Consider the following 144,179-nt stretch of genomic DNA (forward strand, 5'->3'; position numbering starts at 1 on the left):
GAATGAAATTCCTGAAGAGCTGACAAAACAAGAAAATAAGGTTTAAGGGTCAGAGAAAAGGTCTTGAAAATCTAACCACAATAGGCTGGGCACGGTGGCTCAAGCCTGTAATCCCAGCACTTTGGGAGGCCGAGGTGGGTGGATCACGAGGTCAGGAGTTCAAGACCAGCCTGGCCAAGATGGTGAAACCCTGTTTCTACTAAAAACACAAAAAATTAGCCAGGCGTGGTGGCACACACCTGTAATCCCAGCTACTCCGGAGGCTGAGGCAGAGAATTGCTTAAACCTGGAGGGGCGGAGGTTGCAGTGAGCCGAGATCGCGCCACTATACTCCAGCCAGGGCGACAGAGCAAGACTCAATTGCGGAAAAAAAAAAATTCTAACCACAAGGATGATAAAGAGATGTTAGTTGTCTGAGTCACTTCATATCTAGCTAATGAAAGTGGTTGAAAACTTCACAAGGAACAGGAAATAAAACCGTATTAAAAGGACGTCCCACAGTCTAATAAAACTCAACACATCTAAAAGCCAAACTCACCTTGGTTTCCATTATCTTCCCAAATAATCAATCCTCCTTTGTATACCTACCTCAAATGGTTGCATCAGTACCAAATCTTTTCCTTGACTCTCCAAACCCCCAAAATCCTGTCTCCTTAAATATCTCAATTTCATCTATTCTGCCCTCTGCTGCATCAGTACATACACTCACCAAGCTTGCCTCAATTACTTCAAGTCTGTTTCCAATTTCAGCTCCTCAAATCAAGTAAGCACTCCACACTTCCAGTGATATATGCCTAGACTGAAGTCCAAACTCCTTAGTGTTCATGATTTAGTTCCTGCTGTCTCTTCAATGATGTCACTCTCTTGTTCCCTTTTTATTGCCAGCGTATCAAATTATTTGTAGTTTCCTAGAAACACGCCCTCTGAATTTGCTATGTCCTTCATGTTCTGGTAGACATATCCTCTCCTTTCTACTCGGCCAACATCTGGACATCCTCTGGGAGATATCTTCACTCCCACAGCTAATTACTCAATCTCAGAAACTTTTTTTTTTTTTTTTTTTTTGAGACAGAGTCTCGCTCTGTCACCCAGGCTGGAGTGCAGTGGCCGGATCTCAGCTCACTGCAAGCTCCGCCTCCCGGGTTCACGCCATTCTCCTGCCTCAGCCTCCCAAGTAGCTGGGACTACAGGCGCCCGCCACCTCGCCCGGCTAGTTTTTTGTATTTTTAGTAGAGACGGGGTTTCACCATGTTAGCCAGGATGGTCTCCATCTCCTGACCTTGTGATCCGCCCGTCTCGGCCTCCCAAAGTGCTGGGATTACAGGCTTGAGCCACCGCGCCCGGCCCAATCTCAGAAACTTCTTCCACAAAAACAAAAATTTTTTTTTTTTTTGAGACGGAGTCTAGCTCTGTCGCCCAGGCTGGAGTGCAGTGGCCAGATCTCAGCTCACTGCAAGCTCCGCCTCCCGGGTTTACGCCATTCTCCTGGCTCAGCCTCCCGAGTAGCTGGGACTACAGGCGCCTGCCACCTCGCCCGGCTAGTTTTTTGTATTTTTTAGTAGAGACAGGGTTTCACCGTGTTAACCAGGATGGTCTCGATCTGCTGCCCTTGTGATCCGCCTGTCTCGGCCTCCCAAAGTGCTAGGATTACAGGCTTGAGCCACCGCGCCCGGCCGTAAAAACAAAAATTTTAAGATAAAAAAGAACCTTGTTCTGGGATGGGCGTGGTTGCTCACGCCTGTAATCCCAGCACTTTGGGAGACTGAGGTAGGAGAATAACTTGAAGCCAGGAGGGGGAGGTTGCACCACTGCACTCCAGCTTGAGCAACAAGAGTGAAACTCCATCTTAAAAAAAAAAAACAAAACAAAAAAACCCCTTATTCTGAATGATCTAGTTAATAATAAAAAAATAACTGGGGTAAAATGTGAGTGGCATATTTCAGAAAATACAAGTGCAATTTCAGTTTACACGTGGCATGAAAACTCATTATGAGTAAACAACAAATGGGTGAAAAATTGTAATTTATTGAAACTCAACTCAAAAAATATAAGATGCTGTAGTGTACAATATATTACACAAAGCACCCTCAGGTGCACATTCAAGTCAAGTAAGAACTCCATATCCCTTTCCCTAACCCTCCCACCCTGGGACCTTAGTATTTGTTCCATATACAATCATGCACACTTAATTTGAAAAAGGAAGCCCCAGTATATTTTGATGTATTAATTAGCACCAAACAAGAGTACAGTTCCTTTTTTTTTTTTTAATAAACAAAAAAACCCAATCATTAAACCAACTGGAGAGCTAATGGATTCAGCCAATACTGCTGACATAGATATTATACATTCATGTAAATACACAGCCTATTCTACCTAAACAACGGTGTGGCTGCTTCTCAGCCTTTGTTCGAGTTGGCAAATGTCCCCATGTTGCAGTGTTGGAGCCAGTCTGTTACAAAAACAAAACTGCTACTTATGAACTTCCTACACAAAGCTCATCTGTCTTTTTTGTTGGAAATAAGTCTAAAATTGGTGTGGAAAACTTAGATCTTTCAAGAACCACCACTGGGCGAAGATAATGAAGCTGTTTTAAGGCAAGCTCTCCACAGTCTGTTAATGCTTTGTCCAATACGACCCTCAGGTTTTCCAAGGAAGGAACTGTTGTTGTTTCAGCTACTATTAAAGGTGGGATTGCAGTCAGGTTCTCATGAATTGTAGAGTCACTGGAAGAATGAGGTATGTCAACTTCAGGTTCATTGTCATTCACCATATTATTTGCCACAACGTTCCCTGTTAAATCATTACTGGGCTGTGAAGAATTACTTAATGTTAAGTGCTCTGAAGGCTCCCAATCATCAAAATCATCTTCTTTCTCTTCACTTTCCTGAATAAATTTCAGAAACGAAGATTCAAATCCCATAGGTTTGTAGGTCTTCAAATCAAATGACCGGGGCTGTGAATGTTTTCTAAAATTCTCTTTTGGGACGTGGGTTGGATTTTTTACAGTGTTTTCTTGCCCTGAACCATGCTGCCTAGTTTCTGATTCTTTGATCCTTGGTAAAGGCAGCTGGAAACTTGTGAAATAAGTCCCACTTTCAGTCCCATTGGGATTAGGTATGGAATTTTCTATTTTACAAGGAGGAGGAGGCTGAACTATATTACACTGTTCCAGGGAAGTGGTTTCTGAACTATGGTTACATTTCAAAGTTCCCCTGTAAAGCAGAGTATCTGCATCAAATACTGAGCTGCTTTCTATGCACCCTTTCTGACCTCCATCCCTTTCACTTGAATGACAGGAATCAGTGTTCTGGATGGGTGCACTACTGTCACCCGGGGAATGGCTGTGTTCTGTGTGCTCTGATTCACAGCTTCTATTTTCTTCTTTCTTTATACAGGTATCTGCTTCAGAAGGGGGTTCCTCCTTAATTTTGGTACCATACTTAACGCAAACAACAAGGTTCTCCATCTGTTGCTCTAAATAGGCACTACTCATCTGATGAGTGCGTTTGTAATGCCTCACAATGCTGCTCTCCAACTTCACCACAGATAAGCATCCTTGAACCATGCAGGGGTACTGTGTGTGCTCAGAGTGCTCCACACACATATGGAGGGCCTCAGCTCTGGTTTTAAAACTTATTGGGGCTTTCTTTTCTTTGATTAAGCCACATTTTTTAGCTTTAGCATTAAATGATCTCCTGGTGGTCTGATATTCATGCCCCTGAGTGTCAGCTGTTTGACATACCTTTTCACTCCTTAGTAGTCTCTCATTTGCTACTTTCTGGCTTCTAAACAAATCATCATAATAATCTTTATGTCGGTAATATACATGTTGTGAGTAATTACTGCGATGGGTGAAAATCTGGCCACAGCCATTAAGATCACAATGAATTTCATAATCTGAATGTATTTCCCCTTCAATATTATGCTGTTCCATCAAGTGGTGCTTCAACTTGTTGAATGTATAAAAAACAGCAGGGCACTGAGGCTGGTTACAAGAAAACCTTGCTGCAGATTCAGCTTCGGAAAGTACTTTAGGCTCTTCAGTATGGTCTAGGTTATGAGAGTCACTACAGTGCTTAGCTAGAGCTTTGGAACACAGGAAGCGTTTATTACATTCCTTATATTTGCAAGCAAATATCTTCTTACATTTGACAAGTTCCCTTTTGGTTCTTGCTTTGTCTTTCTCTAAACACAACTGTTCTTTGTTGTACTGATGTACAGTTCTGTAATGGCGAATTAAGCCTTTTAGATTGGTGAATGAGGAGTTGCAAGTTTTATGGATACAATGGAATGGTTTGTGGTATTTATTCAAAATATAACACAGATTTCCTTTAGCAACAGTTCGCCTGCTACCTCTGCCCTCTCTTCCTTCTTGTTCTTCTCTATGGCTGCCTATTGGTGATGAAATGTCAGATGTTTTACTTTCTGTTTCTTCACAAGATGATTCCAAATCTGTTTCAGAACTGCATTCATCCTTCTTAGGATGACAGTGTGGTTTCTCAGAGTTACTGTTGGGATCACCTCCAAGTTCTGCAGAACAATCACCTTTCAACCTATCTACTGAACATGGGCCTTCATGATCACACTTTTCATTATCTAATAGTTTGTGAGTTGCTCTGTCACTGCCAATTTGATGTTTATTTTTATAATGAATCCTAAGGTGTGTTTTTCTTGTAAATGACCTTTGGCAAATATGACATTGAAATGGGGAATACCGATGTTGGAACATGGTTAACTGAAGGACTTTTTCTTTTGAATAATTATGCTTTTTAAGATAATGCATTAACAGAGCCTCTCTGGTCACAAATTCATATTTGCATCCTTGAAGCTCACAGAAAAACGGCTTAGCCGCCAACTGTGCAAGGTACTGACTTGGCATATTTTCATCTTGATTCTGAAAATTAAGGTCTGAGATAGATGAAACTGACTGAAGAGACTTAGCACCACTGGATGGGTACGCCTGCAATGACCCTGAGAAAGAGCCATGTGTTATTGAGTTTTTCAAGCTTAAATGTTTCAAGCGTAACAGAAGTTCCAACATGGTATCCTCTGTACAGGGCCTTTTAGAAGCACAAATGGAGGATTCTGAGGAGTAACCTTGATGTTCTCGTTTACATTTAATGTGAATATTGTGATCTAGACCTTCATCTGGGGAGTCACTGTTTGTATCTGAGCTGGGTTTAGGTTCTGCATCCAACTTTTCCGTTGTCTGATTATGTTCATTACCCAAAGAGGGAAACAGATCTTTCGTCTTTATCTTTTTGGGCTTGAAATGGTATGGATGAACCTTCCGTAAATGTTTCTGCATTCCTCTTGCATTTTTGTATGTGGAACCACAGCCATCAAAACCACAGGTAAACTTAGTCCCGTCAAAACAAACTGCCATACTGGAACATTTTTCTTTTAAACTGGAGGGCCCAAAGACTTTCTCATTAGATAACAATATATCCTGCATGGTTTCAGAGTGATCTAGTGTGTCAATTAACTCTTCATTCATTGAAGCTGAAGAGCTATGACTTAACTGATCACTAGAATTACTGTCACTGTTTTCTTTCAGGTTTTCTGCAGTTTCTGTATCTATTTGAGAATTAGCTGATTCTGCACAGAAAAGATCTTCAGGTAAATGTGGTTTATCAGTTTGGTTAAGTAGATGGGGCTGATTAACACAATCTTGCTTTTCACCTGTTGCAGACTCCTCAAGTTTCACTGATTTCTTTATGTCACCATTTGAATTTTCAACATTATGCATTGAGAGGTGATTCTGGTATTCAATTTTGGAGTAATAGAACTTTTTACAGCCAAGAAAGTTGCATGTGTAAGATGCATCCCTAAAGTGTTGTGCTTCATGGTGGTAAAGCTGTCCCAAGTCACTGAAAACAATATTACAGCCATTTAATTCACATTTATAACGCAGATCATCATGCTTTTGTTTATGGTTAAGTAGTTCATTTACTGATCCAAACCTAGCATAGCAATCTATAGATACACACATATAAGGTTGAGGCCCACAATGCACTTGTTCATGCTCCCGAAGGTGAAAAGCAGACATAAAATGTCGTCGACAGTAAGTACACTTCTCTCTTCTATTTTTCATATCCAAGTAGTGCTTGGCATTTTCATCATTATTTTGGTGTTCAGCTTTAAGATGCACACTTAAGTATTTAAATTGCTTAAACACACGGGAACAGTCTGTACCAGGACATGGATACAAATCTCTGTCTTGCAGGTGGCAATCTTCTAATTTGCTGAATGTGACATATTCATGAGACTCTCCTTTGGCTTGTTCATTCAATGAATGGTTTTGCTCTGGGATTGCAGAGGGGCTCTTGGGACAAATACCCTTTTGAGAGCCTTTCAACAGTAATTTCTTTTTAGAGCGGTCCCTTCTGCTTGGTGGCATTTTAACATGCTCCATCACATGAGGAACAAACATTTCTTTTCTCTTAAATTTTTTAATACAAACTGGACAGGTGTAAATTCCATCTTCCATATGCATCTTAGAATGATGAAGAATTCTAGCCTCTATACATTCCCGCTTACATAACAAACAGAAAAACTTATACTGAAGCCACCTCTGATATCTTTCAGAAGAGCCAATGGGTTTTTTGTCTCTTTTCTCCTTATGCTGATCTGTCAAATCTCTTCTTCTATATTGTTTATCTTCTTTACCCTCATCATAGTCACTGAGAAATGACTCTAAAACATCTGTGTCATTAATGGACATTTCATAGCCACTTAAATCATCATCAGAATCTGAGGCTTCTTGTCCTAAAAGTTGGTGGCAGTGTCGTTTTAAAGTTTTCCAGTCCCAAAACTCAGGATCAAAAGGCCAGTGGGCTTTTAAAGCTAGTAAGAGCTCACATCGAAGAGAATTTGGAACCGGTGCATTTTCTTCATCAAATTTTTGATCTGGTTGCAAATACAGTTCTTCTAACATATTAAATCCATCCAAACTGGGTTCAATTAAGAATTCTGTAAGCTGACAGGCTCGTCTAACTTCTAAATCTTCTGGTAAAAGACAGGCAATTGTTTTACAAACTGATGCCTTCATTTCCTCATCTTCACTTGATCTGAGTTGAAGAGCTCTGACACACAGTAAAATTGACACCCCAAGACCAGCATCTTGTGCCTGTAAGTAAAACAGGATAAAAAAAAATTTTTTTTTTGCATACAGAAAGAGTATATAACGTTCCATGATACGGAATTTTAGGTTGTAAAAACTTTTAGAGTTCCTAAATTTTATCTTAAATCTTTCTTCATGAAAGACATTTAGATATTTCTTGTCTCAACATGCAAAGAACTGAATTAGATGCTACAACTATGAACAATGTACATTTACTAGGCACTGTGTATTAAAGCAGTTCCTTACTTTCAAGGAATTTATCTGTACCCCGAATGCATAAACAATAAATGCATGTGAATCCAAAGAAATTCAGGATTAAGTAAGGTCACTGGAGGATTCAAAATAGAATGATGTTGAGTAGAGGGGCAGTGTTTAAAAAGGCAGCAACAGGAAACACCAGGTATAGATGTGAATCTAAGATTAAATTCAATTTAAGAAATTCTCTGTGGCCGGGCGCGGTGGCTCATGCCTATAACCCCAGCACTTTGGGAGGCCGAGGCAGGCATTATCACCTGAGTTCAGGAGTTCAAGACCAGCCTGACCAACATGGAGAAACCCCGTCTCTGCAAAAAGTACAAAATTAGCCAGGTGTGGTGGTGCATGCCTGTAATCCCAGCGACTCGGGAGGCTGAAGTTCAAAGAATCCGGGAGGTGGAGGTTGCAATGCACTGAGATCACGCCATTGCACTCCAGCCTGGGCAACAAGAGCAAAACTCTGTCTCCAAAAAAAAAAAAAAAAAAGCCGGCACAGTGGCTCAAGCCTGTAATCCCAGCACTTTGGGAGGCCGAGACGGGCGGATCACGAGGTCAGGAGATCAAGACTATCCTGGCTAACACGGTGAAACCCCGTCTCTACTAAAAAATACAAAAAACTAGCCGGGCGAGGTGGCGGCCGCCTGTAGTCCCAGGTACTGGGGAGGCTGAGGCAGGAGAACGGCGTAAACCCAGGAGGTGCAGCTTGCAGTGAGCTGAGATCCGGCCACTGCACTCCAGCCTGGGCAACAGAGCGAGACTCAGTCTCAAAAAAAAAAAAAAAAAAATTCTCTGTATCATGAACACTTGGATTTTTCAAAACTTCAAAGATAAAATAAATGATCCTCTCCATTTCCTCCTGAAAGAATTTAGTAATTTATAGTCACCATCACAGGTGTACTGAATCTCAGCTTTCCAGGGAGAAAAAAGAAATCAGAAAATCTTGCTATGGCAGCAGGTTCTCAGAAACTAGTTTAAAATTAGGACGACCTGGTCATATGTGATAAAAGCTTGGTACATACAAGATAACTCTTTTTATCTGAGAGGCTGAAATGTGAAAATGACATGAAAAAAGAAAAGCAAGATATGTCTGAGTGGCTTAAAACGCACTGCTAAGAGCAGAGACTTTAGAATCAGACTTTGACTGCCTTTGAACCCCAGCTTCACAACAAGTGACAGGTTCTCAACCTCTAAACTTCAGTTTCCTTATTGGTAAAATGATAACAGTAATGGTAATACCAGATTTTCCTCCTTCTAAGGTTATAAAGATGAAATAGTAACGCTAGCACATTGTAACTGTTCAACAGAATACGATGTAAAATAACGGAGTAAATTCCACTGTTTAAATCAGTCAACAATTTGCCAGGCATTTAATTCCGTGTTGGGCATCATTCATTCTAAATGCTGGGAACACAAAGAAATCACTGTCATTGATTTACAGAACCCCTACTACAACCTAGGCACTTATTTGAAATAAACTTTTTTGCACATATCCTCATTTTATAGACAAAAAATCCCCAACACTCAGAAGGTTAAGTTGCCCAGTGTCATCAACTAGTGAGCAGACGAGCAAGGACTTAAAAGCATTTAGGCCAGGCATGGTGGTTCACACCTGTAATCCCAGCACTTTGGGAGACCGAGCTAGGCACATCACTTGAGGCATGGAGTTTTAAGACCACCATGGCCAACATGGCAAAACCCCATCTCTAATAAAAATACAAAAAAATTAGCCACGCATGGTGATGCAGGCCCAAAGTTCCAGCTACTCGGGAGGCTGAGACATTGAGAATCCCTTGAGCCTGGGAAGCGGAGGTTGCAGTGAACCAAGATCATGCCACTGCATGCCGGCCTGGGCAATAGAGTGAGACTTCGTCTCCAAAAAAAACAAAAAAATAAAATAATAAAATAAATAAAATAAAAATTTGGCCTGAAGAGTAGAAGAGATGTGGACTGGTAGGTGGAAAGGGAGTGAGTGAGTGTAGAAGCCCTTGCAAACCGAGACTCCAGCATTTTTTCCTTTAAAACTAGTCAAGTGTAATAGTGAGAAGGGGAGAAAGAGTAGAACAGAGTTCAGTCTGTAACTGACTGTGAACAATCAATTGAGATAACTCTCTACCTTTCAGACGAGCTGAGACTAGCTTTTTTGAAAGAGAGGCATTACTTAGCCTGTATCAGCTAGGATCTGGTTCTGTTATGAATGGCAGACATCCCACAACAGTAGTGGCCGAAAGAATATAGAAGTTTCTCCCTCTCATTTGGAATGTAGTCCAAGTAAAGAGGCCATGTTGCTTCAGTGGTTCCACAGGACTAGACCATGGGTCTCTTATTAGGATGCTGTGATATAAGTTTATCATTTGTTAAGTAAAAGCAGAGAGGACTTGGGGAAAGTCAGCCAAATTTTAAAATAATTCAGTTTCTCCACAAGTTATTAACTCCTTTTGGAAGACTGTGAGGTGGACAGCAAAGAATGGCCATTCTTTCTTCAACAGCCTAATCTGGTTGGGATGGTAACATTTGAAAAATCACTAACAACACTTTTCAAAGAAAAGTAACCAGAAATACCATTATATATTCTGAACAGATAGGCCAAAGAGTTACTAAAAGGAGTAGTGAATAAATTTGAATCAAGATATGGAATGTGGAGCTGAATTTTGAAGAAATTGGTGGGTCTTAAACTAGGAAGGTGAGGGATCAAGAGTGACTTGGCATATTGATGAAAGCGCACATAGGATGTAGCCAAGTCATTTAACCTTTGCTTCTTTTTTTTTTTTTTTTTGAGACAGAGTCTCACTCTGTCGCCCAGGCTGCAGTGCAATGGTGTGATCTCGGCTCATTGCAACCTCTGCCTCCCAGGTTCAAGCGGACAGGTGTGGCAGCTTACACCTATAATCCCAGCACTTTGGAAGGCTGAGGTGGGAGAATTGCTTGAGGCCAGGAGTTGAGAATCAGTCTGGGCAACAAAGCAAGACCCTATATCTACTGCCCCTGCTCCCCACCAAAAAAGAAAAAAACTACACGCCTATAGTCTCAGCTACTCTGGAGGCTGAGACGGGAGAACTGCTTAAGTCAAGGAGTTTGAGGTTGTATGAGCTATGATCACACCACTGCACTACGCCTGGGTGACAGAGTGAGACCTGTCTTAACCAAAAACTGAAAACTAAAGTCAGAGATGGAGGATGTCAGGTTTCAAGCACCAACTTGTTGCACCCTTGCTGCTTGAAAATAGACGCAAAGACTGAGTGTAGCTTTCTAGGACCTGAGAACAGACCCTGACTGGCAGCCAGCCAGAAAACAGAAACCTTAGTCCTACAATCACAGGAACTGAAATCCGTCAATGATAAGAACAAGCTTTGAAGTGGATTTTCCACAGAGCTTCTGATAAGAACTTAGCCTAGCCAACTACATTTTAGCCAATGTGATAGTCTTAGAAGAGAATCCTGCCACATTGTGCTGGATTTCTGATTTATAAAACTGAACTAATAAAAATGGACATTGTTTTAATATTCATTTTTGTGATATGTTATTCAACAATAGAAAATTAGTACCTTTATTAAAGATTTAAACAAAACAAAATGTTCTAATGGCCAATTATGAAGTAATTGTTTAAACGGGCAAGTTCTATAGTTACCTTGAAATGTTCTTTTTTTTTTTTTTTAAAGACCAAGTCTCACTCTGTCGCCTAGGCTAGAGTGCAGTGGTGCAATCTTAGCTCACCACAATCTCCGCCTTCCCGGTTCAAGCGATTCTCCTGCCTCAGCCTCCAAAGTAGCTGGGATTACAGGCGCCCGCCACCATGCCCGGCTAATTTCTGTATTTTTAGTAGAGACAGGGTTTCACCAGGTTGGCCAGGCTGTTCTCGAACTCCTGAGCTCAAGTGATCCACCTGCCTCGGCCTCCCAAAGTGCTGGGATTACAGGCTTGAGTCACTGTGCCTGGCCTCTTAAAATGTTCTTAATGTGACAGGAGACACAACTTCATTCACAGTAATTAGAAATAATGATCACCTAACTTGTTTGGCCATCAATTTGTTTCTGATTAATTATAGGAAGTCAATCTGGAGAAGCAGTCAGATGTGGTCAATTCCATTAATCTTATTAAAACCCATTATTTCTTATCTTCCTTTATCTAAAGGGAATTTCCTGAGACATTATCTTCTCACTCATTTCTTTCCTCCAGCTACAGTTAGCAGAGAAGGCATAAAGTACTCACTTCAGTTTGTATAACTCTAATGAGGCAAAATAAATGCTGCTGCGTTTTAGCTATGACACCAAACTGACGACAGCGCTCCAAAAAAGTATCTAAAGAAGGGTCAATTCTTCTTTGCAGTTTACTCCAAAAGAGAGTCAGTTCCCTATAAAAAAAGAAGATCATGGTAAAACATTTAAAGTAACTGGTATTTGCTACCCTGCCCCCGGCAACCCAATTTTTTGATCTGTAGAAAGCTGACAGTAGAGAAAACAAAAACTAGATTAAAAACTATCTATATTCACCACTGCTTTCTCCCAAACTGGTAAAAATGTTAAGAATCCTCCATAATGATTCCCTGACTTCTCTTGTGTTTGGGGGGAAAAATAAAAACAAAACACTACTTCCTTTACGGTGACATTTTAAAAAAACTTATTTAGATCCCATGTTGTTCTAAAAGGTTTTATCCTTCACACTGATAATTATTATACTGATTGAATTAAGCCCTGTCCTAATGGGCAGAGATAATCAGACATCACTAAACTAACAACGAAATATATATACAGCAAATGGATACTCTAATTGTACACTTCTATACAGTGATCTTAAGGGCCCTTTCCAGATCTGAAATATCAGGATGCTACTTAGAGCCTGTAGTTTGGAATGTTTAAATACTTCCAGTGAAATAAGTAAAATGGCACTTTTTGGAAATGGCTAAAAATACAGGAATCTCACAAAGATTTATCATGGCAACAAAAGGAAAGCTTGAAAATAATAAATTAAACAAAAACATTTAATGAATAAAACACTCAAGCAAAAAAGCATTAGAAACTCAAAAATGCCAAGGATAGAAATGCTAATGAGAATGTAAAATGTGAATGCAAGGAAAGCTAATAGTGAAACTAAAAAGAATGTTATCACTTCTAATAGCAAAACTAAAAGAGGCTAGGCATGGCAGGTGGCTCACACCTGTAATCCTAACATTTTGGGAGGTGAAGGGGGACAGATCACTTGAGGTAAGGAGTTCGAAACCGGGCTGGCCAACATGGTGAAACCTCCTCTCTACTAAAAATATAAAACTTAGCTGAGCGTGGTGGTGGATGCCTGTAATCCCAGCTACTTGGGAGGCTGAGAACAGGAGAATCGCTCAAACCCAGGAGGTGGAGGTTGCAGTGAGCCAAGATAGCGCCAATGCACTCCAGCCTAGGCGACAGAGCAAGACTCCATCTCAAAAGAAAAAACAAAAAAAAACAAAAAAAAACACACCTAAACTAAAAAGAATGCTATCACTTAAAAAATGTGGCTCTTTTAAGTAAATCAATGGATACCAATTAAATAATTTTCATTTAAAAATCTGTATTATTTTCATAAGCCAATTTAAAAACACTGATATCCTATATTGCTATGAACACAGACTGTCTCCCAGAAAGTTGGCTACAAATCCAAAGCTTAAGAAATGGAAACATGGCCGGGCGCGGTGGCTCAAGCCTGTAATCCCAGCACTTTGGGAGGCCGAGACGGGCGGATCACGAGGTCAGGAGATCGAGACCATCCTGGCTAACACGGTGAAACCCCGTCTCTACTAAAATACAAAAAAAATTAGCCGGGCGAGGTGGCGGGCGCCTGTACTCTCAGCTACTCGGGAGGCTGAGGCAGGAGAATGGCGTGAACCCGGGAGGCGGGGCTTGCAGTGAGCTGAGATCCGGCCACTGCACTCCAGCCTGGGCAACAGAGCTAGACTCCGTCTCAAAAAAAAAAAAAAAAAAAAAAAAAAGAAATGGAAACATGTGGCCGGGCGCGGTGGCTCAAGCCTGTAATCCCAGCACTTTGGGAGGCCGAGACGGGTGGATCACGAGGTCAGGAGATCGAGACCATCCTGGATAACACGGTGAAACCCCGTCTCTACTAAGAAATACAAAAAACTAGCCGGGCGAGGTGGCGGGCGCCTGTAGTCCCAGCTACTCGGGAGGCTGAGGCCGGAGAATGGCGTGAACCCGGGAGGCGGAGCTTGCAGTGAGCTGAGATCCGGCCACTGCACTCCAGCCTGGGCTACAGAGCGAGACTCCGTCTCAAAAAAAAAAAAGGAAACATGTAATTTAAAGTAAATATATTTAACATAATTTATTTTCTTATATTTCTAAAGAGGTAACTGGGGCTCTTGTAAGGTGAGGTGTTTTTTTTTTTTTTTTTTCAGACGGAGCTTTGCTCTCATTGCCCAGGCTGGAGTGCAATGGCAGATCTTGGCTCACCGCAACTTCTGCCTCCCAGGTTTAAGCAATTCTCCTGCCTCAGCCTCCCAAGTAGCTGGGATTACAGGCATGTGCCACCACGCCCGGATAATTTTGTGTTTTTAGTAGAGATGGGGTTTCTCCATGTTGGTCAAGCTGGTCTCAAACTCCCAACCTCAGGTGATCCACCTGCCTCTGCCTCCCAAAGTTCTGGGATTACAGGCATAAGCCACTGTGCCCAGCATAAGATGAAATTGTTAAGTAGTTATAAAACTTGCTTCAAAGATTGAAATGAATATATGGTGTCTCAAAAGATAAATGATTGGTCGAGGTGGAGGCTGCAGTGAGCCGAGATTGCGCCACTATGCTCCAGCCCGGATGACACAGCAAGACTCCATCTCAAAAAAAAAAAGAAAAAAAAAAAGGACAAATTAATGAAGCTTAATAGGATGGCAAATTTGAGCTATAACAAATACAATTAATTTAAAATGCCTTTAAATATTTGCCTTTCTGGGGCTGGGCGCAGATGCTCACGCCTGTAATCCCAGCACTTTGGGAGGCCGAAGCGGGCGGATCATGAGGTCAGGAGATCGAGACCATCCTGGCTAATATGGTAAAATCCCATCTCTACTAAAAATACAAAAAAATTAGCCAGGTGTGCTGGTGGGAGACTCTGTCTCCCAAAAAAAAAAAAAAAAAAAAAATTGCCTTTATTTGGCTAGTGCCACTTTCCTAACCACAAGAAGTGAAAATTGAGATAGGCCAGCTGTGAAAATAGCCACCAGCCAGGCAAGCTGGGATAACTGTTCATTTTAAACACACAATTACTTTATTCAGATTTAAGCATGTTAAGTAATAAAAACTTTTGTAATCTGTCATATGTATGTGAAATCTGTCCTATTTGAACAAAACAAAAATTATCAAAGTCAGTAAATCCTGATTATAAAGATATACACGAGTAAACGATGTCAACTATCTAAAATTTACTAAAGGGCTGGGCATAGTGGCTCATGCCTATAACCTCAGCAGAGGATTATTTGAGGCTAGGAGTTCAAGACCAGCCTGGGCAACACAGTAAGACCCTAAAACCAACCAAACAAAAAAAGCCTAGCCAGTGGTGCGATCTCGGCTCACTGCAACCTCCACCTCCCTGGTTCAAGCAATTCTCCTTCCTCAGCCTCCTGAGTAGCTGGGGACTACAGGCACATGCCACTATGCCTGGCTAATTTATGTAATTTTAGTAAAGATGGGGTTTCACCATGCTGTCCAGGCTGGTCTCGAACTCCTGACCTCAAGAGATCCACCCACTTCAGCTTCCCAGAGTACTGGGATTACAGGCTCAAATAATTTTTGCACCCCAGATGGAGTCTTGCTCTGTCACCCAGGCTGGAGTGCAGTGGTGCGATCTCAACTTACTGCAACCTCTGCCACCCAGGTTCAAGCGATTTTCCTGCCTCAGCCTCCCTAGTAGCTGGGATTACAGGTGCCTGCCAGCATGACCGGCTAATTTTTGTATTTTTAGTAGAGAAGGGGTTTCAGCACCTTGGTCAGGTTGGTCTTGAATTCCAGAACTCATGATCCACCAGCGCCGGCCTCCCAAAATGCTGGGATTACACGCGTAAACCACCATGCCCGGCCACTCAAATAACTTTTAAAAGAGTAAGTCAGAATGTCCAGGGCTTGGTATTCCAAATTAAATATTTCAGGCTCCAAGTATGTAACTCCAAATAAGCATGATCAAAAACGGGCATTTATGGTGTATTTTGTAAAAATATTTGCATAGTTATAAATCGATATAAAATGATTACCCATCTAAATATATAAACATGCCTGAAACCATGACAGCCAGTATATTACTCATGAGGATGCAAGATGTCACTTCAATCATCCATTCAAATCTGTACACTGGAACAATGAAACCAACATCCAATAGTAACCGACAGCCTGATAGATCAAACATGCACTAGGATAAGTTCTTCTTCAATTACTACAATAATGTGACTTTTCAAAAAAAGCCAACCATTGAAAATCATGGAAAATGATTCCATTGTATGTATGCTTCCAATGTTGAGACGATCTACTGTGCCCACGATTTTGCCCATTACCTAGCTCATTTCAACAAGTTATATATAAATTTATAAAAATTGGAAAAGAAATTTAGCTCTGTTAACAGCAAGAAACACATTTTGGTAGGAATTTAGCTACTAAGCAAGAACTTTAAATTACTCTGTGTTTTGGCCAGCGTGGTGGCTCAGCTGAGGTCAGGAGATCGAGACCAGCCTGGCCCACATGGTAAAACCCCGTCTCTACTAAAAATACAAAAAATTAGCCGGGTGTGGTGGCTGGCACCTGTAATCCCAGCTACTCGGGAAGCTGAGGCAGAGAATCGCTTAAACCTGGGAGGCGGAGGCTGCAGTGAGCTGAGATTGCACCACTGCACTGAAGCCTGGGTGACAAGAGCGAGACTCTGTCTCAAAAATAAATACATACATACATACATATATGCATACAAACATTACTCTGTGTTTCTACATAGCAAGAAGCCCATGAAGTCCAGTTAACATGTTACACTGAGATTCAGAATTTAGGTATTTTAGGAATGAAGTAAATAAAACTGTGGAATCAAGGGATGATCATCCCCTAAAAAAGGCTATTACAGAAAAAAAGTTTTTAAGCTAATACAATAGTAATTGACCCCCATGACCTCTTTTCTCTCCCACAAAATTCTGTTAAATAAAACACATATGCTAGTTTTCGCCAGTTACTGAGGACACAACTGTGAATTAAACAACATATTGGTTGGTATATCAGTCTAGTTGGGGCAGAACAGACATGTAACTACATCTGAAGAAACACAAATGTGTAACACAAAATTTAAGCTCAGACACATTACAGAAAGCAAAGGCCAGTCTATCAAATACTCAATGAAGGCTTACGGTGGAGGTTCAAAGTTCAACTTTATGACTTTAAAATGGCTGCAGTAATTACACCTCTCTCTATATAATACATCACCTCACTCAAAATGGTCACCTTTTTCAAATGCATGGCTATTCCAATTATATTACCACTGAGAGGCATCTACAGGGAGCTTACTCCTTTAGTACTTCTTTTTTTTTTTTTGAGACGGAGTCTTCCTCCGTCGCCCAGGCTAGAGTGCAGTGGCACGATCTCGGCTTACTGGAAGCTCCGCCTCCCGGGTTCACGCCATTCTCCTGCCTCAGCCTCCCGAGTGCTGGGACTACAGGCACCCGCCACCACGCCCAGCTAATTTTTTGTATTTTTAGTAGAGACGGGTTTCACCGTATTAGCTAGGATGGTCTCGATCTCCTGACCTCATGATCCGCCCGCCTCGGCCTCCCAAAGTGCTGGGATTACAGGCGTGAGCCACCGAGCCTGGCCTCTTCTAGTACTTCTTTAATTTTCTCCAACAGTCAAAAATCTTTTGGGGTCAATATTAATAAGTAAGTTAAACAATAACTGCTGCAAAGTTTAAAACATTTTTACTTTTTACTGTGGTTTGTAAATGTCTCTGAGGGAAATTTCTAAAAGAATAAAAAATGTTCTGAGTGACAGTTACATAGGTTTTTGTTTTTGTTTTGTTTTGTTTTTTGAGACAGGGTCTCATTGTGTCACCCAGACTGGAGTGCAGTGTTGTGATCTCGGCTCACCATAACCTCCACCTCCCAGGCTCAAGCAATTGTCCTGCCTCAGCCTCCTGAGTAGCTGGGATTATAGGTGTGCACCAGTACCATCTGGCTTTGTTTTTTTTTGAAACAGAGTCTTGCTCTGTCGCCCAGGCTGGAGTACAGTGGCATGATCTTGGCTCACTGCAACCTCTGCCTCCCGAGTTCCAGCAATTCTCTTGCCTCAGCCTCCAGGGTAGCTGGGATTACAGGCGCACGCCACCATGCCCGGCTCATTTTTGTATTTTAAGTAGAGATGGATTTTCACCATGTTGGCCAGGCTGGTCTCAAACTCCTGACCTCAAATGATCCACCCACCTTAGCCTCCCAAATTGCTGGGATTACAGGCGTGAGCTACTGCACCTGGCCGATAGCTACATAGTTTACATTTCAAATATTATCTTCATGGTAACTACACTCAAGAATGATACTCCCAAGAAATAAATTCTAGCATATGTGTTTAAAAATAAGCATGACTACTTTTATTACTTTGTATTTCAACTTTATTGCCACATTTAAAAAATACTGATATCTCTCTTATCCAAAATGCCACTTAAAAGTTTTTTTTTAAACAAATACTCCTTATGTCCCACTACCTCAAGCATAACAAAATAATCTATCTCATTTGAACAGAATTCCTGTGATTAATTTTCCTTAGTAAAATTCAAAGTTTTTTGTGGTTTTTTTGAGACGGAGTTGCTCTTGTCTCCTGAGCTGGCATGACCTCAGCTTACTGCAACCTCCACCTCCCAGGTTCAAGCGATTCTGGTGCCTCAGTCTCCTGAGTAGCTGGAATTACAGACGCCTGCCACCCATGCATGGCTAATTTTTGTATTTTTAGTAGAGATGGGGTTTCACCATGTTGGTCAGGCTGGTCTTGAACTCCTGACCTCAGGTGACCCACCGACCTCGGCCTCCCAAAGTGCTGAGATTACAGGTGTGAGCCATGCCTGGCCAAAATTCAACGTTTTATGTTATTCTAATATTCTAACTCCAGCATCCCACTACCAAAAAAAAAAGCTTTCAAAAACAATGGAAGGGTTAAAAAAAAAAAAAGATGTGGCTAGGCGCGGTGGCTCATGCCTATAACCCTAGCACTTTGGTAGGCTGAGGCGGGTAGATATCATGAGGTCAGGAGTTCGAGACCAGCCTGACCAACATGGTGAAACCCAGTCTCTACCAAAAATACAAAAATTAGCTGGGCATGGCGGCCTGCACCTGTAATCCCAGCTACTCGGGAGGCGGAGGTTGCAGTGAGCTGAGATCACACCACTGCACTCCAGCCTGGGTGACAGAGCAAGACTCGGTCTCAAAAACAAAAACAAAAACAAAAACAAGCTGTGATTTCTCCTTGAATTGCTTGAAAGAAGCTTAATTTTAACAAAGTGTGAAATGACTAAGATTTTCTTTCCTTTACTCATTATAGCTCCTGAGGAGGCCACAAAGGGAAATCTCTATTAATCCCTTCCTGCTATAGAAGAACAGCATTAATCCTAGAGCCACTAACAGCTCTGGAAGAGTGAATGGTGGGCAACTAAAGAAGGGGAGAAAAATTTTAAACACAATCTGTAACACATTCCATATACGATTTAATTTATTATTTGTACTGAAAACCTAGCTATAATGGTAGGTACTTTTTTCATCATAAAGAAATTATATTTAAGTCCCCATCTCACTATCTCCTTTCTCACAGGAGGTATAACTCTGGCATAGTGGATTTGGTGGCAAAAAACTACAATTTGAATTTTGGCCTATGCCAAGAAAACACGTATACAGAAGAAAAGCACTAGATTAGAAGTTTAAGACCTGGGCTTGAATCTCAGCTCTACCACTTTAGCTTTGAGACCATGGACAATTACAAGTTTTCTCTGGTCCCTATGATCCCCCAACTGCCTCACCTGTGCAATGATTATTTATGAGGACTGGGTGAGATTACAGCACACAAATTTCTACATAAAATAATAAACAAAAAGAAATATAGTAACATACAACAGTATTAACCATAAAACTATTAAAATAGACAGACGATCCAGAGGGAGATCAATGAGGGCTGAAGTACACAAAAGGCTTTACTAGGTTTTCCTATAAACAAAATGCTCATTTCCAATTTTAAGCCATCCTTAGGTTCTGAAATAGAGTTCCTCTAATCAAGATAATGCAAATCCAACCCATTCTTAGAATTAAATCTCAAATATTACTTCCTCCCTGACACCTTTAATACTCTGGTATACAGTGAGCACCTCTCTCTGATCTCCTATAGCATTATCCATACCACTAATCTGATACTTACTGACAGAGAGTCTTACATTTTAGAGGTTTCCTGTGTATCAGGTTTGTCCCTTTGGCCTAAATAGATTCAATACAGTTAGAATGAAAGAACCATGGATACACTTACTGTTTCCTTTTTAGCAACTAAGTATTCTGTAGGCAAACAAGATATAAATTGAATTAAAACCAAAATAATGCAATTCAACTATATAGTTCCAAAGTTGCAAAAGAGATTACTATTCAAATGAATTTCTTTTTTAGTGCTAGTTTGACCTAGAAACCTAGATAATTTGATCCTTTTCATCTGTGGGTTCCCAAATGAGAATGGGAAGGACTACCCAGAAGATACTAAAAAAATGAAAAGAAAAACAATCTAACACAGGTTTGTTTCATATTGACAAAATTTTATCTTCAAGATAGAAGACATATATTGGAGTTAACAGACAACCCTTTATGGGATAATCAAGAGGAATATTTTACCCTTTCTTGACTAGATTAAACCAATGATATTTTTAATTAAATGATTTTGTGTGGAAGCAAGAAGCTATTCACAGTTCATGCTAGGTTTTAAATTAGAAACAAATTAACATTTTACATAAACCCTAAATGCTATATACTATGTGCTAACAAATAAAGAGTGTAAAACTAAATATACTTACCAAGAACAATATACACTTGCAGTTTGGAGCTGCTGGGTAAGGTAAGTCGTACAAAGAACAAATGCTGTGTTATCCTGCCCCTCAGATTCCAGATTACAAATGATGTCTAGTACTTCCTTGCAGTCGACCTTTGCAATCTATCAAAAATGAGATGACTAAGTCAAAAAGAAAATGGTGACTTTTCAGTAAACTTTGTTATATAATGTGAAACTTCTTGATGAGGCAAAAATTAGGGACATAATTTTCTCCTGCTAATGAATGAGTCTTCTGGCATGAATATTTCACATAAGAAAACATTAAAGAAGGGAACAGACACTATAAGGAAGTTCTACTACAGTCTCAATATAGAAAGAAACATTTTTGCATTTTAAAAAAATTACTTATGAACACTGCTACCATATAGATGATTCAAATTATATATAATAATCTCAGATTATTTTTACCTGAAGTATTATTATCTTTTTTTTCTTTCCTGTTCCTGTCTTCCCCTAGTATCTATGACCACAGCTGGGTCACTCTGGTTACAGATAGTAAAACATATGGCTTATCCTCACTGTCAGTGGGGCTAAAGGAGGCCAGTTCAGGAACTGTTTTAAATACAAACGCTACATTAACATCATTTTTTCATAGAAGGAAAATTTCTAGTGTATTAATGGGTTTTTCAGACCATCAAAACCCTTTTTAGAAATACATCTTTTCATTTACACGACTTAAATCATAAAAAAAACAAACAAAAACCCTCTAGACAAATCAGTCAAATTTTTCTGGGGCTCCTTTCCTACACTGAAAAAGAGTATAAAACAAGTGAACTAGACTTTAAAAGACCCTTTCTCATTCTTTTTTTTTTGCATCAGAGCAAATGAGGTAAACAGCTCAACTCCTCCAGAGTGCTATGTAGTTACAAGGGGGTGGTTCTAAGGCTCTAATTTTAGTCATATCTTCAGGTAGGTGCAGAAAGGCTTTTTTTAAAGCTCAGCTCAAATGTTATTTTCTTACAGAATCGTTTCCTAACTTCTGAGGTCATGTTATTTGGATCGCTGGCAAACACTCAAATTTCTCCTTTGTAGCACTTATTTCTAGAACTTTTTTTATTTTTTCAAATAAATTTTACTGTATTATCTCGTTTTTTGTCATACGTCAACATGACAAATCTGTAAGACTGGCAAGGCAGGCAATATTTCTATTTCACAAATAAAAAATGAGTCAAAAGTTCATTTTTAAATTGAAAATGTTTAAATTGGGATATTTATTCTGCCTTGGGCCAACATTTAACCTACTCATACTGGCCTTTACCTTTTATTATTTTGTGTGTGTGTGTGTGTGTTTTTTTTAAGACAGTGTCTTACTCTGTTGCTTAGGCTGCAGTGCAGTTAGGGTAATCATGGCTCATTGAAGTCTCCACTCTCCTGGGCTCAAGATATCCTCTTGCCTCAGTTTCTCAAGTAGCTGTGACCACAAGTGTGTACCACCCCACCCAGCTTTTTTTTTTTTTTTTAGAGATGAGCTCTCACTATGCTGCCCAGGCTGGTCTCAAACTCCTGGCCTCAAGTGATCCCTCCTACCTCAGCCTTTCAAAGTGTTGGGATTACAGGTGTGAGCCAACGCCCTGGCCCTATTATTTTACTTTTTTATGTACTTTCACTTTGGCTCTCCAGCTAGACTATAAACTCGAGGACAAGAGCACAGCTCTATAAATAATATCCCAAATCCCCTGTAAACAAAACCCTGTAAGAAGAAAAATAGCCATATCAAAATGTATGTGCCTAGCAAAGCAGTGCCATTTGCTAAATACCTGCACTGTGCGAAGTACTGGAGATGCAAGCCAATCTAATTTTTGCCCTAATGGATATCACAGTCTAGTCAGGGTTATTAGTAAGGAAGCAGTTACTAAGAATTAAATAGCTACAATGAGAGAGTATACAGTATTTTAAAAATACCTTTGGTAAGAAGACTCTAACCCAAATTTGGGAACCAAAAAAGACTTTCCGGGTAAAGTGGCACCTAAGATGAGTGGGAATGAGTAGGAATAAGCCATGGGAAAGGGAGAGTGAACTGCAAAAGATACTCCAGAACAAGAAGAAAAACACATGCAGTGGCCTAAATAAGAGTGAGCATGGCATTGAAGAAACAGAAATAAAATATTTCAGTATTGTTGTGGGTAACCCAGCAATACTGTGGGAGCATCAAGTCTTGAGAGTTGCTAGGAGTAGAAGCACTTCTGTTTTACTTTCTTTTTTTTTCTTCTTCTTCTTTTTTGAGATGGAGTCTTGCTCTGTTGCCCAGGCTGGACTGCAGTGGCGTGATCTCGGCTCACTGCAACCTCTGCCTCCCAGGTTCAAGTGATTCTCCTGTCTCAGCCTCCTGAGTAGCTGGGATTACGACACCATGCCCGGCTAATTGTTTAATATTTTTAGTAGAGACAGAGTTTCAACATGTTAGCCAGGATGGTCTCGATCTCCTGACCTCATGATCCACCCGCCTCGGCCTCCCAAAGTGCTGGGATAATAGGCGTGAGCCACCGCGCCTGGCCAGTACTTCTGTTTTTCTATTATCATTATCTCTGTGCCTTCTAAGTTACCACAGGGATTGTTGGTAAACATGCTCCTGCACTGGCCTAAACAAGCAAAGCTTAACTTTCTCTACCAATGTCTCAGATTAAACTTAACTTTAACTTTCTCCAATTATGCATTTTCAGCAAATATTAACATTCTTTTTTTTTTTTAACATTCTTTTAATTAGCTCTTAATATTGCTGTTTACCTGGCATTTTAAAATACACCAGTATGCTTGATAATGAAATTTCTGATCAAGAGCTTCATAACTCCGAAGCTTGGTATCTCACACACACATTTTCATTATCTATTAACTTGACTGTTTTGCTTCCATCAAGGTTTCTATTGTGAAGGTGGAACTAGTATACAGTGGGGGCTTTGTATAAGCTTCCAATTCAAGAGCTCATTTGTCTTGTGCCCACTTATCTGAGGTAATAACAGAAATAAATATCACTCTAGACTTATTTTCCACTTTCATTTAACTAAATGAGACATCTGATCATTTTTACAAATGAGAAAAACTGAAGCCAGAGTTTTTTTTCCATATCTGTTATCTGTTCCTCCTTATAGACTCTAAATTCCTTGAAAGCAGGTACTAGATCTTATTTTATACTTTTATCCCCCTTGGCACCTGTTTTAGGATATTCACACAACAAGCACTCAGTTAACATCCTTTGACTTGAAGAGAATCTCAGTATTATGCCCCAAATACCTGTACCTTCTTGAATATAGAGGAAAAAAGATACGATAAATAAAAGTAAATAAATAACTGAAAAAATTCATGTAAATTAAAATGAGATAACACCTCACTAACAAAATATCATTATACTACTTGTCCTCAATCTTTTGCAATAAATAGCTAAGACCACACTAAAAAACAAATATATGCAAGAAAATACTTCACAGCTAAGGTAAATTAAAATGAAGGTCATCCACAAGCTTCTGAGAGTTTCAATGAGTATCTAGGTAACATCTTATACTTAGATACTAGAACAATTTTTTGTTCTTAAATATAATTTCTAGTCCTGGGGCTAACAATTCTATAGCTGGTAAAACAAACCAAACATGTGTTTCAAATAATCAAGTATGCTTACTATCTATTTTACCACTAAAATATAAGTTCCTTAAGGGCAGAAGTCTGTTTCTTTCCCCACTTATCTTCAGTGCCTACAATAGTGCCAGGCCCATGAATGAACATGAATAACTACTTGTCAGAATGAAAGATAACTATAAGATAAATAACATGAAGAATAAATGGGACAGAAGACTGAAGACAGGAAGAATAACATTGACTGAAGTAAGCCACAAAGATTCCAAGGAAAATAATTATTGGGGAGATAGCAGGGTCTAGATGGACAGGGGAGAGTGTAGCCCAAAAATAAAAAGCCAGAATGAGCAAACTAATTAATGTGAGAGTAACTGTGGCATGTGAGGAGGGAAAAGGTTATCTGATGTAACGGCAATGAGTGATGTCACGCAGAAGGCTAAACAAGTTGAGAGACTTAGGATAGAGCTAAATCACACACTGGGGGATAGACAGACTGAATAAGGCCATGTCACAGAGTTGTACAGTTTTGCATGGCACAAAACTAACCAGCCAAGGGAGTTACTGGGAGCTGAAATTCAGTCCACTTGTCAAGCCCTAATGAGGCTTTTGCCCTCAGAAGACGGAAGACCTTTGAAAGGCAACCATATGAAGGTGGTGTTAGAGGGTGAGGGTACTTTTGGCTGATTTCCACAAAATTATCATGCAGGCCAATGGTAACAGAATACTAAAGGACCCGAAACTTACTCACGGGTTTTTATGGGGAAAACCAATTTTTGTTGTTGTTTTCACTTGTATATATATCCAAAAGAAATCACTGGAAATCGTAGTTTGATTAATTACTGTTTACTAGATTTCTGCTAATTACAAAAATATTTACAATAGAAAACCCAGAGCACAGAATAAAAATCATCTTCAATCTTACAACTCAATGATAACCAGTATTAACAATGTGAATTTTTTTCCAGTATTATGTCTACATACATGTTACACAGCATGGGTTTAATATGTGACTACTGCAAATATGTACACATTTTAAAGAAAGGGGATACTATGCTGGTTATATGTTACTTCTTTTACCTTATGCTATGTTGTGACTTAAGTAGGAGTTGGGTATTTTTCTCTTTCTTTCTTTCTATTTTTGAGATGGAGTCTTGCTCTGTTGCCCAGGCTGGAGTGCAGTGGTGCAATCTCGGTGCAACCTCCGCCTCCCGAGATCATGCAATTCTCCTGCTTCAGCCTTTTGAGTAGCTTAGACTACACGCATACGCTGCCATGCCCAGCTAATTTTTTGTATTTTAGTATAGACAGGGTTTCACCGTGTTGCCCAGACTGGTCTTGAACTCCTGACCTCAGGCAATCTGCCCGCCTCGACTTTCCAAAGTGCTAGGATTACAGGCGTGAGCCACTGCACCCGGCCCGTTTGTTTTTTTACTATAAGAGACAGGGCTAGAGTGTAGTGGAGTCTGTGGCCCAGGCTAGAGTGTAGTGGTGCGATCGCAGCTCACTGCAGCCTCGAACTCCTAGGTACCAGTGATCCTCTCTCCTGCCTCAGCCTCCAAGGTAGCTGGGACTACAGTTGCACACCATCATGCCCAGTTTATTATTTTTTTGTAGAGATGGAGTTTCATATCGTTGCCGAGGCTGGTCTTGAACTCCTGGCCTCAAATGTTCCCCCAACCTAAGCCTCCCAAAGAGCTAGGATTACAGGCATGCGTCACTAGACCCCAGCCTTAAATAAGAGTTTGTACAGATGTATTCAACAGTCCAGAAAAACAGGAGTGGGTGAGGAGAATATAGAGGCAAAGAGATCAGTAAGAACAAAGTGGCATGAGTGGACATTCTGGCATTTTGTCTCTTTTTGGAGAGAGTCTCACTCTGTCATCCAGGTTGGAGTGCACTGGCACGATCTCAGCTCACTGCAACCTCTGCCTCCTAGGTTCATGCAATTCTCCTGTCTCAGCCTCCTGAGTAGCTGGGATTACAGGTGTGTGTCACCACACCTGGCTAATTTTTGTATTTTTAGTAGAGACAGGATTTCATCATGTTGTCCAGGCTGGACTCAAACTCCTGACCTCAAGTGATCTGCCTGCCTCCGCCTTCCAAAGTACTGGGACTACAGGCATGAGCCACTGTGCCTGGCCTGGTCTGTGGTTTTCTTTCTTACAATGTCTTTGTTTGGTTTTAATATCAAAGTAATACTGGCTTCATAGCATAAGTCGGGAAGTGTTCCCTCTTTTTCTGTTTTTTGGAATACTTTGTGAAGGACGGGTATTAATTCTTCTGTAAATGTTCTGTTCAGTGAGACCCTGTGGATGTGGGAAATTTTCAAATTACCCTCTTGTTTTTTTTTTTTTTTTTTTTTTTGAGACGGAGTCTCGCTCTGCCGCCCAGGCTGGAGTGCAGTGGCCGGATCTCAGCTCACTGCAAGCTCCGCCTCCCGGGTTCACGCCATTCTCCTGCCTCAGCCTCCCGAGTAGTTGGGACTACAGGCGCCCGCCACCGCGCCCGGCTAGTTTTTTGTATTTTTTAGTAGAGACGGGGTTTCACCGTGTTAGCCAGGATGGTCTCGATCTCCTGACCTCGTGATCCGCCCGTCTCGGCCTCCCAAAGTGCTGGGATTACAGGCTTGAGCCACCGCGCCCGGCCTCAAATTACCCTCTTTACTAGTCATAGGTATACTCGGATTTTCTATTTATCTGTCAGTCAGCTTCTGTGTGTGTGTGTGTGTTTTTTTTTTTTTTTTCTTGAGACAGAGTTTCGATTTTGTTGCCCAGGCTGGAGTGCAACGGCACAATCTCGGCTCACTGCAACCTCTGCCTCCCAGGTTCAAGTGATTCTCCTGCCTCGGCCTCTCGAGTAGCTGGGACTACAGGTCCGCGCCACCGTGCCCGGCTGATTTGTTTTTTGTATTTTTAGTAGAGACGGGGTTTTACCACATTAGCTAGGCTGGTCTCAAACTCCTGGCCTCAGGTGATCCATCCGCCTTGGCCTCCCAAAGTGCTAGGATTATAGGCTTTGAGTCTCTGCACCCGGCCTCAGTGGGTTTTATCTTTCTAGAAATTTGTCCATTTCATCCGGTAATGTCATTTGTTGGCAAACAGTTGTTCAGAGTATTCCTTTATAATCCTTTTTATTTCTGTAAGGTTGATGGTAGTGTCTCCTTTTTTATTCCTGATTTGAGTATTCTTTTTGTTTTTGTTCAGTCTAACTGAAAGTATATCAATTTTGTCAATCTTTTCAAAGAACTAACTTTATTACTTTTCTTTATTGATTTTATATTCTCTATTTCATTTATTTATACTCTAATCTTTATTATTTCCTTCCTTCTGCTTGCTTTCAGTTTAATTTGCTCTTCTTTTTCTAGTTTCTTAAGGTGAATGGTTAGGTTACTGGCTTAAGACATTTCTTTTTTAAAATCAACATTTTACAAATATAAATTTCCCTCCATAAATATTGGTATGTTGTGTTTCATCATTCATCTCAAAGTATTTTCTGGGCTGGGCGTGGTGGCTCATGCCTGTAGTCCCAATACTTTGGGAGGCTAAACTGGGAGGACCACGTGAGCCCAGGAGTTCAAGGCTGCAGTGACCTATGATTGTGCCACTGCACTCCAGTCTGGGGGACAGTGAGACCCTGTCTCAAAAACCACAAAACAAAATACAACAAAAAGTCATTTTCTAATTTATCTTGTTTTTGGTTTTGGTTTTTTCTTTTCTTTAATTAATTGCTTATTTGGGAAGGTAGAGTTAAATTTCACTTATTTGCGAATTTCCCAAATTTCCTTCTGCTATTCGTTTCTTTTTTTTTTTTTTTTTTTTGAGACGGAGTCTCGTTCTGTCACCCAGGCTGGAGTGCAGTGGCCGGATCTCAGCTCACTGCAAGCTCCGCCTCCCGGGTTCACGCCATTCTCCTGCCTCAGCCTCCCGAGTAGCTGGGACTACAGGCGCCTGCCACCTCGCCCGGCTAAGTTTTTGTATTTTTAGTAGAGACGGGGTTTCACTGTGTTACCCAGGATGGTCTCGATCTCCTGACCTCGTGATCCGCCCGTCTCGGCCTCCCAAAGTGCTGGGATTACAGGCTTGAGCCACCGCGCCCGGCCTGCTATTCATTTCTAATTTTATTTTACTGTAGTTAGAGAATATACTTTATATATTTCAATCCTTTAAAATTTATTTAGATTTGTTTTATGGGCTAACACATGGTCTATCCTAGAGAATAGACCATGTGCATTTGAGAAGAATGTATATTTAGCTGCTGTTGGGTAGTCTATAGATGTCTGCTCAGTCCACTTGGTTTATAGTGTTGTTTAAGTGTTCCATTTCGGCCGGGCGCGGTGGCTCACGCCTGTAATCCCAGCACTTTGGGAGGCCGAGATGGGCGGATCACGAGGTCAGGAGATCGAGACCATCCTGACTAACACGGTGAAACCCCGTCTCTACTAAAAATACAAAACTTAGCCGGGCGCCTGTAGTCCCAGCTACATGGGAGGCTGAGGTAGGAGAACGGCGTGAACCCGGGAGGCGGAGCTTGCAGTGAGCTGAGATCCGGCCACTGCACCCCAGCCTGGGCAACTGAGCGAGACTCCGTCTCAAAAAAAAAAAAAAAGTGTTCCATTTCTTTGTTGCCTAGTTGTTCTACCCATTATTCAGAGTGGGTATTAAATTCTCCAACTCTCATATTTGAATTGTCCATTTATTTGCCTCTTTGCCGCTATTTCATGCATTTTGGGCTCTATAATTTCTCAGACTGGACAAGTTTGCTGATTCTTTCTTCTGCTAATTCAAATTTGATGCTGACCTTCTCTAGTGAATTAACTTGAGTTGCTGCACTTTTTGACTTCAGAATTTCATTTTGAGAAATGGAATTTCTCAATTTTATTTTGAGACGGGGCTCACTCTTGCCCAGGTGGGAGTGCAGAATGGAGTGATCACACCTCACTGCAGCCTTGACCTCCCAGGCTCAAGTGATCCTCCCACCTCAGTCTCATGAGTAGCTGGGACTACAGGTGCACACTACCACATCCAGCTAATTTGAAAAAATTTTTTTGTAGAGATAGGGTCTCTACATGTTGCACACGTAGATGTTGCTCAGGCTGGTCTCAAGAGTTTCTCCTACCTTGGCCTCCCAAAGTGCTGGGATTACAGGCGTGAGGCACCTCACCTGGCCTCCTTTAATTCTTTAGGCCAGGTGAGGTGCCTCCTTTAGTTCTTTGAATATACAGTTGGTCCTCGCTATTTGCAGACTCGGTATTTGTGTATTAGCCTACTTGCTAAAATTTATTTGTAAAACCCCCAAATCAATAATCAGAGCACCTTTGTGGTCATTTTACAAGCCTGCACAGTGTGGCAAAAAATTTGAGTCACCTGACAGGCATATTACCAACTGAGGTCAAAGGTCATATTCTTATGAGATTTATCTCTTTTTCTTGAGTAAAACTTCCTCAGATTGCTGTAAAGCCTTTAATTTTTCAGAATTCTAAAAAAGTTAATCTTATTTACTCTCTGGTTTCAAATGGTGATAACTTAGAACTCTTAATTTCCAGCTCAGACCTCTCCTCTAAGTCTCACATTGTGTGAACACTGTCTGTTGTTTCTCTCCCTTTTGTCTTGTTCATTCTTGTATCCCCATTGCCTAGCAGACACCTCCAATGAATGTATACTGAATAAATGGAAGGCATTTCTGCATTATTTCTTATAATTACATGCGAATCTAAAATTACCTCAAAATAAAATGTCTAATTTTACTTAAAAAAGAAAAAGGATCACCTTGGCCACTGTAGAAAATAAATCAGGAAAAGGCAAGATTAGATACAGTTAGAAAGGTTTCAAAATAATCAGGCAATTAAACAACAGTAATAACAAACATAAGAGGCAGCTAACTGGCGTAACACACGGTGGGTAGAGGCAGCATACTTATGTTCCTAAGTTATTTTCCTGCTTAGGCTATCAATGTAAACTAGTATTCCGGCCAGTGCCATTAATATTTTATCATTTAACTTTCTCTAGAATAGTGGTTTTCAATGCAGTATTTCCCCAATTAGTCCTGAGGTATACTGAAAACAATTTGTTCCTAGCAACAGATTTTAAAAATCAAAGTTGATAAATGTTTTATTTTTTCAAAAAGGAATCAAAATAGATTTAAGCTTATTCATATAATACTTTATTCACTTGCATCCTTGAGTAGAAGAAAGGTGGAAGTTACAGTTAGCAAACTTACATTTCAAGTAACCCTAGATATCTTTGGGAACATCATCTGTTAGGTTCAAAGACATTATCTGGGGAAAAAAGAATACTGACCAGTTTTAAAAACATGAGACTCCTTTTAAACTGCAGTAATGCTACACACCAGTACTATGATGCCTCATCGACCTTGCATATTTCTTAAAGAAATAAATGGTCACCAACGCTTCCATTTAAACCCTATCACAGTGTGTATCTGAAAGAAGGCTGAAATGTCCTGCCGAATTCTTGACAATGATATGTCCGATAGACTCTTCATAATGACCCCTCCAGTGCAATCATACACCAACCAAAATACCCACACATAACCCATGAAAGTAAGACCAGAAGTGAGATCCACACGCATACAAAGTTCTGGGAAGATGTCTCTTCAAACCTATGAAAAAGAACTGTGCTTTAGGAGATAAAATATCTAAACAAGCAAATCTAAAATATCTAAACAAGCAAATCCTCAATTTCTTTACACAGCCTTTCTGTCATTAGTGTAATGAGTGTGTATCTCATTCCTTGCATGATCACAAGGATAAAGTAAAAGTATTAAGACTTTCAAAATAATCAGGCAATTAAACACCAGTGGTCTAACAGGCAGTCAATTAGCATAAAAGAAGGTGGTGGAGGTGGCATATTTTAAATTTCAAATTTAATTAAACCTTTTGTAATTATTCCTTGTTCAGAATTCACCTTAATCTTGATTCTTACTTAAACTACATCTGGAATTTCTATACTCCTGTTTACTTTTTCTTCTACTCCCAAACTGAATTCCCACTGGGTCCTGTTTAAATGTTACCTGCTCTATCATTTATACCTAGTGACTGTGTCAATTCCCAACAGTGTTAGGCTGGTGAGCAAATTGGATCCTGTTTATCTTTTCCTTTCCCCATCAGGAAAAGAAACAACCATCTGCTATTGTGTCTATCAACCATGTCAGACACCGAAGATGTAGTTTATTCAGGGATTAAGAATGAAACAGACCCCTGCCTTAACTGTGACAAGAACTCTGCCGACAGATTTCTTGAGCTCTTTAAAATAGAAGTGCTTCGTGTTTAAAATGTTATCTTTTCTATATGGAAAACCAAATCTTTGCAAAGATTTCTCCTTTCAGTAATGAAAAAATATAGGAAACATCCACTTGGGACACCAGGCCACTGCCAAGTCTATAACATTCATTAAAATCCTTTCATATGTAAAGTTAATAGCAATGTCACCTCATTCAATTCAACATAAATAAAGTATCACAACCTAAAACTCCAGGATTCCATGGAATTCTTCTGCCTTCCAGACCTACCAGATCTCTGAAAGGACTCACTCTTTGCCCATTGGGTTCTGAATTTTGGCTTTCAGATGACCCAGTCAATTAATCTTAATTGTATGTGTCTGGCTAAATCTTCCCCAGCAGTGGTTTCCTATTACATATACCTACTATTGGGATACCCACAGGTGCCAACATACAATATACTTTTATTCCCAGCTGTTGCTCAAGTTAACTCTTCTCCTGAACTCAGGTGAAGTAGATGGCAAATACGTAACTCTGCTACCTTAGAACATATGCTGAATTTAAACTCCAATTAATCAACATCTAGTGAGTTACTAGTAATTTTCCAAAGCAGACTAAAGATTATTTTTAATTCTGTTGACACTTGCAAAAGAAAAGTATCACTAGAATAAGAGACTGAATAGTGGCTGGGCGTGGTGGCTCATGCCTTGTAATCCCAGCACTTTGGGAGGCCAAGGCAGGCAGACAACATGAGGTCAGGAGTTCGAAACCAGTTGGTCACCAGTAGAAACGGTGAAACCCCATTTCTACTAAAAATACAAAAAATTAGCCAGGCGTGGTGGTGCGTGCCCGTAATCCCAGCTACTCAGGAGGCTGAGGCAGGAGAATCGCTTGAACCCGGGAGGTGGAGGCTGCAGTGAGCTGGTATTGCACCATTGCACTCCAGCTTGGGCAACAAGAGTGAAACTTCATCTCAAAAAAAAAGAAAAAAAAAAAAAGAGAGAGAGAGACTGACTAGTTACGATGATACTAGAGTTCCTTTAAAATAATTTTCAGATAACTTCATGTGTACTAAATGTTTTTGCATTGGTATATTTAACAAATTAATCCAGATCATGATAAAAATGTTTTAAATCACACCTATATGTATAAATATGAACAGAATGATATATCACCAAGATGTTCCCAATCAGACTATGGTTTATCAGTGTCTAACACATGGAAATAGGTGGTGGAGTGGAAAGAAGGCTGACCAAGGAGCCAGGTGACCTGCATTCCAGCTGGGCTTGGCCTCTCTAATAAGCTTAATGCAGGAAGGGCCTTGGAAATATTATCAGCTTGGCTTCAGTTTCATCACTTATAGAACACGGAGGGTTAGACCAACTGATATATTTTTTTTCTTTTTCCTTTTTTTTTTTTTGAGACGGAGTCTTGCTCTGTCACCCAGGCTGGAGTGCAGTGGCCGGATCTCAGCTCACTGCAAGCTCCGCCTCCTGGGTTTACGCCATTCTCCTGCCTCAGCCTCCCGAGTAGCTGGGACTACAGGCGGCCGCCACCTCGCCCGGCTAGTTTTTTGTATTTTTTAGTAGAGACGGGGTTTCACCGTGTTAGCCAGGATGGTCTCGATCTCCTGACCTTGTGATCCGCCCGTCTCGACCTCCTAGAGTGCTGGGATTACAGGCGTGAGAGACCAACTGATATTAAACCACTGAAATAGACTGAAAAATTTAATTCTTGTAGAGCAGAGGTTAGCAAACATTTTTTGTACAAGGGGAGACAGAAAATATTTTCAGCTTTTCTGGCCAGAGAGTCTGTTACAACTACTCACCTCCGCCACTGTAGCACAAAAGCAGCCACAGACAAGAAATGAGTAAGTGTGACTTCGTGCCAGTAAAACCTTATTTATAAAAACAGGTAGTTGGGTGGGTGCCAACCCCTTGTTGTGAACCGTATCAAATTATATTTCCAATGACACAGTTCCCTGCAAACTCAACACAATCACGAAAACTCCCGTTTCCATACATTGTTATTAATAAACCAGAAAAGATCATGTATAAAACAAAGCTGATCATCTTCCCAGACTCTCCCTTGTCCCTCCACCCATTCTTTCTTCTAATTAGCAGCAGAACACCACTATTCTTCCAGTCTCCCAAGCTAGAAGCCTTATGAGCCTCTTGAAAGTATCTCTGTACATCCTCCTCTGTTTCTGCCCTGTCAGCAAGTCCTGTCCTTTCTCCTCTTGCTGGCTACAATCTCGTCTTGAACATAATATATACTATTTCTGTCTAGTCTTCCTAAAACACTTCAGTCATGTCACTTCCTAATTTCAAAGCCTTCTTAATTTTTACTGCATCAAATGTAACCACTAATGCAATGGAGTTTCCAAGCCCTTCTTTTCCAACCCCAACAGGTCTTATTTCTCACAAGACTTCAATAACCACTCTCTGCTCTAGGCAGGGTATTTATTCTGTAGTGGATCCCTGCAAAGTACTCATTAGTACCTGTGCCTTTACTACCACTCAGTCATCTCCAAACCATTCTTTCCACCCATCCAAAACCCACCATTACTTAAAGCTCCAACTCAAGGATCAATTTTTCTATAAACACAGAATTCTCTATCTTTACACTTCTACCGAATTTAGGGCAGTATCATAGAGCTTAGTACTTATCTTCCTGTAACTATTTTTGGCAAACAAACTGGGCCATACACAATTTGCTGTATTTGCCAATGCCTAATACGACATTAGAAACAAAACGGGTTTTAATTAAACAAAGGCTAAGAGAGTAAAGTTATTATTATAGGATGAGGAATCAAACCCAAAATGTAGTATTTTCTCAGTCTGATTAACTTTCCCAAACATAAAATACTGCAGCTGCTATTAGAGGTAAGGAATCTATCTCCTTACACTACCTGATACTACAAATAAATAAATTAGCATACAGGTTTATAGTTGGTCCCTTATGATCGCTTTTTTTTTTTTTTCTTTTTTAAGACGGAGTCTCGCCCTGTCACCCCAGCTGGAGTGCAAATGGCGTGATCTTGGCTCACTGCAACCTCTGCCTCCCGGGTTCAAGTGATTCTCTTGCCTCAGCCTCCCGAGTAGATGGGATTACAGGTGCACGCCACCACACCTGACTAATTTTTTGTATCTTTAGTAGAGACGGGGTTTCACCATGTTAGCCAGGCTGGTCTTGAACTCCTGACCTCATAATCCGCCTGCCTCGGCCTCCCAAAGTGCTGGGATTATAGGTGTGAGGCACTGTGCCCAACCCATATGACTGCTTTTAAAAATGTAAATGAAGTCATAGGAGGCTAACTATCTCTGTGTATACTACATTGTTTCTCTGTGCAAATTCAGGTTTCACCTCTGCTCAATCTCAACTTCAACTGCTCCTCCCTAGTTCTGCACCCCAGGCTTAAAGAATTCTTCTACTAGAGTCTATATTTGTACAGTGTAGAAAATATGCCAGGAACTGTGTTAAGTGTTTTAGGTATTATCACATTTAAACTATCCAGACATTTTGCGAGACGGCTACTACTGTTTTGCCTACTTTACAGATAACGAAAATAAATCTACCTGGCCAAGGCTGTATGGCTAGTAAATGACAATGTCAAGATTCAAGCCTACATATTTTGATTGTTGCTCTCACTTCTCTTGATGTCTTGTGAAAAACATACTCTACCTATGCTTCTCAGTAAATTCAATCCAGTAATGAGCCACGCACAAGCCTCAGAACTTCAAAGTTCCCTCCCATCTTTTCTGAAGTTTTCCCTCTGAGTAAACAAAAGAAATAAAAACTTGCCTGTGCAACAAGTCTACTTTAAAACCAGAATCCAGGAAGAACCAGAAGGTTGGCAGTGCCAGTGAGTTGGATCATGTATATGAGATGTGTGAGTGTCAGATTAATATGTATAAAAGCAAAGCAGGGGCAGATCACCTTGGATTTAAACCCTGGGCCCACCACTTACTGGACATCTTACTACTATGGGCCAGTAATATCATCTTTCAGAGCCTCAGTTAATTTCTATAAAATTCATAGTTTTTTTGTTTGTTTGTTTTTGAGATAAGGTCTTATTCTATCATCCAGGCTGGAGTGCAGTGGTGCAATTTCAGCTCACTGCAACCTGCACCTCCAGAGCTCAAGCAATCCTCCCACGTCAGCCTCCCAAGTAGCTAGGACTACAGGCACATGCCACCACACCCAGCTAATTTCTGCTTTTTTTTTTTTTTTTTTTTTGGTAGAGATGGGGTTTCACCATGTTGCCCAGGCTGGTCTTGAACTCTTGGCATCACGCAATCCTCCCTCCTCAGCATCCCAAAGTGCTGGGATTACAGGCATGAACCACCATGCCTGGCCTAAATTAATAGATTTTTATAAGGATTAGATACTAACACATTTAAGGCACACAGCACAGTGCTTGGAATAGACAAGTGAGCAATAAATGTTTTCTGCAGTTATATTTAAGGTTCAAGTGGAAAGTCTGAAAAGACAGGCAATGCAAAGCATTTTATCCTTTGATTTCTTTATCACCAGAAAGTCTAACAAATTAGAACATTTGTTAATGAGGCCCTAGGTCATAGCTTCAATCCCCATTTGAGGAAACTACATGTTATCCACTTCATAGCCACCAACTGGCTGTTTCATCTCAGCATCCCGTATCTGTGCTCCTGTCTAGGGTCATTCCCTAAAACAAAGATGACTAGCATTCTGTCTCTTTCTATATTTTCCCTGCCTAGACAATCCTCTCAGATTCACGCTACTACTAAATCTCAAAGTCCAGGTCACAGTGCTTCCAAATGGAATGTTGCTAACCCAATATCCATCCCAGAATAAAGTCTGTGAGCACTTGAAAAAATAAGTTAGTTGACAGAAATGCAAAGACTACTAGGAGCCAGGACAGAATCAGGAATTTCTGGAGTCAGTATTTTGGCCACTGGGAAGTACCTTAGATATAAGTACATCTTAAATCTCAACAAGGGGCCGGGCGTGGTGGCTTATGCCTATAATCCCAGCACTTCAGGAGGCTGAGGCGGGCAGATCGCTTGAGGTCAGGAGTTGGAGACCAGCCTGGGCAATGTGGCAAAACCCTGTCTCTACTAAAAATACAAAAATTAGCTAGGTGTAGTGGCACATGTCTGTAATCCCAGCTACTCAGGTGGTTGAGGCAGGAGAATTGCATGAACTCGGGAGGTGGAGGCTGCAGTGAGCCGAGATCACACCACTGCACTCCAGTCTGGGCGACGGAGACTGTGTTCAAAAAAAATTTTTCAACAAAAAAATCTGATAAAAGATTCTCACAGTGGGGAGATATGAGCTGGGCCACAGCGGGGGGTCTTAGCCATTTGAAATAACTACTGACCCAAGCACTGATCCAGGATGCAATCAACCCATACAGAAATCTGAATCACAACACTATATTTGGTTTCATCTTGGTTCACATTTTTATAAATATACAGATAGCATAAGTATATTTCAAAATAAAATAAAGCTGAGAGAAATATAAAATCATAATTTTAAAATTCAAAAAGACCTCCAAGCAAAGTTTAAAAACTTACAAAGCATGAGTGGAATGTTCCAGCTTTGACATTCTGGTCATAACTCAGGTAATAAAGCTAGAAATCTTGGCCGGGCGCGGTGGCTCAAGACTGTAATCCCAGCACTTTGGGAGGCCGAGACGGGCGGATCACGAGGTCAGGAGATCGAGACCATCCTGGCTAACATGGTGAAACCCCGTCTCTACTAAAAAATACAAAAAAAAACTAGCCGGGCGAGGTGGCGGGCGCCTGTAGTCCCAGCTACTCGGGAGGCTGAGGCAGGAGAATGGCGTAAACCCGGGAGGCGGAGCTTGCAGTGAGCTGAGATCCGGCCACTGCACTCCAGCCTGGGAGACAGAGCGAAACTCCGCCTCAAAAAAAAAAAAAAAAGAAATCCTAGTAACAAAAGATCAAGGGATGAGGCTATACTTTTCATTAATTCATTCAGTAAGTAATGAGTGCCTACATGGCTAAGCATTCTTCTAGAATATAGGGATATACCAGTAAACAACCTATGTTCCTGTCCTTACGGAATTTACAATCTAGTGGGAGGAAATACTGAATAATCAAATATAATGCCTAGTAGAAACAGTAATGTGTACTACAAAGAAAATACAAATAGGTAGAAAGACAGTGATGGGGTCATTTTAAATGGGTTAGTATATAATAATGACAGCAGATACTTAGGGCAGAGTGGGGGATAGGGTAATATTTTAGATGAGACAGCGAGGAAGGCCTCTCTGATATGGTAATATTGAACAGACAAGAGAATATTTAGAGCAGACACGAGGTAAGGGAGTAAGTCATTCCAATTATCTTGTGGAAGGGAATTCTGGTCAGAGGGAAAAGCAAGCACAAAGCTCGAAGACAGGAACATGCTTGGCTTGGCTTCTTCAAACAACAGCAAAGACAAGGTGGCTGGGGAGCAGTGGGCACTAAGATAACAAGATAAGGTCAGAAAACGTTACAAAAGTAGCCAGGGGCCATGGCACATAGAATAAAGAATTCTGAATTTATTTTGAGGAAGATGGAAAGCTATTAGATAATTTTGTGCAGAGGAGTGGCATGGTATGACAAGTTTTAGAGAGATTATTCTGGCTATTTTCAAGATAAAATGTAGAGGCCAACAGTAAAACCAAGTATGCCAGTCCAGAGGCTTCTGCATTCATCTTTGAACCCCAATGCCTAACACAGCATTTGGCATATAAACCCTAAGGTAAATACCAACAAGAATAATATTCCTTATCCTATGTCTTTAATATTACTGGTAGTACACCAAACTCAGGTTTGAATCCCAGCTTAACCACTTTAGCTTTGTAACCTTGAAGCATACAACCTAATGTGAGCCTGACTTTCCTCATCAATAATATGGAGCTACCTCAGAGCTACTGTGCTGATTAAATGTAGCAAAATATATAAAGCATTTAGCTAGGTGCCAAACACATAGTGAGGACTTAAAAAAACCCTCATAAAAGCAAAGTCCACATATCAGGAATATCAAGAGCTTAGTTATGGACATGTTAAATTTGAGATATTAGCTCTATAAGTAGAGATGGTAATTAGGCAATTGGATATGGGTCTGGAGTTTGGAGGAGGGAATAGGGCCGGAGAGAAAACTTTTGGGATTCAGACCATACATGGTATTTAAAGCCAAAGATGAAGGAAATAAGCCTAGTTAAGTGTAAAAAGAGAAGACCCAGTGACAGAGTCGTTGGGTACTGAAACATGTACTCATTAGACAGCAAAGTAGAACTGAGAAGGAGTAATCAATGAGGTAGCCAGAAAACTGAAAGTCATCATTAGATTTAGTGATATGGTATACTGCCGGGGCAAAGGTCATATTAGAATGTCTTGAAAGAAGAATAGGCCAGGCGCCGTGGCTCGCGCCCGTAATGCCAGCACTTGGGAAGCCGAGGCGGGCCAGATCACGAGGTCAGGAGATTGAGACCATTCTGGCTAACACGGTGAAACCCCGTCTCTACTAAAAATATAAAAAAAATTAGCCGGGCATGGTGGCGGGGGCCTGTAGTCCCAGCTACTCGGGAGCCTGAAGCAGGAGAATGACATGAACCCAGGAGGCGGAGCTTGCAGTGAGCTGAGATTGTGCCACTGCACTCCAGCCTGGGTGACAGAGCAAGACTCCGTCTCAAAAAAAAGAAGAAAGAAAGAAGAAGAAAAATGTTCGATAGTAAATTAAGACAATTTGTTAGGAAGTTATGCTTAAAAAGCCAGAAGGAAATGGGGCAGTAGCTAAAAGTAGAAACAGGATTTAAAGCAGCGTTATTTTTATTTTATTTTATTTTTTTGAAGACAGAGTCGCGCTCTGTTCTTCTGTTGCCCAGGCTGGAGTGCAGTGGCGACATCTCAGCTCACTGCAGTCTCTGCCTCCTGGGCTCAAGCAATTCTTGTGCCTCGGCCTCCCAAAGTGCTGCCTCGGCCTCCCAAAGTGCTGGGATTACAGGCATGAGCCACCACCTCTGGATCTACGAAGGGCTCTTTTTTAAGGACAGAATAAATAATAGCATAAATGCCAATGGGGTGGTTATAACAGAGATGGGGAAATCGATGATGTAATAGAGAAAAGGAGAACTGCTGTAGCATTATCCTTAAGGGAGACAACATCAATTGAAATACAGAAGTGAAGGAGGCTGGCCTTAGCTAGGAGAACAGATATAATTTATCTCTAGTAACAGAAGAGAAGATTCATCTATAGCATTCACAGATGCTGGTAGATGAAAAGATGTTTCAGAGACAGAGCTTATGAAAATTCTCTTATTTATCTTCTCAGCGCTTCGTTTTTTTCAGAGAAATAGGGACTTAAGTTCAGCAACAGAGAGTGAAACAGGGCAGAAAGTGTTATAGTATAGTTTTGAAGAGTAAGAAAAAACTATGCAACTATCTAAGAGTGGGAGAATGAATGGGATAAAGAAATACAGGCTGGGCACAGTGGCTCACACATAATCCCAGCACTTTGGGAGGCTGAGATGGGCAGATTGTTTGACCCTGGGGGTTCGAGACCAGCCTGGGCAACATGGCAAGACCCTGTCTCTCAAAAAAAAAAAAAAAAAATTAGCCAGGCATGGTGGCATGTTTCTGTGGTCCTAGCTACTCCAGGGGCTGAGGTGGGAAGATCACCTGAGCCCAGGATTTTGAGGCTGCAGTGAGCAGTGTTTGTGCCACCACACTCTAGCCTGGAGTAAAATTAGCTGGCAGATTTTTCTCCACGTAAGTTTGGCCCCATGAGTGCAGGTAAACACATAAAGAGTAGGTGAAGATTTAGGGATAATCAGGATACTGGTAGTCAAACAAGTACAATTAAGAGAGAGACCAGTGGCCAGGAGTAGTGGCTCACGCCTGTAATTCCAGGACTTTGGGAGGCTGAGGCAGGTGGATCATGAGGTCAGGAGCTCGAGACCAGCCTGGCCAAGATGGTGAAACCCCGTCTCTACAAAAATACGAAAAAATTAGCCAGGCGAGGTGGTGGGCGACTGTAATCCCAGCTATTCAGGAGGTTGAGGCAGGAGAATTGCTTGAACTCAGGAGCTGAGATCGCACCACTACACTCCAGCTTGGGCAACAGAGCAAGACTCTGTCAAAAAAAAAAAAAAAAAAAAAGAGAGACCGACCAGCAGAGGACCTGAGAGTACACGGTAAGGGAGTGATAACGATGATCTGACAATGACAAAGCAGAGCTAAGTAGGGAAGTGAATACATCGGGGGATAAGGGAGAATGAAAAGGGGACAAGATCAACAGATCTTGATTGATCCTGGTAGAGTCTGTATATTAAAGGGAGTAAGGTAGAAAGATAGATAATGGTATTTGGAGAGTAAGATACCACAAGAAAAAGTTTCAGAAATTACTACAGCATAAAACCAGATCCTTGGGACTCCTACATCTAATAAAAAATTTCAGTTCAGAGTAAGAATCCATGTCAGAATTGAATGGCAGATAAGAAGATTAAAAGTAGATGATGAAATAAAGTTTAAAAATCTCTAGTTTTTTTCTGTATGTCAAAAACCATTAGAAAAGTCTAACTCCAAATTTAAGAAAAACAATAATTCAGGTATTTTTTTTTTTTTAAAGGATGCAATCTGATAGATAAAATAGCTGTTTTATGTTTTTTGGGTTTTTTTTTTTTTTTTTTTTTTTGAGACGGAGTCTCGCTCTTGTCACCCAGGTTGGAGTGCAGTGGCACGATCTCGATGCACTGCAACCTCCGCCTCCTGGGTTCAAGCGATTTTCCTGCCTCAGCCTCCCAAGTGGCTGGGATTACAGGTGCCCACCACCATGCCTGGCTAATTTTTGAACTTTTAGTAGTACAAGCTGCAGCAGGTGGATCAGCTGAAGTCAGGAGTTCAAGACCAGCTTGGCCAACATGGCGAAACCCTGTCTCTACTAAAAAGTACAAAAATTAGCCAGGCATGGTGGCGCGTGCCTGTAGTCTGAGCTACTTGGGAGGCTGTGGCACAAGAATCACTTGAACCCGGGAGGCAGAGGTTGCAGTGAGCCGAAACTGCACCACTGCACTCCTGCCTGGGTGATAGAATGAGACCTTGTCTCAAAAAAAAAAAAAAAAAAGACTCAACCCTTATTTTCCATGGTATCCAGTTTGGCCACTTAATTGTCCAGGTTGTAGTCATGGACTCTAGAGTCCTATACTTTTCTGCTTACAAAATTAAATGTATAAAGCAACTTAAGCTAAAATTAAGTGCCATTTTCTTTAGTTTATACTTTGATGCCACAATTAAACAACTTCTGCATTCCCCAAACGTGGAGACATCATTACTTTAAAAAGAAAAAACAACTTTCACATTTAAAGATTTCACAGCAAATCATCATCCAAACAAGTAAACATCCCTTTGTATATTCTTATCTACTTTTCAAATCTACTCTAAAATACTACATTCTATCTGTTGAGCAGTTAAATATACGATTAAAATCGTACATTTTGGTAGCCTGAAAAAAATGAATCTTGGTTTTCATTCTAAAGGGAAAAAATAAACTATGCAATATATATATATATATATAAATCTATTAAATTAATACCAAGTTTGAATGATGACAATTATTTACTCACCTCCTTAATAGCATCTTCATTAGGCAGCATAGAACATAAACATGTGATATACGCTTGCTGAAAAGATGACACATTTGAAATTTCTTTAGATTCTGCACATAGTTTTGATAAAGCAGTAGCCTGGGGGATGCAGTTAGATTTCAACAAATGTTTTATTCGCATTTGCAGAAAGGAAGGTCCTTCTTGTGCAATCAATTTATTGACTAGAAAAAATGAAAAATAAAACAGTTTGACAACATACCACATAACATGTCAGATTTGTTAAGATGAACATTTCAGATCTTTTTATTTGATTTTTAGTTAATAAAAATTTAGTTTATATAAATGGGAAGTTTATTCTGGTCTCAATATTCATCTAACAGAGATGAGAGGAAAATTAAGAAATAGTGAAATGAACTATAAGCATAAATGCAAGAAATGAAGCAAGTAACCTATGTAATATTAACAACTATCAACTGAATGCTTATGAGACATCAAGTTTTAAGCTGCATATTTTTATATACCTTTCATTTATTCTTCACACCACCACCAAGGCAAGTATTATTATCCCCAGTCTAAGGTTAGGAAAATTAACATTCACAGAAGTTAGGTAACTTGCCAAGGATTCCAAAGCCAGTGGTGCTCTTTCCTCTAAACCAGGCATTTCTCAAAGTGTGTTCCACCGACCAAAAGACCTGAGAGATAGTCCTAGAAAAAAAAAGGATTCCTTGGTCAAATCTCTGAACAGTCCTGCAATAAAGAAAACTGTTCACTTTTATTTAAAAACCCAATGTTTCCCAAACTGATTTGACCAGAGAACCCTTTTATACATATTAGTAACCTGTAAAACATGTGTTCCTGGTTCAGTACACACTTTGGAAAATGCTACTCTGAAAGCTTCAGAAGTACTGAAGCTCAGTACTTCTGTACTTCCATACTTCTGAGCCATACTGAATATTAGGCACTTGGCATTGACTGAACAGTGCTCTGGATGAGCCCTCAATTTTCGAATAGTAAATATCCAACAAGAATGTGACATCACTACATAATATTACTTAAAGAATAGAGGTGAGAATATTGCATGTCAAGTCAAGTGGTGAGTAAACAAACTGCTTTAGGTGGTTAATCTAACACAGTATCTCTCAGACTTGAAAGTGCCTTCTGGGTCACCTGGGGAGCTTATTAAAATGCAGATTCTGATTTACTAGGTCTGGGACCTGAAATTTTGCTTTTCTAACAAGCTCCCAGATGGGTGTGTGTGTGTGTGTGTGTGTGTGTGTGTGTGTGTGTGTGTGTGTGTGTGTGTGTGTGTCTGTCTAGAGTAGCAATGGTTTATACTAAGGATAAATGACTGGCCCAATTTTAACTACATATCAGAATCAATCGTAAAATTATCCTTTAAAAAAAATAAAGAAAAAATATAGATATAATCACAGATTTCAAAAGGACACAAAAAGCTATACAGTTAAAGTTTTTCTCCCTCCTACCCTGACCCCAGTGCTCTGGTTTCCCACCCCGAGAAACAACAAGTTTCCAATTTCTTGTTTTTCCTTCCAGAAATATTCTGAGTATGGAAAACATTTTCTTTTGCCACTTAATATATAATACAGGTTACTCTATCATCTGTACAGTTAGAGCTACCTTCTTATTTTTAACAACTGAATAGCATTCAGTGGTATGGATGTACTATATTTAACCAATCCCCTACTGATACACTTGCAGGCTGTTTCCAATCTCTGTCAATCATCAATAATGCTGCGACTTACAACCCTATATATAGGTCATCTGAAACATGTGAATAAATCTACAGAACAAATTCCTAGATGCGGAATTGCTAAAGGCTCTGTTCACTTGTAATACTGACTCATACTGCCAAATTGGTCTCCAAAAATTGAACCAATTTATATTCCCATCAGCAATATGTAAGTGCCCATTTCCTAAGGCACTTCAAAAAGTTCTGGATTCCAGAGCTCCAACTCTGGAGATTATGATTTAGCAAGTGGAGTCTGGACCTTGGGATGTATGTTTTTTGGTTTTAAATCCCACAGATAGGGCCGGGCGCGGTGGCTCAAGCCTGTAATCCCAGCACTTTGGGAGGCCGAGACGGGCGGATCACGAGGTCAGGAGATCGAGACCATCCTGGATAACACGGTGAAACCCCGTCTCTACTATAAATACAAAAAACTAGCCGGACGAGGTGGCGGGCGCCTGTAGTCCCAGCTACTTGGGAGGCTGAGGCAGGAGAATGGCGTAAACCCGGGAGGCGGAGCTTGCAGTGAGCTGAGACCCGGCCACTGCACTCCAGCCTGGGTGACAGAGCAAGACTCCGTCTCAAAAAAAAAAAAAAAAAATCCCACAGATACTCTAATACGTAGCCAAGGTCAAAAAGCATGGAGGGAAAACAGGTCACAATCACTTGGACTTTCCATTTTCGTCCAACAGTTACTAAATTCCACAAGATGAACTCACAATCATACCCTTCACTCACATAGCTCCTTATTCCTTACTTCTATTTTCAGCAATGATATTCTCTCAATTATACAACAATAAAATTTTGGCATTATCCTTCCTTGATACTTCCTTTCCTCAAGGAAATCAACTTAGTTATTATGTCCTAGCAATTCTTTTCTAATCATCTCCAATCTAATTCATGCCTATTATTTCCTGTCATGTCTCCCCTATATCCTATTCTGCCTAACATCAGATTCTGCTCTATTTATCTGCCATATGAGGTTGTAAGCAATTCTGCAAATCCCACAGGAAGCAACGTACCTGATAACAGGCGTATTACCTATACAACCTATCACCTTACAAATTCCCACAGCATTTTACTTCTTTCCCCACATTTAGTTTTCTCTAAGAACAGTGATAAGGGATTATAGTGTACAAAGGTTAACATTTCAGGCTTTATAATCACTGATCTGAGGTTGAAACCTGATTCTGACACATAGCTGTGAGACCCTTGGACAAATTAACTGAACTCTCTGAGACTCAAGTTTCTTCATCTGTAAAAAGGTTAGTTATATCCATCTCACATGGATGAACAAATTAAAGAAATACTAAAGATGCAGATAAGACTCACCACAAGGCCAGACATAGAGTAAATGTTCAATAGTACTTACTATTGTCTCTGATATCTCCTTTATTACACTGTCAGCAATTTGTGAACAAATACCATGTCTCGTTAGCCTTTGTATTCCCTACAGCTTAGTGCACAAGGCCTTGTATATTACAGATGTTTAATTAAACCATGCACTTAGCAACCGAAGGGTCATCACTCTCCAATCAAAAATGTTTTAACGTCATCTCACCTGGGCTCAAATTCTGCCTCCACAATTTTAACTACGTGGTCTTGGGTATGTGTAATCTCTTACCTGTTTCATGGATTAAATGAGATATGAAAGCACAAATACAGTGCCCAACACAGAGCAGGCACTCTGAAAACTATACTATTATTTTCCATGCAGTAAGCTATTTTATTCAATAATTATAACTATAGTTAAACTGCTGCTAAATCAATTTTAACATATAGCTCAATCTTGTATTTTACAAATCACTTGAAGATATCAATCTTTAAATTTCTTTATTGAAAGGAAATCTACCATATGCTTCAATATTTAAAACAATGTCTCCCAATCATAATCTTTTCTCTATCTCATTTCTTCAAACATTTCTATAAAAAAATTTGTTTTAGTTTTTATACCCTCCCTTCCATCCAAATTTAACAATTGAACTGGTTTGCCATATTTCTTTGCCTTCTCTTTTTCAGAACCATTTAAAAGAAAGGTGCAGACATCATGACACTTCATCTTATACTATATACTTCATTATGTAAAAAGAGTAACACTTAAGATCCAGTTGAAAAACAGTTCTGCCAGGCACGGTGGTGCACACCTGTAATCACAGCACTTTGGGAGGCTGAGGCAGATGGATCATCTGCGGTCAGGAGTTCGAGACCAGCCTGACCAACATGGTGAAAACTCATCTCTACTAAAGACAAAAAATTAGCCGGGTGTGGTGGCACATGCCTGTAATCCCAGCTACTTGGGAGGCTGAGGCAGGAGAATCACTTGAACCCAGGAGGTGGAGGTTGCAGTGAGCCAGGATCACGCCATTGTACTCTAGCCTGGGCAACAAGAGCAAAACTCGTCTTTAGGAAAAAAAAAAAAAAAAAAAAGAGGCCGGGTGCGGTGGCTCACGCCTGCCAATTCCAGCACTTTGGGAAGCTGAGGCCAGATCACCTGAGGTCAGGAGTTCAAGATCAGCCTGACCAACATGGAGAAACCCCGTCTCTACTAAAAATACAAAATTAGCTGGGCATGGTGGCACATGCCTGTAATCCCAGCTATTCAGGAGGCTAAGGCAGGAGAATTGCTTAAACCCCGAGGCGGAGGTTGCGGTGAGCTGAGATCGCGCCATTGCACTCCAGCCTAGGTAACAAAAACGAAACTCCATCTCAAAAAAAAAAAGAAAAACAGCTCTTCCATGGCGTCTTTACTAATCATGTCACATGAATGTCAGGTAAAAGTATCAACAATTGGCACTTATTACAGAAGACAATCAGTGATATGAACATCACTGCTTTTTGGTATCAAATATGTTAAATATCTGGCCTGCAGGGGCAGCAGAGATAGAAAGAAAGCTTTTTAATCTTTTGACCCAAAATTAGATTAAGGGTCAACTGTGAAAGGAGGCAGGCTACATGTTACCTCCCACTTATACTGTGGTCCTCAACATAATTCCTTAGATATGGAGGTTATCATGTACCTATTCAGCGTCTTAAAGATAGTGGGTGCTTAATTAATATTTACTGAATAGACAAGATACCAAGAATGTTAGGTAAGCAATGCTTCTCCCCATTTACTGATGTTTTTTCTATGTTAAAAATGATTAATTACTGTTAACTCCAGAGGTGGGGTGACATAGTTGATTAGTATTATCAGGGGAAAATACACTAAGGATGTTTAACTCAACCCCACCCTTTTTCCCTCTTGGGCTTGGGCCTGCCTGCACAAAACATGCAATCTCCTCCGCCCCAGTCAAAGACTTATCTGGATAGGAATCTGCCCAATTCTGGGATGTTTCTGAAATTACCTGGCTCTAACAGCTTTTGTCAATAACAAAGGTGTTATTTTAGCCTCCATCTATCTACATTTATAAAGGGATGCCGTTTATTGAGGACCTCAACGGAAAACAATAAATACCAATCTTTTTCTACTTAACAGCTCTTTTCCTTATTCTTTTTTTTTCTTGTCAGTGCAACTGGTAAGCACTAGAATGATCAGAGGAAACGGAGCAAGAAAAAATGTAAGTGCCTTTATGCCCATCTTCTCACTATACAGAGAGGTCCAAACACCATGTATATGGTAGGTGCTCAAGCTGGGTGAATGGATAAGCTAACTAGGATATTTTAAAGGATCAACAATCAAATGGCTACTTCTAAGACCTAAAGATATCTCAAAATGTGTAATAATTATTCTAAAATCTGTTTTTATAGCAAAAAATGTACTTAACAGAGTGTAATCCTTTGAACTTTCCACTAACTTGACGGAAATGAAGTTACAATTGTTGGCTATATCAAACAAAATATTTTGCGTACCTAAAATGCAAGTATCAATTCAAATCCATAATTTTTCTGGTCTTCAACTGACAATTTTGCAAATAAAAAATTTCATTCTGGCCGGGTATGGTGGTTCATGCCTGTAATCCCAGCACTTTGGGAGGCTAAGGCAGAAGAATCTCTTGAGCTTAGGAGTTCAAGACCAGCCTAGGCAACATAGTAAGACCCCCATATCCACAAAAAATAGAAAAAGTAACTGTGCACAGTGGCGCATGCCTTAGTCCCAGTTACTTGTGAGGCAGAGGCAGGAGGATCGCTCGAGCCTGAAAGGCAGAGACTGCAGTGAGCCATAATTGTGCCACTCCAGCCTGGGTGGCAGAGTGAAACCTTGTCTCAAATTAAAACAAAACAAAAACAACAAAACTTCATTCTTTGCATCTCCAAAACAATGAATTCCAATTATTTCCTATATATAGAAGAAAAAAGAAATTTTTTTCACGGCCCTCGGTTATTGCAGCCAATAAAAAAGACATAAGCAGGCCGGGCACGGTGGCTTGTGCCTATAATCCCAGCACTTTGGGAGGCCAAGGCAGGTGGATCACAATGTCAGGAGTTCGAGACCAACCTGACCAACATGGTGAAGCCCCATCTCTACTAAAAACACAAAACTTAGCCAGGCACGGTGGCGCGCGCCTGTAATCCCAGCTACTCAGGAGGCTGAGGCAGGAGAATCGCTTGAACCCAGGAGGTGGAGGTTGCAGTGAGCCGAAATCCTGCCACTGCACTCCAGCCTGGGCGACAGAGCAAAACTCTGTTTCAAAAAAAAAAAAAACAAGAAAAGTCTAAGCAAAGCTCTACCACACACCAAAGATTACAGCAGATTATTCATTTCTATCTCAGGAACTTTGTATGAACATTGTTACTCAACGCAAAATTTAAAAATGAGTGCAAAAACGATCTAACAATGCAAGAATCCTTACTTAAGCAAAACATTAAATGCTAATGGTTAATTTTTACTGCTCAAAGCAGAAAGACTAGATATATACACAAGTGAAATTCCCAAAATTTTAACCCATAATCAATTCCAACTTTCTCAGAACTAAATCCTTATCCAATATAGTCTTAAGCCTTACCTTCCTCTGTTTCCACTGGCTGTTGAGACAGAATTTTAAGAAGAACTGGGTTTTTCCACACCCCTTCCTTGGTAACATGAACCAATATTTGTAGGTTATTATTCCCAAATTCCAATAATGCATCATGTGACTCCTAGAACAAGAACAGCATACCCAGAAAATAAGTTAACAATATAAAAATTAGTTTTGCCTTTTCAACATATCTGATACACCTAAGAACTGAAAGAATCTATACTTTGGATTTCCTAAAAATAAGTAACCAAAAACAAAAAGACTATCCTTAAAGCCTTGTGAAATTCTGTTGCAGCTTTTTTTTTTTTTTTTTTTTTTAAAGACAGAATCATACTCTGTCACCCAGGCTGGAGTGCACTGGTGTGATCTTGGCTCACTGCAACCTCCACCCCCTGGGTTCAAGTAATTATCCTACCTCAGCCTCCCGAGTAGCTGGAATTACAGGCGTCTGCCACCACGCCCAGCTAATTTTTGTATTTTTAGTAGAGACAGGGTTTCACCATCTTGGCCAGACTGGTCTTGAACTCCTGACCTCGTGATCCACCCGCCTCGGCCTCCCAAAGTGCTGGGATTACAGGCGTGAGCCACCGCGTCCGGCCTCTGTTGCTGTTTTTTTTAAAAAAAAAAAAAAAAACTAGGATGGGGCCAGGCACAGTGGCTCATGCCTGTGATCCTAGCACTTTGGGAGGCCGAGGTGGGTGGATCACCTGAGGTCAGGAGTTCAAGACCAGTGTGGCCAACATGACAAAACTCTGTCTCTACTAAAAATACAAAAAATTAGCCAGGCGTGGTGGCGCCAGCCTATAGTTCCAGCTATTCGGGAGGCTGAGGCAGGAGAATCACTTGAGCCTGCGAGGCGGAGGTTGCAGTGAGCCATGATTGTGCCACTGCACTCCAGTCTGGGTGACAGAACAAGACTCCGTCTCAAAAATAAACAAATAAATAACTAGGATGTTTTCACTAAGTAAAAGAGTGCCTTTAAAATGTTTTCCTGAATTCCTCCCTGGTAAAATTAGCACAACAATTCAAGATAGGTCCTTGCATTACTGTTGGATATTTGGAGTTTTTGTTTTTTTGTTTGTTTGTTTCCTTTGAAGATAGAATTTCGCTCTTTTTGCCCAAGATGGAGTGCAATAGCGTGATTTCAGCTCACTGCAACCTCTGCCTCCCAGGTTTAAGCGATTCTCCTACCTAAACCTCCCAAGTACCTGAGATTACAGGCACCTGCCACCACACCTGGCTAATTTTTGTATTTTCAGTAGAGACGAGGTTTCGCCACGTTGGCCTAGGCTGGTCTTGAACTCCTGACCTCAGGTGATCCACCTGCCTCAGACTCCCAAAGTGTTGGGAATAAAGGCATGAGCCACTGTGTCCGTTGATTTAATTATTTTAAAGCCACCAGTGCTGCTTTCTTTTAAAGAATTCTGCAGTATTCACACAAGCTGCCTATTCCTCTAACAGGAATTACAGGACTATTAGTGACACAAATCGTTAAATAATTGCTTAAATTCGTCTAAAAACTTGCTATTTAAATGATAGGTGACTCTAAAATCTAAGTTATTAGCTCAGCAAACAAACAAAATGTATTTACCAATAGTTTGTTCATTAAAGTTCAAGTGTGAGGGAAAAGGAGTCAGAAAATTAATTCAGTATAAATGATGACGTATATGTCTCACTGTCCTCTATTACTACTGAGGATTATTGATTATGATGAGCTTGTTCCCATGTTCTAAAATTCTTGTTTCCCTTATTTTAAACTGCTGAAATTCTCTAGCAACGTAAGCTTCCATTTATGTCAACATTTCTTTGGAAACTATAAGCCAAAAATGTTCACAGGCCTAAGAATATAGTTTAGTATTCACTCAAGTGAAAACTACAAGATATAAAGTCTCCCCCATCTGCATTTGCTGCCTTGTCCATTTATAATATAAAATAGGAAAAATTAAGGGTTTTTTATCTTTTGGATTTCAACAGGGATCATGTCTTAACATTTATGTGTACCCCCACTACATTTATTTACTGAACACATGTTAAAAAATATATCCTACACATCTGATAAACCTGAAAAAGCTTACACACTTTTAAGCTGAAAAATGGAAAAAGAGGCAACTATTTTATTCAAGCAAGCTATCTAAGAAAAGAATAAAGCAATGTGAGAGATTTCTCTCTAAAAAGGATAGAGGATGAGTATCCCTAATCCAAAAATCTGAAATCCAAAATTTTCCCCAAATCCAAAACTTTCTAAGCATCAACACGATGCTCAAAAGAAATGCTCACTGGAGCATTTTGGATTTTCAGATTAGGGATGCTGAACTACTAAGTATAATGCAAATATTCCAAAATCCAAAATACTCCCAAGCATTTGAGATATGGGATACTGGAACAGTATTAATATAGTAGTAATAGTCCTAATTAGGATTTGCCCTTCTAGAATGCCATATGCCAGAACAAAACAACTGGCAGGCTTCAGAACACAGAGTGACAAAAATCAAAGTGCTACGCATGAAAGATGATTTTAGCAGCTGTACAGATATGTGAGCTATTAGGACTGCATTACAGGGATTTAAATAGGCCAAGAACATGACGAAGAATCCTCTTCTCACTAAAGAGAACATTATATCATTTCATTTTGGGTTATGCATTCCAGAGGAAAGAAATGTTCAGATAATGAAGTGTGTCTGTTAATATGCATGTCTTTATTTGTGCCTACATGAAACAGGTCTAAGCTGCTACAACAGGTCTAAGCTGTGTCCTCGAGGAAGTGGTTAACAAAGTAAGCTCAGGGTTTGAAATCTGTGTGTAACTTTGGCCAAGCTAATTAACCTCTCTTCACCTGTCTCCCCATTTGTAAATGGAGATTCAAATAATCCTCACACTATAAGGTTTGTAATTTGATTAGAAGATATAAAACAAGTAACATGTAGTATAAAGCAGTGATTGGTACATAATTAGTGATCAATAAATGAATGACAGAATGCATTTATTTTTAGAGATGAGTCCTATTATTTTAGAGATGAGCCCTGTCACCCAGGCTGGAGTGCAGTGATGTGATCGTATCTCACTGCAGCCTCCGACTTCTGGGCTCAAGAGATTCTCTTGCCTCAGCCTCCTGAGTGGCTGGGACTATAGTCCATAGACCATGCCCGGTCTATTATTTATTATGCTTTTTTTTTTTTTTTTTTTTTTGAGATGGAGTCTCACTTTGTTGCTCAGGCTGGAGTGCACCGGCACGATCTTGGCTCACTGCAACCTCTGCCTCCTGGGTTCAAGTGATTCTCCTGCCTCAGCCTCCCAAGTAGCTGGGATTACAGGCGCCCACCACCATGCCTGGCTAATATTTGTATTTTCTAGTAGAGACAGGGTTTCAGCATGTTGGCCAGACTGGTTGCAAACTCCTGACCTCAAGTGATCCGCCTGCCTTGGCCTCACAAAGTGTTGGGATTACAGCCGTGAGCCACCACACCCAGCCGGGTACAATTCTTAAGGTGTTAGGAAGAAAAAGGTGAACCTTAGATGTAAAGAAATAGTGTTTTGTACATTGAAGGTTACCAATAAGTATGCTACGAAGGATCCAAATATTGTTCCTTAATAATCGTGTATGATTTTGATAGCTTTATGCTGTGTAAACTTTGTTTGAATAATGAAACTTTTCTGTTGATTTCTAACTATGTCAAGGCAAACAAAACCAAATGAAAAAAAACCATTTTTAATACATCCCCTTCAAGTGACGGGCCTTTTTGTCATTTGATGAACTTAATACCAATATATAATAAGTTTTGTTTTTGTTCTAAGGTTTTAATTTTAGTTTGCTAGGAGTAATCAATCAGGTGTCTTGGATACAGAAAATTTTTCTGAGTTAAAATCAACTCACCTGCAGAGACTGAAGGAATGGTAACCAGACTTCACAAGGCAGTTCACTTTCAGATACTGAAAGCAGTAATTCAAAACAACTCCTACAATAAAAATGAGTAAGTATATAAAGGTGGTTACAGTAATAATTAGAGTATGACAGCAATACTAAAAATCTATTTTACATTTGTTTAGACTATTTTAAATGTTTTTACTCTTCAAAATTTTCTTCAGAGTTGTTATACTGACTGTTCAATCTAAAAAGGAGGAAAAAAGAAAGACCACAAGGCTTTATATTTACATTGTTGCTTTAGTACATTTGGTAAGAATATAATAAGCTCTTTAGAAATCACATTCCAAGCAGTTTTATTTTGTTTATTTGGGTGTGAAGAGGCACCCGTATAGGACAATTCTAATTCCAGTAGACAAAAATGGGAGCTCATACTACTGTCAATTCAGCTGATAAAATGATAAATATATGTAACTGTTATCTATAGGTTTCTGTCACTTGCAGAGGAAACAGGAAGACTAGCAAAGTCGTTTCCTTACCTCTGAAAAAACCAAGCGTAAGAGTTTCCTTTTTCTAACTATTATCCAGAAGACACAGAAAAGAAATAACAGGAAGATTTTTTTTGAGAAAAGAAATGCACAACTTGAATAATGATCAACTCAAAATACCAAGGAATCAACACCTCTCTAAAACCCTGCAGAATTATCCTTTACCCCTTAGAGATTACAAAAGGTAAAACAGAAACTAAGACTTGGTAGAAGGAAAAATAGGATCATAAAACCAGGAATGCTGGTCTTCCATACAGGGCCATTGGAGAATAGGAAGCAAAACAGGTGAAGCTAGAAAAAAAAAAAAAAAATAAACCATCTAGACTAGAAGTCATCTCACTAAACAGTCTATAAGTTGAACAAGGTGATGCCCAGCTAAAACTGAATAGCTGTTGTATCTTTTCAATTTGCAGATGAAAATTACAATAAAGATGTAATTTTGTCTACTACTATGCAGTTAAATATTAAAACAACAGCTAAATCATGTTCTTTTTTTTTTTTTTTTTTTTTTTGAGACAGTCTCACTCCCTCACCCAGGCTGGAGTGCAGTGGCGCCATCTTGGCTCACTGCAAGCTCCACCTCCCAGGTTCAAGCGATTCTCATGCCTCAGCCTCCTCCCAAAGTGCTGGGATTACAGGCGTGTGCCACCATGCCCACCCTAAATCATGATCTCTTTCTTAGGATGGTAATCTTATACTGTACCCTGATATTTTTTGCTAATAAAATTATTCTTAGTTCAAATATAATCAAATTGCAGAATTTCATGTTGTTTTTGCCAAGATGTTCTTCAAAGACTACCAGTTTCCAGGTATTCTGTCATTTAAATCAATCTATACCTAAGGGACAGAAATATATCATTCTCAGATTCCAAGCCTGAATAGGAAAAGAGACTCTAGAGGCAAGTTAAAGATGATGTTGCTTGGCTGGAGCTTCACTTGGACTGTATCTCCTGGCAACATGAGTACAAAGGAAATTTCATTCAATGGTATGACTCTAATGGTGCTCTGAAGAATAAATGTGATGCCACTGTAAAGAGAAACCAGGCAAACAATACGACCAATGGTACTCAATTTTAAGAGTGATTTAAGTTCTTAAACTTACAGTACTAATCTGCCAAGCACTAAGAGGACATCTTCACATTCAGTAGTTAAGTATGGACGTGCACTGGCAAAGCTTTGGATGGCAAGTCGATATACCTCCAGAAGATACACAATATGTTCTGACGCATTCTTGTTGCTTGCATATTGCAATAAGGTCTACAAAATAAAATTAAAAATTATTTACAAACAAAAATAATGAAACAGATTGTCCTCAAACGCAACATATAGCTCTCCCATTTTTTTCCTAATAGATGCATATACCTTTTATTTGCCTTTTAAGGCTCTGGTTTGTTTAGAAGATTCTATTTTCATCACTTAATGAATTATTTCTGCTAAGTTAAAGAAATGGCATAACTACTCTTTTGATGTCAGAATAATTCTAAGAGTAGAGCCATAAAATGTCTAGTTGTTCTCACTATAGTTCTGGAGTTGCCATCTCTAAAATTCAATGAGTTTTCAACCATGTGCCAAGCACTGGATACATAAGAATAAGACTATGATCCCTGCCTTCTACAACAAGAGATGAATTATTCCTGAGTATGACTCTCAGTACTACAGTCCCATAAAATCCTTTTTTTTTTTTTCTGTACATATGGAATTGATTAGGCTTCCAAGGGCTAATTTATGCTAACTAATTTGTAAAAGGTTAATGTTATATTGGTATTTTTATTTTTCACTAGCCCTGTATCCTCAACAAAATACATATTTATTTTTTGTAAAGTTTATGAAAAATATTAACATACAGGCCAACACCAGTTTATCTGGTTACAATGGGGGGAATAGTCCTCTTACCACACAGGGTACCCTATTCCTCATACTGTGGCATCTGAGAAGTTATCTGGCAAGTATGGAATCTAAACCAAAAGAAAATGAAACCAAAATAAAGCCTGATAAATTATGTGTGTCCTATCACTAAGAATTTGTCCAAATGATGGTGGAAAGCTGGCTTATGTTCTCCCTGGACAGTGTTGAAAAACCACTGCCAAATTCATGTTTGGGGACTCTCCTTCTGAGTTCCATGGAGTTGTTTTCTCTCTTGTTCATATATATCTTCCTTCTGACAACTGATTAGGTTTTGTCTATGCTTAATTGGTATATCTAGTTAAGACCTGAAGTATGTATTATAGCCTAACATAAGCAGGATACAACATTCTCCCTGGAATACACATTCTGTCTGACAGGGCTAGGGAGTTCCTAATAGGCTTTTGGTTGGGGATACTTCAATAGGCAAGTCTTATTTTCAGAAGGCAGCTTTAACTTGAGTGAAATACATCTTATCTGAATTCATTACCCCAGAATAATGTCTTCAAAGATTCCTAACTTCCTGTCTTTGATTTTTCTGCCTGAAGAACTACAAATAGCTACAACAGCAGCGCAGGATTCTGCTGGATTTTCTGCAGCTTTAGTTTCCACACGAATGGCCCCTGTATGAGTTCTGGTAACTGACTGTTAGCATCATCTTGATTACTTTAAAATTTAAAAAAGAGAGAAACAACTTACAAGGAAATATACCTTAGACCATTATACCATATACAGTAGAAGTTCTCTTAATATATTGCATTATCTGATCTTTGCATACCTGAATCACTATAGTCAGTTGAGCTATTTTTAGTATACCCACCTACTCAATTAAGTGTCTTGCTACTTTGTCACAGTCACTTTAGATAAATGCGCTTCTGTAATTTCAGAAGAGCATCATGTCATCACTTAATCAAATCCCTAATTTTAATAAAATAAAAAAACTGAGTAGCATTATAAACTGACTCCTAAGCAATCCTGCTTCCCAGCTGAATTAGTAGAGAGAGAATGCAGAATGGGTGTCTGTTATATAATAAGATTTCACCTAATCTCCCTTAAGAAATTTATTAAAATCAGCCAGGCACTGTGGCTTACGCTTGCAATCCCAGCACTTCGGGAGGCCGAGGCGGGTGGATCACGAAGTCAAGAGATCGAGACCATCCTGGCCAACATGGGTGAAACCCCGTCTCTAAAAATACAAAAATTAGCTGGGCGTGGTGGTGTGCACTTGTAGTCCTAGCTACTTGGGAGGCTGAGGCAGGAGAATCACTTGAACCTGGGAGGCGGAGGTTGCAGTGAGCCAAGATCGCGCCACTGCACTCCAGTCTGGCAACAGAGTGAGACTCTGTCTCAAAAAAAAAAAAAATAATAATAATAATCATTAAAATCTATGTTACAAAAAAATTCTGGTTTAGGTCAATAAGTTACTTACTGTCTGCATTGGCTAATCTAAGAATTAAGGAGTTTCAAAAATTTGTATTTAGTGCCAGATTTTATGTTCCTTAAAGTCAGACATTATGTCTTATCAATCTTTATAGCCCTACCACTCCTCTACCCACTACCACCCCCACAGGACATTCTCAAGTCTCACTAAATGTCTGCTGAATACATTCACCATTTTATTCATTTGACAAATATTTTTCAATAGATTATCACACATGAAGTGCTAGATGCGGTGGGGGCGGGCAGACATGTGGCCTATCCTCACAGAGCTTTCAGAATGAGTCAATACAACATGATGGCTAAAACCACACATGCAAATTAACCAACTGCTAACTAAAGTATGCAAAGAGAAGGACAGAGTGCATACAGATGGGGTTAGTCTTTCCACAATCCACCTGTCCACTTAGAATGCTCTTGCCACCAATCTAATAGCTTCTGACAGACATTCCACTAGGACTTATAGAAGTTACACAATTTCAAAGATTCAATACTCTGAGGAACTTCCAGTTTGCTCTATACTAATTTACACTTTTTATATTCCTAAATCTTTACCCCCTCATGTGTTGGTTCAAATTACGTAGTGAAATCTCTTATACCCATTATAAGCATACTCTGGGTATGTGAAGAATGGCTGGAATAATCAATCTTCATTATCACCCTTTTTTTTATTTTTTAATTTTTTTGAGATAGAGTCTCACTATATCACTGCTGGTGATCCTCCCACTTCACCCTCCCAAGTAGCTGGGACTACAGGCATGAACCACTGTGGCTGGCCAGGCTTTTTTTTTTTTTTTTTTAAATGAAGTCTCACTCTGTTGCCCAGGTTGGTGTGCAGTGGCGCAATCTCGGCTCACTGTAACTTTCACCTCCCAGATTAAAGCGGATCCTTCCACCTCAGGCTCCCAAGTAGCTGGGATTAGAACTGTGGGTCACCAGGTCCGGTTAATTTTTCTGTTTTTAGTAGAGACGGGGTTCACACCATGTTGGCCAGGCTGGTCTCGAACTCTTGACCTCAAGTGACCCGCCTGCCTTGGCCTCCCAAAATGCTGGGGTAACTACAGGCAAGAGCCACCTCACACCCAGCCTTTGTTTTTTTGTTTTTGCTTTTTTTTGAGTCGGTATCTTGCTCTGTCGGCCCAGGCTGGAGTGCAGTGGTGCGATCTCTGGCTCATTGCAAGCTCCACCTCCCAGGTTCACATCATTCTCCTGCCTCAGCCTCCCAAGTAGCTGGGACTACAGGCGCCCGCCACCACGCCTGGCTAATTTTTTTTTTTTTTTTTGTATTTTTAGTAGAGACGGGGTTTCACTGTGTTAGCCAGGATGGTCTCAATCTCCTGACCTCGTGATCCACCCGCCTTAGCCTCCCAAAGTGCTGGGATTACAGGCGTGAGCCACCGCGCCCAGCTTTTTTTTTTTTTTTTTTTTTTTTTTTTTTTTTTTTTTGAGACAGAGTCTCGCTCTGTCGCCCAGGCTGCAGTGCAGTGGCCGGATCTCAGCTCACTGCAAGCTCCGCCTCCCGGGTTTACGCCATTCTCCTGCCTCAGCCTCCTGAGTAGCTGGGACTACAGGCGCCCGCCACCTCGCCCGGCTAGTTTTTTGTATTTTTTAGTAGAGACGGGGTTTCACCGTGTTAGCCAGGATGGTCTCGATCTCCTGACCTCGTGATTCGCCCGTCTCGGCACTGCAAGCTCCGCCTCCCGGGTTCACGCCATTCTCCTGCCTCAGCCTCCCGAGTTGCTGGGACTACAGGCGCCCGCCACCTCGCCCGGCTAGTTTTTCGTATTTTTCAGTAGAGACGGGGTTTCACCGTGTTAGCCAGGATGGTCTCGATCTCCTGACCTCGTGATCCGCCCGTCTCGGCCTCCCAAAGTGCTGGGATTACGGGCTTGAGCCACCGCGCCTGGCCTTTCTTTTTTTTTTTAATGCAAGATTGGGTTGAAAGGATTACAGCCATCCAAATAAAAGGATGGCTGTAATCCTTTCAACCCAATCTTGCATTTAAAAAACTGGACTAGGCGAGGTGGCTCCCGCCTGTAATCCCAGCATTTTGGGAGGCCGAGGCAGGTGGATCACTTGAGATCAGGAGTTGGGACCAGCCTGGTAAACATGGTGAAACCCCATCTCTACTAAAAATACAAAAATTAGCCAGGTGTGGTGGCACATGCCTGTAGTCCCAGCTACTTGGGAAGCTGAGGCTGGAGAATTGCTTGAACCCAGCCAGCATTCAGTGGTACAATCACAGCTCACCGTAACCTCAAACTCCTAGGCTCAAGTGATCCTCTCTCCCAACCACCTCAACCTCCTGATTAGCTAGGACTGGAGAAGAGTATCACCATGCCCAGCCAATTAAAAGAAAATTTTTTTGTAGGGACAGGATCTCTTTGTTGCCCAGTCTGGTCTCAAATTCCTGGGCCTCAAGTGATCCTCCCACCTTGGCCTCTCAAAGTGCTGGGATTACAGGTGTGAGCCACTGTACCTAGCCATGGTCTCTTATTTTTCTTTGGGAACTGAAATCACAATTGGAGAAAAGGGGCAATAAATGACAAAGATGACCTCCTAAAGTTCATTCTACAGTGACCAAATTAATGGTCTCTCTCTTTTGTTTCAGTATATTCACTTATTCCACAAATACCTACTATTTTGTAGCAGTACTGTGCTGGAAAGTAAGGATGGAGACTCTATTCCTGCCCTTGAAAGGCTATGATATATACTAAGAGGTCAGATATATATGTAAAAAATTAGCTCACTTAGACACCATATTTGACTATTCTAAACTTTCTTATTGAGGTGCTCTCATTCACATCCCAAGCAGATTACCCTCAAATTACTCCCTCAAGTCCTTGCTATATACCTCAACTGCCTATTACGTATTTCCATCTGGATGTCCTATTCAAATCTCAAACTCAGCATGTCCAAAACCAAACATCTTCCCCAGCAAATATGCTCTTCCTCCTATGTTCCATCTGCCTCTTTCAGTAGCCAGAGCTAAAAAACTATCTTTGAAACCACCACACTAAAGTTTGTTGATTCTATCTCAGAAATACATTTGTCTCCTGTCCCTATGCTTTATCTCTGTAGCCATTCACCTAAACCAGGTCCCCAATATCCCTCATCTAGACTACTACATTGGCTCACTTCTCCAGGCTAAATAACCTCCAGTTCTGTAAATGTGTTATATCACAGTATGTCTGTACACTGAAAACATTAATGTCCAAGGGGAAAATGACTAGAAGAAATTAACTAAAATGCTTACATGGTTAGCACTGAGGTAGCAGGAATATGAGTAATTTTTGTCATCTTTATACTTTTCTAAACTTCTCAAATTTTCTTTAATAAGCATAACTGCATTTTTAAAGCAAAAAAAAATCTCCCCTCACCCTCAATTCTATCTATATTTCTCACTACATGGTTTCAAGGAGCTTGGCAGCATTCTGACTATTCTCTGAAACTATCAAGAAAGGAGAATTTCTTTCAGGATGGTCACATTTAATGTAAAGAATACATTCCAATTTAAATCTCACATAGTTCAGGATTAACTTTCCTAATGAAACAAATACAGTTATATTTACTGAGCACATAGTATGGATTAGGCACTTCCTAAGAGCTTTACAGGCCACTAAACTTATTTAATATGCACAACTCCATGACCTAGGTGATTTATTATCAGCCCATTTTAAAAATGAGGAGCCACTGTCAAGTTGTCTTTTGGGGATTTTTTTTTTTCCTTAATGAGGAAACAGATTGAATTATTTGGCCAAAGTCATCCAATAGGTAAGTGTTGGATTCAGGATTTGAACTAGAGCCATCTGGCTCCTCAGCCCACACTTAATCACCATGCTTTCTTTATGCCTTTTCACAATTCAACTATTTTAAGTGTGCTTTTAAATTCTGCCCCCTCACCCCCCAGCATCAGCTTTAATATTTTGCAGCAAGTTGTGCCATGGTCATTATTTGGCCTTCTTCCCGAGTTTACAACATCTAACTTCCATTTTAAAGTGACTGCTTCTGGGGAATGTTTTCAAGCAATGGCACTGACAGATATCCTGTATTTCAGAATGCTGGTGGGTCACAAAAAAAACTGACAAAAGATAGCTAGTGTTCATTTTCAAAGCTGTATGTCCTATGGCAATAGGAAGTTACATGTTTTCTAATAGAGAGGGGTTTGAATTATTTCAAATTTTGCACATAAAGCAAGAAACCTTGATTTAAATTTCTCCACTTGTGAAACTCCCAGGAAATTATACATTTCAGTAAAATGTGACTGCACTACAAGAGATAGACTTCCAGGAGAGGGCAGCACTTGAGATGGATCTCTGAAGTATGAGCAACAGTGACGGGAACAGGAGGACTCCAAAGAGAGAACTTTAAAGAAGTCAGAAAAGATGAATAGACAACTAGATGACTAGAACAGATGGGAGTAAATGGTGAAGACTTAAATGTCAGTAATGAGGATGCACCTCTTGGTGGAGGTTTCCCATCAAGAGACTAAGCTGAGAGTGACATGAAATGAAATGGAGAGAGAACAGCTGGCTGCTTACAACCAGGAAGTTAAGTGGCTAGAGTAAATTAAACCCCCTAAGTCTTTAACATATGCTGCTACTATGCCCCCTGCCTCATTTTCTATATTGGTTATAGGTGTTTTTTTTTAAAGCCAGAGATATGACTTTTACTCTATCTATCTATACTTTTTTCCATCCATCCTGATTAAATTTCACCAGATTCAGTCCATCAATCTCAGCCTACTAAGATTATTTTTAGATACCGATTCTGCCACAGGATTTAACTATGCTTTCTAGTTTCATTTCATTTTTAATTTTTAAAAATGCCTTTTGCTGTTCTGTCATAAAAATAACATAGCATTGTTAAATACATATGCAAAAATAAAAATTTAATAACCCATAATACCACTATCCAGAAACAGACCACTATTAACAGGCAATACATTAAGCTTGAGGAGTTTTTTTTATTATTTTTTTGGAGACGAAGTCTCCCTCTGTCACCAGGCTGGAGTGCAGGGGCATGATCTGCGCTCACTGCAACCTCCGCCTCCCAGGTTCAAGCGATTCTCCTGCCTCAGCCTCCTGAGTAGCTGGGATTACAGGTGCCCACCACCATGCCTGGCTAATTTTTTTGTATTTTTAGTAGAGAAGGGGTTTCACCATGCTGGCCAGGATGGTCTCGCTCTCTTGACCTCGTGATCACTGCAACCTCCGCCTCCCGGGTTCAAGCGATTCTCCTGCCTTAGCCTCCCAAAGTGCTGGGATTATAGGCATAAGCCACCATGCCGGCTGCTTGAGGGTTTTTTTAATGCCTAAACCAAATATTTTAATAGAATCATGCTATATGTCTTTCCATTTGTTGTAAAGTTTTCTTCAATGTCAGTGTTTTTATGGTTGCACAACTTTGTGTAAGTATATTTTATTACCCAATTATTTATGGACATAATGGCTTCTAACTTTGCAGTATTATATATAATATTAAGATGAACACCCCTAAACACTAAAATGAGCACCCCTATATCTAATTTCTCTCATGCATCCATGACAATGTTCTTATAATAATGTCCTATAAATGGAATTGCTGGGTGCATAATTTTTAAGGCTTTACATAGTGTCAAATTCTGCTCCAGAAAATTTGTTCCAATGTACATTCCTATTATTGGTGTTAAAAGGTGACAGACTGAGGAGCTGTAACAATTATTAGATATTATAATTGTAATATAACTTTTGAGGATCAGCTTACTAGAAGAAATACAATACTTTATTCAATTTACATTCTTTTCATCACTGTGGCAGTTCAAGAAAATTTTTCATATATTCCTTTAATAATCTAAACACCTAATTACTGCAGAGTAATCCATAAAAGACACATAGACCAATGCAATCTAATAGAAAGCCAAGAAATAAATCCAGGAATAAATCCTTGTATATGTGGTCAAATGAAAATGATTTTCACCTAGGGTGCCAAGACCATTCAATGGGAAAAAGACAGTGTGCTTCACTTCGCTTTTCTTTTCAGATGGAGCCTTGTACTGCTGGTCAGGCTGGAGTGCGCAGTGGTGCCATCTCGGCTCAACGCAACCTCCACTTCCCAGGTTTAAGCGATTCTCCTGTCTCATTCTCCCAAGTACCTGGGACTACAGGCACAAGCCACCACACCTGGCTAATTTTTGTATTTTTAGTAGAGATGGGGTTTCGCCATATTGGTCAGGTTGGTCTCAAACGCCTGACCTCAAGTAATCCATCTGCCTTGGCCTCCCAAAGTGCTGGAATTACAGGCGTGAGCCACTGCACCCGGGTGAAGACAGCCTTTTCATTCAACAATGTTAGGAAAACCAAATATTCATATGCAATAGACTGAAGCTGGACCTTACCTTACACCATTTACATAAACCAACTTGAAATGGATCAAAGATCTAAACATATGAACTAAAATGATAAAACTTTAGGAGAAAACATAGATAAACAGCTTCATTACATTGGATTTGGCAATTATTTCTTGACTATGACACCAAAAGCACAAGCAACACAAGTAAAAATAGATAAACTGGACTTCATCAAAATTAAAACTTCTGTGCATCAAAGGACACTCTCAAGAGAGTAAAAAGGCAACCCGTAAAATGGAAGAAAATACAGCAAATCATATATCTGTCGATGGATTAATATCTAAACACATAAAGACCTCCTGAAACTCAACAACAAAAAACAAGCCAATTAAAAATTGGGCAGAAGACTTGAAAAGACATTTCTCCAAGGAAGATGTACAAATGGCCAATAAGCACATGAAAAGATGTGAAACACCACTAATTAGGGAAATCCAAATCAAAACCATGAGATACGACTTCACACCCATTAGGATGACTATTATCTAAAATAAAAGAGGTCAGGCCGAGTGGCTCACACCTGTAATCCCAGCACTTTGGGAAGCCAAAGCAGGTTGATCACTTGCGGTCAGGAGCTCGAGACCAGTCTGGCCAACATGGTAAAACCCTGTCTCTACTGAAAAAAAAAAAAATTAGCCAGAAATGGTGGTGGGCGTCTGTAATCCCAGCCACTCAGGAGGCTGAGGCAGAGGAATCGCTTGATTCCGGGAGGCAGAGATTGCAATAAGTGAAGATCGTGCAACTGCACTCCAGCCTGGGTGACAGAGCAAGACCCGGTCTCAAAAAAAGAAAAGTAAAGAACAGAACAAGTGTTAGCAAGGGTATGGAGAAACAGGAAACTCTGTGCATTGCTGATAGAAAAGTAAAATGGTGCAGTGGTTTGGAAAATGGTATGGTGGTTCCTCCAAAAATTAAACAGAAATACCATATGATCCAACAATTTCATTTCAGTGTACATATCCCAAAGAAGTGACAGCAGGATCTTGAAGAGGTATTTGTACACATGTGTTCATAGCAGCATTATTTACAATAGCCAAAAGGAGGAAGAAACCCAAATGTTCATGAACAGATTAACAAAAGTGATATATCCATAAAATGAAGTATCATTCAGTCTTAAAGGGGAAGAAAATTCTGACACATGATACAACATGATGTATCTTGAGGACACTATATTAAGTGAAATTTGGCAGTCACAACAAGACAAATACTGTACAATTTCACTTATATGAGGTACCTAGGAATAGTCAAATTCATAGAGACAGATGGTAGAATGATGGTTGCCAGAAGGTGAAGAAAAAAGGGAATGGGGAGTTAGTATTTAATGGGTACATAGTTTCACTTTGGGAAGATGACAAAGTTCTGGAGATGGATGGAGGTAATGGTTGCACAACAATGTGAATGTACTTAATGCCACTAAGTTGTACACTCAAAAATGGTTAAGATGGCAAATTCTATGTTATGTATACTTTCCCACAATAAAAGTACCAAAAAAAAAAGAGTTAACTTTAAGTCTAGAGATTTTAGATTAGAAATTTTCAAGAAACTGAAGTGGATGAGCATGCAAAAGGAAGACGATGGGGGCCGGGGATGAGGAGGATAAATTCAAACTATCCTCCATTTCTGCATTAGCGAGCCATTATTACTAAAAGGACTGATTTACAATACTTCTTAAGTCTGGAGATTGTAAAGTTCAAACTTTATCATGCTGGGTAAAAGTATTACAATTCTGAGGTAGTTGTGTAACAACAGAGGGAAATAACAGGCATTCTGGCTACAGTTTCAAATCTCTGCCCCATCAATTACCAGATAACCTCTCTGAGTCTCATTTTCTGAAATCAGTCAACTGAAATTGACTACCCGTTTTGTACCGGCATCCTACAAAATAGCTCTTTAAAATATGGTGGTAAAGGCTGGGTAGGGTGGCTCACGCCTGTAATAGCAGCACTTTGGGAGGCCCAGGCTGGTGGATCACCTGAAGTCAGAAGTTCGAGACCAGCCTGGCCAACACTGCGAAACCGTGTCTCTCTTAAAAATACAAAAATTAGCTGGGTGTGGCGGCACAGGCCTGTAGTCCCAATTACTCAGGAAGTTGAGGCAGTATAATCACTTGAACCCAGGATGTGGAGGCTGCAGTGAGCTGAGATTACACCAGTGCTCTCCAGCCTGAACGACAGAGCGAGACTCCATCTCAAAAAAAAAAAAAAAAAAGGTGGTAAGGCTGGTACCAGTGGTTCATGCCTGGAATCCCAGCACTTTGGGAGGCCAAGGTGGGAGGACTGCTTGAGCTCAGGAGTTTGAGACCCGCCTGGGCTAAATATATCAAACCCTCATCTCTGCGGGGGGAGGGGGGGGACACACAAAACAAAAAAGACCATAGCAAGATCCCACCTCTCAAAAACAAAACAAAACAAAACAAACAAAAAAAAACACCAAAGACAGCTTTGGGTTAAAACTATTTTTTCAAAACAGTGGTAAAATACATATAAAATTTACTATCTGAACAATTTTTAGGTATATATTTCTGTGGTATTAAGTATTCACATTGTACATTGCTGTGCTGCCACTCTAACATCTACCCACCCAACTCCTGTCATCTTACAAAGCTGAAACTCTGAACTTACTAAAAAGCAACCCCCCCCTTCTCCCCTCCCTCTAGCCCTTGGAAACCACTATTCTATTTCCTGTCTCTATGTGCTATATAGCTTTCATGGTATATTATATTTTGTTTGAAAACGCAACATAAGAGTGTGGTATTGGCATCAGAGTAGACAAACAGATCAATGAAATAGAAGAGAATTCAGAATGAGACTCACACATGCATAGCTGACTAATTTTCAGTAAGGTGCAAAGGCAATTCAGTGAAGAAAGGATAGGTTTTCAATAAATGGTACTGCAACTTTTTTAAAAAATCACTCATATATATAGCTATAAATATACCTATATAACACTCATATATATATCTATAGATATATATATGAGTGTTTTTATTTTTTGTGTGTGTGAGCCAAAGATTTATCTGTTCATTTACTGCATTTGAAGTACTCTTCGATGACATCCTTGGCCTGAGACTCCCTGAAAAATATAGAATGCTTCAAAAATCTGCAAGTCATCCTTGCACAGGGGCCAAGCTAATCTTCTCTGTATCATTTCAATTTTAGCGTATGTGCTGCCGAAGCAAGCATGAGTGATTTTTCCATCCATCCCTCACACCATATATAAAAATTAACTCCAAATCAATCATAGACTTAAATGTAAAACCTAAAACTATACAATCTCCAGAAGAAAACAGCAGAACTTCTCTGTGATCTTGGATTAGACAGATTTCTTAGATATAACAGGAAAAACACAATTTATCAATATTAAGAATTTGTGTTCTTAGAAATACACTGTTGACCGGCGCGGTGGCTCATGCCTGTAATCCCAACACTTTGGGATCATGAGACTATCCTGGCTAATGCCATGAAACACTGTCTCTACTAAAAATACAAAAAAAACCCCACAAAAAATTAGCGAGGCATGGTAGCGGGCGCCTGTAGTCCCACCTACTCAGGAGGCTGAGGCAGGAGAATGGTGTGACCCCAGGAGGCGGAGCTTGCAGTGAGCTGAGATCATGCCACTGCACTCCAGCCTGGGTGACAGAGTAACACTCTGTCTCAAAAAAAAAAAAAAAAAAGAAAGAAATACACTGTTAAGGCCGGTTGTGGTGGCTCACACCTATAATCCCAGCAAGGGCAGATCACTTGAGGTCAGAAGTTCAAGACCAGCCTGGCCAACATGGCGAAACACTGTCTCATCTAAAAATACAAAAATTAGCCAGGTGTGGTTGCGGGCACCTGTTCCCAGGCTACTCAGGAGTCTGAGGCAGGACAATCACTTGAACCCGGGAGGCGGAGGCTACAGTGAGTTAAGGTCATGCCATTGCACTCCAGCCTGGGAGACAAAGTGAGACTCGGTCTCAAAAAAAAAATTAATTAATTAAAAATAAATAAATAAGAAATACACTGTTAAGAGAATAATAAAAAGAGAGAAGGCACAACCTAGGGAGAAAATATTTGCAAAAGCATATATCAGAAACACAAACACAACACCTCTCAAAATTCAACAATAAGAAAACAATTATTTTTCAATGGCAAAGATTTGGACACTTCATCAAAGAAGATATAAAGATGGCAAACATATGAAAAGACATGCGACATAAGTCATTAGAGCCAGGCGCAGTGGCTCACGCCTGTAACCCCAGCATTTTGGAAGGCCAAGGCAGGAGGATCGTTTGAGACCAAAAGTTCAAGACTAACCTGGGCAACATGGCAAAATCCCACCATTACAAAAAGTACAAAAAAATTAGCCAGGTGTGGTGACACAAGCCTGTGGTCCCAGCGATTTGGGAGGCTGTAGTAGGAGAATCACCTGAGCCTTGCAGGCAGAGGCTGCAGTGAGCCGAGATCACACCACTGCAGCCTGGGTGACAGAGTGAGACCCTGTCTCAAAATTTTAAAAAGCCATTAGGGAAATGCAAATTAGAATCACAATGAACTAACAGTAATTTTAGAGTGGCTAAAATGAAAATCACTGGCCACACCAAGTGTTAGTGAGGAGGTAGAAAACTAGAACGCTCACACACCGTTGATGTGAATGTAAAATAATACAACTACTCTGGAAAACCTGTCATGTGACCCAGTCATTCCACCTAGGTATTTACCCAAAAGAAAAGAAAAAGCATCTGTCCACACAAAGACTTCCACACAAAATGTTCGTAACAGCTTTATCTGTAGTAGTCAAAAACTGGAAACAATTCAAATGTCTATCAGTAAATAAACAAATCATGATATATCCATACAATGAATACTCATCAATAAAATAACTGCTGATATATAAAAGATGAATGAATTTCAATAATTATACAGATAGAAGCCAAAAAAAAGACCATATGATTATAGTATTTATATAAAATTCTTAAAAATGCAATCTAATGGCCGGGCGCGGTGGCTCAAGCCTGTAATCCCAGCACTTTGGGAGGCCGAGATGGGCGGATCACTAGGTCAGGAGATCGAGACCATCCTGGCTAACACAGTGAAACCCCGTCTCTACTAAAAAATACAAAAAACTAGCCGGGCGAGGTGGCGGGCGCCTGTAGTCCCAGCTACTCAGGAGGCTGAGGCAGGAGAATGGCGTGAACCCGGGAGGCGGAGCTTGCAGTGAGCCGAGATTGCGCCACTGCACTCCAGCCTGGGCGACAGAGCGAGACTCCGTCTCAAAAAAAAAAAAAAAAAAAAAAAAGCAATCTAATTTATAGAGAGAGCAAATCAGTAGTTAAGTGGGGATGGGAGGGTATGATACAGGAGGAGGGTAAGAAAGGGAATACAAAGCAGTAGGAAGAAACGTCTAGGGATGATGGATACAATCATAATCTTGATGGTTTCATGGATATTAAGATACTACAAAGCTCACCAAATTGTACTTTTTTTTTTTCTTTTGAGACGGAGTCTTGTTCTGTCACCCAGGCTGGAGTGCAGTGGCACAATTCTGCTCACTGCAACCTCCACTTCCCGGGTTCAAGAGATTCTCCTGCCTCAGCCTCCCAAATAGAATGAGAATTATTATTATTTTGAGTCGGAGTCTCATTCTGTCGCCCAGGCTGGAATGCAATGGCTCGATCTCAGCTCACTGCAACCTCCATCTCCCGGGTTCAAGCAATTCTCCTGCCTCAGCCTCCCAAGTAGCTGGGATTACAGGCACCTGCCACCACGCCCAGCTAATTTTTGTGTTTTTAGTAGAGACAGGGTTTCACCATATTGGCCAGGCCGGTCTCAAACTCCTGACCTCATGATCTGCCTGCCTCGGCCTCCCAAAGTGCTGGGATTACAGGCGTGAGCCACCGTGCCTGGCCAGAATGAGAATTTTAAGTGAAATCTCTTTAAGTTCAAATATACATATATGTTCTCCATTTCACATGACAAAAAAACACAAGATTGATCCAAATGTGATGTTTTATGCACATTTACTGTTAGAATTTTATGACATCGTCTGCTCTAGATTTAACTCCTCCCCGCCACCCGACAACAGAACAGAGTCTTGGTTCTCCTGTTCAGGCTGGAATGCAGTGGCACAAACACAGCTCACTGTAACCTCAAACTTTTCAGCTTAAGGGATTTCCTGCCTCAGCCTCCCAAATAGCTAGGACACCACAATGCCCAACTAACTTTTAAAAAGTTTTTGTAGAGACAGGGTCTCACTACATTGCCCAGTCTTGGTCTTGAACTCCTGGCTTCAAGAGATCCTCCCGCCTTGGCCTCCCAAAGCACTGGGATTACAGGTGTGAGCCACTGTGCTTGGCCCCTTGATTTAACATTTTCATTGACAATGTCCTTTAAAGACTGAAATCAAGATTGCACTACGAAGAAAAAACCAAATAAAGAAAGCGAGCATAACTAATGCAATACTTTCAGTTCTAATCAGTAGTTTCCACTGGGATGGGCATTTATTCTAGAGGGGCAAATGATAATCCATCAGGGAGAAGGAATATAATATTAATACTTATATTCAAATGAGTTTTTAAAAATCTCATCCCTTTTATGTATGTCTGTGTCTGTTTTATACAATATATAGGTATGGTACAAATAAAACATACTTTTAAAAGATATTAATTTATTTTGATAAGAATATACAAGACAAATATTTGGAGATGATTTAGAAAATAAATCTTATATAGCAAACATTTTTCAATAGAGTTATATAATTTTGGAGTAGAATCAAACCTTAAAGAGTATCTCATTTAAGGAGCAATATGAGGCCCCCCAAATAACAAGCTGACTTGCTCCAAGGTCACACATCCATTTGGTGGCACTCTATTTGAAAACATATAAAGGTCACTTTTTTTGTTTTTTTTTTGAGACAGAGTCTCACTCCTGTCACCTAGGCTGGAGTGCATTGGTACAATCTTGGCCCACTGCAACCTCTGCCACCCGCGTTCAAGCGATTCTCCTGCCTCAGCCTCCAGAGTAGCTGGGATTACAGGTGCCTGCCACTGTGCCTGGCTAATTTTTGTAGTTTTAGGAGAGACGGGGTTTCACCATCTTGGCCAGGCTGGTCTTAAACTCCTGACCTCCTGATTCACCCACCTCAGCCTCCCAAAGTGCTGGGATTACAGGCGTGAGCCATCATGCCCAGCCAGGTCACAGTATTTTTTATAGTTAGCTAATGGAAAGCACTGCAGTCTTTCCAGTTATTCAGCTATGACTTAGTCTTCCAGAGTTTAGAAGCATTGATTATAAGAGATCAATAAATGACTACACTGACAAACCTCTCACAAAGCCACCATCAATCACAAAAGTGTATCACACATTCCAATGGCTTCAGGTTAGGCTACAGCTCTAATTATAATTCTTTGGACATGTTCTGCTTCATGAGAACTTCAAAGAGATCTAAAATCTCAAGATTACATGATCAGCCTGGCACAGTAGCTCATGCCTGTAATCCCAGCACTTCGGAAGGCCAAGGTGGGCGGATCACTTGAGGCCACAAGTTTGAGATCAGCCTGGCCAACATGGCGAAACCCCAACTCTACTAAAAATACAAAAAATTAGCTGGGCATGGTGGCGCACGCCTGTAATCCCAGCTACTCGAGAGGTTGAGGCAGGAGAATCCCTTGAACTCAGGAGGTAGATGATGCAGTAAGCCGAGATCACACCATTGCACTCCAGCTTAATCAATAACAGCAAAACTCTGCCTCAAAAAACAACAACAACAACAAAAAAACTGAATATTATTAAAAATGCAAATTAGTGTAACAATCTGATAATTTTTTCCTATTAGATTGTCAAATATTAATAAGTTTAACAATACAAGCATTAGCAAGGATTTAGTAAAACGGGGACTCCCAAACACTACTGGCAGAAATACATATTCAACTTTTTGTAGGCAAGTATCCATCAAAACTTAAACATTCTCTTAATCCAGTAATTTCTTTTTTTGAGTCAGTGTCTCGCTCTGTTGCCCAGGACAGAGTACAGGCAAGTATCCATCAAAACTTAAACATCCTGTTTAATCCAGTCATTTTTGTTTTTGAGTCGGCATCTCGCTCTGTCGCCCAGGATAGAGTGCAGTGACGCAATCTCGGCTCACTGTAATCTCTGCCTCCCGGGTTCAACCAATTCTCTTGCCTCAGCCTCCAGAGTAGCTGGGACTACCGGCTACTTTTTGTATTTTTAGTAGACACAGAGTTTCCCCATGTTGGCCAGGCTGGTCTCGAACTCCAGAGCTCAGGTGATCCACCCGCCTTGGCCTCCCAAAGTGTTGGGACTACAGGTGTGAGCCGCCGCACCCAGCCTAATCCAGTAATTTCAATTCCAGATTTATGTTATAGATAGAAATAACCAGCACTTAATTTTATTTTATTTATTTATTTATTTTTTTGAGACAGTGTCTCGCTCTGTTGCCCAGGATAGAGTACAGGCAAGTATCCATCAAAACTTAAACATCCTGTTTAATCCAGTCATTTTTGTTTTTGAGTTGGCATCTCGCTCTGTCGCCCAGGATAGAGCGATCGCCCAGGATAGAGCGATCTCTGTCGCCCAGGATAGACTGTTGCGATCTCGGCTCACTGCAACCTCCGTCCCCTGGGTTCACACCATTCTCCTGCCTCAGCCTCCTGAGTAGCTGGGACTCCAGGCACCCGCCACCACGCCCGGCTAAGTTTTTTTTTTATTTTTAGTAGAGACGGGGTTTCAATGTGTTAGCCAGGATGGTCTCGATCTCCTGACCTTGCAGCACTTAATATTTAACTAAGTTCATGGGACACTTTATAATAACAAAATAACACAAATGTTTAAATTATGGTGTATGCTTAAAATGTACTGATAAAGAAAAGGGTCAACATATCAAATTAAAAAATAAATTGCAAAAGAGTAAGTATTTGTGTTTTTAAGGACACACGAGACTGTTAACAGTCATTTCCTCTGGGAAGCGACTGGAAAGATTGTGGGCAGAAGGAAAGAGGCTTTTACTTTTCCTTAAACCCTCCGTACTGTATTTTTTGCCTCAAAAAGTGCTTTTATAGTTTAAAAAAAATTTTTTTTTAGTTAAGAGTGTTGAAGGTGTTGCTACCTGTAGAATTTAAAATCAATGCAGTTTCTGATGGAATACTATGCATTTATTTCTTAATTACAGTAAGTCTACACATATTCCACATGAAAAGATGTCTACAATAATGAAATAAGCAGGTTTTAGTATAAAAGCTTGAAACCATTTTTTCTAAATATAGTACATATATATGTACACATCATATAGAAAAATTCTGGCCGGGCGCGGTGGCTCAAGCCTGTAATCCCAGCACTTTGGGAGGCCGAGACGGGCGGATCACGAGGTCAGGAGATCGAGACCATCCTGGCTAACACAATGAAACCCCGTCTCCACTAAAAATACAAAAAAATTAGCCGGGCGTGGTGGCGGCGCCTGTAGTCCCAGCTACTCGGGAGGCTGAGGCAGGAGAATGGCGGGAACCCAGGAGGCGGAGCTTGCAGTGAGCCGAGATCGCGCCACTGCACTCCAGCCTGGGCGACGGAGCGAGACTCCGCCTCAAAAAAAAAAAAAAAAAAAAAAAAAAGAAAAATTCTATAGATATACATTCCTAAATTGTTAACAATGGTCTACCTAGGAAAAGGTAGTACTGGAGTACATAAAAGTGTGTGTGACAGGAGCTTTTACTTCTTATTCTCCCCTTTGATACTGTTCTAATTTTTAACAATTAGAATGTATGCATGAGTTGTTTGCACAATTAGAAATTGTAATATTTATATAAACACATATTCTATACGTGTTTTTCCAAAAATCTGATAAATACACCAAGCTATTGAGTGACTTTATATGGTACTGTCACTATCTAATTCATCTATTTGTAAATCTTGTTTTAAGTTTCTGGAATGAGCACCCACTAGTTTTGAGTCGCAAAAACTAAAATATTTATGTTTGCTTTATTACTTTTGGATACCTTATATATATTTTAAACATATATCTGAAAAAAGCAAAGATGATGAAATGGAATCACAACAAAATGCCTATTTTGTAAAATTATATATCATAAAAATGCAATTCCCAAGCAAGGATATACATTTTATCATATGCGATAATAATTCTTATAACAAATGTCCACATTATTAAGAAATTGTGCTGGCTAATATGACATATTCAGGTTATTTCCTTGGTAGTAAGAATACCAAGAAATCAGGCTGGGAGTGGTGGCTCACATCTCTAATCCCAGTGCCTTGGGAGGCTGAGGTGGGAGGATCACTTAAGGCCTCAAGTTCAAGACCAGCCTGGGCAATACAGTAAGACCCTGTCTCTACGAAAATTATTTTTAAAGTAGCTGGGCACTATGTCATGCACCTGCAGTCCTAGATATTTGAGAAGCTGGGGTGGGAGGATCACTTGAGCCTAAGAGTTTGAGGTTACACTAAGTTAAGATTGTACCACTGCATTCCAGCCTGAGCAAGGGAGTAAGATCCTGTCTCTAAATTGAAACAAACAAACAAAAAAACAACTATCAAATCAAATGTCAGCACCAAAAGCTGCTAGATCCAAATAATAATAATAATATTGACAAGAATAGCACTCAAAAAGACAGTAATCAGAGTCAGCACAAAAGTGGGGAGAATAAACAAATACATTAGTAATCCCAGCCTAACTATGTTGCAGCAATATAGGTAAACCTATAAGAATAAATCTTGACTCAAGATACGTCTGAAATATAACTCATTCTCAACTTTCTCCAAATTATAACACACTAAAATATTTTTCATATGTAACAATACACATAATGTAATCCCTGAAAAACCTTCGGAGGAGAAATTTTTTCATAAAAAGCTCAGAGTCAGCCAGTTTTACAAATAAATTTTAGCAAGTAGGCTAATGCACAAATACAGAATCCGCAAATAGTGAGAACCAACTGTATATTCAAAGAACTGAAGGAAACATGCCTAAAGAATTAAAGAAGGCCGGGCGAGTTGGCACACACCTGTAATCCCAGCAATTTGGGAGGCTGAGGAGGGAAGATCACAAGCTCAGCAGTTTGAAACCAGCTTGGGCAACATGGCGAAACCCTGTCTCTACAAAATACAAAAATTAACAGGGCGTGGTGGCGCGCCTGTGGTCCCAGCTACTAGAGAGGCTAGGTTGGGATGACTGCCTAAGCCTGGGAGGTTGAGGCTAACAAGGCTACAGTGAGCTGTGATTGCACCACTGCACTCCAACCTGAGCAACACAGCAAGACCCTGTCTCAAAAAAAACAAAGAACAAAAAAAAGCTCAGAATCACGTTTTAGGCTAAAACTAAATAATTAAAAGTCAGTGACAGGCAGAAAGACAAGGCAATCATCTCTTCACCTCTGCACTCTGCTTTATTATAGTAAAAAAAAAAATGTGACTCTTAAGCTGACAAAGGCTTCAGAATATGGCAAAATGTTCTAGACCTGGTAAGTTTGGCAAATGCTGCACAATACCTAATGTCTCTCTTGGAAATTTACAATGTATTTTAACATTTAAAACGCTTATCCCATGGCCGGGCATGGTGGCTCACGCCTGTAATCCCAGCACTTTGGAAGGGTGAGGCGGGTGGATCACCTGAGGTCAGGAGTTCAAGACCAGCCTGGCCAACATGATGAAACCCTATCTCTACTAAAAATACAAACAGCCAGGTGTGGTGGTGAGCATCCGTAATCCCAGCTACATAGGAGGCTGAGGCAGGAGAATCGCTTGAACCTGGGAGGCAGAGGTTGCAGTGAGCCGAGATCACGTCACTGCACTCCAGCCTGGGCAACAAGAGCGAAATTTCAACTCAAAAAAAAAAAAAAAAAAAAGCTTATCCCAACTTACATGAACATAGAACCCTTATTTCAAGAAGCACTTATTAATAAATATATCACATGGAGTGAAACACAGTTTAGGAAATTCTGATGCAAGAAAAAAGAACATAGGCTCTAGAGTCTAAAGAACTCACCACCACTTACCAGCTGTGTGATCCTGGGAAAGTTACTTAACTTCTCTGGACCTGTTTTCTATCTGTAAAATGAAAATCACACTACCTACCTGAGGGCTTGGCACACAAAAAGATCCTCAATAAATTATTTAGGCCCTCAAATTTTTCATGTACTGGATTGTATGTTGGCCTTGTGCCAGCAATGAAAGTTTTATTATATAAATTTCTATTTATGTTAAAACATATTATTATTATTTTTTTTAAAATGGAGTTTTGCTCTTGTTGCCCAGGATGGAGTACAATGGCACAATCTCTGCTCACTGCAACCTCTGCCTCCCAGGTTCAAGTGATTCTCCTGCCTCAGCCTCCCAAGTAGCTGGGGTTACAGGTGCCTGCCAAAACATCCGGCTAATTTTTTCTATTTTTAGTAGAGACGGGGTTTCACCATGTTGGCCAGGCTGGTCTCGAACTCCTGACCTCAGGTGATCCACCTGCCTTGGCCTCCCAAAGTGCTGGTATTACAGGCGTGAGCCACCGTGCATGGCCAAAACATATTATTTATACAAAATTTAATGCATTTTATATGAAATATTTTATTATATAATAAAAATGAGGCTCTACTCTTAGTTGATCAAGATTCAAAAAACAATAAGGTGTGGTCCCTGCTGGGAAGCAGGATAAACTGGTTGACAAAAAAAGTGTCTCTTTCTCTCTTGGCCAGGCACAGTGGCTCACGCCTGTAATCCCAGCACTTTGGGAGGCCGAGGTGGGCAGATCACTTGAGTCCAGAAGTTCGAGACCAGCCTGGCCAACATGGCAAAACCCCATCTCTATTAAAAACACAAAAATTAGCTGGGCGTGGTGGCAAGCACCTGTAGTCCCAGCCACTCTAGAGACTGAGGCACGAGAATTGCTTGAACCCAGGAGGCGGAGGTTGCAGTGGGCTGAGATCTTACCACTGCACTCCAGCCTGGGCAACACAGAAAGACTCTGTCACAAACAAACAAACAAACAAACAAGTATCTTTCTATCTATTTATTTATTTATTGAGACAAGGTCTCACTCTGTCGCCCAAGCTGGAGTAGAGTGGCGTGAATATGGCTTACTGCAGCCTCAACCTCCTGGGCTCAAGTGATCCTCCTGCCTCAGCCTCCTGAGTAGCTGGGATCACAGGTATGCATTACCACAACTGGCTAATTTTAAAATTTTTTGGAGAGACAAGGTCTCACCATGTTGCCCAGGCTGGTCTTGAACTCTGGGGCTCAGGGGATCCTCTCGCCTTGGTCTCCCAAAGTGCTGGCGGGGATTACAGGCATGAGCCACCACAGCTGGCCAAATGTCCCTATTTCTTGATAAAGACAGTTAAGACTTGCTTGTTACTCTCAAAAATAAGAGTGGGAGATACAGGAAAGGGAGGAGATAAAGATGAACAAGCATTTAGTGAGTACCCACTAAGTTTTAGAGACTAGGCACTAGGTAAATAAAAGCCAACATCTTCATAGCACTTACATCCCAGTTGGGGAGACTGATATACAAGATCAGCAGTGATCTGAAGGAAAATAAAGTAGTACTTAAAGAGGTGAAAGGCAATGGGGAAGTGCTATTTTAGATAAGACAGTCAAGGAAGGTCACTAGGAAAGGTGACAAGCGTCTAGACCTGAATGAAAATAAAACAAGAAGAGAAGCTAGTGCATTAAAAACTTATTGAAATATATGAGAGAGGTAAGGCTCAAGAGCCTTCATGGCCATCAACCTCAAGGTAAGCAGACTGATTATTCCCATCTTGGCATCTCCAAACTATTGTCCTGTTAGGTGGCTAAATCTTCCTCAATACTAGGCCTCTCATTTTCTCTCTCCATCAATGCTATTCCTCACTGCACACATGTAAATGTGTACATTATTATATGAATGTAGGCTTAGGGTGATAAGTAATGTCTCCAAGAAATGGCCAAAAGCTCCTATCCTGTTCCTTTATAGTAACTTCTTTTTTTTAAATTATACTTTAAGTTCTAGCGTACATGTGCACAACATGCAGGTTTGTTATGTATGTATACATGTGCCATGTTGGTGTGCTGCACCCATTAACTCATCATTTACATTAGGTATATCTCGTAATGCTATCCCTTCCCTCACTCCCCACCCCACGATAGGCCCCAGTGTGTGATGTTCCCCACCCTGCATCCAAGTGTTCTCATTGTTCAATTCCCACCTAAGAGTGAGAACATGCGGTGTTTGCTTTTCTGTCCTTGTGACAGTTTGCTCAGAATGATGGTTTCCAGCTTCATCCATGCCCCTACAAAGACATGAACTCATCCTTTTTTATGGCTGCATAGTATTCCATGGTGTATATGTGCCACATTTTCTTAAGCCAGTCTATCACTGATGGACATCTGGGTTGGTTCCAAGTCTTTGCTATTGTGAATAGTGCCGCAATAAACATATGTGTGCATGTGTCTTTATAGCAGTATGATTTATTATCCTGTGGGTATATACCCAATAATGGGATGGTTGGGTCAAATGGTATTTCTAGTTCTACATCCTTGAGGAATTGCCACATAATGTCTTCCACAATGGTTGAACTAGCTTACAGTCCTACCAACAGTGTAAAAGTGTTCCTATTTCTCCACATCCTCTCCCTTTATAGTAATTTCTTATGGTAAATTTGTTTTTTACATAATAGATTTTACATTAGGTGTTCCCCCTAAAGTACTGTTTTTTAAGTGTGTATCTCATGTGTGTATCATGAAGTCCCTACAATACAATCCATTTAACAAATCAGTTTTGTGTGACAGGCATTGTACTAATTGCTAGGTACTAAGTATACAAAAAAAAAATAAATAAACAAGATCCCTGCTCTTGTTGATTTATAAGTCAATACAAAAGACAAACATGGAAACAAATATTTAGGCACCACGTTTATGTACTGGAAGCTAATAGAATACATTGGAGAAAGAACCACCTAATTCTGCCTGCTGAAATCAGAAAAAGCTTCTGAAAGACCCTAATATTTGAGCCAGGTCTTGAAGGATAAATAGGTAGATAGGGAAAGGAAGACCCTGGGTTACTGAGGCAGAGTGAGAAATGGACACAGTGGTGAAGGTGGGATCAAACCAACTTTTTAAATGAGGCTGGAAAAATGGGAGTTGGTGGTTCGGATTCCAAAAGGCTTTGTATACCAAGCTAATAAGTTTGAACTTTATCTTGCCTTTGGGGGGAAAAAAATTTGAGGCATTTTAGAGAATAAAGTGACTAACAAGATTATATTTATAATTTAGAAAGAACACAAAGATGAACTGCAGATAATGTCAGTCAGAAAACAAGAGATTAGTGAAGAGGTGGCTGCAATAGGAGAAAACCTGAAAGAAGACAGTGACAGCAATAAAATTAAGAATTAAAACTATAGGTATATACAAAGTGTCAAGGAAAAAAAAAATCCCCCCTGGCCGGGCGCGGTGGCTCAAGCCTGTAATCCCAGCACTTTGGGAGGCCGAGACGGGCGGATCACGAGGTCAGGAGATCGAGACCATCCTGGCTAACACAATGAAACCCCGTCTCTACTAAAAATACAAAAAAATTAGCCGGGCGTGGTGGCGGCGCCTGTAGTCCCAGCTACTCGGGAGGCTGAGGCAGGAGAATGGCGGGAACCTGGGAGGCGGAGCTTGCAGTGAGCCGAGATCGCGCCACTGCACTCCAGCCTGGGCGACAGAGCGAGACTCGGCCTCAAAAAAAAAAAAAAAAAAGGAATTTAAAAAAAAAAAAGAAAAAAAAAAATCCCAAACAAATAAGAGGAAATCTATCTGGTGAATCAGGAAAAGCTTCACAGAAGGGATGACATTTATACTGGGCCCTAAAGAAGAAAAATCTCCCATGCAGAAAATGAGAGAACCTCACAATGAAAGGGAAAGGCATGGCCTGAGATCTTGTTAACGTAGTTAATACGTTTATTGGATCTTGAAAAGTCAAATGAAAATTAAAATCATCTTTCCCAAAATAATGTGCTTGGAAAGATACAGACAAAATTTTAATCACAGGAATAACTGCAATCACACGTTGGTCCATGGACTGACTCCAAGTATAGAACTCCTGAATAGGAGTAAACAGTTGGATTCAGGTGATGAGACTGAGGGGAGGGTTGAAAAGCATGCTGAGACCAAGGCTGTGAAAACTTTTTGCTACAAAGCTAAGAAATCTGGATAACACAGACAATTCTGGAGGTATTTTTTAAAATAGAGATTTTCTTATTAAGTCCTTACAACAATGAATCTGCATACAAAACATAAGTGCTATTATCCATTTGCAAAAGAATTAAGGTTTAAAGAAAATAACATGCCCAAGGTTACACAACTATTTCAATAGTGAAGCCAGTACACAGGTTATCTGACTCACAGCCCTTGTACTCCATCACTAATCTAGGAAAAATGGAAATTTTAATGCAGTACTTACTTATTTTAGCCATTAAAAATCTATGAAGTCACTGTTAGTCTTGAACCTAAAAGTGTCTCATATAAACATGGTTTAGTCATAAAATTACTTTGCCTAGTATTCTCAAAGTGTAATCATATAATCACCCAACAATTCCAATTTTGATAACGAAGTTTACTTAAAGTCTTCAAAATTTCTGTTACAAATAGAGACACCAACTGTAAAACTTAAGGAATCTTGGTCCCCAAAATACAGCAAAAACTTGAGAAGACATCATCAATTTTTCAGGAAAACAAAGAAAGACTGTTTTCTAAAGTTAATCTTATCCACACTGTCTGGCAGTGGTTTCACAAAAGGAACTGAAAGGAAGAGAAAAAACAAACCACATCCCATAGTCACTTAATACAATTTTTCACTGAATACAGTTTGACCTAAGTATCATTTTCTTAGTAACTATTACTTTCAGTGTTTCATTTTATCATATTCACAAACATATGAAAGTTGAAAATACGCCCAGAATGAGACAAGCTTCTCTATTCACTCATATGTTAGTTTATTTCTTGATTTGGTGCAATTCCAAAGATAGAGCCATTTCTTTTAAGTGCTGCAAGAGTTGGAGAGAATATGGTCCCAGGATGTTGCAAAAGGGATCTGCTTGGTACAATCTAAGTCTCTAGGACATTTCTAACTAAATAACTGATGAAAATACATTTGTAGTATTAAGCATCCCATAAGCAGGGGTCAGGCCTTTATGATAATGTAAAAATGCCTACTACCTATCTTTATATATTATGTGCTCCTCTCCTAGAGTCCGAGAAAACTGTCTTACTAGGTTCCCATCTTCAGAACTGTCACACAATCAGTGCTCCTTAAGTGAATGAATATATCTTATTCTTCTTTTCAAATGTGAAACCAAGAGTTATTCAACAAAATTTATTGATGGTGAAAATTTTCCTGCTTCTTCATACAATTTTTACTTTTTCTGTATCAGGTCACCAAGGACATAGTTGATTTTATCTGGACTACAGGGAAAAATGTGTCAAAAATATGACAAATTTTGTGAAGACTTGTACACAAACTTTCTATTCTGATTGTATAAGGCATTATAAGGAGATAAAGATCAGTAAATAAGATAGTTTTGCAGACATGGTTACCCAAGATTATTAGCTAAGAAGTGGTAAAGTCACAGTCAAGACCCAACTAACTCCCAATCCCATGTACTTTCTATTACAATATAGTGCTACAGGAATACTTGTTCTTACTTCATTTATTAGTCTAAAAAACAATTTTTGGAAAAATTTTAGGTTAAAAAAAAAAACTTCATAGAAAAGACAAATTACACATGCTTTCTTTTAAAAATTCTTCTGGGCCATCACATCTCTGGTGTCACCAAGACTCAAGACATTAAAATATTACGTTAAATAAAACTGCAGTTGCAAGCACTAGACATAAAGCAGAATACATATATATGTGATCCTTTGACAAGTTTCAATGTGACTGGTTACATTCATTCTTGTCATCTTTCCAGGGAGACAACTCAAGCTTAGAAGTCTTACCCAAAACCCACAGTTGTTTTCTGCACCACCACTCTCCTTCCATTAGTTTCCCCTTCTCCCATAGCATTCTGGGTCCTGACCAATCTCTACCTTTGGCACTGGGATGCTTCCCCACCCGAGACCTTCACGGTGACTCATTTTCATCCTTGCAGCCCACAGGGTCTACTATCTAAAGTGGCCTCTCCCAGTTACTTCTTTCTAAGCACATATTACAATTTATAATTAATCTTTTTACTTATTTTTACTACTTAATTGTCTTTCCCATCGGGATATCCCATGAGGGCTCTCTCCTCACCATTGTCTCTACAACACCTCCTTTTCAATCATTACCAAAACCGCACTGGAAATACTGTCATTTCTACCACCTCCCACCAACTTGTAAGTTCATCAAGGCTAAGTGCTGTCTTACTCATGTTTCCCCAGCACTTGGTAAAGTCCCTGGCACTATCCTATAAAGTCAGTAAAAATTTGTAAAATAAATTAGCTTACTAAACAAGGATGATTACTGCTAAGGAAGCTGAGAACAATACATTAACATTTAATAGTACAGGGCAATGTTGCAGGTTGTACACACAAAAACTGGAGTGGTACAATCCATGGAAAAGATGAGTAAGGACAAAATTCCATTCAAAGAGATGAAGTGCTTCTGTCTCGGCAGAGAGAGGGAGAAAAGCAATCAAGCAACCTAACTTTTATTCTACTCCGGACCAACAGAGCAAATTGCCCCCCAAAATTATTATTTTAGAACGCCGCAATTTATTCAGCATACTGGACTACTTATTAAGACTCCAAGTACCAACATACTACGATTATTTTGCATTTTCTAAGGTACAACAGATAAGGAGCAGAGGGGTGCCTCTGAAACCTGACAGAACAAACATTGGAAGTAGAAATAATAATGGCCAATATTCATATTTGTAAAAGACTTGAAAACATACAGAAAAATCTCGGAGTGGTCATGGAGACTAAACACACCCATAAATATGTAATCATAGGTTAGGACCCACCATGGCACAGAAATGATCATACGACTGCCAAAAGAGGCCACACTCTACATCCCTCTTCCCATCCTCTTCTACCCAAAGAGTCAGCCTTATTCTCGGTAGCACAATCCTCTCAAAGAAACACAGAAAAGACGAAAGAACAGCTTAAACGTCAAAAAAAAAAGAAAGAAAGAAAAAGAAAAAAGAAAAAAACAGCCAACCAACCGGCTCTGCAATCCCTAATCAGAAAGCCCTAGACGCCTTTCGAAGCCAACTGTCATACCTTTTAGGAGCCCAAAAGATGTTAACTCCAAAAATAAATCTCTGGCCCCAACACGCCTCTCTGGATTATTCAGAAAAACCTGGGTTTAACAGTTCGGAGATCTGCACTCCACTCAAAAAAGGATCTCCCGGCAGGGACAAGCAAGCAATCCCTCAGGGGGCAGTGGCGCTCCAACCACCCGGTCAGGACACAGGCAACGGCGACAGGGCACAACCCTTCCAGGGACCCGCCAGGGCCCTCCGGGATCTCAGTAAGGCTCAGAGCAAAACGCCCCAGGGGTGGCCAAAGTCGGGCAGTGGCGCAGGGGGGCCAGCGGTCGAGCTTCCGAGCTGGGCCTTCCCGGCCCGGGGGCGCGGCGAGTCACTGAGGTGGCGCCTTTCAGTTCGGACCCGGCTGCTTGCAGAGTATCCAGGGCCTCTTTCCCTGACTTCCCCGCCCCGCCGCCCTCAGCCAGCCAGTCAGCCCCTCACCTGGCAGAAGCTCCGGCAGTAGTTCAAAGATGAGACCTCCGACACCTCTTGCTCCCTCAGCTCTGTCTCCAGCTGCCACAGACACGGCCGCAGTCCCAAGGCTCCCGGCGCTGGAGATACGGGGCGATGACCCCGAACCATGGACTCAGTCTCGGCTCCATCTCCGGCTCCCGCTACCGCCGGAGCCTCAGCCCCAGCCCCGGCGACAGCGGCGGCGTCTCCCTTTCCGTCCGCCATCTTCCCACGGCCCACCAGCGCGTAGGCAACCAAGCCACGTGACTCAGCCCTGGCCCTGCCCCCGTCCGCCCGCGCATGGTGACGCACTCCTTAGCGACGCGGGCGCCAGCCTGATTCCGTCACTTGGACTCCGGGTGCTCCTCCTCTCAGTGGCCTACGCATCAACAGTCCTGACAACAACCCAGCAACAACTGGTCAGAGGCTATGCCCACCTAGACCCCTTTGAGGTCATGGGATCACGGAGCCAGAAATGCCTGTAGAGCAATCTGGATATGAGGGGGATGACATCTGAACTGCGATCTGAAGGTAGCCCTGAAAGGAACATAGCGAAAAGCATCCCTGGTAGAAGGAAAATAAGCGAAGATTGTGAGGCCGAAATGAAGAGTAACATCAAGGGAACTTGGTTTATGATAAAGACGGCATTTCAAGTCAGTGGGCGAAAGGACGGACTCTTCAATAAATGGCGATGAGACATTTTTTACAAAAGGGAAATAAATGATTAGATTTCTACCTCAAACCGTATCCAAAAATAAGGCCGAGATGGATTAAAGACCTGAAAACATTTTTCAGAAAACAAAAATAGCTTTATAATGTCAAAAAGGGAGGAATTTTTTTTTTTTTTTTTTTTTTTTTGGACGGAGCCTCACTCTTGTTGCCCAGGCTTGAGTGCGACGGCGCTATCTTGCTCGGCTCACCGCAACCTCCGCCTCCTTGGTTCAAGCATTCTCCTGCCTCAGCTTCCTGAGTAGCTGGGATTACAGGCATGTGCCACCATGCCCGGCTAATTTTGTATTTTTAGTAGAGACGGGGTTTCTCCATTCCAAGGCTGGTCTCGAACTCGACCTCAGGTGATCCGCCCGCCTCGGCCTCCCAAAGTTTTGGGATTACAGGCGTGAGCCACTGCGCCTGGCTAAGAATTTCTTAATAAGACCGGAAAAGCACAAACCATAAGGGAATATATTTAGATTTGACTGTATTAAAATGTGTTACTTCTGTATAACAAGTTTAAAAAGATAGCATACAAAGACAAGCCACAGACTAGATGATATTCCCCATATATATAACCATGGTTTATTGTTGTTGTTTTTTGAGACAGGGTCTCACTCTGACACCCAGCCTGGAGTGCAGTGGCATGATCTAGGCTCACTGCAACCTCTGCCTCTCAGGTTTAAGTGATTCTTGTCCCTCAGCCTCCCAAAGTAGCTGGCACTCTAAGCGTCCGCCATCATGCTTGGCTAGTTTTTGTATTCTTAGTAGAGGCGGGGTTTCACTGTTTTGGCCAGGCTGATCTCGAACTCCTGGCCTCAAGTGATCTGCCCGCCTTGGCCTTCCAAAGTGCTGGGATTACAGACGTGAGTCACCGCGCCCGGTCGTAAACCATTGCTTTGATTAGTATCCAAAACAGTTCTCGGGCCGGGCACAGTGGCTCACGCCTGTAATCCCAGCACTTTGGGAGTCCGAGGCGGGCGGATCATAAGATCAGGAGATGGAGACCATCCTGGCTAACACGGTGAAACTCTGTCTCTACTAAAAAAAAATAAAAATAAATTAGCCAGGCGTGGTGGCAGCCGACTGTAGTCCCAGCTACTCGGGAAACTGAGGCAGGAGACTGGTGTGAACCTGGGAGGCAGAGCTTGCAGCTTGCAGTGAGCCAAGATCACGCCACTGCACTCCAGCCTGGGCAACAGAGCAAGACTCTGTCTCAAAAAAATATATATATATAAATATATATATAATTCTGTATTTGTTTATATATTTGTAATACAAATAAATTAGGTTTAGGCCAGCATGTCTGGAATATGGTGCAAGAGAGGGGAAGAGGTGAAGATGAGATTGGAGAAGGAGCAAAGGGCCAGATCATGTAGGACAGTACAGCTCAAGGTAAGCAGTGGGGATTTGAAGTGTACTGAGTAATCATTGTTTTACTGAGTAATCAAAGCTTTAAGCAGAGGTGTAACTTCGTCTGATTTACACTCTTACTGCCATATGAGAATAGGTGATGAGAGGTGAGAATGAATGCCGGGAAGCTATTGTAGTACTCCCAGATGATCAAGTTAGAGATGTATTTTGGAAGTAGAACTAACGGGCTGATGCACTGTTTGTGAGGAAAAGGAAAGAATCTGGAATGGCTACATGGCTTTTGGTTTGAATGGCTGGCAATGATGTTTACCGAGAAAAGGAAGGCTTAGGAAAGAACAGATTGGGGAAAGAGTGAGGGAGAATCGAGAGTTCTATTTGGAACAGGTTAAGTTTGATTTTCCTATCAGACATTTAAATGGAGATGCCAGATAGGCACTTGGATGTGTGACTATGGAGCTTCAGCTGAAGATGTAGGGCCATCAGCTGTTCCACCTCTATTAGGCAAAAAGAAAAATAAATCTCTGATGACTCCACCACATCTTCATCTAGCTTCCCTCCCACTTCTTTGCTTCCTATTATAGAAAAACTTCTCTAAAGAGCTGGCCAGACCCTCTGTTTCTACTTACCCTCTTCTCATTCATACTTGAACTCTTCTTAGTCAGGTTTTATCTCCACCACTTACTGAAACAGCTCATTTTAACACCACCACTGAGTTCTACTTTTTTGTGTGTCCAAAGGTGAATTCTCAGTCCTTGTTTAGTCAATCTCTTAGCAGTATTTGGCATTGTTGATAATTCCCCAACGTTTAATTTCTCTTGGATTCCAAGTCTGTACATTCTGGCATTTTTTTATTTTTTATTTTTTGCCTTGATTTCTTTTTTTTTTATTCTCTCTTTTCTTTGTGATTTCTAGGTGTCCCAGGCATAGTCCGTCAACTTTTCTATCTATACTCACTACTGCACTCACCCAATTCTGATACATGTATGTGCTTATGACAATACCACTCTAAGCCCAGGCAAAAGGAGCCCTGCCCGGGGTCCCACACTTTAGAGGGCCACACGAACCTCTCTGTCTCTTTCTTATACACACACACACACACACACACACACACACACACACAGAGTAACTATATTAAAGAACACATGGGCACCCCTATCATTTGAGATCCAGCGCTCACACTCAGCACAAGTACAATCTTAAATATTTGCTTTCTTGAGGCAGGGTCTCACTCTGTCACCCATGCTGGAGTGCAGTGGTATGATCACAGGTCACTGCAGCCTCAGCCTCCCTGGACTCAAGCAAGCCTCTCATGTCAGCCTCTTGAGTAGCTGAGACTACAGAAATGCAACAACAAGCCTGGCTTTTTTTCTTTTCTTTTCTTTCCTTTTCTTTCTTTCTTTGTTTTTTTTTTTTGTTTTTTTTTGTTTGTTTGTTTGTTTGTTTTGAGACGGAGTATTCCTCTGTCACCAGGCTGGAGTAGTGCAGTGGGGTGATCTCGGCTCACTGCAATTTCCACCTCCTGGGTGCAAGAGATTCTTCTACCACCTCAACTTCCTGAGTAGCTGGGATTACAGGTGCACACCACCACACCCGGATAAATATTTGCTTTATTTACCACTACTATTCAGGCTTGAGGGAACCTCTTTATCACATCTCTTGTTCCATATATTCAAAGCTGAAAGGCACCAAAAGAATTGAAACCAGGGACGTGAACAGATATTTGTACATTTATGTTCACAACACTGTGATTCATAATAACCAAAAGATAAAAACGACCCAAATGTCCATGAATGAATAAACAGAATGTAGTATACACACGCAATGGAATGTTATTCAGCTTTAAAAAGGAAAGAAATTCATTCCTGAAAAGCAGGATGAGGGAGGAAATTCTGACATGTGCTACAACATGGATAAATCTTGAAGACATTATGCTAAGTGAAACAAACCAGTCATAAAAAGACAAATGTATGAGTCCACTTATATGAGGTATGTAGGGTAGTCAAATTCATAGAATCAGAAAGAATAAAGGTGGTTGCCAGGGGCTGGGGGAGAGAGAGGCTGGCAGAGTTATTGTTTAATGGATATAGAATTTCAGTTTAGGAAGATGAAAAGGTTACGGCGATGGAGGGTGATGATGTTTGCACAACAATGTGAATGTACTTAATGCCTCTGAACTATACATTTAAAAATGGATAAAATGATAAGCTTTACTTTATGCGTATTTTACCACCATTAAAAAAATGAAAGGCAACTGCATTTTAATGTCTTGAAGGTTTTGGGTTTTGCTACTTAAGAGAAATAGGCAGGCTGGGCGCGGTGGCTCACGCCTGTAATCCCAGCACTTTGGGAGGCTGAGGTGGGCGGATCACGAGGTCAGGAGATTGAGACCACCCTGGCCAACATGGTGAAACCCCATCTCCACTAAAAATACAAAAAATTAGCTGGGCATGGTGGCGCGCGCCTGTAGTCCCAGAGCTACTTGGCAGGCTGAGGCAGGAGAATCGCTTGAACCCAGGAGGCGGAGGTTGCAGTGAGCCGAGATCCCACCATTGCACTCCAGCCTGGGCGACAGAGCCAGACTCCATCTCAAAAAAAAAAAAAAAAAAGAGAGAGAGAGAGAAATAGGCACTGTTTTTGAAATGCTACGTAGAGAGTCATCAAGCTACAGAAACACTTAGGTAAGAGAAAACACAAATTAGCTTGTCATACTCTTCCTCTTAGATAGCACAAATGCAATTTTCGTGCATAAACATGTATTGTTTCCTGGTAGTGGCAGATGTTCCTTTCTTTAATTGTCTCAATACACACATATGCGTATACACTGATATAAACATGTATCTGTCTAGATGTAACATGAGTAGAGAGTGAGACTGAACATTTACATAATCATAAATAGACAATGAATAGTAGCATTGGGAATAACTATTTGTACAAAAATATTTAATAAGACTGAATTGTTTTTTAAATGAAATTTAAAATTCTAGCATTATTTACCTAATTTTAATTTAAAATTGTGAAAGAAAATAAACAGTCTGTCTATTTTAAGCTTCTAAAACTTGTTAGGCCCTAAGCAAGGTTGACTTTGGAGACTGAGTCACAAAGCATGACCTCTTGTTTACTGGCATTTTTGTTTGTTTGTTTTTGTTTTTGTTTTTGAGGCAAGGTCTTACTTTGTCACCCAGTCTGGAGTGCAGTGATCTCAGCTCACTGCAGCCTCAACTTCTGGGCTCAAGAGATCCTTCTGCTTCAGCCCCTCAAGTAGCTGGGATTACAGGCACACACCACCACACCAGGCTAATTTTTGTGTTTTTTGTAGAGATGGGGTTTTACCATGTTGCACAGGCTGGTCTCAAACTCATGGACTCAAGTGATCTGTCCACCTCGGCCTCTCAAAGTGCTGGGATTACAAGCGTGAGCCACTGTGCCCGGTGGCCTTTTGTTATAGATTAACTTCCTTCTTTTTTTTCTTTTTTCTTTTTTTTTTTTTTTGAGATGGAGTCTTGCTCTGTCGCCCAGGCTAGAGTACAGTGGCGCAATCTCGGCTCACTGCAAGCTCTGCCTCCCAGGTTCACGCCATTCTCCTGCCTCAGCCTCCCGAGTAACTGGGACTACAGGCGCCACCACCACGCCCGGCTAATTTTTTGTATTTTTAGTAGAGACGGGGTTTCACCGTGTTAGCCAGGATGGTCTCGATCTCCTGACCTCGTGATCCACCTGCCTCGGCCTCCCAAAGTGCTGGGCTTACAGGCGTGAGCCACTGCGCCCAGCCGCTTATTTTCTTTTACTTGGCTCAAACAAGATGTTGCCGGAAAAAAAGACACCTTGACTATTACATCCTTAATGTAAAATGTGAAATATACCCTTCCCCCAAAAGAAACACTGCGTATAATCAATCAAGTTGCTGTATTAGTCTTGTATGCAAAATGTTGAAATCCTGGTAAGTGTCCCCAGACTTTGCCTATTTAAGCACCCTCAAACCTCTCCATTTCAGAGCACTGACCTCATCTTTTTGGAGTCTATATCCTCTCAGATGACCACCCTCAAACTTTACACTCGAATAAACTCAATTATTTAATCATGTTGCCTGAATTTCATTATTAAGGTTGACATTTTGGCAACCATGAAGGGACCAGAGGTAAACCTTCACTCCAGTTATTCCTGTCATTTCACTAACGGCCAAAATCTTGGTACCAGCATGAACAACTTTTGTTCATCCACCCTCAAAGGAACTAATGGGGATCCCTGGTAAGGCTCCTCTCAGGCTGTAGTCCTCCTGGCTTTAATGAGGATTCAGACTTTATTCTAGCTATACATTCCTAACTGGAGGGAGTTAGAATTAAAGCACTGCTGCAAGATAGGAGTTTCATTTGTTATTCTCTAGAGATTCTGCTGATCATAGATTTGTGACTTTGAGTCAGGTGCAGTGGTTCACACCTGTAATCTCAGCACTTTGGGAGGCCAAGGCAGGCAGATCACTTCAGGTCAGGAGTTCGAGACCAGCCCGGCCAACATGGTGAAACCCCGTTTCTACTAAAATCACAAAAATTAACTGGGCGTGGTGGCACATGCCTGTAGTGCCAGCTACTCAGGAGGCTGAGGCAGGAGAATCGCTTAAACCCAGGAGTTTAAGCAAGGTTGCAGTGAGCCGAGATCACACTACTGCACTCCAGCCTGGGTCACAGAGCAAGACTACGTCTCAAAAAAAAAAAAAAAAAAAAAATTGTGACTTTCACTTTTCTGTGAGGTTAAGTTTTTGTGTTGAATTACTCCTTAGAGATTTTACAACTTTTTCTCTCATTCAAAATTTTGATAAGGTGAAAAACAGTTTATTTTTGAAAAGAGGAAGTAAATATTTGTGGCTTAAGCAAAAATGTTATAATATTTAAAGCTAGCCAGGTTCTGAGGCTCGGTTCAATTGATAAATTCAAATTTGCTTCTTGAGTGACCAAAATTATGAAATACTCTGTATAAGGATGAAATAACTCCTGAAGATAATAGACACTGTTTCTCCCAGCTAAAAGGCACCTTAAGCAACCAAAGTCTAGTATGAGTATCTGAGTTAATCACTCCTGCTAAGTAACAGTCTCACAGGAAATCCCTTAAGTAGAACTTAAAGGAAACCTCGCTTAATCTGGTGAGCACACATGAAGGATTGATGACCCTGTATCTTCAGCATCCAAGTTTGTTGGTATCATTGAGATTTGTATGTGGGAAGAAGTGACTCAAGGGTGACACCTTGAGGAGTTATTTTCACAAGCAGCACACTTGATCCCAAAACAACTTTCCCTAAGTCTTTTGGTCTTTCAAAGGAAAGCACTATGGGCAACTGTGCATCTAAAACTGAATCTTCCTCCTTGAAGAGAGTCCCACTATTAGAAACTCCAGCTGGATTTATAGTTAACACATATGATGCCTTTTCAGGTAAATATTTAGAAAATTGGTCATGAATAACTCACGATGACTCCAAATTATAATGGCCCAAGTGGGGTGCCCTTGAAATGCCTAAACTACTTTACTTATATGCTCAATTAGAATAAGTTGGCTCTAAAATAAAACAGAGCAATTGGAAAAGTTATTTTCAATGGCATTTAGAGGCTTCCAAAAGAGGTTCTGATAAAGTTCTTTCTTTACAGAAAGAAAACAAAAGATTCTCTAAAACAATTTCTGAAATAAAAAAGCTGCTGAAATTTCTCCTCCTCCCTTAACTCCTCTTTCTCTTTATCCTTCATTATCTCAACTACTTTTTCTTCCTCCTCCCACTTCTACTCCTATTGTTCTGGCTCCATTTTGTGAATAGCTGGTGTCTGGTAGGGGAGAACCCAAGGTGAAACCTAAAGGCGTAAAGAATTCCCTGACTCTCACCTGGACCCTACTCATTTCACCAGAGAATTTGAATGGAATATTCAAGCTTATGATCCTGTTTTTTTTTTTTTTTTTTTGGTTTTTAGTTTACGCTAACTAGTTCACATGTTAATATCAAAAAGTAAAGCTAAAGGCGGGGCTCAGAGGCTCATGCCTGTAATCCTAGACCTTGGCAAGGCCAAGTTGGGTGGATCACTTGAGGTCAGGAGCTCGAGACCAGCCTGACCAATATGGTAAAACCCTGTCTCTACTAAAGATACAAAACTTAGCTGTGAGTGGTGGCACATGCCTGTAATTCCAGCGACTTGGGAGGCTGAGGCAGAGGCAGGAGAATCACTTGAACTCACTTAACTTTTTTATAGAGATGGGATCTTGCTATGTTGCCTAGGCTGGTCTCAAACTCCTGGGTTGCCTCCCAAAGTTCTGAGATTACAGGTGTGAGCCACTATGCCTGGCAATTAGTATGCCCTGTACAAGTCCATGTAATGCTTCAGTTCTCCTCATGAGAAAGCCAAACAATAGAGGATAGAGATTTCTACAGGATCTAAGAGAAATGAATATCATAATCATTCCTTGACATCCAGTAGTGCCAAACTCCCAAATGTTGTTTGCTGCCATCTCAACTGAAGGTGAATTCTTTACTGTGATAGATTTATGTAGTGTGTTTTTTAGCATTACTATTGATAATCAGTTTCTCTTCACCCTCACCTGAAAAACAGACAATACACATGGATGGTTATGCCTCAGGGATACACTGAGAATCCAGCTTATTTCTTATAAGTATTGAAAGCATATTTCTTGGGTGTCAGCTTTTTTTTTTTTTTTTGAGACGGAGTTTCACTCTGTCACCCAGGCTGGAGTGTGGTGGCATGATCTCTGCTCACTGCAACCTCTACCTCCCAGATTCAAACGATTCTCCTGCCTCAGCCTGCTGAGTAGCTGGGATTACAAGACCCCGCCATCACGCCTGGCTAATTTTTGTATTTTTAGTACAGACAGAGTTTCACCATGTTGGCCAGGCTGGTCTCGAACTCCTGACCTCAGGTAATCTGCCTGCCTCAGTCTCCCGAAGTGCTGGGATGATAGGCGTGAGCCGCCGCGCCCAGCCGGATTCCAGTTTTTGTTTTTTTTTTTAAACTCAGCCTTTATATACTCTTAAAAAAAAAAAAAAAACCGGCTGGGCACAGTATCATATGCCTGTAGTCCAGCTACTCAGGAGGCTGAGGTGGAAGGATTGCTTGAGTCCAGGAATTCCAGGCTGCATTAAGCTTCAGTCGCACCACTGCACTCCAGCCTGAGTGACAGCGCAAGACCCTCTCTCTAAAAAACAAACGACAGGCCAGGTACGGTGGTTCTTGCCTGTAATTCCAGCACTCTGGGAGGCCAAGGTGGGCAGATCACTTGAGACCAGAAGTTTGAGACCAGCCTGAGCAACATGGCAAACCTTGTTCCTATAAAAGATATAAAACAATTAGCCAGGCGTCATGGTGCATGCCTGTTGTCTCAGTTACTCAGGAGGCTGAAGTGGGAGGATTGTTTGAGCCCAAGAAGTCGAGGCTGCAGTGAGCCATGATTGTGCCACTGCACTCCAGCCTGGGCGACAGAACGAGACACTGTTTCAAAACAAACACAAAAACAAAACAAGCCAGACTCTCTGGAATGGACAGGCAGAAATCAGTCAACATTAAAAGGAGTCTTATATTCTACAGCCAGGAGCGTGGAAAAAAAAAAAAAAAGGTAAATAAATAAAATATTAATAGGCCGGGCGCGGTGGCTCAAGCCTGTAATCCCAGCACTTTGGGAGGCCGAGACGGGCGGATCACGAGGTCAGGAGATCGAGACCATCCTGGCTAACATGGTGAAACCCCGTCTCTACTAAAAAATACAAAAAACTAGCTGGGCGAGGTGGCGGGCGCCTGTAGTCCCAGCTACTCGGGAGGCTGAGGCAGGAGAATGGCGTAAACCCGGGAGGCGGAGCTTGCAGTGAGCTGAGATCTGGCCACTGCACCCCAGCCTGGGCAACAAAGCGAGACTCTGTCTCAACAAAAAAAAAAAAAAAAAAAAAAAAAATTAATAAATAAAAGGGGTCTTATAGATGCCTGTGCCCCTTAGGACATGCAAATTATAATATTCCATTTACATTGCTTGTACATAAAAATCAAGAAAATGTCCTAAGTATTCTGACCTGAAAACATGGGGGATTAAAATAGAGCTAGTTTTAAGCTACCATAGTTAGCACTTGGATTTAGTGGCTAGATGATTGCCATCCTGCATGAAAGTGATAACAGAGACCATCTTTTTTTTTTTTTTTTTTTGAGACGGAGTCTTGCTCTGTCACCCAGGCTGGAGTGCAGTGGCCGGATCTCAGCTCACTGCAAGCTCCTCCTCTCGGGTTCACGCCATTCTCCTGCCTCAGCCTCCCGAGTAGCTGGGACTACAGGCACCCGCCACTTCACCCGGCTAGTTTTTTGTATTTTTTAGTAGAGACGGGGTTTCACCGTATTAGCCAGGATGGTCTCGATCTCCTGACCTCATGATCCGCCCGTCTCGGCCTCCCAAAGTGCTGGGATTACAGGCTTGAGCCACCGCGCCCGGCCCAACAGAGACCATCTTGCTAGTAAAAGCAACTGAAGAAATAATGAAGGGATCTCCCCTCACTATCTTCATTCCACATTCTGTGGAAGCATTTCTAATTTCACACCATACTCAGCATTATTCGGTTAGCAAGCTGACCCCTTAGGAAGTTCTATTTCTTTCTGCACCTCATATTACACTCTCTAAGGGCAATAATCTAAAAACCTTCTACTGTTCCGCCTCTACTTTCAGATGAAATGCCATAACTTTAACTGATCAACTTCTCTCTCCTAGCATGAACCTGCAAGAAACTCCCCTTACTGATGTTGTTGTTGTTTGATTTACAGATGGATATTACTTGGCAGGTGAGTCTGGAACTTATACAGGTTGTGCTATCATATCTGTAGCTGAAGAAATAGAAAGTGCTTATCTTTCGAAGCAACCTCAGCTCAACAAACAATTGATAGCATTAATTAGCAGAATAACTGCTAATGCACAGATAGCAGATAGCCTTTGGAGTAGCTCATGACTTTGAAATGCTACAAAGAGGGTTCTTAGCCTCTCCTGGTCAGTCCATAAAAATGGGCACCCTGTGTTGCAATTATTAAAAGCCATATTATTACCCAGATCACTAGCTATTATTAAATTCCCAGGTCACTCCAAATCAGATACTCCAAAAAAAAAAAAAAAAAAAAAGGAAATCAACTAGTTAATAAGGCAGCAAAGAGGACTGCTTACAGACATCTAGGCAAGAAAGACAAACTATATTGGGCCGGGTGCGGTGGCTCAAGCCTGTAATCCCAGCACTTTGGGAGGCCGAGACGGGCGGATCACGAGGTCAGGAGATCGAGACCATCCTGGCTAACATGGTGAAACCCCGTCTCTACTAAAAAATACAAAAAACTAGCCGGGCGAGGTGGCGGGCGCCTGTAGTCCCAGCTACTTGGGAGGCTGAGGCAGGAGAATGGCGTAAACCCGGGAGGCGGAGCTTGCAGTGAGCTGAGATCCGGCCACTGCACTCCAGCCTGGGCGACAGAGCGAGACTCCGTCTCAAAAAAAAAAAAAAAAAAAAAAAAAAAAGGCCGGGCGCGGTGGCTCAAGCCTGTAATCCCAGCACTTTGGGAGGCCGAGACGGGCGGATCACGAGGTCAGGAGATCGAGACCATCCTGGCTAACACGGTGAAACCCCGTCTCTACTAAAAAGTACAAAAAACTAGCCGGGCGAGGTGGCGAGCGCCTGTAGTCCCAGCTACTCGGGAGGCTGAGCCAGGAGAATGGCATGAACCCGGGAGGCGGAGCTTGCAGTGAGCAGAGATCCGGCCACCGCACCCCAGCCTGGGTGACAGAGCGAGACTCCGTCTCAAAAAAAAAAAAAAAAAAAAAAAAAAAAAAGAAAGACAAACTATATTAACTTTTAAAGAAGTCCCTGAATTTGACATAAAATTGACTCAATCCAGAGCTTCCCAATAAAAAAATTGGGAAACAAAGGAGGGAACGTACTCCCCCAAACATGAACTATGGTATGGACCAGACAACTTGCCTGTACATCCTACTGAATCACAGTTATCATTTTTGACCTATGTTCATGATTTAACTAGCTAGAATCCTGATAAGATAGGTGCTGGGGACAATGATGTTATTGGAAACCTTCTCTGACTACAGCTTATAAGGTATACAGTTGCTGCCATATCTGCCCAAAATACAATCCAGGGAAACCTTTATATAGTTCTCATGGATATTTTTCTTTACCTGAAGTCCCCCTTCCAGGTATGGTAATTAGATTTTATTCGGTTACTCCCATCACAAGGATACAAGTATGTGCTAGTTTGGTTTGTATGTTTTCTTACTAGGTAGAAGCATTTTCATGTGGAAGAGCAACAACCTTAGCAGTAAATAAAATGCTCCTGGAAAAAATTATTCCAACTTAAGGAGTCCCTCTAGAACCTGATAGCGACAGAGATACTCATTTCACTGGATACATTATTCAGTCAATATGTAAGATCTGGCCAATTCTTCAACATTTCCCTTGTGCATATTACCCTCAGTCATCTGGGTTACTAAAACACACAAATGAAATAATGAAAACTCAATTGGCAAAATTAACCAAGTCTTTTAAAATTTATTGGACAAAAGCTTTTCCATTGGTTTTGCTTAACATAACCTAAGATCCACTCCTTTTTGTAAACATCAGTTATCTCCAATTGAGACAATAACAGGTACACCTATAAAAACTATCCCCAGGAAGCTGGGCACAGTGGCTCACGCCTGTAATCCCAGTACTTTGGGAGGCTGGGGCGGGCAGATCGTGAGGTCAGGAGATCGAGACCATCCTAACATGGTGAAACTCCATCTCTACTAAAAATACAAAAAAATTAGCCAGGCATGGTGGCAGGCGCCTGTAGTCCCAGCTACTTGGGAGGCTGAGGCAGGAGAATGGCGTGAACCTGGGAGGCGGAGCTTGCAGTGAGCTGAAATTGTGCCACTGCACTCCAGCCTGGGCGACAGAGCGAGACTCCATCTCAAAAAACAAAACAAACAAAAACAACTACCCCCAGGAAATTATGAATCCATAATGCTAAAAGGAGACACGTTACATTACTGCAGTGGCCTTATGAGACAACTAAAAATTGCAAATTGGTAAAAGATTCTTTTTATAGTGAACTCCCAGTAAATGAAGAACATAAAACACATGGACTTCAGCCAGGAGATTTTGTCTATTGGAAACATTATCTTCTAAAGGATTCCTTTCGACTGAAATGAAAAGTCTCTATCAGATATTTCTTATTAACCTTGTGCTATAAAATTAGAAGGCATGAACTCATGGATTCACATTTCTCATCGAATGGCCTGCTTTACTGAAAGGTGATCTTTGACTTGTCAAGTTTACACCAGGCTGAGAAAAAGACAACATCTGAGGTAGACAGCTCTTCCAAGATGCCAGACCAGAACTTTATCTAAACGAATGCTTAGGCCTGTCTACTAGTGACCATTGTCACCATTGCTTCAAGAATCTGGTTAATCATTATTTATTTTTTTTTTTATTTTATTTTTTTGAGATGGAGTCTCAAGCTCTCTCCCAGTCTGGAGTGCAGTGGCATGATCTTGGCTCACTGCAAGCTCTGCCTCCCGGGTTCACACCATTCTCCTGCCTCAGCCTCCCGAGTAGCTGGGACTACAGGCACCTGCCACCACGCCTGGCTAATTTTTTGTATTTTTAGTAGAGATGGGTTTCACCGTGTTAGCCAGGATGATCTCGATCTCCTGACCTTGTGATCCACCCGCCTTGGCCTCTCAAAGTGCTGGGATTACAGGCGTGAGCCACCGCGCCCGGCCAATCATTATTATTTTATGTGACAAAGAAAATTTCTTCCCTTGTTCATTCTACTCTGTTGAGATAAGTGTTGTTTCAGGACTTTAGTGGGTAGTTTGGTTAGGAAGAATGAATTTTATTTTTTTCCTTATGGTTGTTTCTTTTTCTCTCTGCATGGAATGGTATGATAACACTTTGATTAAACTATCCCAGAGTGTTGTTACTGAAGGAAACCTGTCTGACTGTTGGATCTGCCGTATGATTACAAGATCTATTCATGACCAACATATGCCATTAGTAATATCCATCACTTATTTTTTGGGTGTCCCTAATGCCATTACATATTTAGACTGATTTCTTTCTAAGCTAACTTTCCCAGTTCAAATCATGCATGACACTTCAGTTTCTATATCTTGTCAAAAACTATTTACTATCATATCTACTTGGAAAGAATTTGGTCCTGGCCCTCCTTGTTCCATTCTACATTGGATTAAGAAATGCATTACAGGCTGGGCATGGCGGCTCATGACTGTAAACCCAGCACTTTGGGAGGCCGAGGTGGGCGGATCACCAGAGGTCAGGAGTTCGAGACCAGCCTGGCCAACATGGTGAAACCCCATCTCTACTAAAAATACAAAAATTGGCCGGGCGCGGTGGCTCAAGCCTGTAATCCCAGCACTTTGGGAGGCCGAGACGGGCGGATCACGAGGTCAGGAGATCGAGACCATCCTGGCTAACACAATGAAACCCCGTCTCCACTAAAAATACAAAAAAATTAGCCGGGCGTGGTGGCGGCGCCTGTAGTCCCAGCTACTCGGGAGGCTGAGGCAGGAGAATGGCGGGAACCCGGGAGGCGGAGCTTGCAATGAGCCGAGATCGCGCCACTGCACTCCAGCCTGGGCGACAGAGCGAGACTCCGCCTCAAAAAAAAAAAAAAAATACAAAAATTAGACAGGCATGGTGGCCTGTGCCTGTAATCCCAGCTACCTAGGAAGCTGAGGTACAAGAATCGCTTGAACCCAAGAGACGGAGGTTGCAGTAAGTCGAGATGGTGCCATTGCACTCCAGCCTGAGCGAGACTCCGTCTCAAAAAATAAAAAACAAATCCCTGGTCTGCCAGTATCTCCCTCTTATTTCATGTCATGCAATGAGTTCTGGCAAATATATGAAAAGGGAAATCTCTGGTTTGACTTTCTGCTCTCTACTCTTTCTGTTAATGAGGCTATTAACAAATATACCCTGAGGGCCATCACACTCCAGCCTGGGGGACAAGAGCAAGACTTCGTCTCAAAAAACAACAACAACAACAACAACAAATACACCCTGAGGGGAATTACTTATGCTCCCTCAGGTTTTGCGTTTGTATGTGGCATCAAGAATGATTTGCCTACACAAGGTAGTTTGGTTGAGCATACCGTGGCCTCAATAGTTGACAAAGAAAGGACATATGCTCATTAGGTTATTTTGTAACTCTTTTATCGTTACATAAAAATATGAAGGAGCCAAGCATGGTGACTGAAGGGGTGGCCTACCCCTCCACACCTGTGGGTGTTTCTCGTTAGGTGGAACGAGAGACTTGAGAAAAGAAATGAGACACAGAGCCGGGCGCGGTGGCTCACGCCTGTAATCCCAGCACTTTGGGAGGCCGAGGCGGGCGGATCACAAGGTCAGGAGATCGAGACCACGGTGAAACCCCGTCTCTACTAAAAATACAAAAAATTAGCCGGGCGCGGTTGTGGGCGCCTGTGGTCCCAGCTACTCGGGAGGCTGAGGCAGGAGAATGGCGTGAACCCGGGAGGCAGAGCTTGCAGTGAGCCGAGATCGCGCCACTGCACTCCAGCCTGGGCGACAGAGCGAGACTCCGTCTCAAAAAAAAAAAAAAAAAAAAAAAAAAAAAAAAAAAAAAAAGAAATGAGACACAGAGACAAAGTATAGAGAAAGAAAAAAGTGGGCCCAGGGGACCGGCGCTCAACATACAGAGGACCCATGCCAGCACCGGTCTCTGAGTTCCCTCAGTATTTATTGATCATTATCTTTACCATCTTAGAAAAAGGGAAGTGGCAGGATAATAGGATCATCTTAGGGAGAAGGTCAGCAGTAAGACAAGTGCATAAAGATCTCTGTGACATAAGTTTAAGGAAAAGTGCTGTGCCTTGATATGCATATGTAAACATCTCCATAAACCTTTGTAGTGCATAAAAAGCAGCATTGCGCTAGCAAGTCCCACCTTTCGCCCTAAGGCGGTTTTCTCCTTTCTCAGTAAACAGAACGTACAATCGGGTTTTACACTGAGATGTTCCATTGCCCAGGGACGGGCAGGAGACAGGTGCTTTTCTCTATCTGAACTGCCAAGAGGCCTTCTTTCCTCTTATACTAATCCTCCTCAGCACAGACCCTTCACAGGTGTCAGGCTGGGGGATGATCAGGTCTTTCCCTTCCCAGGAGGCCGTATTTCAGACTGTCACATGGGGAGAAACCTTGGACAATACCTAGCTTTCCTAGGCAGAGATCCCTGCGAACTTTGGCAGTGTACGTGTCCCTGGGTCCTTGAGATTAAGAGAATGGTGATGACTTTTCACAAGCATACTGCCTTCAGGCACTTGTTTAACAAAGCACACCCTGCACGGCTCAAAATCCTTTAAACCTTAAGTCACCACAGCACATGTCTCTTGCAAGGACAAGGTTGGGGGTAGGGTCACAGATTAACAGCATCTCAAATACAGAACAAAATGGAGTCTCTTATGTCTACTTCTTTCTGTATAGACATAGTAACAGTCTAATCTTTCTTTTCCCCACAGTGACCCATGCCTGTAATCCTAGCACTTTGGGAAGCCGGGGTGGGAGGATCACTTGATGTCAGGAGTTCAAGACCAGCCTGGGCAATATGTAGGGACCCCCATATATATGGACCCCTCTTTCTCTGTTACAGAGATAAGAGGACTATGTTAGCAGAATATTAAAATAATTTAGGTCAAAGCATTTTGGGAATACTAATCCTGAGTGCTGGGAGAAATGAATGAAAACATATCAGCTCGTATTGGTCAGATAGCTGGAGACAATGCAAGAAGCATTGCAGCTCACCAAAAATGTTTGACCTCCTTAGCCCAGGTAATACTAGATAACATAATTGCCTTTGACTATTTATTGGCTGAAAAAGGAGGAGTCTGTGCAGTAGCATACATCATTTGTTGTATCTATGTTAATACCTCTAGAGAAGTGCAGACTCAATTTAAAAGAATAACTTGGTCGGGTGTGGTGGCTCATGCCTGTAATCCTAGCACTTTGAGAGGCCAAGGCGAGCACATCGCTTGAGGTCAGGAGTTTGAGACCAGCCTGGCCAACATGGTGAAACCCTATCTCTACTAAAACTACACAAATTAGCTGGGCGTGGTGGTGGGCGCCTGTAATCCCAGCTACTCAACAGGCTGAGGCAGGAGAATCACTTGAGCCTGGGAGGCGGAGGTTGTAGTGAGCCAAGATTGCACCACAGCACTCCAACCTGGGCAACAGAGCAAGACTCCATCAAAAAAAAAAAAAAGCCAGGCACAGTGGTTGAAACCAGGAGGCAGATGTTGCAGTGAGCCAAGATTGCGCCACTGCCCTCCAGCCGAGGGGACAGAGCGAGACTATATCTCAAAAATAAATAAATAAGTAAATAAATAAATAAATAAATCTCAAAAGACGAATGGTTATAAGATGTTAGAAAATGGATTCTCTAGGCCAGGCACAGTGTGGCTCACTCCTGTAATCCCACTTTGGCACTTTGGAAGGCCAAGGTAGGTGGATCACCCGAGGCCAGGAGTTTGAGACCAGTCTGGTCAAAGTGGCGAGACCCCATCTCTACTAAAAATGCAGAAATTAGCTGGTCATGGCGGCACACCCCTGTAGTCCCAGCTACTCAGGAGGCTGAGGCAGGAGAATCACTTGAACCTGGGAGGCGAAGGTTGCAGTGAGCCAAGATCATGCCACTGCATTCCCGCCTGGCTGACAGAGTAAGACTCTGTCTCAAAAAAAAAAAAAAAAGAAAAAAAGAAAGAGAGAGAGAGAGAGAGAAAGAAAAGAAAAGAAAAGAAAAGAAAAGAAAAGAAAATTGGATTCTCTAAATGACTTGTTTAGTTGGTTACCCTGAGGGCCAAGTTCATTTTTTTCATTCTGGTCTTCAAGTAATTATTATCATAATCATAAGTATAGTTACCATTTTCCTAGTTATCAAATTACTCATGATTCGTGTTACAGTTTGCTTGTGATCAATGACTAAAACTAGAATAATAATTGCTTAAAAATTGCGTTAATTGAAAATAAGTCACACGACCAGAATCAGACCACTAAGTTATACTTTCCTCCTGTTTCTTTATAATTAGGCTTTAGCTTCTTTCAGCTTATGAATTAAACATTTCCCCTCTCTGTGGGACATGACTCTCCAGGAATGAGACTTCCTAGTGATGTGAGATATAACTACTCTCTAACAAATGCTTCGTCTGTAATGCTTTCTTTGAAGATCTTGAAGAAAAGGGGATAGTGTGAAAGAAAATGAATAGTCTGTCTATTTGGGGCTTCTAAAAGCTTAGGTTTTGTGGAAGATTGACTTTGGAGACCGAGTCACGGAGCATGACTTCTTAATCTTGACTTTTTGTCATAGATTAATTTCTTTTCTTATTTTCTTGTACCTGACTCAGGTGGTACCTGAGATACAAGACTTCTTGACTGAAACTATATAAGACTCCTTGACTGAGTCTTGACTAACATATAAGACTCCTTAGGCTGGGCGTGGTGGCTTACACCTGTAATCCCAGCACTTTGGGAGGCTGAGGTGGGCGGATCATGAGGTCTGGAGATAAAGACCATCCTGGCTAACATGGTGAAACCGCCTCTATTAAAAATACAAAAAATTAGCCGGGCGTGGTGGTGGGCCCCTGTAAATCCAGCTACTTGGGAGGCTGAGGCAGGAGAATGGCGTGAACCCAGGAGGCGGAGCTTGCAGTGAGCTGGGATTGCTCCACTGCACTCCAGCCTGGGCGACAGAGCAAGACTCTGCCCACCCCTCCAAAAAAAAAAAAGACTCCTTGAGGCCAGGCATGTTGGCTCATGCCTGTAATCCCAGCACTTTGGGAAGCTGAGGTGGGTGGATCACTTGAGGCCAAGAGTTTGAAACCAGCCTGGTCAATATGGCGTAACTCTGCCTCTACTAAACATACAAAAATCAGCCAGGCATGGTGGCACATATCTGTAATCCCAGCTACTTGTTCAAGAATTACTTGAACCTGGGAGGTGGAGGCTGCAGTGAGCCAAGATCATGCTGCTGCACTCCAGTCTGGGCAACAGAGTGAGACTCTGTCTTAAAAAAAAACAAAAACAGGCCGGGCGCGGTGGCTCAAGCCTGTAATCCCAGCACTTTGGGAGGCCGAGATGGGCGGATCACAAGGTCAGGAGATCGAGACCATCCTGGCTAACACGGCGAAACCCCGTCTCTACTAAAAACACAAAAAATTAGCCGGGCGAGGTGGCGGCGCCTGTGGTCCCAGCTACTCGGGAGGCTGAGGCAGGAGAATGGCGGGAACCTGGGAGGCGGAGCTTGCAGTGAGCTGAGATCTGGCCACTGCACTCCAGCCTGGGTGACAGAGCGAGACTCCGTCTCAAAAAAAAAAAAAAAAAAAAAAAAAAAAAAAACAAACTCCTTGATTATTACATATTACATCCATAATGTGGAATATTAAAACTACATTGCCCAAAAAATAAATATTAGAGAACCAACAGGTTCTTATCCCTGCTGTGCAGTGACATATCTATTACACCGAGACAGCAGGGTTTGCAGCAGAGAAATAGTTTAATGATCACAGGATGCCGAGTGAAGAGATGGGAGAAGATCCTCAAATCCACCTCCCTGAGGAGTTCTGGGCTGAGGATTTAAGGGGATCATGGAGGGCAAGGGACTGAGAATTGGGGTAATTGATTGGTCAGGGTAAAGGGAGAATGAGGTCATCAGGATGTGGAAACTACATTTTTTGGTGAGTTAGCTTCTTTTGAGGTCCTTCAGACCAGCTGAGTGAGTGGTTTTCTCAGTATGCAGGACCTGAATATCTCAAAGGGAGAACTTAGCATTTCATATTTTCAAGTTGTTAGCTATAGAACAGTTAAGGAGAACTATAATCTTGTAACGAGGTCTACATGAGTCTAGGACATTAGGCACAAAACGACAATGAGGAAGCAGCTCAGAGAACAAGCTAACCTAATGACTAATGTTGAATGTGCTGCAAGCTGGGTTTGTTTTTGTTTCTCCCCCTCCCTTCTTCCCTGATTAATTTTATAATGTTTATAGGGGTGGTTTCAGAAACACTGCCTATCAAATTGCTGTAACTGTGCAATAACATTGTATGGAAAATATTGAAATCCTACTAAGCTTCCCCAGACCTTGACACTGTAAACAACACTCAAACATCTCCACTTCAGAGCACTGACTCCATCTTTATGGAGTCTGTATCCTCCCAGGTGACTGTCCTTAAACTTTATGCTTTAATGAACTCAATATTTAATCATATAGCCTGCATCTTGATATTAAGATTGACAACATTTTGATATTTTTGTATTTTGCCTTTTATTTTTATTATTTGTTTTGTTTTGTGAGATGAAGTCTCTCTTTGTTGCCCAGGCTAGATTGCAGTGGCACGATCTCAGCTCACTGCAACCTCTGTCTCTCCACTTCAAGCGATTCTCCTGCCTCAGCTTCCTGAGTAGCTGGAATTACAGGCACACACCACCATGCCTAACAAATTTTTTTTTTTTTTTTTTTTTGAGGTGGAGTCTCGCTCTGTCGCCCAGGCTGGAGTGCAGTGGCCGGATCTCAGTTCACTGCAAGCTCCGCCTCCCAGGTTTACGCCATTCTCCTGCCTCAGCCTCCCGAGCAGCTGGGACTACAGGCGCCTGCCACCTTGCCCGGCTAGTTTTTTGTATTTCTTAGTAGAGACGGGGTTTCACAGTGTTAGCCAGGATGGTCTCGATCTCCTGACCTCGTGATCCGCCCGTCTCGGCCTCCCAAAGTGCTGGGATTACAGGCCTGAGCCACCGCACCCGGCCACTAATTTTTGTATTTTTAGTAGAGACAGGGTTTCACCATGTTGGCCAGGCTGGTCTCGAACTCCTGACCTCTGGTGATCCACCCTCCTCGGCCTCCTAAAGTGCTGGGATTACAGGCATGAGCCACCGCGCCCAGCCTGTTTATTTTTTGAGAGAGTTTTACCCTGCCACTCAGGCTGGAATGCAGTGGCCCAATCATGACTCACTGCAGGCTTGAATTTGCGGGCTGAAGCGACCTTCCCACTTCAACCTCCTGAATAGCTGGGACCACAGGTCCATGCCACCATACACAGTTAATTTGTTTGATTTTCCGTAGAGACAGGGTCTCGCTGTGTTGCTCACACTGGTCTAGAACTCCTGGCTTCAAGTGATTCTCCTTCTTCAACCTCCCAAAGTGCTGGGATTATAGGCATGAGCCGCCATGCCTGGCCTTGAAAAAATTTTTATTATATCAATATAATTAGTGATTTTGCTAGGGTAAGAAAAAAAATAATTGTATGAAAAATACAATAATGTAGGGCCAGGCGCGGTGGTTCACGCCTGTAATCCCAGCACTTTGGGAGGCCAAGGTGGGTGGATCACAAGGTCAGGAGTTCAAGACCAGCCTGGCCAAGATGGTGAAACCTCGTCTCTACTAAAAACTACAAAAATTAGTCGGGCATGGTGGTGGGCGCCTGTAATCCCAGCTACTCGGGAGGCTGAGGCAGGAGAATCACTTGAACCCAGGCGACAGAGGTTGCAGTGACCCAAGATGGCACCACTGCACTCCAGCCTGAGCGAGAGAGCGTGACTCCATCTCAAAAAAAAAAAAAAAAAAAGGAAAAGAAAAATACAGTAATGTATTAATTATGTATTTTTTTTCAATGGAGTCTCACTGTGTCGCTCAGGCAGGAGTGTAGCGGAGCGATCTCAGCTCACTATAAGTTCCGCCTCCTGGGTTCATGCCATTCTCCTGCCTCAGCCTCCCGTGCAGCTGAGACTACAGGCGTCAGCCACTACACCTGGCTAATTTTTTGTATTTTTAGTAGAGATGGGGTTTAACCCTGTTGGCCAGGATGGTCTTGATCTCTTGACCTCGTGATCGGCCCACCTTGGCCTCCCAAAGTGCTGGGATTGCAGGCGTGAGCCACTGTGCCTGGCTGTATTTTTAAATTTATCTAAACATCTCCGGCCCATCAATAAAATACCCAGGCATGTACAATAATAATTAACTTCAGTCATCTTTGATATTTTCTTTCTTTCTTTCTTTTTCTTTCTTTCTTTCTTTCTTTCTTTCTTTCTTTCTTTCTTTCTTTCTTTCTTTCTTTCTTTCTTTCTTTCTCTCTCTCTCTCTCTCTCTCTCTCTCTCCCTCTCTCTGTCTCTCTCTCTCCCTCTCTCTCTCTCTCTTTCTTTTGAGATGGAGTTTCACTCTTGTTGCCCAGGCTGGAGTCCAATGGCACAATCTCAGCTCACTGCAACCTCCTCCTCCCAGGTTCAAGCGATTCTCCTGCCTCAGCCTCCCAAGTAGCTGGGATTACAGGCATGTGCCACTATGCCTGGCTAATTTTGTATTTTTTGTAGAAACGGGGTTTCTCCATGTTGGTCAGGCTGACCTCAAACTCCTGACCTCAGGTGATCGGCCCACCTTGGCCTCCCAGAATGCTGGGATTACAAGCATGAGCCACCGTGCCCAGCTTCTTTGATATTTTCAAATAGTCATAAAAATCACAGCTATTCAATATTTTAATAATTGTATTGTTGTGAAGTTTGTGTTTTTTTTTTATCAAGGAGAAAGATAGAAGATATTTTACTTAATAGTACATTGTTAGCTTGGTTATAACTTCTAAATATTTAGACATAGTTTATGTAGGCCTCCAGTTGTGCTCTTGCTCCTAGGACCTACAAATAACGAGAATGGGCCTATTTAGCTATCACCATTGCCCTGCAATTCAGAATCGCCTGCTATTTCCTTGTGGATCTCTATTAGGCATCTCACATAAAACATGTCCGAACTGCCCCTCTCCAAGGAGGGGACACCACTATTCATTCATTTGTTTAGGCAAAGCACTTTGGAGTTGTACACGATGCCATTCTTTCTTTCACATTCCATATCCAGTCCAGGCTCTTGACTGAAAATATATTCCCAAACTGACCCTTTTTTACACCTCCTCCAGCTATTACCACCCTACTTTTATTCACTAATACCTCCCATCTAAACTTAAGGAGTAACCTTTTTAGGGGACTAGCTATTTCTATTCTGGCCCTCCTGAAGTCAATTGTCCACACAATAGCTACATTAATCCTTTTATGGGACAAAGAAAATATTCTTCTTTTCTTTCTTTTTTTTTTTTTTTTTTGAGACAGAGTCTTGCTCTGTCGCCTAGGCTGGAGTGCAGTGGCACAATCTCAGTTCACTGCAAACTTCGCCTCCCGGGCCAACGGTCTGCAACCTCAAAACAGAAAGGAGGAGGAGGGTCCAGGATCAGGCCAACACTGAGATGTCAGAGGAATAGGATCCAGCCATCAAAGAATGTTCAGAACCCACTGAACAGACAAAGGGAAAACCAAGAGTGTGATATTCCTCAAGACAAAAGAAGAAAGTGGCAGGAAGAAGCTGAATGATCAGCTGTGTAGGCTGCTGACAAGAGTTTGGGTAAGGTGAGGACACACAAATGACCATTTGATATTACATCATGAGTATTGGTTGGTAACCTCAACTAGAGAAGTTTCTGTAGATCTCTGGTGTGGAATCCCGTTTGGAGAACATTGGAGAATTAATGTGAGATATGAATGTAAAAAGGGCAGGGCAGTTACCCTCTTGAGAAGTTTTTCTGAGAAAGAGGAGAATAAAAATGGGGCTGTGCTATTAAGGGGATATGAGGTTTTGGAAGAAATTATTATTATTATTATTATTTTTTTTTTTTTTTTTTTGAGACGGAGTCTCGCTGTGTCTCCCAGGCTGGAGTGCAGTGGCGTGATCTCGGCTCACTGCAAGCTCTGCCTCCCGGGTTCACGCCATTCTCCTGCCTCAGCCTCCCAAGTAGCTGAGACTACAGGCGCCCGCCACCACGCCCGGCTAGTTTTTTTTTGTATTTTTAGTAGAGACGGGGTTTCACCATGTTAGCCAGGATAGTCTCGATCTCCTGACCTCGTGATCCACCCGCCTCGGCCTCCCAAAGTGCTGGGATTACAGGCTTGAGCCACCGCGCCCGGCCAGAAGAAATTATTAAAGATAAGTTTATTAGTATGTTCTCATGCCTATAATGAAGACATAACCGAGACTGGGTAATTTACAAAGGAAAGAGGTTTAATTGACTCATAGTTCCCCACGGCTGGGGAAGCCTCACAATCAGAGCAGAAGGCGAACAAGAAACAAAGTCGCGTCTTACATGGTGGCAGGCAGAGAGCTTGTGTAGGGGAACTCCCCTTTATAAAACCATCAGATCCTGTGAGACTTATTCACTATTATGAGAGCAGCATGGGAAAGATCTGCCCCCATGATTCAGTTATCTCCCACAGGGTACCTCCCACAACGCGTGGGAATTACAATTCAAGATGAGATTTGGGTGGGGACACAGCCAAACCATTTCAACAGGAGATTCTAGAGCAAGGTTGTATGGGTATGGAAATAATACAGGAAAATAGGAGAAAATATAATGTAGAAAACAGGGTGGGGGGACTGCAGGAGAAAAGTCCTTGAGAAGGCAAGAGGGGATGGCATCCAGAATTCAAGAAGTTTGATCTGCAATAGAAATTAGATATGTATTTTTGTTTCAAAAGGAGGGAATCTAGAGAGTATGGGTACAGATGCAAGTTGGTGTATAGATTTGGCAGTGGGAGATTTGGGAGTCATTGCCTGGGTGCTTCTTTTTTCTCCATGACTTATGAGATAAAGCTGAGGTGGTAGAGAAGGGCAATGTTGGGCTTTTGAGGAGACAGTAAAAACCTTGTTAAAGTTGTTTTAGAGTGAGAAAAAGAAGAATGCATACTAGATGCTTACAGGAAGATTGCAGGACAGTGTCTAGTGGCATCATTCATTTACTGAACAAATATTCATTGAAAGTCTACCATGTTTCAGGTACTATCCTAGAGGCTAAAAATACATCATGAAAAAACAAGTCCTGGGTTTTATATTCTTTTTTCCCCCAGAAGTTATAATACAGTTAATTTATTCGCAACTTTCTTTATTATATTCCAGTTCTATGAATACTCCCAGGTCCTCTCCCTGCTCCCTAACCACCACTGCCGGCTTGAGTGAACCTGGATATTTCTCAGTACATCATCAGTAAGACACAAATGACGAGTTAGAATGGTTACATTTTTAAGATCCGTCTATTTAGATTCATGAAACATTGTGGACACCTACTATGGTCAAGGTAATTTTTTCTCAGTATAGGTAAAACCCAGAGGGCTATAGGGTCAAGTTTGTCAGATTTGGATTCCAGCTCCAACTGCTTACTCCTTGCGTGCCTTTAGATCATTTAATTTCGTTGAGCCTTAGGTTCCTAAGATGGACATTGTAACAGCCTGTGTCTCATAGTTCTCATAGTTGTGAGTCCTAATGAGATTTATCCAGAGAGCCGAGAATGAGGCCAGATGCACAGTAAGCACTCGATGTTACTAGTATCACTCCTATAAGGTTCAGCTTCAGAGGATAACTTTAGTTTCCTTTACTGTAGTCCCTCCACACCTACTGACTGTGGATGCCATCTATTTCCACAACTTTGTCCTGTGAGTGACAAAATGATCAAGAGGACAGACCCATATTGTGGATCATCAAAGGAGCTGATCGATTAGGCTAGAATTTCTGATTTGCAAATTCAATAACTTGATTCTATCATTTCACCTAGGTTGTGATTAAGTCACAAGAGCTCAAATTACTAATTTACCTTAAGAAATATAATGGTGTCTCTATAGAAAAGTCAGCTTGGGAAACAAAATTAACACCAGAAGTTTGCTTAGGGAAGGTACAATCGGTGTAAAGGGAATGAGAAGATCTTAAATCACCATTGTTCCAACACCCTAGCTTCTCCCACGGTTATTTTTTATCTTTTCTTTCTCTACCCCCCAAATCTAATCAGGTTAGATTCTAAGTCCTATTAATTTGTGCTCAGGAAACTTTCTTCCATCTTTTCTCTTACCCATTTCTACTTCTCCATGCCTGGGGAATGAGAGTATATAGATAACAAAAAATAATGTCCTCTAAAGATCTTCAAATGAGAAGCATTTGGAGAGTGAGAGTGGCTGCCAGGTGAGGAGAGGATGTGCTTCAGAAGCTGATTTTGATTATTATTTCCTATGGCTGGACTTGCTGCCATCACCTCACTGGGACCCTGGGGAACATTTTATTCCTTTCCCAGGGGCTCAGCTTTCCCTTCGGGGAGGCTTTGTTGCTGCATTTTGATGAAGGGTTAGGGACCCAAAGGTATAGAACCCCCAAAGGAGATGGGAATCCAAAAATCTCACAGATGCTATTTCAGACTTTCCCCTCCTGCCAAAGTCTCTCTGGAGAATGCTTTTTTCCTCTGCCCCTTGGGAGATTTTATATTTGTTTATATTTGTTGGATTTAAGGGAGGGGCAGTTCCTTCATTGTACCACCACCCTTAGACATGCCCTACTTTGCTCTTGCTTGGATGATTGCAAGGGCTTCCCAACAGGTATTCCTGCTTCTAGTTCATCCCCTTGCTCCCCGAGATTCACCTTCCTAAATTTGACTCCATTGTTTAAGATTGTTCAGTCCCTTCTTGCTTCAAATAGAATCGAAATCTTCAGCCTGCCTATTAGGTTCTACCACCTGGCCTTATCACCTGCTATTCTTAAGAGCACCAGAATTTCCTGTTAGCACCCCATACATGTTGCTACCCACCCCCCAATATATAATTTTCCTGCATTTGTGTCTGCTCAATTTCTCACCTTTTCCTGGGACTCTCTCCTATGTGTACTAAATACAATTAACGGGGCATATCATCCAGTCATGGCAGAGGCCCCTAGTTATATTAACCTTCAGCAAACCCTAAACTTTGTCTCACTTCAGGTCCTCTGTACTTGTTCTTCCCTCTATCTGGAACATTCTTCACTTGTCCAGCTTCTTCTCAATCTTCAGGGTTGATCTTTTAAAGTAAGGCCCTTGATTTTCTGTCTTCTAGCATCCTAGAAGCATCTTTTTTCCTTCATAGCACTTACCAAAAATATGTAATTATACATTTAAATATTCATTTATTTGTTTAATCCTCTGCTAGACTATAAACTTGCAATATTCATGTCTATTTGCTCCCCGCTTTATTTTTCAGTGCCTAGCACAGTGCAAGGATGTAAAAAACATGAATATTTGCTGAATGCATAAGTGATTGAATGGCTTATAGTACATAGAACTCATGGTGTGTCATCAGCAAAATCCTATATTCTCGATCTCTTCTCTGCTTTAACTTAGACCTGGCTTTCCCCAAAGAACACTATTTCTCCCAGGTGACATCTTTTCTCTTTTGTTCACTTCATAGATTAGTGCCTGGTACAGAATAGGTGCTCTGCAATTATTTAATTGCTGTTTACTGGCTGTGTCCTTTTCCCTTTAAGCTAACGAATAGGAAGATAGCCCAACAGGATGAAAAGAAGTCATTCTGGAGTCAGACAGACTGAGATTGAATCCTAGTCCTGCTGCTGACTAGCTGGTGATTTGACCAAGTTGGTTAACTTCTCTGAGCCACAGGATTCATCTTTATGTGTAATAGAATTTTAACTTGGGCAGAGGTACTTTATTAGGTTGGCCCAGTGAGTTGATTCACACTGCCCCCTAGAGGACTTCTGTTTCTGGGACAACAGACTCCAAATCCCAGGAATGTGTGAGGATCTTTGTGAGCTACTCAGACACACCTGAGGGAGGGGAGGGCTCCAGATCAGCCCTGTGGGAGTTGGCGCCAGATCAGCCCTGCAGGGGTTGGCCCCAGATCAGCCCTGCAGGAGTTAACTCCAGATCAGCCCTGCAGGAGTTAACTCCAGATCAGCCCTGCAGGAGTTGGGCCACAGACAAAAAGTTCAGTGGTCGGCCGGGCGCGTTGGCTTAAGCCTGTAATCCCAGCACTTTGGGAGGCCGAGATGGGCGGATCACGAGGTCAGGAAATCGAGACCATCCTGGCTAACACAGTGAAACCCCCGTCTCTGCTAAAAATACAAAAAACTAGCCGGGCGAGGTGGTGGGTGGTGGGCGCCTGTAGTCCCAGCTACTCGGGAGGCTGAGACAGGAGAATGGCGTAAACCCGGGAGGCGGAGCTTGCAGTGAGCACTCCAGCCTGGGCGACAGAGCGAGACTCAGTGGTCTTGGAGAAGGCAGCTCAGACATTGACAAGGTCAGCAGTCCTCGAGCAGCAGTGACAGTGGGAGTTTTAATGATTTCTGAGAATCAAGGAGGGGACTTGGTTTGCAAAGCCTACCTTTATTGCTACTTAAGCATGTGGTGGGTTATCCAGAGCTCGGAGATTTAGAGTATTGCTAAAGGTGAGGTACATTTGTGTTAACCATAGTTGAGGTTAGGGGTATCTCAGAGTCACATGTAAAATGGAGCATCCTCAATAATAACTACGTGCCTTTCAGGGTTGTTGTGAGGATCAAATGATAAAAGAATCATGTAACATGCTAATATGGTACTTGATACATAATAATTGCTCAATAAATGACAACTGCTATTATTGTTGAAGATAAGGCAGCCTCTCCACTTTCCTTTATTATACTACATGCTAAATTTATTCTCTAATAACAAAGAGTCAGCAAAAAATGGAACAAAGATATGATCAAATATGCACTTTCTTGTAGGCAGTCTTTTGCTTTTTGTGTTTCATAATAAAATTATCTTATTAATAAATTAAATGTGTATAGTTAAATCTATTTAAAATCCATTCATAAATGGTAAAGTAATCATTATGTGGTTGCCGGTGGCCAGAGGTAGAAGTGAGGTAGAAATTGATGAAGAAGGGGCAAATGGAGTCTTTTGGGGGTGAAAGAAATGTTCTATATCTTAACTGTGATCATAATTACATGGATATATACATTTGCAAAAATTTATCAAACCATACACCTAAATAGATGTTTCATTGTATGTAAATCATATCTTAATATAAATGATTTTTTAAAACTCTAATACTTACATAGGTTTTCTTATTTTATTTTTATTTAAATTAAGTAATAATTGAATTTGAAATGTATTATTATTCATTACTTTATTAATCTCAACATTGAATCATTTAATTTTTTTTTTTTTTTTTTTTTGATACGGAGTCTCGCTCTGTCGCCCAGGCTGGAGCGCAGTGGCGCGATCTCGTCTCACTGCAAGCTCTGCTTCCCGGGTTCAGGTGATTCTCCTGCATTAGTCTCCTGAGTAGCTGGGATTACAGGCACCTGCCACCATGCCTGGCTAATTTTCGTATTTTTAGTAGAGACGGGGTTTCACCATGTTGGCCAAGATGGTCTCAATCTCCTGACCTCGTGATCCACCTGCTTCGGCCTCCCAAAGTGCTGGGATTACAGGTGTGAGCCACCGCGCCTGGCCCATTTAATGCATTTTAATTTAACTTGAATACTATCTGTAATAGCAATGGAAATGAATCAGTGGTGAAAAATAAGAGAGAGAAAGAGCATAAGCACCCATATTATAACTCTGACCTGGACACAGAGCTGGGCTCTCGGGATACAAACTCAAATAGACCTGGTTCCTGACCTCAAGCAGCAGCTAACTGTCTTATGAGGGAGACACACACATAAATACATAATTTCTCCTTAAAAAATTAAATATTCTTGAATAATTAGAATATGTATTTGGTTTTGAAAAAATCTGTACAAATAATAGTAAAAATAAGTCTCCCTCCCACCCCTGTCTCTTGGTTGAAAGCAACCACTGAAAACAGTTTATTTTACAGTCATTCAGAGGCATTCTATTTACATACAAGAACAATTTTTATATGGCATGTGTATTTGTTAGCTTTGTATATGGTAGCTTTACTTTAACAAGTGTTCCTCGTTAAAAAACAAACAAAAAAAACCCTTAATATTCTACCCTGTAGATGAGTCTATAACAAAACCTATCAAACAGATGGTTTGCAGTATAAGACGGTAAGAACAATGGGAAAGAAACGAAAAGAATGCTATGGTGTGGAGACTACTGGCATCTAGTAGTCTTGCCAGCATCTTGCTAGCAAGGGAAAGCTTCCCGGAGGATTGATGAGGCTGCCTTTTCTCTTTTATGAGTATTCCAAGATAAAAATACAAGAGCTAATTAGTAAACCAAACACTCTAGTTGTATACAAAACTGTGTTGTCTACAACTCTGATTGTTGTTTGGAGGGAAGCAAAAACAGTTTGAGCAGGCCGGGGTGGGAGCCCAGTGTGTGCAGGGAGGTCTTTAGTTACAGACTTACAGACTTGAGTATAGTATTTCAGATGGCCCAAGGACTGATTAGAAGGATTAAAGGATGCTTACTTGCAGTTTTTTTTTTTTTTTTTTGAGAAGGAGTCTCCCTCTGTTGCCCAGGCTGGAATGCAGTGATGTAATCTCAGCTCACTGCAACCTCTGCCTCCTGGGTTCAAGCAGTTTTCCCTGCCTCAGCCTCCTGAGTAGCTGGGATTACAGGCACCTGCCACCACACCCAGCTATTTTTGTATTTTTAGTGGAGACAGGATTTCACCATGTTGGCCAGGCTGGTCTCGAACTCCTGACCTCAGGTGATCTGCCCACCTCAGCCTCCCAAAGTTTTGGGATTACAGGCATGAGCCACTGCACCTGGCCGCTTATTTGTAGTTCTAACTAGCATTGCCAGATTTAGCAAATAAAACCACAAGGCATCCAGTTAATCTCGGAGTTACATAAACAATAAACGCTTTTTGCCGGGCGCGGTGGCTCAAGCCTGTAATCCCAGCACTTTGGGAGGCCGAGACGGGCGGATCACAAGGTCAGGAGATCAAGACCATCCTGGCTAACACGGTGAAACCCCGTCTCTACTAAAAAATACAAAAAAAACTAGCCAGGCGAGGTGGCGGTCGCCTGTAGTCCCAGCTACACAGGAAGCTGAGGCAGGAGAACGGCATAAACCCGGGAGGCAGAGTTTGCAGTGAGCTGAGATCCGGCCACTGCACTCCAGCCCGGGTGACAGAGTAAGACTCCATCTCAAAAATAAATAAATAAATAAATAAATAAATAAATGCTTTTTAAATATAAGTATGTATATTTCAACTTAACTGGGCATCCTGTATTTTATCTGGCAACCCTATCTTTTTTTTTTTTTTTTTTTTTTTTTTTTTTTTTTTTGAGACGGAGTCTCACGCTGTTGCCCAGGCTGGAGTGCAGTGGCGCGATCTCGGCTCACTGCAAGCTCCGCCTCCTGGGTTCACGCCATTCTCCTGCCTCAGCCTCCTGAGTAGCTAGGACTACAGGCGCCCGCCACCGCGCCCGGCTACTTTTTTGTATTTTTAGTAGAGACGGGGTTTCACTGTGGTCTCGATCTCCTGACCTTGTGATCCGCCCGCCTCGGACTCCCAAAGTGCTGGGATTACAGGCTTGAGCCACGGCGCCCGGCTGGCAACCCTATCTTTAACCCAACCATGTGAAAAAATCAAATTGACCGCTCAACATCAGGCACTTAAAAACAATGACGAAGTGGGAGTTTTTAATTGGAAGAATAGACAAACAAGAAAATATGTAGGGCTGGGGCCAAGGTTTGTTTAAGTGAGTTTAGGGCTGGTGGAGCCTAGGCCAAGGAGACAACCCTGGTGATCTGGGCTGGCGGGTCTGGGGCTGAGGTATGTGGGGAAAAGAAAGATCAGACTGTTACTGTGTCTATACAGAAAGAAGTAGACATAAGAGACTCTATTTTGTTCTGTATTTGAGATGCTGTTAATCTGTGACCCTACCCCCAACCTTGTCCTTGCAAGAGACATGTGCTGTGGTGACTCAAGGTTTAAAGGATTTTGGGCTGTGCAGGGTGTGCTTTGTTAAACAAGTCCCTGAAGGCACTATGCTTGTGAAAAGTCATCACCATTCTCTTAATCTCAAGGACCCAGGGACACGTACACTGCCAAAGTTCGCAGGGACCTCTGTCTAGGAAAGCTAGGTATTGTCCAAGGTTTCTCCCCATGTGATAGTCTGAAATATGACCTTATGGGAAGGGAAAGACCTGATTGTCCCCTAGCCTGACACCCGTGAAGGGTCTGTGCTGAAAAGGACTAGTATAAGAGGAAAGAAGGCCTCTTGGCAGTTGAGATAAAGAAAAGCATCTGTCTCCTGCCCGTTCCTGGGCAATGGAACATCTCGGTGTAAAACCCGATTGTATGTTCTGTTTACTGAGAAAGGAGAAAACCGCCTTAGGGCGAAAGGTGGGACTTGCTAGTGCAATGCTGCTCTTTATGCACTAAAAAGGTTTATGGAGATGTTTGCATATGCATATCAAGGCACAGCACTTTTCCTTAAACTTATGTCACAGAGATCTTTATTCATATGTCTTACTGCTGACCTTCTCCCTAAGATGATCCTATTATCCTGCCACTTCCCTTTTTCTAAGATGGTAAAGATAATGATCAATCAATACTGAGGGAACTCAGAGACCGGTGCCGGCGTGGGTCCTCTGTATGCTGAGCGGCAGTCCCCTGGGCCCACTTTTTCTTTCTCTATACTTTGTCTCTATGTCTCATTTCTTTTCTCAAGTCTCTCGTTCCACCTAACGAGAAACGCCCACAGGTGTGGAGGGGCAGGCCACCCTTCAAGGTAGTAACCTACAAGGTCAAGACAACTAGGTTCAGAGCCGAATAAATGGTTTTCATGGTCAGGAATGGCAGGGTCAGGGCAAAGGCAGCAGCTCAAGGTCAGGGTCAGCAAGAATGGGGCCAAGGAAATGGTCCATGTGGTCAGGAGATTGAGCAAATAAGAAAATATGTTGAGAAGAGTGAGAGCCAGGTTTCTTACTCTTGGAGACAATAAGCATGAAAAGGGGAAAGACTAGAACAAACCCTGTAATTAGAGTCAGAGGTGTGACCCTATGGGGTGTGTGTGTGTGTGTGTGTGTGAGAATATTATATATTATATACAAAAAGAGAGAAGGGTAGATGTGTGTGTTTATGATATATATGTAGCGGTGTCCTGGTAAAGCGGCTTTCTGATTTTTCAAAAAACACTAATTTGTAGCATTTGCTGATTTCCATGGTGTAAATACTCCCAGCATTAAATAACACCAGTTTCACAGCCACCCACAAAGTTCCTGAATATTTAACAAGCAGCTTTTGCAAGCCCATATGAGCCAACTCCACTACAATACTTCAGAATGTACATCATACGTATGATTGTGTGAGTGTATCCAGACATATTTTTCCTAGTTGATAACGTGTTTCCTTGTCCTACTGAAAGAACTTGCAAGACCAACACACCCATAGCAATGAGTGCACCTAGCATCTACATCTTGACTTCCAAATATCATTCTTCACTAAAAAGAAACCAAAACTTCTTAGAGAAATGGCTGATGTCGTGACTAGGGCAGTGAAAAATCTTACTGGTTCAGGAAGAAAGGAAGTATTCAAAGAATGAGGACGTAGTAAGCTGAGTAATGGACCCTGAAGCTCTAATCTCTGGAATCTGTAAATATTATCATATATGGAAAAAGGATCTTTGCAGATATGATCAAGGAACTTGAGATGGGGAGATTGTCTTGGATTATTCAAGTGAACTCTAAATGCGAACACAAGTATCCTTGTAAGAGAGAGGCAGAGAGAGATTACGCAAAAGGAGAAGGCAGGAGGCAGAGACTGGAGTGGTGCACCCACAAGCCAAGTGCCAGCTGGAAGCTGGGAGAGGCAAGGAACGAATTCTCCTCTAGAGCCCAGAGGAAGCTGGCCCTGCTAACATCTTGATTTTGGCCCAGTGAAATTGATTTTGGACATCTGGACTTCAGAACCATGAGAACTGCAGCTGTTTTAAGCCACCAAGTTTGTAATACACTGTTACAGCAGCCATAGCAAACTAATACAAACGGGAAATGTCAAAAGAACACAGGAGCCAGTGTAAAGAGGCTCCCACTGGCCAAATCAGGGACAATCTAGTCATCAACGTAAATTATGATTATAAAGAATTATAACTTATTGAATAAATTGAGAATCCTTAAGGCCACACTAATATAAATAAAAAATTAATTAAAAAGGATACAGGAGGCTGGGCCCAGTGGCTCATACCTGTAATCACAGCACTTCAGGAGGCCAAGGCAGGCAGATCACTTAAGGTCAGGAGTTCAAGACCAGCCTGGCCAACATGGTGAACTCCCATCTCTACTAAAACTACAAAAATTAGCTGGATGTGGCAGCACGCACCTGTAGTCCCAGCTACTTGGGAAACTGAGGCATGAGAATCTCTTGAATCTAGGCCGGGCGCGGTGGCTCAAGCCTGTAATCCCAGCACTTTGGGAGGCCGAGACGGGCGGATCACGAGGTCAGGAGATCGAGACCATCCTGGCTAACACGGTGAAACCCCGTCTCTAATAAAAAATACAAAAAAAAACTAGCCGGGCGAGGTGGCGGGTGCCTGTAGTCCCAGCTACTTGGGAGGCTGAGGCAGGAGAATGGTGTGAACCCGGGAGGCGGAGCTTGCAGTGAGCCGAGATCTGGCCATTGCACTCCAGCCTGGGTGACACAGCAAGACTCCGTCTCAAAAAAAAAAAAAAAAAAAAAAAAAAAAAAAAGAGAATCTCTTGAATCTGCATGGCGTTGTAGTGAGCCAAGATCTCACCACTGCACTGCAGCCTGGGCGACAGAGCAAGACTTGAGCAAGACTCAAAAAAAAAAAAGAAAGATACGGGAAAGGAAATGATAATATAGAATTCAAATAATAAATGTAGAAGAAACAATGGACAACGGAAAGTCTCTATTTGGTGGCCATTATAGTAATAATCCAGGCAAGAATCATTAATGGATGCTAAAATTACAAGGTGTAAATTCGTGTGCGTATGTATGTATGTATGTGTGTGTGTATATATATATATATATATATATATATATACACACATAGAGAGAGAGAGAGAGAGAGAAATAAAGAGATAAGGAGGCAAATATGATAAAATGCCTCTGGTGGAGATTCTTCAGGATTCTCTGTACAATCTTGCAAATCTTGTGTAAGTGTGAAATTATTCAAAACTGTTTTTTAATTGTGGCAAAATATACATAAAATAAAATTTACCAATCTGTCTGTTTTTAAGCATATAGTTCAATAGTATTAAGTACATCTGCATTGTTGTGCAATCAATCTCCAAAACTCTTATCTTGCAATCTAAACCTCTATACCTATTAAACAACAACTCCCCATTTCCCTTCTCTCCAGCCCCTAACAATCACTATTCAACTTTCTGTCTCTATACATTTGACTATTAAGTACCTGATATAAGTGGAATCATGCAGTATTTGTCTTTTTGTGACTTGCTTAGCATAATGTTGTCAAGGTGCTACATCCATAGTATAGCATATGTCAGGATTTCCTTCCTTTTTAAGACGGAATAATATTCCATAGTATGGATATACCATATTTTGCTTATCTATTCATCTGTTGATGGACATTTGGGTTGCTTCCATGTTTCAGCTATTGTGAATACTGCTATGAACGTGGGTGTACAAATAACTCTTCAAGACCCAGCCCTCAATTCTTTTGGATATATACCCAGAAGTACCAATTACCAACGCTGGCTCATATGAAAATTTTATGTTTAATTTTTTGAGGAACTGCCATACTCTGTTTTCCACAGCAGCTGCACCTTCTTTCTTTCTTTCTTTCTTTCTTTCTTTCCCTTCCTTCCTTCTTTCCTTTCTTTCTTTCTTTCTTTCTTTCTTTCTTTCTTTCTTTCTTTCTTTCTTTCTTTCTTTCTTTCTTTCTTTCTCTCTCTCTCTCTCTCTCCTCTCTCTCTCACTCTCCCCCCCCTCCCTCCCTCTCTCTCTCTCTCTCTTTCTTCCTTTCTGTTTTGACAGAATTTCACTTTTGTCGCCCAGGCTGGAATGCAATGACATGATGTCAGCTTGCTGCAACCTCTGCCTCCAGGGTTCAAGCGATTCTCCTGCCTCAGCCTCTGAAGTAGCTGAGATTACAGGCGCATGCCACCACGCCCAGCTAATTTTTTGTATTTTTAGTAGACACAGGGTATCACCATGTTAGCCAGGATGGTCTTGATCTCCTGACCTCGTGATCCTCCCGCCTTAGCCTACCAAAGTGCTGGAATTACAGGCTTGAGCCACCACGCCCGGCCCCTTTAATTGGGTTGTTTGTTTTGCTTTTAAGAACTCTCTGTATATTCTGGATATTAACCCCTTATTGATATAGGACTGCAAATATTTTCTCTTATTTTGTGGTTGCCTTTTCACCCTGATTGTGCTGATTATGTCCTTTTTTCTTTCTTTCTTTCTTTTTTTTTGAGATGGAGTCTCACTCTATCGCCCAGGCTGGAGTGCAGTGGTGTGATCTCGGCTCACTGCAAGCTCCGCCTCCCAGGTTCACGCCATTCTCCCGCCTCAGCCTCCGAGTAGCTGGGACTACAGGTGCCCGCCACCACGTCCGAGTAAGTTTTTGTATTTTTAGTAGAGACAGAGTTTCACCTTGTTTGCCAGGATGGTCTCGATCTCCTGACCTCATGATCTGCCCGCCTCGGCCTCCCAAAGTGCTGGGATTATAGGCGTGAGCCACTGTGCCTGGCCGATTGTGTCCTTTACAGCATAGTTTTAAATTTATCTATTTTTACTTTTGTTGCCTGTGCTTTTGGTGTCATATTCAAGAAATCACTGCTAAATCCAATGTCATGAACAATCATTATGAACAATGTTATGTTTTCTTTTAAAAGTTTTATAGTTTTAGCTCTTATTTGAGGGCTTTGATCTAATTATTTTAGGTCTTTGAATTAATTACTGTATATGGCATAAGGTAAGCTTTTAACTTTATTCATTTACATGTGGATATCCAGTTTTCCCAAAACCATTTCTTGAATGACTGTCCTTTCGCAATTGAATATACTTGGCACCATTGCCAAAAATCATTTGATCATATATGGGAGGGTTTATTTCTGGGCTCTATTTCTACTCTGTTGGTCTATATATCTGTCATTATGCCAGAAGTACACTGTTTTAGTGACTGTGGCTTCATTAAAAGTTTCAAAATCAGAAAGTGCAAAACCTACAACTTTGTTTTTCTTTTTAAAGATTGTTTTGGCCATTCAGGGTCTCTTGAAATTTCACATAAATTTTAGGATTGATATTTTATAAGACAAAAAGCTTTAAAAATGCTTTTCTGTAGAAGGAGATGGCACCATTACCTATTCTTATAATTCAGGGTGTCCTTAAAACAGTCATGACTGGCCACAGACATGAAATTTGGGACCATTTTGAGATATGCCTTAATAGTACTGGAATCCTGTCCAGAAAAAGTTGAAAAGCCCAAGACAACATTTTATGAGATTTTTCCTTCCCTGTTTGTGCCTATTAGAGCAGGCTCAGCAGCTTTCTGGTTCATCTCCCCCAAGGCTATTTTTTTTTTTTTTTGAGACGGAGTCTCGCTCTGTCGCCCAGGCTGGAGTGCAGTGGCCAGATCTCAGCTCACTGCAAGCTCCGCCTCCCGGATTTACGCCATTCTCCTGCCTCAGCCTCCTGAGTAGCTGGGACTACAGGCGCCCGCCACCACACCCAGCTAATTTTTTGTATTTTTTTTAGTAGAGACGGGGTTTCACCATGTTAGCCAGGATGGTCTCGATCTCCTGACCTCGTGATCCGCCCATCTCGGCCTCCCAAAGTGCAGGGATTACAGGCTTGAGCCACCGCGCCCGGCCTCCCCCAAGGCTATTACATCAGAAAAGAGGGCTCATCTCTCATGGGTTTATTTGTTCCATAGGCCTTTTGGGGGTCATAAAGAGTTTAGTGAGTTTTGATAGGATTGCTTTATCTTATTCAAAGGTCAAGATAAAATTTAACAAGTACCGACCGGGCGTGGTGGCTCACACCTGTAATCCCAGCACTTTGGGAGGCTGAGGCGGGCAGATCACGAGGTCAGGAGATGGAGACCATCCTGGTCAACACGGTGAAACCTCCTCTCTACAAAAAATACAAAAAAATTAGCCAGGCATGGTGGCAGACACCTGTAGTCCCAGCTACTCAGGAGGCTGAGGCAGGACAATGGCGTGAACCCGGGAGGTGGAGCTTGCAGTGAGCCAAGATCATGCCTCTGCATTGTAGCCTGGGCGACAGAGCGAGACTGTATCTCAAAAACAAGAAAACAAAAACAAAAACAAGTACTGCACAATCACAACATCTTTTATGGCCATGTATCATTCAACAGCATAAAATGATCTTTGATTTATTTGCTCAAACAATGTACTTGAAATCAAAGCATTCAATATGACTTTTCTCTAAGATAAGAAAAATAATAATGTATATTTAAAAAATATATGTACACAGATGGCTGGCTCTGTGCTTACTAGGTAAGGCTGTTAAACTCTGTCTGTCTCACATCTTTAAAATCGAAAAGTAGTATAAACTACATCATGGGGTTCCCTGAGGATCAAATATGTTAATATATGCAAAATGTCTAGAACAGTGTTATGTAAATATCAGCCATTATTATTCTCTTATTAGGTGTTGTGAGGATTAACATAAATGAGGTAACCCTTGTGAAGCTCCTGGTACAGTGCCTGGTGCATACAAAGTGCTAAATAAATATTGGCTATCATTATAAACAGATATTTCTGTGATTTCTTATGAAGCCCACATCTTCATTAGGTACATCTTACCTTTCTTTACAACTTGGATACATGGGGAATTTGTTATCACAATAAGCATGGACTGAGTGTTCCTCTGTCATCCAGGCTGGAATGCAGTGGTGCCATCATAGTTCATTGCAACCTCGAACACCTGGGCTCAAATGATCCTCCCACCTCAGCCTCCTGGGTAGCTGGGACTACAGGTGCACACCACTGTGCCTGGCAAGCACCTAATTTTTCAGGCCCTATGGTTGTGTTGTCCAATATGGTAACCTATGGCCACATATAGCAATATGTCTGTCTTTATGCCAGCATCACAGTTTTAGTGAAATATGACTAATACAAATTGAGAAGAGTTGGCCGGGCATGTGGCTCACGCCTGTAATCCCAGCACTTTGGGAGGCCAAGGCGGATGGATGATCTGAGGTCAGGAGTTCGAGACCAGCCTGGCCAACATGGTGAAACCCCGTCTCCACTAAAAATACAAAAATTAGCTGGGCATGGTGGTGCATGCCCGTAATCTCAGCTACTCAGAAGACTGAGGCAGGAGAATCACTTGAACCCAGAAGGTGGAGGCTGCAGTGAGCCGAGACCATGCCACTGCACTGCAGCCTGGGCAGCAGAGTAAAACTCTGTCTCAAAAAAAAAAAAAAAAAAAAGTAAAATACACACCAGATTTCAAAGACTTAGTACAAAGCCGGGCATGATGGCCTATACCTATAATTCCAGTGCTTTGGAAGTCTGAGGCAGGAGGATTGCTTGAGGCCAGGAGTTTAAGACTAGCCTAGGCATAGGCACACTTTGTCTCTACAAAAAACGTAAAAATTAGCCAGACATGTTGTTGTGCACCTGTAGTCTCAGGTATTCAGGAGGCTGAGGTGGGAGGATTATTTGAGCTCAGGAGTTCAAGACTGCAGTAAGCTATGATTATGCCAGTATACTTCAGTATGTCAGCCTGGGTGACAGAGCAAGACCCTGGAGGAAGAAGAAGAAGGAGGGGGGAGGGGGAGGAGCAGGGGGAGGGGGAGGAGCAGGGGAGGAGGAGGGAGAAGGAAAGGGAGAAGAAGAAGAAGAAGGAGGAAGAGGAGGAGACCTTGTATGAGATTCAAGCTATTCTTCTGCCTCAGCCTCCCGAGCAGCTGGGGTTACAGGTGCCCGCCACCACATCCAGCTAATTTTTGTATTTTTAGTAGAGATAGGGTTTCACTGTGTTAGTCAGGATGGTCGGGATCTCCCGACCTCTTGATCTGCCCACCTCAGCCTCCCAAAATGCTGGGATTACGGGCGTGAGCCACTGCCTCACATTTTTATTTCTATTGGGCAGTGCTTCCTTAAATGGTAATAATTGTGATTGTTTACTCAAGTCATGACCATAGCTGTAAGGTGGAACTTTCATAATTTGACTTAATAAATAATATTCTCAAATGTTTATAAACATATATTGATAATTTACTTCTACATTGTAACGATATTTTAACCATACCTCATGTTAACATCTCTTTATTTCATATTATCCTGGATTCAGGGTGCATATATAGATTTAACTTGTTCCAGTTGATGATAGGCATTGATTTCCATATTCAACCTCTCATGGTTTGACTGTCCCTGGGCATGAAAACTTTATTCTTAGACCTTCCCGTTTGACTCCTGCAACCACCCTGTTTGCTTCCCCAAACATTATACTTGAAATCCCTCCAAAATTTCTCCTTCCCATCAGTTACAAAATGTATCAGGCATTTCTCTGCCTGGAGATTTGGCACTGGCCGCTCTTTTCATGAAGGTTTTTCATGGAGGATTTAGGCACCAGGGCTGCAAAGTGTCATCTTCAGTGACCATAGGGTGTCAGCAGGGCCAAAAACAAAGCAAACATTTAACCATTTCATTGACTGAATGAGACTTTTCAGAGTCATAGATTCAATTTAACTCCAATCTCGTTATTTTTATCTTACTGTAATACAAATAATAATTCTAAATAAAATTAAAATTCTACATCAAAATCCTAATTTATTTAACATTACAATCCTCCCTCTCCAACATTCCTGATCCCTCTTATTCTGCTCTATTAATGGCACTTATATCTTCCAACATATCATGCCTCAATTTTCATTTTTTTTCTGTTTTTTTTCTTTTCGTTCTTTTTTTATTTTTTTATTTTTTATTATTTTTTATTTTTTGAGACGGAGTTTCACTCTTGTTGCCCAGTCTGTAGTGCAACGGCACGATCTTGGTTCACCGCAACCTCCGCCTCCTGGGTTCAAGAAATTCTCCTGCCTCAGCCTCCCAAGTAGCTGGAATTAAAGGCATGCGCCACCATGCCGGGCTGATTTTTTTTTTTTTTTTCCTTTTTAGCATTCATTTGCACAGTTACAACATGTGGACAAACCCAGGTGAGATGAGCGAGTCTACCGTTCCCACTCACCCGGCAGACGCCGGGGCAGCCCCAGGAACTCGATGCCCAGCCCCGCCGCGGCCGCTACTCCTCCTCGCCAACGTGTAGGCCATGAAGAAAGCGTCGGGTCTCTTGGGGACAAGGGGGGATGCCCCGGTCGCACAATCTCAAAGTCCCAAAAGCTGAAGGTCCGGAGCAAGGTGGCTGTGTCTTCGTGGTTCTTGTGGAAGCAAATGAAGACATGGTCGGCGCGCAGCTGCTCCTCGGCTAACTGCTGGAGAACTGCAAAGCTGTCCTCGCTCCCCTGGGACAGCGCACCGCCAGGGATCTCGATGCAGAGGCTGCGGCCGCTCAGCACGGCTCGCCAGTTAATGCGTTTGGCATCTGTGAGCCTAGAACGGACCAGTTGAGAATCCTCGTCTTGTCGTTGGACGTTAGAATCTCCGTTACGTTCAGCCGATCATAGGAGTAGAGTAAGTTAGCTGAAAGATTGTGATCCCTTTGACGATTCCCTCGCCTACCCGGAATCTTCAGGGGTGGGCGAGGGGCATCGGGGTGCGCGAGGGGCGTCAGGAGCACCACCGAGACCCCGGGCCCCGGTTACTACAGCAGCGGAGGGAGACCCTGGAACTCTCGCTGCTGCGGCCGCTGCGGCTGTGCAGGCTGAGGAGCGGCCTGGTGCGGCTGGCGTGGACGGTGACGCTGGCTTTGATCCCCTTTCTTCTCTCGGGCAAAGCCCTGGCTTTTGAGGATCGCTGCAGGGAGGAGTTCACCATCCGGCCCCTGGAATCCGAAACCAGGAAAAGCTCTGCTGTGCCTCTCTGCGCCGCCGCCGCTGCTCGCCGTGCGCCCTTTTTAAAGCACAAACTGAGACGTCCCATAAGTTATCAAATATCTTAAATTTATATTTATTTTTATAATAAATATGAAATTTATATTTATTCTTATTTATTTTTATAAATAAATACAAAAATAACATTTGAATTTATTCATCTCCCTTTGAATTTTTACATCCATTGACATTGGTTAAGTGATCTTGTAAAACAAAAAACCTACTTTATTTCCTGTCAGTAGGCGAAAAGTGGCTTCCTTTGCTCATATTTTGTCATAACAGCTTTCATAATAATTTTAAAAAGCCAATAAAACCCTAAACAAGAAAGGAAATAAATTAATTTATATAAATTATAATTTATGGCTTGCCTTTGCTCTGCATAATTACATAGTCAATGGAAGTAGTCCCTGCTGATTTCAACTTGGAATCAACTTACAAAGCACAAAAGACTGAATGTAAATGTTTTCCATCCTGATTGTGTAAAAGTGAAACTACACATGATAGAAGTCGGAAGGTGAGCCTGGGGAAAAATGCTGAAAGGGAAGGGAAAGTCTCTGATATCTGCATTTAAAAAAAAAACGAGGAGTCGGGCCGGGCGCGGTGGCTCACGCCTGTAATCCTAGCACTTTGGGAGGCCAAGGTGGGCGGAGCACGAGGTCAGGAGTTCGACACCAGCCTGGCCAACATGGTGAAACCCCATCTCTACTAAAAACACAAAAATTAGCCGGGCATGGTGGTATACGCCTGTAATCCCAGCTACTCAGGAGGCTGAGGCAAGAGAATCGCTTGATCCCGGGAGGTGGAGGTTGCAGTGAGCCAAGATCAGGCCACTGCACTCCAGCCTGGGGCACAGAGCGAGACTCTATCTCAAAAAAAAAAAAAAAGCCAGGCGCGGTGGCTCATGCCTGTAATCTCAGCACTTTGTGAGGCCGAGGCGGGCGGATCACGAGGTCAGAAGATCGAGACCATCCTGGCTAACACGGTGAAAACCCGTCTCTATTAAAAATAAAAAAAATTGGCCGAGCGTGGTGGCTAGAGCCTGTAGTCCCAGCTACTAGGGAGGCCAAGACAGGAAAATCGCTTGAAACCCCAGGAGGCGGAGCTTGCAGTGAGCAGAGATTAAGCCACTGCGGCTCCAGCCTGGGCTACAAGGCAAGACTCCATCTCAAAAAAAAAAAAAAGGGAGAGAGAGGACCTAAAACAGTCAGTCCTATAACTGTATTGAGAGAAGAGGAGGATTGTGTTAGCTTAACCCAAAAATAGACAAATCAAGGAATGGTGGCATAGTATGTTATTTAGAAATATGAAGGTAAGCACAAGAGAGGAAAAACGTCTTTTAATAGAGTTATTTTTTAAAAGCTTCCCATTGGGGAATGGGTCAGGGGAAGAAAGTGAGGATGGGTAGAACAGAGCCTTGTCTCGGGCAGCTACAAGACAGTGGACACTTGCACCTGTCCTCCAGAAAATACCCTTTATGTAGCAAGTTTTGTGGGTTTTTTTTTTTTTTTTTTTTTTTTTTTTGTAAAACGTGTGCAGTTAGTCATGTCTCAGACACTCTTGCAAAACTCATGACCACTGGGGAAGTTAGATAAGCATCTTCGTGAGGGGTTATCTATGCTACAGGCATTGTTTCTGTGGGACTGCCTTGGTATGCAGGAGTCAAATATGGGTCATTATGTATGTTTGGCTTGAAAATGGCATTACTCTTGCCATGCAACAGGCTGTTCTCCAAACGAAGAAAACAATTCCTTGTACAATAACATCAAGAAATAATGTATTCAGGAATAAATTTAACAAAAGAAGTGCAAGACTTATACAATGGAAACTATAGAATACCATTGAAAGAAATTAAAGCAGATCTAAATAAATGGAAAGGCCTCCTATGTTCATAGATCAGAGTATTATTATTATTATTATTTTTTTTTTTTTTTTGAGACGGAGTCTGGCTCTGTCCCCCAGGCTGGAGTGCAGTGGCTGGATCTCAGCTCACTGCAAGCTCCGCCTCCCGGGTTTGCGCCATTCTCCTGCCTCAGCCTCCCGAGTAGCTGGGACTACAGGTGCCCGCCACCTCGCCCGGCTATTTTTTTGTATTTTTTAGTAGAGACGGGGTTTCACCGTGTTAGCCAGGATGGTCTCGATCTCCTGACCTCGTGATCCGCCCGATAGATCAGATTATTATTAAAATGGACATATTCCCCAAATTGATCTACAGATTCAATGCAATCCCTATAAAAAATCCTAACTGGATTTTTTTTCAGAAATTGATGAGCTGATTCTAAAATTCATATGCAAATGTAAGGGAACTAGAATAGCCAAAACAATATTGAAAAAGAAGAGCAAATTTTGGGACTCTCACTTCCTGATTTCAAAATCTACTACAAAGCTACAATAATCAAAACAGTGTGGTGGTAGTGTAGGGATGACATATAGATCAATGGAATAGGAATGAAAGTTCAAAAATAAATTCTCCTATTATGACCTATTCATTTTTGACAAGGCTGCCAAAACAATTCAATCAGAAAGATAATCTTTTCGACAATAGGTGCTGGGACAATTGGATATCCACATTCAAAAGAATGGAAATGAGGAGTGACTGACTGATAATGGGTACAAGATTCTTTTGGGGGTGATTACAGCATTCTAAAATAGATTCTGGTGGTGGCTGCCTAAATATGTATACTAAAACCCATAGATTTTACACTGTAGGTGAATTTTATGGTACAAAATTATATATAAATAAAGTTGTTTTAAAGCATGTCAGATGTCACTCCTTTATTAACAATTCTCCAAAGGCTTTTGATATTATGTAGGCTAGTTGTTCTTGACAAGGGTCAGAGGAGAGGAGGATTTTTCTCTAGGGGACATTTAACAATGTCTGGAGACATTTTTGGCTGTCACACTGGCAGGGGACTACTAGCATCAAGTAGGAAGAGGCCAAGGATGCTTCATTTTTTTTTTTTTTTTTTTTTTGAGACGGAGTCTTGCTCTGTCGCCCAGGCTGGAGTGCAGTGGCGCGATCTCAGATCACTGAAAGCTCTGCCTCCCGGGTTCACGCCATTCTCCTGCCTCAGCCTCCCGAGTAGCTGGGACTACAGGTGCCCACCACCTTGCCCGGCTAGTTTTTTGTATTTTTTTTTCTTTTAGTAGAGACGGGGTTTCACCGTGTTAGCCAGGATGGTCTCTATCTTCTGACCTCGTGATCCGCCCGTCTCGGCCTCCCAAAGTGCTGGGATTACAGGCTTGAGCCACCGCACCCGGCCTTTTTTTTTTTTTTTTTTTTTCTTGAGTCAGAGTCTTGCTCTTGTCAGCCAGGCTGGAGTGCAGTGGTGCCATCTCTGCTCACTGCAACCTCCACCTCCCAGGCTTGAGCAATTCTCATGCCTCAGCCACCTGAGTAGCTGGGATTACAGGTGTGTGCCACCATGTCTGGCTAATTTTTGTATTTTTACTAGAGACGGGGTTTCACAATGTTGGCCAGGCTGATCTCAAGCTCCTGACTTCAGATGATTCACCTATCTCAGCCTCCCAAAGTGCTGGGATTACAGGCATGAGCCACTAGGCCCAGCCCCAAGGATGCTTCTTAACATTTTACAATGTTTTCAGCTAGGCAATCATCTACACAAAAGGATTATCTATCGGAAAACATCAATAGTGCTGAGACTGAGACATCTTGATCTAGAGAAAAAGCAAGGTCCTTACAATGGCCTATAAAGCTCTACCTACTCTGGCTCTGGCTGCCTCTATTGTCATCCCCCTCCACTCTCCTTATTGCTCACTCTCCTTCAGGCACACTGGCCTAGTTGCTGTTTCTCAGATACACCAGGCTCACTTTTTCCTTGGAGCCTTTGCATGTGTTATTCCTCTTGCTTAAGAGCTTCTTCCCTCATGATCACATGGCTAAATCCCCCATCTTTTTTCAAGTCTTTGAACAAATGTCCCTTCCCAATGAGACCTACCTTGACCATCCTATTTAAAATTATAACACTCCTGGCCAGCGCGATGGCTCACGCCTGTAATCCCAGCACTTTGGGAGGCCGAGGTGGGCGGATCACCTGAGGTCAGGAGTTCAAGACCAGCCTGGCCAACGTTGTGAAATTCCATCTCTACTAAAAAATCCAAAAATTAGCTGGGCGTGGTGGCAGGCACCTGTAATCCCAGCTACTCGGGAGGCTGATGCAGGAGAATCAGTTGAATCCGGGAGGCAGAGATTGCGGTGAGCTGAGATCACACCATTGCACTCCAGCCTGGGGAACAAGAGAGAGACTTAGTCTCAAAAAAAAAAAAAAGAAAAAAAAAATTACAACACTCCTGTAGTCACTAGTACTCCTTCTTGTCCTGTTCTATTTCTTTTTTAAAATTCCCTGTTATTATTGCCTTAGAATCTATTGTTTACTTTGATTATTTAGCATGTCTATTGCTGTTGTTTGTCTTCCCTAAGCATCACAAGGGTCCTCATCCATTTTGCTCACTGACCTATCCCAGTTCTTGGGATATTGTAGCTGTCAATAAATATTTATTGAATAAGTTGAATGAATACACTTGATTCCTTCCAAAGCCTTTAAAAACATATTGGCATTCACTGTTCAATATCTATGCCAAATTTCCAAAAGACATTTTAAAACCAAGTATTTATTAAAAATATAAATTACATATTGTAAATTATACCTAATAGCACGTTCTTTCTTTCTTTCTTTTTCTTTTTCCTTTTTTTTTATGAGATGGAGTCTCACTCTGTCACCCAGGCTGGAATGCAGTGGTAAGATCTCAGCTCACTGCAACCCCCACTTCCCAGGTTCAAGCGATTCTCCTGCCTCAGCCTCCCGAGTAGCTGGGATTACAGGCATGCAGCAACTACACCTGGCTAATTTTTGTATTTTTAGTAGAGGCAAGATTTCACCACATTGGCCAGGCTGGTCTCAAACTTCTGACCACAGATGATCTGCCCGTTTTGGCCTCCTAAAGTGCTGGGATTACAGGTGTCAGCCACTGTGCTCGACCAATAATACACTCTTAACCCTAGACAAGACTTTTTGATAATTCATAGATTATTCTCTCAAACTGCGGTGCTAGTCTCTAGGGGATAAATTGCACAGCCAGTTAAAGTGTAACTGGGTTTCCAGAATCTCATTGCTTCTATATTCAGGATTCAAAGGTAAAATTGTATTTCTGGCAAGCACTGGGCCAACCCATTTACCCCAGCTTCTCTCCATTACTTTTTCTTTTTTTCTTTTTTTGAGACAGACTCTCACCCTGTTACAGTGGTGCGATCTTGGCTTACTGTGATCTCTGCTTCCTGCATTCAGGTGATTCTCCTGCCTCAGCCCCCCAAGTAGTTGGAATTATAGGTGTATGCCACCACACCCGCTAATTTTTGTATTTTTGGTAGAGAAAGGGTTTCACCATGTTGGCCAGGCTGGTCTTGAACTTCTGGCCTCAAATGATCTGCCCACCTCATCTCCCAAAGTGCTGGGATTACAGCTGTGAGCCTTCGCCCTCAGCCTCTCCATTGCATTTTGGGAAACATACTGCATTAAGATCGTGGAATTAATGAAATCAGTCTCTGTTCAGTCTTGATGTTGCCCCCAAATTTTCCAAATAATGCAGACACAGAAAACACCCCCACCACACACATAAACATACATACACAAGCACACACATTATAGAAAAGCAATAGTTTAGCTTTGTTCATAAACATTTGGAAAACTCCAAATTGTTTCCATGGGTTGGGCAGCTCGTGTTTAGCAATGAACAACCCCATTACATAAGATAAAATAACTCTTTTTTTTTTTTTTTTTTTTTTTTGAGACAGAGTCTCGCCCTGTCACCCAGGCTGGAGTGCAATGGCACAATCTCGGCTCACTACAACCTCTGCCTCCCAGGTTCACGCCATTCTCCTGCCTCAGACTCCTGAGTAGCTGGGTCTACAGGCAACCGCCACCATGCCCAGCTAATTTTTTGTATTTTTAGTAGAGACGGGGTTTCACCTTGTTAGCCAAGATGGTCTTGATCTCCTGACCTCATGATCCGCCCGCCTCGGCCTCCCAAAGTGCTGGGATTACAGGCGTGAGCCATCATGCCGGGCCAAGATAAAATAATTCTTAATCCTTAAACCATAATAACTTAAAAATTAGCTAGAAAGGCAGCCTTATTTACTTTTCATTTCATAGTATGATCCACAAACATCAACTTAAATTTATACATTAAGAAATCATAAATTTTCTTTCTTTTTTTTCCTTTTTTTTTTTTTTTTTTTTGAGACGCAGTCTCACTCTGTCACCCCTGCTGGAGTGAAGTGGCGCCATCTCAACTCACTGCCAGCTCCTCCTCCCGGGTTCACGCCATTCTCCTGCCTCAGCCTCCCGAGTAGCTGGGACAACAGGCACCCGCCACCACACCCAGCTAAGTTTTTGTATTTTTAGTAGAGATGGGTTTCACCATGTTAGCCAGGATGGTCTTGATCTCCTGACCTCGTGATCCGCCCACCTCGGCCTCCGAAAGTGCTGGCATTACGGGCGTGAGCCACTGCACCCAGCTAAGAAATCACAAATTTTCTTAAATAATTAAGTTGTGTGGGGAAAAGAGAGATCAGACTGTCACTGTGTCTATATAGAAAGAAGTAGACATAAGAAATTTCATTTTGTTCTATATTTGAGATGCTGTTAATCTGTGACCCTATCCCCAACCTTGTCCTTGCAAGAGACATGTGCTGTGGTGACTCAAAGTTTAAAGCATTTGGGGCTGTGCAGGGTGTACTTTGTTAAACAAGTGCCTGAAGGCAGTATGCTTGTGAAAAGTCATCACCATTCTCTTAATCTCAAGGACCCAGGGACACGTACACTGCCAAAGGTCGCAGGGACCTCTGTCTAGGAAAGCTAGGTATTGTCCAAGGTTTCTCCCCATGTGGTAGCCTGAAATATGGCCTCATGGGAAGGGAAAGACCTGATCCTCCCCCAGCCTGACACCCGTGAAGGGTCTGTGTTGAGAAGGATTAGTATAAGAGGAAAGAAGGCCTCTTGGCAGTTCAGATAGAGAAAAGCATCTGTCTCCTGCCCGCCCTTGGGCAATGGAACATCTCGGTGTAAAACCCGATTATATGTTCTATTTACTAAGATGGGAGAAAACCGCCTTAGGGAGAAAGGTGGGACTTGCTAGTGCAATGCTGCTCTTTATGCACTAAAAAGGTTTATGGAGATGTTTACATATGCATATCAAGTCACAGCACTTTTCCTTAAACTTATGTCACAGAGATCTTTATTCATATGTCTTACAGCTGACCTTCTCCCTACGATGATCCTGTTATCCTGCCACTTCCCTTTTTCTAAGATGGTAACGATAATGATCAATAAATACTGAGGGAACTCAGAGACCGGTGCCGGCGTGGGTCCTCTGTATGCTGAGCACCGCTCCCCTGGGCCCACTTTTTCTTTCTCTATACTTTGTTTCTCAAAGTGTAGAGAAAGAATTTCTTTCTCAAGTCTCTGTTCCACCTAACGAGAAACGCCCACAGGTGTGGAAAGTATTTCTTTTCTCAAGTCTCTTATTCAAAACAGAGAAAGTATTTCTTTTCTCAAGTCTCTCGTTCCACCTAACGAGAAACGCCCACACGTGTGGAGGGGCAGGCCACCCCTTCAAGGTGGAGTAGGCCGGGCGTGGTAACTCAGGCCTGTAATCCCAGCACTTTGGGAGGTCAAGGCGGGAAGATCACAAGGTCAGGAGATCGAGATCATCCTAGCTAACACGTGAAACCCCATCTCTACTAAAAATACAAAAAAATTAGCCAGGTGTGGTGGCGGGCACCTGTAGTCCCAGCTACTCAGGAGGCTGAGGCAGGAGAATGGTGTGAACCCGGGAGGCGGAGCTTGCAGTGAGGTGAGATCATGCCACTGCACTCCAGCCTGGGTGACAGAGTGAGACTCCATCTCAAAAAAAAAAAACAACAAAAAACAAAAACCCATACATATTATAATTATGTATTTCAAAATATGCAAACTGAAAATAAAACGTGTTTTACTCAAGTTAGGTTTGTTACTACGTGTGAAAAAATGAATTGTGATTGTTCAAGTGGCCCACAAGAGTATGTGTTAAACTGAAAGGGGTTCAAAAAAATCAAGAACACATGTTTAGTGCTGATCTCTGGCACAAGTATCTTACGATAACTTAACACTTTGGGAGGCTAAGGCAGGTGGATGACTTGAGGCCAGGAGCTTGAGACCGACCTGGCCAACAAGGCGAAACCCCATCTCTACTAAAAATACAAAAATTAGCCAAGCAGGGTGGCACACACTTGTAATCCCAGTTATTTGGGAGGCTGAGGCATGAGAATTGCTTGAGTCTGAGAGGCAGAGGTTGCAGTGAGCAGAGATTGCACCACTGCACCCCAGCCTGGGCAACAGAGTGAGACTCTGCTCAAAAAAAAAAAAAAGAAAAGTAAGATAATTTAAGATTATTATTATTATTATTTTAGAGCAGGGTCTCACTACGTTGCCCAGGTTGGAATTCAGTGGCTATTTACAGGCATAATCACAATACACTGCAGCCTCAAACTCCTGGGCACAAGTGATCCTCCCACTTCAGCCTCTGGAGTAACTGGAACTACAGGGTGCACGCCACCACGCCCAGCAATTCTACTGTTTTGCTCAATACACGGCTCCTAGTTAATACAACTAGCTTGGCACATTTATGTTGTCTTGAACTGAAATTTTAGTATTTTCTTTTCAGTATCTAAATATGGAGATGTTGCCGACAAGTTTTTTGTTTGTTTGTTTGTTTGTTTTTTGAGACGGAGTCTCGTTCTGTGGCCCAGGCTGGAGTGCAGTGGCCGGATCTCAGCTCACTGCAAGCTCCGCCCCCCGGGTTCACGCCGTTCTCCTGCCTCAGCCTCCTGAGTAGCTGGGACTACAGGCGCCCGCCACCTTGCCCGGCTAGTTTTTTGTATTTTTTAGTAGAGACGGGGTTTCACTGTGTTAGCCAGGATGGTCTCCATCTCCTGACCTCGTGATCCACCCGTTTCGGCCTCTCAAAGTGCTGGGATTACAGGCTTGAGCCACCGCGCCCGGCCCTGTTGCCTACAACTTTTAATTGAAATTCCCAGATATGGTACAGTTTTATTTCCTGTCCTTTTTAGTGGTGTTCCTTTAAAAAAAAAAAAAAAAGAAGAAGAAGTAGGGAACTATTAAGTTACATTGATAAATCTGACACCACAGAAGCACAGAATCTTGCAGCTGAAAGAATTGCCCAAAAGAAACGGAGTGATGGCTCACACCTGTAATACCAGCCCTTTGGGACGCCAAGGCGAGCAGATCACTTGAGGTCAGGAGTTCGAGATCAGCCTGGCCAACATGGTAAAACCCCATCTCTACTAAAATACAAAAATTAGCTGAGCATGGTGGCATGCTTATAAGCTTATAAATCTCAGCTGCTCCAGAGCCTGAGGCAGGAGAGTTGCCTGAACCCAGGAGGTGGAAGTTGCAGTGAGTCGAGATCACGCCACTGGCCGGGCGCGGTGGCTCAAGCCTGTAATCCCAGCACTTTGGGAGGCCGAGGCGGGCGGATCACAAGGTCAGGAGATCGAGACCACAGTGAAACCCCGTCTCTACTAAAAATACAAAAAATTAGCCGGGCGCGGTGGCGGGCGCCTGTAGTCCCAGCTACTCAGGAGGCTGAGGCAGGAGAATGGCGGGAACCCGGGAGGCGGAGCTTGCAGTGAGCCGAGATCGCGCCACTGCACTCCAGCCTGGGCAACAGCGTGAGACTCCGTCTCAAAAAAAAAAAAAAAAAAAAAAAAAAAAAAGAGATCACGCCACTGTACTCTAGCCTAGGTGACAGAGCCATACTCTGTCTCAAAAAAAAAAAAAAAAAAAAAAAGAATTGATAAAAATAATTTATTCCATCACTCCCTACCCCCATTTGTTGTTGTTGTTGTTGTTGTATATTTTTGAGACTGAGTCTCACTCTGTCACCAAGGCTAGAGTGCAGTGGTTCAATCTCAGCTCACTGCAACTTCTGCCTCCCATGTTCAAGTGATTCTCCTGTCTCAGCCTCCCAAGTAGCTGGGATTACAGGTGCCTGCCACCGCACCCAGCTAATTTTTGTATTTTTAGTAGAGACTGGGTTTCACCACGGTGGCCAGGCTGGTCTCGAAATCCTGACCTCTGGTGATCCACCTGCCTCAGCCTCCCAAAGTGCTGGGATTACAGGCATGAGCCACCTCTCCTGACCTAGACTTTTTTATTTAAAAAACTGGGAGTATGGCCGTAATCCCAGCACTTTGAGAGGCCTAGGCAGACAGATTGTGTGAGTCTAGGAGTTCGAGACCAGCATGGGCAACATGGCAAAGCTCTGTCTACCACCCCCACAAAAAAAAAAGCCGGGGCTTGGTGGCTCACGTCTGTAATCCCAGCATTTTGGGAGACCGAGGAGGGTGGATCACTTGAGGTCTGGGGTTTGAGACCAGCCTGGCCAACGTGAAACCCTCATCTCTAGTAAAAATACAAAAATTAGCCAGGTGTGGTGGCATGTGCCTGTAATCCCAGCTACTGGGGAGGTTAAGGCAGGAGAATAGCTTGAATCTGGGAGATGGAGGTTGCAGTGAGTCGAGATCACACCACTGCACTCCAGCCTGGGCGACAGAGTGAGACTCTGTCTCAAAAAAAAAAAAGTTGTAAGATGATCTGGCTCCTACTCTTGGTCTCTTTATGCTGCACTCATTTCTCATAAGTAAAGATTTTTATGTCAATAATTTATGACTTATTAAATAGATTGGTGTTCTAATTCATAAAATCAAAGGTATTTGAAGTCACTTATAGCAAGAACACAAAAAATAAAGTAGAAATGAAGATGGGACATTATAGTCATTGAGAAAAGCAGGCACCCAGCTTTGGGTACAGAAGTCTGAAGTCCTTGGACATCTTTACCTGATTTATCTTCTTTTTGTTTCTATGTTTTTTTGTTTTTCTTTCAGTAATCTTCTACAATCTCCTTTGCAGTATGGAGAATGGTTGGAAAACGTTCTCAGAATGTATTTTCTCTTGGCATATTGCTAAATATTGGGGAAGGAATAGCCTTGTTATATGTGGTATCGGGTGTTCTTTTTTTTTTTTTTTTTTTTTGAGACGGAGTCTCGCTCTGTCGCCCAGGCTGGAGTGCAGTGGCGCGATCTCGGCTCACTGCAAGCTCCGCCTCCCGGGTTCATGCCATTCTCCTGCCTCAGCCTCCCGAGTAGCTGGGACTACAGGCGCCCACAACCGCGCCCGGCTAATTTTTTGTATTTTTAGTAGAGACGGGGTTTCACCATGGTCTCGATCTCCTGACCTTGTGATCCACCCGCCTCGGCCTCCCAAAGTGCTGGGATTACAGGCGTGAGCCACCGCGCCCGGCCCGGGTGTTCTTTTTTATGTTTTTATTTTATTTTATTTTATTTTATTTTTTTAGGAAATATTTTTTAAAAAACAAAAATAAAATTAGAGACAGGGTCTCACTATGTTGCCCAAGCTGGTCTCGAACTCCTGGGCTCAAGTAATCCACCCACCTCAGCCTCCTAAAGTGCTAGGATTACAGGCATGAGCCACTGTACCCAGCTGGTATCAGATATTTTTGAGTGTCCATCTGAGAGCATTACCAAGGCTTAAGGGAAGATGCTACGTGTTTCATTCCAAGCAACATGTATTTGCTTGGAATGTTTGTTACAAAACAAATATTGGACAAAATATCTGCCTCTTCCCGGCTCTCTTAGTCAAAAATATCCTCCACCCACTACTGCTTATAAGCTACTGATGTATGGCACTTGATTGTGATGGACGAGGGGCACTGGACTGGGATGGAATGGTTTAGTATGTGCACACTGAGGCCATTAAAATCCTTTGCAAAAGTTGATTCCTCAGAACTGTGTCTGACCCCGAGATGCCATTGTGCCTCATGAGCTCCTAAAGTCTCCTAAGACCTTGCAGGCTATATGTAGCAGTCAGGTTAGGTTCTTAGGCTCTGTAGTCAGAATTACTAGCTTCAAATTCTGTTTCTTACTAGTTGTCTAACTTTGCGCTTAACTTCATGTCTTGGTTTCTACATTGAAAATTCAGGATGATTGAGCTCACTTCATAAGGTGGTTGAATTTAATTAACTAATTAAATTAGTTAATTTCCATAACCTCTAAGAAGTTCATGGTTCATAGTAAGTGCTCAATAAATGTTGGTAATAATTACTGGTCTTTTCTCCCTGGTAGGTATGGCTTTCTGGTGGCTTTGATCTGATCCACAGTGTTAAGAGCACCAACATGACAGGTAGATTCTATGCTTACTCCTCCCATAGGGCCTCCTCCTTCTGCGTACAATACTCTCCTGTTCATCTCCAATCCCAGTTGTGTAACCGCCCAAGGAGTTCGCTTTGCCCACTGTCTAGACAGAGCCAACCAATTCATCAAGACGGGGAATTGCAATACAGAAAGAGTAATTCAAGCAGAGCCAGCTGTGCGAGAGAACAGAGTTTTATTATTACTCAATTCTGTCTCCCTGAGCAGTTTTTAAGGATAATTAGCTGGGCGTGGTGGTGGGTGCCTGTAATCCCAGCTACTCAGGAGGCTGAGGCAGGGAATTTCTTGAACCCAGGAGGCAGAGGTTGCAGTGAGCCAAGATCGCACCATTGCACTCTAGCCTGGGTGACAGCAGCGAAACTCTGTCTCGAAAAAAAAAAAAGAAACGTATGACTCCCAAATAGAAGGCATATTTGAGACCAGCTACATTCTCTAAAAGTGTTCTGTTGTGTTATTTTTGCATAGCCTGATTAAACATGTAATGCACTTATCCAATTCTTTCTTACCTGTGGATTTTTTTTTCTCTGATGGCTATAATCATATAATTTTACAAAGGGCTATTGATCATTGTAATTTAGCTTATCTGTTTATTACAAAATGCCATTTAACTCTTACTAAGTCATCAAATTCTGGTAACTGGCATAAAAATAACTCTGGGGCAGCCAGCAAGCAATCAGGAATTGCTGAGGCCTGTATGGTTCAATTACTTTGAGTGAAGTCTACACATTTCGATAATTGTTATGGTGAAATAATCTTGTGTGCATTTTTTATTTTACTTAGAAATAAGAGTTTGTTGAATAGATTCTCTTTTTTTCTGATGGCCTAGTGTTGCTTGCCAAAATGCAATAAAGCTGAGCTTCAGGATCTTAGTGCTTTCCAGGCCTGAACTGCTAGCATTTTGTTTTGCTTCTCAGAAGAGAAAAGCATTCTCATCAAAGACCATATTTATTAATACACTGGCATATTTCGTTCCTGAGTGTGGCAAGAGAATTAAGGATAGAAGAAATTTCAGTTCTTTCTTTCTTTTTTTTTTTTTTTGGAGACGGAGTCTCGCTCTGTCGCCCAGGCTGGAGTGCAGTGGCCGGATCTCAGCTCACTGCAAGCTCCGCCTCCCGGGTCTACGCCATTCTCCTGCCTCAGCCTCCCGAGTAGCTGGGACTACAGGCGCCCACCACCTTGCCCGGCTAGTTTTTTGTATTTTTTAGTAGAGACGGGGTTTCACTGTGTTAGCCAGGATGGTCTCGATCTCCTGACCTCGTGATCCGCCCGTCTCGGCCTCCCAAAGTGCTGGGATTACAGGCTTGAGCCACCGCGCCCGGCCGAAATTTCAGTTCTTTCAAATCCACCCACAAGAAACAATTTAATGGAGCCCTTTTATCATGAGGCTATTTTAAGAGGGGGAAGGATGCTCATTTTTGGGTGCCGATAGACAAAGGAGGAAGCAATGACACCAACAGCCTCATTCTCCCTAATTGCCCATCCTTCTCCTAGCAGTGTTCTCCCTCAGGATGGAAGTGCCTGGAAGTGCTTCTAGTGGCCACTCCTGAACCACAGACTATCCTGGGTTAACATCTTCTGTTGTATATTCAGAAGGAAAAAACCAAGGAGTCATCTGTGGTCTCAGGGTATCATCTGAACAAGCAATATGCACCCAGCGAAGAACACTCTATCCCCTTAGAGAGTTTCCAGTCCTTTCCCACATAAACAGACTAACACCTGCACTCCTTTCCTCATCTCTCAGGGCATGTCTGTCACAAACAGAACTTTCAGAAATCCTTTATGAAGATATAGACTTCAAACTCCTGTGAGTTTGGTTATTATGAATCTACTCTTTGAGCCTAATCCTCTTTGGGCACACCGACAGAGCTCAGACCCTGGGCTAGGAAGTCCCTGTTTGGCCAGCTTGTCAGACTCTATTGCTGTCATCCCTAGTCCATTTAAATGGAACTGCAAGAGTTACAACATTCTGTATATTTCAATTAACATTACTGTACTAGGGAAAAGTAGTGATGCTTCCTTTCAGTTGGAGATTTATTGTCTCTAAATTGGGGGTCTTCTCAATCCAAGTTTGCCCTGTGAACATGTTGTGAAATTGTCATCTGAAGCAGGCCCCTCAAAGATGGTTGAGAAGCCTTGCATTTTCCTGAAGAGCAGAGGACACTGTTTGTCTTGGCAGAATTCCAAGCCCAATCAGTAGATACGAAGAGCAAGAAGAAAGGAGCATGTGTTCAAAGCTTTTTCTTATCAAGTCTTTAGAGTGCAGGCCCTGGGGAAAATGCTGCAGGTACATTAGGATGGAAAGACTATGCTTGGAGAAGGCCCTTGGCTAATGAGAACATAGATCTAGTAGAATATTGAGGGGCCCTTTGAGGAGAAAACAATTAGCTTTTTCGAAGTTTTCCTTATTAGAGACCAACTCACTATTGAGGGGCCCTTTGAGGAGAAAACAATTAGCTTTTTCGAAGTTTTCCTTATTAGAGACCAACTCACTATTACTAGTAAATTAGACATACTAAGAAACAGATTATTCAAGAAAAAGGACTTCAGCCACAGAAGTAAAATGGGCAAAGAGTTAGATCAAGAGGAAGCAAATATTCAATAGGAAGCAAAGAGTAAACAATACATGCATTCCTTGCTAGTAATAAGGTAAAAAATGCAAGAGAAAGCACATTTAGGATTCTATTTGACCTTTCCCAAATAAAGAAAACTGTATTTAAAATAGTAGCCCCCATTTCTGATGAGATTGTGACAAAATTGAGGTGAGAATAGGAATGACAATAGGAATACCATTTGGGAAAACAACATAGCCATAACTAGCAACAGGCTTTTATTGACTGTATAGTTCAATGATTTTTAATATATTTTCAGAGTTGTACAACCATTAGCACAATCTAGAAACAGTCTCGAAAACATTAATATCCTTGAAATTACTCCTGGATCAAGAGCAGTTGTTATTATTCTGTGTTGAGTACTAACTCAGAGCCAAACACTTTGTATGTAATTTATTAATTTCAATTCTCACAACAATCCTATGAGGAAGGTGTTATTAGTGACCCTTCTTGATAAATGAAATACTGAGATATGGAGAAGTGAAGAAATTTGCCCAAACTACCATGGATAGTGTTAAAAATCAGATCATCTCTTTCCAGAACCTGTACTCATAACCAACCACTACACTATAAGGAAATAATATAACAAAAGTAAAAAAACTCCATGCAGGAAGAGTTAATTACAGAATTCTGCAGGATCCAATAATGGGCATAAGTTAAATGCTCTATGATCCAACACAGAATAGGTTTAATAGATTTTGGTGTGTCTGCTACTCAGCCATAAAAAAGGAAAATAGTAGAGCCTGTAGAAATAAGGAAAATATTTATGAGATTCAATACCAGAGAATAGTAGTTGTTGGATGAATGAATAAGCCAGCATAGCCCCTGCCTTCTTCAATATCTGTCCTTCACAAATGATCATCAATTGCTGTGTACCCAGGGCCAAGCCAGTGTCTTCAATGCATAGGGCTCTCCAAGTGGCTGTGAGGTGGTATGATCTTTTCACTGGGTGAGCCACAGGAAATGACTCCAATAGTCAGGCTCTTTCTGAGCTGAGACCTGGCTGGGCATTGGAAATGTTCTCCAAGGACAAAGGTTTTGGTTTTGGTTTTGGTTTTTTGAGATGGAGTCTCTGTCATGCAGGCTGGAGTGCAATGGCACAATCTTGGCTCACTGCAACCTCAACCTCCTGAGTTCAAGTGATTCTTCTACCTCAGAGTAGCTGAGATTACAGGCACGTGCCACCACACCCAGCTAATTTTTGTATTTTTAGTAGAGATGGAGTTTCACCATGTTGGCCAGGCTGGTCTAAACTCCTGGCCTCAAATGATCCGCCTGCCTTGGCCTCCCAAAGTGCTGGGATTACAGGCATGAGCCACCGTGCTCGGCCCCCAAGGACAAAGTTTTGATGGTGTCCTCTGTGTCTGCAAAATATTGAAAAGACATCTGCATGTGAACAAAATCTGGAAGACAGTATGCAAAAAATTAAAATAGTTGCAATGTTTGCTGGAAGAATTGTAGGAGGTTACTTATTTTTAAAATTTTTTCTACAATGTTGTTACACTATCTTTTTCAACAACATTTTGAAGAAAAGGGATCTCCTTGACTTTCACCTTGATGTTCCTAAGACAAAAGCCAAATCAATGAATGACTCATTGCTGGCCATATCGGACCCAAACGTTAGACACTGACAAGACTCCATCCTCCAAAGAATATCTTGGTTAGAAGTATTTAATTGTTCTAGATTCTGGAGATATGGCAAAGCATAAGATTGAATCCCTGCTCTCTCAAAGCTTACATACTAGAACTGTGTTGCCCAGTACAGTAGCCATTGGCCACATGTGGCTATTTAAATTTAAATTTAAATCAGTTAAAATTAAATTAAATTAAAAATGCATTTGTTCATTCATACTAGCCACATTTCAAGTGCATAGGAGTCACATGGTAACTAGTGGCTTCTGTATTGGACAGCTCAAATATAAAAATACTTTCATCATTGCAGAAAATTCTATTGGTTAGTCCTCTGTTAGAGAGAAGAGTTTGACAATAATCAAGTAAACAAAAATGGACAAGAGTAGCCATTGCTCTGAAGAAAATAAAAAACAGTACTGCCTTGTATTGTAGACTGATGATCTTTGGGAAGGCATCTCCGAGGGACTCACATTTGAGCTGAAAAACTATGACAAGAATGAGCCAGTCATGCAAAGATTTGGGTACAGAATGTCTTAGGAAGAAGGTGAGGCAACTGTAAATGCCATTGAGGTAGGAGGTGAAACTCATCTCCAGAGGCGGGACTTGAACCTCGAACCCGATAGAGAAATAGCTAAAACAGGGAAGAGGCCAAAGCTCCTCTCTATAAGGCAGTCCCACTAGTGTGCCATGTCAGTTTACGGTTGCCATGACAACACCTGAAGTTACCGCTCTTTCTTTTCTTTTTTTTTTTTTGAGACGGAGTCTCTGTTGCCCAGACTGGAGTGCAGTGGTGCGATCTTGATTCACTGCAACCTCCTCCTCCCAGGTTCAAATGATTCTCCTGCCTCATCATCCTGAGTAGCTGGGACTACAGGCATGCGCCACCATGCCCAGCTAATTTTTGTATTTTTAGTAGAGATGGAGTTTCACCATATTGGTCAGGCTGGTCTTGAACTCCTGACCTTGTGATCTGCCCACCTCAGCCTCCCAAAGTGCTGGGATTACAGGTGTGAGCCACCATGCCTGGCCAGTTACTGCCCTTTCCATGGCAATGACCTGACAACCTTTTTTTCTAGAAAATTCTGCATAATATTCCCCTTAATTTGCATATAATTAAAAGTCAGTATAACAATGACTCCAGAACTGCCACTGAGCTCCTACTGTGAGCACACTGCCTATGGTGTAGCCCTGCTCCTCAAGGAGCAATACTACTGCTGCTGCTGCAGCTGTATACGGCCACTTCGTAAAAGTTGCTAACACCACTAGCTTGCCCTTGAATTATTTCCTGGCAAAGCCAAAACCCTCCTGGCCTAATCCCCAATTTTGGGACTTGTCTGCCTTGCATCACCATGAAGTGGGAATAAGCTTGGGGTATTTGAGAAATGGAAAGATCATTTTGGCTAGAACTTTGTAAGCAAAGAGGAGAGGGGCCTGAGATGAGTTTGGAGAGATAGGTAGGAACAGACTCTGTAGAGCTTCCAAGGCCACAGCGAGGGGTTTGGAATCATCCTCTGTTTTCAGAGGGTGATTAACCAGATGCTGTCTTGAGGTCTACAGATAAGTTTATACTTCTTGTTAGGTTTTTTGAGGCCATGAATTAGATATTCAGGCACCCAAGACCCTGGGGCAGAGCAGAGTTGCAGAGCCTGACAATGGTTTTGGAATTGAGCAGAAGATGGTGTCAGTAAAGTTGGGCTTGCCAAAGACAAATAGGAAGAATTGGGGGATCAGCTAGCAGCATCCACAATCCCACTATCAGATAAGGCAACAGACTCACTCAGGCAGGTCAGTGCTTTTGCAGGGCGACAGACAACTCCTCTGTGCTGGCTCCTAAAGGAGGAGTCAATACATGTTTATACCCATTTTGTTGGTCCCACCCTAAGAACGAATCTTTTGGATATTAAAGGGACACAGCATGGTTTAGGCCAGCGCTAAGCATAGGAGAAACTACAGGTGGGGAATGGGAGAGTAACATCCCCGTACCCTGGAGTGTTCAAAAGGAGAGCCATCTTCCACCTTTATCTAAGATCCATCCATTCGATCATTTATTCCAACAACTCTTGGTCGTGTGCTTCTGCTCTGAATTGTTTTAGTTGTCATGTCAGGAATATAGTATTAAACAAGACAAAGTTTTTTTTTTTTTTTTTTTGAGACGGAGTCTCGCTCTGTCGCCCAGGCTGGAGTGCAGTGGCGCAATCTCGGCTCACTGCAAGCTCCGCCTCCCGGGTTCACGACATTCTCCTGCCTCAGCCTCCTGAGTAGCTGGGACCACAGGCGTCCGCCACCTCTCGGCTAGTTTTTTTGTATTTTTTAGTAGAGACGGGGTTTCACCGTGTTAGCCAGGATGGTCTCGATCTCCTGACCTCGTGATCCGCCCGTCTCGGCCTCCCAAAGTGCTGGGATTACAGGCTTGAGCCACCGCGACCGGCCGACAAAGTTCTTTATGTCACTTCCAAAGCAGGTAATAAACAAATGGATATATAATATAATGTTAGGTGGAAAACTAAATGGTAAAGAGGATAAAGAGTGATAGGAGCATATACAGCTGGCCCTCCATATCTGCAGGTTCTCTGTCAGCAGATTCAACCAACCGGGGATGGAAAATATTTGGGGAAAAAAAGAGGGTGGTTGTGTCTGTACTGAATATGTATGGACTTTTTTTTTTCTTGTCATTATTCCCCAAACAATATAGTATAGCAGCTATTTACACAGCATTTACATTATTATTATTATTATTATTTTATTTTATTTTTTTTTTTTGAGACGGAGTCTCGCTCTGTCGCCCAGGCTGGAGTGCAGTGGCCAGATCTCAGCTCACTGCAAACTCCGCCTCCCAGGATCACGCCATTCTCCTGCCTCAGCCTCCCGAGCAGTTGGGACTACAGGCGCCCGCCACCGCGCCCGGCTAGTTTTCTGTATTTTTTAGTAGAGATGGGGTTTCACCGTGTTAGCCAGGATGGTCTCGATCTCCTGACCTCGTGATCTGCCCGTCTCGGCCTCCCAAAGTGCTGGGATTACAGGCTTGAGCCACCGCGCCCGGCAACAGCATTTACATTATATTAGGTATTATAAGAAATCTAGAAATGATTTAAAGCATATGGGAGGATGTGCATAGGTTACATGCAAATAGTATGCCGTTTTATATAAGTGACTTCAGCTCCTTGGACTTTGGTATCAGAGGAGATCCTAGAACCAATTCCCCATGGATCCTGAGGGATGACTATATATTGCTTGGGGAAAGCTCTAAGGAGGTGACCTTTGAACAGAGATCAGAATGAAGTGAGGGTGAAAGCCATGCAAATACTTGGAGGAAGAGCAGTTCAGGTAGAAGGAACAGCAGATGTCTTGAGGTGGGAGTTGACCTGGTGGCCTCATAGAAGCAGGAGGCCAGTGTGCTAGAGCTCAGTGAATGAGGGGTGGTGGGGTGAGGGATGCAA

The 144,179-nt window shown here is 41.8% G+C and overlaps 1 protein-coding gene, 1 non-coding gene and 1 pseudogene across 5 annotated transcripts; all 3 read right to left on the reverse strand.

Annotated features, from left to right (window-relative positions):
* Positions 1-2,005: 2,005 nt before the first annotated feature.
* Positions 2,006-82,604, reverse strand: LOC105494801 (RLF zinc finger). Of its 4 annotated transcripts, XM_011763638.3 has the most exons (8): positions 82,342-82,604; positions 54,039-54,193; positions 52,401-52,482; positions 48,518-48,650; positions 41,846-42,048; positions 20,399-20,535; positions 11,585-11,726; positions 2,006-7,129 (listed from the first exon to the last, which is right to left on the reverse strand). In XM_011763638.3, the coding sequence occupies exons 1-8, from the start codon at positions 82,576-82,578 to the stop codon at positions 2,474-2,476; spliced, it is 5,745 nt and encodes a 1,914-aa protein (XP_011761940.3). In that variant the 5' UTR covers positions 82,579-82,604; the 3' UTR covers positions 2,006-2,473. The 4 variants fall into 4 exon arrangements, with proteins under 4 accessions (XP_011761940.3, XP_024652687.1, XP_024652686.1 ...); XM_024796919.2 differs by lacking the exons at positions 48,518-48,650; positions 52,401-52,482; positions 54,039-54,193; positions 82,342-82,604 and adding an exon at positions 42,444-42,514; XM_024796918.2 differs by lacking the exons at positions 48,518-48,650; positions 52,401-52,482; positions 54,039-54,193; positions 82,342-82,604 and adding an exon at positions 42,349-42,473.
* On the reverse strand, positions 65,736-65,842 carry LOC112429080 (U6 spliceosomal RNA). Its single transcript, XR_003021209.1, has one exon. It is a non-coding gene; the product is annotated as a U6 spliceosomal RNA (small nuclear RNA).
* Positions 82,605-122,954: 40,350 nt separating the features above from the next.
* LOC105494800 (ornithine decarboxylase antizyme 1 pseudogene) lies at positions 122,955-124,273 on the reverse strand (annotated as a pseudogene).
* Between the last annotated feature and the right edge of the window lie 19,906 nt (positions 124,274-144,179).

Source organism: Macaca nemestrina, chromosome 1 (genome assembly GCF_043159975.1).
Source record: "Macaca nemestrina isolate mMacNem1 chromosome 1, mMacNem.hap1, whole genome shotgun sequence".
Classification (NCBI taxonomy): domain Eukaryota; kingdom Metazoa; phylum Chordata; class Mammalia; order Primates; family Cercopithecidae; genus Macaca; species Macaca nemestrina.

Coding starts and splice junctions, on each gene's coding strand:
- LOC105494801 (XM_011763638.3), bottom strand. CDS start 82,578: ATGGCGGACGGAAAGGGAGACGCCGCCGCTGTCGCCGGGGCTGGGGCT. Junction 52,483..54,038: donor GTGCTTGGCAGATTAGTACT/GTAAGTTTAAGA, acceptor TTTTTATTGTAG/GAGTTGTTTTGAATTACTGC. Junction 11,727..20,398: donor GCAAGTGTATATTGTTCTTG/GTAAGTATATTT, acceptor CTTTTTTTATAG/GGAACTGACTCTCTTTTGGA.